Raw genomic sequence first — 129,899 nt, forward strand, 5'->3', positions numbered from 1 at the left:
CCTTTAACTGGAGATGCTGGGGATTGAACCTGCCAATCAGATGCTCTACAACTGAGCCACAACCCCTCCCCAACTTTTATGGGGGGGTTGCTACTCTTTTTTTTCTCCTTTCACATTAATGAAACTTTGTTTGCCCTCATCCCAGCGAAAATAGTATGCCGTGGGGAGAGATATTCTAAATATTAAACTTTGTATTGTGGGGGGGAGTGTTGGCTTGCACAAAGGGCAATGGAGACACGTAAGTGGGAAGATGGATTCTGAATGGCTAAAAAAGGGGAATGGGACTGCAGCTACAAAGCCAGCGTAGTGGTAAAAAACTATGAAGAGAGCCCAAAAGGTGGTTTTTGAGGCACTCGCGGCACGATAAACGTATATGGCAGTGGGAGGGGCTGGCACACCCAGGTCTGGCCACAAGCAAGATCTGTAAGGGAAGAGGAGGAGGAGGAAGAGAAGAGGAAGAGGAGGAGGAGGAGGAAGAAGGGTTGGTTTTTATATGCCGACTTTCTCAACCACTTAAGGGAGACTCAAACTGACTTACAATTTCCTTCCCTGCCCCTCCCCACAACAGACACCCTGTGAGGCAGGTGGGGCTGAGAGAGTGTGACTAGCCCAAGGTCACCCAGCTGGCTTCATGTGGAGGAGTGGGGAATCAAACCCGGTTCTCCAGATCAGAGCCCACCGCTCCAAACCACCGCTCTTAGCAGCGAAGGTTCAGAGAACAGGAATTATTTGAGTGGGTGTCAAAGGCTGGATCCGATCCATGAAGTTGGGGGCCCCAAGGTGGATCAGGTACACATGAGATAAAAAGCAAAGATGTGGTCAGAGCATCTTGGGTGTAAAACAGAGGCAGATGTCCATTGCATGAAGTCAGTTCTGACAGCACAGATGTTTGGGAAGGGAAACCAGCAAAGGGGGACTCGGTGCAGAGACAAGGAGCCAGTATAGGAAGCAGAGGAGCTGATTTACAGAATACGGCAACGTCAGAAGTTTCTGTGAAAGAGGACGCAGGGTGTGAAGATGAACTATATTTGGAATGCAAGAGCAGAGCAGTGTCGAGGAGAAGAGGGGGCCGGGTCAGAGAGGCTCAGTGGATTCAGGGATGGAAAGCAGAGTTCAAAAGCAGAGCAGAGAGGAGGGGCTCTGGCTCAGTGGTAGAGGATTTGCTTAGCATGCAGAAGGTCCCAGGTTCAATCCCGGCATCTCCAGTTAAAGGGACCAGGCAGGTAGGTGATGGGAAAGACCTCTGCCTGAGAACCATGGAGAGGGGCTGGGGCTCAGTGGAAGAGCATTTGCTTGGCAAACCCTGGAGAGCCGCTGCTGGCCTGAGTAGACAATATTGACTTTGATGGATCAAGGGTCTGATTCAGTATAAGACAGCTTCATCTGATGGGGGGGTATGTGAGGGGGAGCTGGAGATCTGAGTCAGGGGAGAAGAAGGATTTGATGTACAAAAGGCTGGCAGAAGCAGAAAAGGCTGAAGTTCAGGAAGGCTCAGATGGCAAAGGCAGGATGAGTTAGGGGGCTAACCGAAGCAAAAATATGTGTCTGCGAAATGGGGGTCCTAAAGGGTCCGAGTGGGAGGCTGGGTGCGGGACACAAAGAGATCCAGAATCAGAAGGTTACACGGAAACAAGGGGTGACCCCACTAGCAGGAGGTGGCAACAAGGCAAGTGGGGGGCTGGGTGACAACAATGACAGAGATATCACAGCTGAGTCAGACTGACAACAAAGACCATGTGACAGAATCGGGCGTTGGTAAAAGGGGGAGAGGAAGAAGGATCCGATGCCTGTGCGTGGGAGAAAGGCACAGCAACCTAGCCAGTGCGAGGTGCAGAGCTGGAGAAGGGTTGCAGAAGGCAGACTGAGTAGTGCGAAGCGGGAGTCGGCAGCGAGCATCTGAAAAGGGAATGGGAGTAGGTGGACTGTAGGATGATCACACTGTTGGCCCCCGGACAAAACCCTGCCCCCCCCCCCCCAGTGAAGCCATCTGCCCTCTTCAGCTGCCAGCCTGGCAGGGAGGAGGAGGAGGAGGGTTGGTTTTTATATGTCGACTTTCTCTACCACTTACGGTAGGATCAAACCGACTACCAATCACCTTCCCTTCCCCTGCACACAACAGACACCCTGTGAGGTAGGTGAGGCTGAGAGAGCTGTGACTAGCCCAAGGTCACCCAGTGTGTAGGAGTGGGGAAACAAATCCAGTTCACCAGATTAGCCTCCGCCGCTCACGTGGAGGAGTGGGGAATCAAACCCGGTTCTCCAGATAAGACTCCACTGCTCCAAACCACCACCTTTAACCACTACACCACGCTGGCTCTCGAGAGAGTCTGAGAGGATGCTGGAGAGATTAAAGGACGGGGTGGAAAGGCTTGGGGAGGGAAGAGCAAATGCAACAAGCAAATGCAAAATGCAAGTCTGGCTCAGAGAGCCAAGGTGGTGTCGGGGTTATGAGTGCCAGACCTGGAGAGAAACAGGTTCGAATCCTCCGCCCCTCCCATGGGTGACCACAGGCCAGTCAGTGTGACCTACCTCACAGGGCTGTTGTGAGGATAAAATGTAGAAAGTGGGAGAACCATGCATTCCACCCTAGAGTTTTCCCTGCAGGGAAAACTCCAGGTTAGAAATGAGAGAGAATGCAAACAGGTAAAGAGGAGCTGTGGCTCAGTGGAAGAGCATCTGCTTGGCGTGTAGGAGGTCTCAGGTTCAATCCCTGGCATCTCCAGTTAAAGGGACTAGGCGAGTAGGTGATGTGAAAGGCCTCCGCCTGAGACCCTGGAGAGCCGCTGCAGGTCTGAGTAGACAAGACTGACTTCGATGGACCAAGGGTCTGATTCAGCATAAGGCAGCTTCATGTGTTCAAAGATCGGCTAGGCAAGACAAGCAAATTCAAACAGGTAAAAGCCACACAGGATATAGCTAGATAGAGGAGACGCGATACAGAGTCAGACTTTGCAAATAATTAGACAGGCAGATATAATACATAGGCCGTTTACGCATGGGAGGTCTTACCTTTGATCTGCCGCTCTGTAGATGCATTTTGCACATCCAAATTCTCTGCATGGGGGAAGAGTCCAGTAGCACCTTAAAGACTAACAAAAATATTTTCTGGTAGGGTATGAGCTTTCGTGGCTCATACCCTACCAGAAAATATTTTTGTTAGTCTTTAAGGTGCTCCTGGACTCTTGCCCTTTTCTACTACTGCAGACAGACTAACACGGCTACCCACTGTGAATTATACATATGTGTGTGTATGTATATATGTGTGTGTGTGTGTGTGTGTGTGTATATATAAGCTCATACCCTACCAGAAATTTTTTTTGTTAGTCTTGAAGGTGCTACTGGACTCTTGCCCTTTTCTACTACTGCAGACAGACTAACACGGCTACCCACTGTGAATTATACATATGTGTGTGTATGTATATGTGTGTGTGTGTATATATATATAAAAGCTCATACCCTACCAGAAAATATGTTTGTTAGTCTTTAAGGTGCTCCTGGACTCTTGCCCTTTTCTACTACTGCAGACAGACTAACACGGCTACCCACTGTGAATTATACACATGTGTGTGAATGTATATATATATATGTGTGTGTGTGTATATATATATATATATATAAGCTCATACCCTACCAGAAAATATTCTTGTTAGTCTTTAAGGTGCTACTGGACTCTTGCCCTTTTCTACTACTGCAGACAGACTAACACGGCTACCCACTGTGAATTATACATGTGTGTGTGAATGTATATATATGTGTGTGTGTGTGTGTATATACCCTACCAGAAAATATTCTTGTTAGTCTTAAGGTGCTACTGGACTCTTGCCCTTTTCTACTACTGCAGACAGACTAACACGGCTACCCACTGTGAATTAGCTGCATGGGAGCTTATTGTTGAGTTTTGAGCATCTGGATGGGGAAAACGTGCAACCAGAGAGCGGCAAATCCCAGGCAAAACCTCCCAGGCATAAACGCCCTCGGAAAAAGAAAAAGAAAAAAACAAAGCATGCAGAGTTGTGAGGATCCAGATGGGGGAAAGGCGCATCTGGAAAGCAGGGCATCCAAGGCAAAACCTCCCGGGCACAAAGGGCCAAAGAAGAGCCACTGCAGGCCGGGCCAGAGAGGACGCCAACCATCAGCCGGGCCTGCTGAGGGAAGAAGGGCCGGGGCCCAGACGGAGCAGGGACGACTGGGGCGCTCCCCGCTTCGGCCCCAGGCGGCCCCAAGGCAAGGGGCGCCAGGCGCGCAAGGAAAACGCGGAGGCTGCACGTGTGAACGGGCGTGTTGGCGTGCACGAGGGACGGGGGGGGGCGAGGCCAGGCTCCGCGGCGCGCCCACCCTCCTCTCTCCCCGCCCTCCCGCGCTCACCTCGCGGGCTGCTGCGCCCCCATCGACCGCTCCGCCGAGGGGGCTCCGGCCGTCACCCGGCCGCGGCCTGCGGGCTCCTCGGGGCGGTCGCCATGGAAGGGCCGTCGACGCCTCCCTTAGCAACGCCGCCCGGCCCGGCCCCGGAGTGATGGACGGACGGAAGGTCGCCCGCCCCGCGCGCTCCTCGGCCAATCGGAAGCCGGCGTGCTCAGGCGGCGGAGCGGACGGCCAATCCGAGCCGGCGTTGGGGGGGGGGGAGAGCGGCGCGAGCGTCACGTGACGGGCCAAGATGGCGGCCCCCGTGGGAAGGGCGTGCGCGGCGCTCCGCGGGGCCGCGCGGTGAAACGGATGCTTCGCTGTGAGGATCGTCTGCTCGGTGGCGATTTTAAGGATTAATTTTTGGGATCGCTTTTCAGGGAGGAGGAAGCAAGCGCTGGGTGAGTAGGAGGACGACGGCTTGGTTGGGTGAAGTCAAGGTCATATCTGTCTGCCAGTTGGGGTATGTGTAGGGCTGCCTACCTCCAGGTGGTGTTGAATATATGAGTTGTCAAAAATAGTGCTGTTTATTTTTGACAACCTCCAGGTGGTGGCAGCTGGAGATCTCCTGCAGTTACGACTGATCTCCAGCTGATAGAAATCAGTTCCCCTGGAGAAAATGGCCGCTTTGGCAATTGGACTCTATGGCGCTGAAGTCCCTCCTCTCCCCAAACCCTGCCCTCCTCAGGTTCCCCCCTCCAAAAAAAATTATCCTGGTATTTCCCAGCCCAGAGCTGGCAATCCTAGGGATATACAGCCTGAGAGGCTTTGTGGTTGGAGAGGGGAGGGTGGCAAACAACTTGGCATGGCCGGTTTCAGTGTAAGCAGAACTGGTGGTGTAATGTATCACTACCAAACCAGGATCTGGTGCATTCTTATTTAGAAACATAACCCGTTTGTTTCAGTCGGACTGGCTCCCAGGTAAGTATGTGCATGACTGAAGACTTATCATCCAACCACACACACACCCCCCCGCACCGGCCCTGGTGATATAGTAATACGTGTCTGATCAAGTAAGGTAAACTGCAAAACTGAAAATATGCATGGGATAAATAGGAACAGGTCAAACAAAGCAGGGTTTAGAAAACTGACTCCCTCTCTGCGGTTGCCTGCCACTGTAGAGGAGGGATCAAATGAAGTTGAAATTTAGTGTCAACAAAATGATTCAGACTGTTCTCGAATATTAACAGATGCAACATATGCCTTGCGGCCCTGTTTGTCACAGAGGCAGTCTCCTGTTCTTTAATCAACAGTGATGCATAAGCTGACCCTTAAATCAGAATGAAAAGCTGTAACTGTTAAGAGACAGGCTGAGCACCATAGTATGGCAGAGGCATTCTATAATTAGAGTTGACAAGTGACCTGTCCAAAGAACTACTGTGGTTCCCCCCCCCTTTCACAGTAGTTTGTGCAAAGTAAGGTAATAGCTACCTGTACAGCTGCTTTCCCCATTGTGGCCTCCCCATCTTATGGAATGGCCTGCCTAAGGTCAGAAAGGCTCTCACTCTCCTGGCTTTCTGCAAACCATGCAAAACTTATTTATTCAAGAGGGCTTTTTTGCACAGGTAATAGGATTGTACTGTACAAAATGGTTCACAGACTTGGATAAATTGTTAGGGACTGTGGTCTATACTGCTGTAAGTAAAATCCTATTATATAATTTTTGCACTGCTTTATGTGTCGTGTTAATTCTTTAGCTGTGTTTCATTTCTTTCCGGTTGGTTCCAGACTTCTACAATCCTAATGCATTTATTGAACGTCCCATTTTGTTGGCTGTATTGATGCACTCTGTGTAATCCGCCTTGAGTCCTTATGAGAACGGTAGACTATAAATAATGTAAATAAATAAATGATTGAAGTTCTTGCATAGAACAAATCTTTTTTTACTTGGTAGTACCAAACTGCTCTTAAAAGTGTAACCATAGTGCCCAGTTGATGGCTTGACAGTACTTTGAAATGCATCGACCCATTCCCTTCTCTAGGTTGCATCTTGATCTGCTACTGTGAAGTGTAGCTTTTAAGATGCAGCTTTGCATTTTGCCTGCTTCTTTCCGGCCCTTAAAGAGAGCTGAATGCAGAACCCATAAAAGGGAGAGCAGGTGTGGTGTAGCGGTTAGAGTGTTGAATTAGGATCTGAGACACCCTGGTTTGAATCCCCAACCTGTCATGAAAACTTGCTGGGTGGCCAGTGACACACAGCCTAACCTACAGTATTGTGTTGTTGTGAAGATCAAATGGAAAAGCGAAGACTATTGTAGGCCACTCTGAGTCCCCATAGGGGAGAAAAGTGGACAAAGCTCAATATATATTAAAACCGTCCCACATATTGGCATTGTGCTTATGGTTCTTGATGGCTGGAGCCCATAACGGTTGCACTGCATTGGGTGTTTTTTTTTTTTAAGTGACCCCCCCCCTCATGTTGAACTGGTAATGTGTATTCTTTATATATGTATTTGTTTTGTTTCCTATTCGCAAAGAACTTCTAAACAATTGTACAGGTTGGGCTCCATTTCAGAAAAATGGAAAAGTTTGGTCTTACGTTTTCAATTCAGGCTAGGTTTGACATTCTGAAAACAGGAGACACTGTAAACCATTAGTGTTTGGTCCAATCGGCTACATTTCGTAGTTTTGATCTTGTGGGATGGCAGGGGTGGGTCAGTCCCTTTGCAGAAAATGGTATTTAATATATAAACCGCCTGACCGTTCGAAACATCAGCGACCAGTCATGACTGCTATTAAAGGAACTAGGGATCTTTTGTGATGGAACAGCCATCAGTCATGCTGAATCTGATTTTCTTCTCATCTCTAACAACATGCCAATTATTATAAGCAGCAAGATGTCTGTGGGAAGCCTGGAGTACAGTAGAGGCACTGACTCAGTCCTCAGTTGCTCCCATTAAGTTCTGTGGGATGAAGTAAATGAGTTACAATTTGCTACATGCTAGGAGAACAGAGACCCAGCATGGTGTAGCGGTTAAGTATTGGAATAGAAGCTGGGAAATCCAGGTTCAAACCTTCACTCAAGGAAGCTTGCTCGGTGACCTTGGGCCAGTCACACACTCTGACCTAATCCTGGCTAGTATTTGGAAGGAAGACCTCCAAGGAATACCAGGGGCATGACACGGAGACAGGCAGTGGTAAACCACCTCCCAACATCTCTTCCCTTGAAAACCGTACGGGGTCACCATAAGTTGGCTGTGATTTGATGGCCAAAAGAAAAGAAAAAAACTGGCCCCAGGCATTGGTCTCTAATGCATCAGGTTTAGTGTCATGTTAGCCCTAATTGGGGATGCTCAAAGACCTGCTGCTTCAACTCGTATCCTGTTCACCTGTTGTGAACAGAAATCTAATTTTTCATCAGTGGAGTTGTCAGTTTGTCAGTCTATTCATGGGAGTTCGGTGGGCTGATTTCACTGTATTCCTTACCAATCATGCAGTACAATGTAGTTGGCTTTTCTCACATGAACATTCCCCAGTGTGGTGTAGTGGTTAAGAGTGGTGGTTTGGAGCGGTGGACTCTAAACTGGAGAACCGAGTTTGATTCCCCACTCCTCCTCATGAGCGCAGATGCTGATCTGGTGAACCGGGTTGGTTTCCCCACTCCTACACACGAAGCCAGCTGGGTGACCTTGGGCTAGTCATAGCTCTCTTAGAGCTCTCTTAGCTCCACCTACCTCACAAGGTGTCTGTTGTGGGGAGGGGAAGGCGGTTGTAAGCTGGTTTGATTCTCCCTTATGTGGTAGAGAAATTCGGCATATAATAACCAACTCTTCTTCTCACACAGCCCGATTGAGTTTTGCTACCCCCCCCCCCCCGGTCTCTGCTGTAATGGGTTAAGTGTAGCATTTCCTGGTACCCCCAAGTTTACATATTGGCTTCTGTTTACCCCTTGAGAAAAATGTATCCCTAGGGAGAAACATTACAGTGGTGGGCAAAACCTGCTCATACAGCTCAGTCGAAACAAGTGAGAACTTGGCCTTAGATATTTTCTTCATTCAAATAAATCAGAGTCACTGAAATGGGTTTTCACTGTGAGGTAGGGTTGCTGTGACTTGCATGTGTGTGACTGGCCCCAGGTCCCCTCTATGGCATCATAAAGCAAGACCTCTACAACTTAAGCGGTAAAATTGAACCTTATGCCTTCCGGCCATTCTTTGGGTGATATACACAGGCGTGCTTGGAGTTCTGTTTCTTGACCACAATGCAGTAAAACATCATTCAGTAGTTAACTGTACATGGCGGCCAGCTGATCTGGGAGGCAATTTTTGGCTGAAAAGCTGGGTGAAAATATAATCCGTTGCAGCCGGCTTTTGATAGCAGCTTCATACAACATGGTTGGAGATGTTGAGCATGTTCCCATTTCCTTTGCCAGTTCTCTTCTCAAGGATGAGTTGTGATGTGTGTTGAATTTGTTTTTATCAGCCCCGCCTGCTTGCTGAACGGAAATGGCAGGAGAAATGCTCGATCCTCCCTTGAATGGGAGACGCATGGCAAGAGATCGGTCTGAAATTCTGAGAGAAAGGTTTGAGCGGCTTGAAGCATCGGACCAGTGAGTGACAGTTTTTTGGCTTTTGAGGTTGTTCCTGTTTGCCCACCATTGATGGGTACACTAACCCCAGATATATGGTGCAAGAAGTGGTTTGATCGGCAGAATATACAACACCATGGTGGTTCACTGGAAAGTATCATACTTGGTCCCGTGTCACAAACCACTACTCCATGCTGGCTCATCTCCCCCCAATCCATCTTAAATCCTTTTAACTAGGTCATGCATCTTTGCATGTTTACAAGTCGAGGGAGAAATGAAAGGTGATAAGCTCTCCTTCTCTGGAGGTTTTCAAACACAGGCTAGATGGCCAACTGTCAGCAATGTTGATTCTATGACCATAGGCAGATGAGAGGGAGGGCATCTTGGCCATCATCTGGACATGGAGTGGGGGTCACTGGGGGTGTGTGGGGGAGGTAGTTGCGAATTTCCTGCATTGTGCAGGGGGTTGGACTAGATGAGCCTGGTGGTCCCTTCCAACTCTATGATCCTGGACTACCCGTATGCGTGTTTCTCCATTGTGGCCCCCACCTTGTGGAATGGTCTACCTGAGGAGGTCAGGAAGGCTCTCGTTCTCCTGACTTTCCGCAAACTATGCAAAACTGAATTATTCAAGAGGGCTTTTTCTATGTAAATAGGGTAGCACTGTACAAAATTACTTGGATGAAGTATTCGGGACCACTTTTTTCTGGTTACTGATCACTCTCTTTAAGTATTTGAAGGGCTGTCACTTAGAAGGGGCAGGGAGCTGTTCTTGCTGGCAGCAGAGGATAGGATTCAAAATGTGTATAGTTTGCTGTAAGTTCTGTGTAATTCTGCTTCATTTAACGTGTCATGCTAACAATGTGCTCTGCTTCAGTTCTGTTTTTATATTTCTGGTTGGTTCTACAACCCAAATATTATTTCATGTTTTATTGAATTTCCTCTCCTGTTGATTGCACTGTCTCACTCTGCGTGTAAATCTGACTTGAGTCCCACTGAGAAAGGGGGACTGTAAATAAACAAGTGACTAAATTGTATGGACATAAGAACATGAGAAAGGCCCTGCTGGATCAGACTGAGGCCCATCAAGTCCAGCAGTCTGTTCACACAGTGGCCAACCAGGTGCCTCTCGGAAGCTCACAAACAAGACCAGGTCATGTGGCTCAGTGGTAGAGCATCTGCTTGCCATGCAGAAGGTCCCAGGTTCAATCCCTGGCCTCTCCAGTTAAAGGGACTAGGCAAGTAGGTCATGTAGACCTCTGCCTGAGACCCTGGAGAGCCGCTCCTGGTCTGAGTAAACAATACTGACTTTGATGGACCAAGGTCTGATTCAGTACAAGGCAGCTTGATGTATTTGATGTCTTCAACTGTACTAATCTGCTTCACAAGGAGTATTTTGGCACCTGACTTAACAAATTTTTGGAGGTGCCTAGGCTTTCATGAGCTGGAGCCCACACTGTTGTTAGCCAAATTGATTGAAGAAGGTATCTTCTTCTTGTGTGGCCTATGCATTTATAAGGATGTATATCAGTTAAGTCACCAGAATTTTCTCCAGGGACTAGCAGTTTTCCACACAATTTTCTAGGCTTGTCAGATATCCAGAGACTATTCCTGTCCCTTTTCAGGAGACATCAAGCTACGGTTTTTGCACTCTCCCACTTGCTCTCCTTCCCTGCCCGAAGCATTGCTTGTGTTCTTTCCTAAGGCTATGAGTTATCATAGAGTCGGAAGGGGCCATCTAGTCCAACCCCCTGCTCAATACAGGATCAGCCTAGAGCATCCCTGACAAGCGTTTGTCCAGCTGCTGCTTGAAGACTGCCAGAGGGGGGAGCTCTTCACCTCCCCAGGTAGCTGATTCCACTGAACAACTCTCACTGTAAAAAAAATAAAAAATCATGATATCCAGCTGGTACCTTTCCACCCATAATTTAAACCCATTATTTCGAATCTTATCCTCTGTTGCCAACAGCTCCCTGCCCTCTCTAAGTGACAGCCCTTCAAATAGTGAAGAGAGTGATCGGGAACAGGAAAAAACCCACTGTCATAAAAGCCCACATGGAAAAAAGACCACTTTGTGTGGGCATTTTTTGTGTGCGCATTTATGACACTGGGTTTTTTCTGTGGTTTTCATGTGGGCTTTTTCATGTGCACTTTTTCATAGAACCAGAGGGATCATGTCCCCCCCCCTCAACCTCCTCTTCTCCAGACTAAACATTCCCAACTCCCTCAGCCTTTCCTCGTAGGGCTTGGTCTCCAGGCCCCTGATCTTCCTCGGCGCTCTCCTCTGCACATGCTCCATTCTGTCCACATTCTTTTTGAAGTGAGGCCTCCAGAACTGCACACAGTATACCAAATGCGGCCTGACCAATGTAATGTATAGCATTCTATGACATCTTGTGATTTGGATGTTATGCCTCTGATGATACACCCCAAGATCACATTAGCCATTTTTGCCACTGCATCACACTGACTGCTCATATTCAGCTTACAGTTCACACACACTGCTACTCAGAAGTGAATCTCCCAACCAGTATGGGTGTTCTTCATTTTTGTTACCCAGATGTAGAACTCAGCACTTATCCTTGCTGAATTGCATCTAGTTCACATGCGCCCACCTTTCCAGTGTGTTCAGATTTCATTGAATTCAATATCTCCTGGCGTGTTCGCTGCTCCTCCCAATTTGGTGTCATCTGCAAATTTAATCAGTAGTCCCTCCACCCCCTCATCCAGATCATTTATAAAAATGTTGAAAAGTACCAAGCCATGTGGCACCCCACTGGATGCCCCCTTCCATTCAGATGAAATGCCACTGACAACTACATTTTGAGCGTGGTTCTTCGACCAGTTTCCTATCCATCTAACTATCCGAGTGTCCAGTCCACAGCCCTCCAGTTTACCCATCAGCTCTTTCAAAAGAAAAGATACCACCTGTAGGAACTGATCAGGCTACCTTAGGCTTCTTTGGGAGCATGCTTCAGAATTATACACTTTACAGAGTTTTTTGTTTGTTGGCCCTCCAGGGCAACTGGCTGGCCACTGTGTGAGACAGGATGAACTAGATGTACCACTGGTCTGATCAAGCAGGGCCCCTCTTATGCGTCTAGTTATTCTGCTTTAATACTATAAGAATCAGATAGTCCTGATAATGTTTCAGTTCTCAAGCACATATCATACTCTGGTGGTTCCAGAAATAGGCCTGTTTGTATTATAAATGAAAGGGGCAGAGCTCTAAACAATATACTATATTCGTAGGTCACTAAAGCTTAATATCTTTGGGTAGCAATTCTAAGATCCCTTTTCCCCTTCCTGGCTCTTCCAACAGGAATTTGTTTCGAACTGGATCCTTTGTCCTTGCGATAAATTCAAGCCTGTGCGGCTTAACAGCAAACAACTACCTGAGGAGAGCCCTGAATATAACCCAAGCTCGGTTTACGTCCGCTCTGCCAATGGCTATCTTGCCGTTCATCTCTACTTTGGTGGTTTACGAAGCTTCTGTTTGCATGCCTTTAATGGAAGGTATGTCTCTCTAAGCTCAGATGAAAATGTTAGCCTTTGAAATGTCTCTGTGGTAACTATCTCACATTGTACAAACATTGGGGAACTTGCAAGAGGCCGTTTGGTGGCTTTGCTAGCGAGGGGGAAGTTGCACCGACATTTGTTGGGTTTTTCTTCGACTTTTGTGCTGCCTGTTCCTTTTATGCATTTGAACCTACCTTCAATTTTCCTACTGGCACGGGACCAGTAGGAAAAAGACAGGCCAAAGTCACCATAGAGTTGGAAGGGACCACCAGGGTCATCTAGTCCAGCCCCCTGCATAATGCAGGAAATTCACAACTACCTCCCCCACCACCCCCAGTGACCCCTACTCCATACCCTGAAGATGGCCTCTCATGAACTGCCTAAGGTCATACTCAGCATTGCTGACAGATGGCCATCTAGCCTCTGCTTAAAAACCTCCAGGGAAGGAGAGCTTATCACCCCCCCGAGGAAGCCTGTTCCACTGAATTACCACTCTTAACTGTTAGAAAATTCTTCTTAATGTCTAGACGGAAACTCTTTTGATTTAATTTCAACCAGTTGGTTCCGGTCCAACCTTCTGGGACAACAGAAAACAACTCGGCACCCTCCTCTATATGGTTATCATATCACCTCTCAGTCTTCTCCTTTTCAAGCTAAACATACCCAGCTCCTTCAACCTTTCCTCATAGACTTTATTCTAACTACTGTATTTTTTTAAATTAGCACTCTAAATTAATATTTAAGCACATATAAACTCAGGTCTGTGTCTGCTAAACTAGAGAGGCGCAGGGTCCCCACCCCAGGCATTTGAAATTGGAAACCTGCTCTCCTGTTTCATTTAGAGTTGGATTTTCAGTTCAGGCAAGAATCATAGAGTTGGAAGGGACCACCAGGGTCTAGTCCAACCCCCTGCACAATGCAGGAAATTCACAACTACCTCCCCCCCACACACACCTCTAGTGACCAGAAGATGGCCAAGATGCCCTTCCTCTCATCATCTGCCTAAGGTCACAGAATCAGCATTGCTGACAGATGGCCATCTAACCTCTTAAAAACCTCCATGGAAGGAGAGCTTACCATCTCCTGAGGAAGCCTGTTCCACTGAGGAACCGCTCTATTAGAAAATTCTTCCTAATGTCTAGATGGAAACTTTTGATTTAATTTCAACCCGTTGGTTCTGGTCTGACCTTCTTGGGCAACAGAAAACAACTCAGCACTATCCTCTATATGACAGCCCCTCAAATACTTGAACATGGTTATCATATCCCCTCTCAGTCTTCTCCTCTTCAGGATAAACATACCCAGCTCCTTCAACCTTTCCTCATAGGACTTGGTCTCCAGACCCTTCACCATCTTTGTTGCCCTCCTCTGGACACGTTCCATCTTGTCTACATCTTTCTTAAATTGTGGTGCCCAAAACTGAACACAGTACAAGAAAGAATGATGGTCTCACCTGATCTCCCTCCTCACTGTTGTTCCATCCTTTTGTCTACACTGGTCCCATGATCCCTGATACAAGTTGGGGGGGGGGGCAAAAGGGGTGTCTCTTCTCTGTTGGCCATTGATAAAGCTGACAAGATCCATCCCATATTCTGCCAGTTACCATACAGAACAAAAGGGTATACATGGTCCTTTCAATTTCAGGTATTATTTCACCAGCTTGGTATATTGGTTAAGAGCGGTGGTTTGGAGCGGTAGGCTCTGATCTGGAGAACCGGGTTTGATTCCCCACTCCCCCACATGAGTGGCAGGTACTAATCTGGTGAACCAGGTTGTTTCCCTACTCCTACAAATGAAGCCAGCTGGGTGACCTTGGACTAGTCACAGCTCTCTCAGCCTACCTCACAGGGTGGCTGTTGTGGGGAAGGCAAAGTGATGGTAAGTCGGTTTGATTCTTCCTTAAGTGGTAGAGAAAGTCAGCATATAAAAACCAACTCTTCTGCCACACATTTTCTTTGCCCAATCAGGGCTCAGGGCTATACTGGTGCTTTCTAGACATTGGCGATGCGCACACACTAGAGCAGGGGTGTCGAACTCATTTGTTACAAGGGTCGGATATGACATAAATGTCACTTGGCCGGGCCATGCCTCACCAGCCCAGATCAGGAGTGGGGGGTGGCTGGCTGGCAGGCCGGATTAAAGCTCTCAAAAGGCCAGACCCGGACCCCGGGCTGTATGTTTGACACCCCTGTCCTAGAGGCAATGTGATCGCTCTGCCATCTTATTCCCTATCTTGGTGACGACACTGCAGTATACTAGTACTCCCTCGCTCCAAGGGCATCGCATGATATATGCATCCAACGCTGTAGTTTTAATTTTCAAGATGGACATTTGCAGCACAAGCTGCAAATGAAGAAAGCGGGGAGAGATGGGGGGTGGTAATGCATTTCTGACATCATAAATTTTGAGCTGCTTCCCGCTATCTTGGCAGCATCTCGCTCTTAATTAGGAAATAGGAGAGGTGTCTGTGTACATCAAGAAGCCATAGACCTATTTAAATACGCTACAACGGCACCCAGAATAGTTTCAGCGAGGAAATGGAAACAAGCACTTCTTCCGGAAATAGAAGAATGGAAAGAAAAATTAATGGAATATGCCACTATGGCTAAAACAGTAAATAGTGACACAAATTATGAGCAGTTTCATAAAAAATGGAAACCAATGTTGAGATTTAATCCTAACCAAAATAAAATAAGAAAGTAGATGCTAATTAACCATAGTGAAACCCAACTTAATTTTATACTTGGACAACCATTATGATTGAAGAACTAAGTATGCTTGATTTGCTTGATAAGGCGATTGCCTGTTGGTTATATGACTAGAAATGTTAGAATCATTTTCTATAATTTTGGTAACTATTTTGATTGCACAATTGTGTTGAATAGCATGGCAATGTAATCTGTTTGATTTGTTTTTGTATGCTTGTCTTTTTAATTGCACTGCTGATATTCCTATTTCACCTTTTTTCCCCTTTGTACCTTTTCCCTTTTAATTTCCCTCTCATCCAATTTCCCTCTCCAGGTGATCTGAATTGTGCAACTTGTACCTTCGTCAGAGGAGGATTAATCGGAGCCGTGCTAGGTTGTTTGTATCCTGCATTTTTAGCCATTCCACTCAATGCAGGACTTGCAGCAAGGTAGATTCTTTTTAAATTTGTGTTTAAGCCAGCCTTGTGAACATATATATCACCCACCATCTAAAAAGCATTGTTGTAGGTGGAAGAGGCACTGCCATCCTAGACCAAAGCTTCTTAAACTGTGGGTCGTGAAAAATTCGATTTATTATCAGTAAATGTTTGATTTATATACCTGGGGTTGCGTAAAAATTTATCCGGAGAAAAGGGATTGTGAGTGGAAAAAGTTTAAGAAGCCCTGTCCTAGACCACCAAGCAAACAGTTAAAAGTTGCAGAGAAACATCTAGTGTTAGGGTAATTTCAAGAACTATCCCCCGTCAGCTTTCTAGAATAATCTCTCTAGTATTTACTGTTGATCTTCAATAGTCGGATGATAGTGTTAAGAGGGAATGATACTTGAATGAAGGTATAAATAAACGGATCCTGCTGTAAGTGGCGTTTATCCAAAATTCACGTGAGAGAAATTGATTATGCAGCACCTTAGAGAAACACGATTTCCAGGGTATCAGCTTTTGAGAGTCAAAGCTCCTTCTGTCGCATTCTCGAAAGCTTATACCCTGGAAATCTTGTTGGTCTCTGAGGTGCTGCTGGACTCAAATATTGCTCTTCTACTGTAGACCAATACTGCTACCTACCCAAGTATGCAATGTTGGCCTGCAACTGCAATGGTTGTATGAGGTTTTACAAATAAACCTGAATGGTCTGGGACTATCGTATCTGCAGGACAGCCTCGCCTGGGGGGTACACCCCCCCCCCAAAGAGTATTACACTCTTCTGGGAACAACAACTTGGTGGTCCCTGGCCCCAGCCTCGTGGAAGTCTGTCTAGGGAGACTCGTGCCCTGTGGGACTTAGTTCAGTTCCGCAGGGCCTGTAAAACGGAGACGCTGCCCTCAGTCATGTCTGGGAGAACAATGGCTGAATAGATCAGCTGGCCTCCCTTAATTTTTTCCTTTCCCCCCTCCTTGTTCTCTCTTCATGTCCCTAATCCCTGGAGGAGCTGGGATTTTCTGGGTCGATGGTGGTCTCCTAGCACCTTAAACCATCCTTACCATCAAGGATATTCTTTTCATTTCTGTGAAGCGGTTATGGAGTTAGGATGCCCTCTTGTTAATCTAAACTGGACAATAAATTGTATGTTTTAATCTTATATTTATATTGTAGCATGTAGTGATTTGTTATTGTTGGAAGCTGCCCTGAGCCCGATCTTGCTGGGAAAGGGCGGTGTATTAATAAAATAAAATTTTAAAAATAGTGTAAATTTCTGTCCTTGGCTGTGCCTATTTAGTATAGTCACTAGTCTTTGGAGCATCTGTCTGCTGTCGAATTCCTCTACTGCAGTGTTTCTGTTTAAGAGTATATTATTTTGACCCTTGCTCCTCTGCAAGTGTTCTCTGTCCAAATTATTCCCTTCGTTCTTCATACAGTATATTTGCATCCCCCACTGCATTGTCCCTTGCAACTTCTTGCGTGCTTCCTCTGATTGCTAGTTAGGTTTAATAGTATCCCATTTGGGATAGAAGAACCTTCATAATGTGTCTTCATGTAATGGTAAACTCCCTCTTAAGGAGGTATTTTGTATCCTGAAAACTGTAGTAAGGATTGGTGTCTTTTTTTTTTTTTAAGTAGAAGCTGCTTTTTAGGCAACACATTTACTATGCTTGCCATTTTTTTGACACCAAAATATTTGGTTGGGTCCTCAATTAAGCAAAATGTTCTGTTTTTCTAGGTATGCCACGGCTCCTCTGCCAAGTAAGGAGAACATGTTCCGGTACTGGATGGCAGTTTGTAAACCAGTTTATAAAAAACTGAGATTTGCTGCAATCCTGCAAGTTGCACTGGGAACATTCTTGGCCTCAAAGCATCATGGAATATATATCAAAATGCTCCAGTTGCCTGAACCTGGAAAGGATCCTGAAGAACTCAACGAATAAAATAAGAATTTTTGCAGCTACTACGTGCTTGATTGTTCCTCCTCTGTGAATATAAAACCTGCAGAAAGAGTCGGTCTAAAAATGTAGCTCTCTTGGCAGTGCTGACCTGGCAATATCAGCCCTCCTGTAAACAGCACAGCTCACCATTTCTCACACTGGGATCCAAAAGGGTATTTGAGGAATTCTGCAACAGACAGCAGGGCCCCACAGCGTTTCCTCCTAAAAGAGAATCACTCGATACTCAAGTCCTGTTTTGGAATCCAGGCCTGCCCCTGCGCCGTACTCAGCACAAGGGGATGCAAAACAGAGCTGTTGTCCAGACAAGAGATGCTGTTCTAATACAGGATTCATTCAGATTCCTATCAGGCAGGGTTGTTCACACTGTTGCAGGGATTTGCTGGGATCAGTGGGAGGGGCATTATTAAATAGAACAGTTGATTTTTATACCCCGATTTTCTCTGCGAGGAGTCTCAAAGCAGCTTACAATCACCTTCCCCTTCTCTCCCCACAACAGACACCTTGTGAGGTAGGTGGGGCTGAGAGGTCAGAACTGTGACTAGCCCAAGGTCACCCAGCAGGTTTCATGCAGAGGAGCGGGGAAACCAACCTGGTTCATCAGATTAGAGTCCACTGCTCTTAACCACCACACCATGTTGGCTTTCGATCCCAGGAGAGCAAAGTTAAAACAGTAATCGACATAGGGACTGGCAGGATACCCTATAAGGGTAAACTGACCTGGTTCTAGAGAATGAGGAAGAAGTTTCTCGTCTCAGAAATGCCTCTTCAAGGAAATATTGTAATGATCAGATGCTGATTTCCCACCCCCCAATTCCTTTCGAGTCAGGCTGTGCAGACTGTTCCTACTGACTTTTGCCTATGTAAATAGTGATCCACTTCACCCATCAAAAAGTTAAAACTGAATACACTTGGCTTTAGAGGGCGGGGTGTATAAAGAAACAGTTGAGAAATAACATATGAACTTCAGCCACTTAAGACTCCGCTCCCTCTAGACTGACAAAGTGGCATGTCACACAAACACAATGTTTTAAACTGTAAATAAACACCCATAAGCTTGGGATTTTGAAATATTTTAGGATAAAAAATTGGAACCATGAGTTGCTGAGAGCTTGAGAACAAGAAGAAGAGTTGGTTTTTATACCACACATGTCTCTACTTTTAAGGAGTCTCAAAGCAGCTTACAATTCACCTTCCCCTCCCCACAACAGACATCTTGTCAAGTTGGTGGGGCTGAGCTCGGAGAGAACTGTGACTAGCCCAAAGTCACCCAGCAGGCTTCATGTGGAGGAGTGGGGAAACCAACTCGGTTCTCCAAATTAGAGTCTGCCACTCATGTGGAGGAGTGGGAAAACCAACCCAGTTCTCCAGATTAGAGCCCACCACTCTTCACCACCACAGTTGGCTGAAAGGGTTGCACGCATTAAGTGGAAGGCTGGATTTCAAATCCCAAGTAAGCTCCATTTTATTGTTTATCTTACTCTTCAACTGAGTCTTAATATGCATGTAAGCAGGAACCAGCAAATACAATTTTTCAGGGAGTTCTCCACTGCTCTTTATTCAGCTTGTATGGGGGATTACCTCACAGGTCAGGACATGGAATTGGGGGGGGGGAGACATGGGGAAGAAATTGCCCCCTCCCTCAGCACAGCTGTGCTTGCTGAATAAGGAGCAGGAAGACTTTCACACCCTTGTATCTCTTCCCTCCAGCATGTCCGCCCAATACACAGAGTACTCCACAGGAGTCCTGTGTTAGTTATCTTTATGGCAGGTGGAATGACTCTGGGTAAGGAGAAAAAGTGAGAAAACTCAGCGTTCTAGGCATAGATCAGTGGATATATGAAACTACATTTTCCTGAACAATTTAAGAACGTAATGCAAACAGGTAAACAGCCACTATGGTTTAACTAGTCGGTTAGTGTTTAAAGTCCTAGTTTTGCAAACGCACAACCCTTACAACTGATTGTTTCACCACCAACGCCTGTCAAGTATTACTGGTCTTCTAATTAAAGTTTCCAAGAGATTTGGAAACAGAGTGAAAACAGCTATGTTCTAACCAGTGTGCAAATCTCACACATTGATGGGCCAGCAAGAACAGAATATGCTCATGACTAATGTTGAAGCTGCTTACAACTGCCCAGGTATTCACACACATGAAGCTGCCTTATACTGAATCAGATCACTGGTCCATCAAGGTCAGTGCTGACTACTCAGACCAGCAGCAGCTCTCCAGAGTTTCAGGTGGAGGTCTTTCGCATCACCTCCGGCCTGGCCCTTAACGGGAGATGCCAGGGACTGAACCTGGGACTTTCTGCATGAAAAGCACATCCTCTACCACTAAGACTCAGCCCCTCTCTAACAAGAGGGTCGGACAAATGCTTATTGGAAAAGTCCTAAGTGCCTGTTTCAACCAGTTCATGGGTGAATGGATGCTTGAATTGTACCTTCATGATGTGGAATGAGACTGTAGACCATAAACCAGTGGATTTATGTCTCAACGTAGCAAGGAAGTAACCCTTAGACTCATTATAAAATGGAAACCTTATCACACATGCACCACCTTACTTTTAAGGGTAGAAACGGCAATAACAAGACACTACTTTTCAAATTAGCTTGCTATATTATCTGTAAGTACATATAAACTCAGTCCTGTTAATAATGCTTCAAACCCACATCTTCACAGATTAGGCTCAGCATGTTCCCGCTTGGGCTGTCAGAGGTATTTCACTTTTACAATAAAAAGCTTACGGCCCTGTTTAAGCCTCCTCAGATCAAAGGGGATACACCTGAAGATTCCCATCTCATCTTACTGCCTACTAAGGTTCCTCCCCCCTAATGAAGTTGTCAGTTTCCAGTCTCTTTTCATTAAGTTAAGGCATGTTTCTGAACAAAAAGTATTTAGGAAAGGAGCCCTTTTAGGAATTTTGGAACTCCCTGCCCCAGGATGTGGTCATGGCTGCCAACCTGGAAGGCTTTAAGAGGGGAGTGGACATGTTCATGAAGGAGAGGGCTATCCATGGCTACTCGTCAAAATGAATACTAGTCACGATGCATACCCATTCTCTCCAGGATCAGAGGAGCATGCCTATTATATTAGGTGCTATGGAACACAGGCAGGATAATGCTGCTGAAGTCTTGTTTGTGGGCTTCCCAGAGGCACCTGGTTGGCCACTGTGTGAACAGACTGCTGGACTTGATGGGCCTTGGTCTGATCCAGGAGGGCTTTTCTTATGTTCTTATGAATGCAGGAAAACAAAAGTAGCAGAGCTTCAGTAATACCATGCCATGTTTTCCAGCCAAATTCTGAAAACCAGTCATGTTTTACCTAAAGTAAGCCTGCAACTTGGGGTTCAGTACAGAACCAAATATAAGAAAATATTTTTAAGAATATACTAGAAAGACAAGCAGGATGCTATAATAACCAGTATAAAAAAGTAATGTCAGGAAAAGATTTTTATGAGGCTAAAGAGATGCTTTACAGGAGGGGAAATGATAGAAGTGACCAGCACCCAGTTATCCAAGTGCAAACCATGTAGAGATTTATTCCAGGGCACTAGTACAATCATGCCTTTGTATATTTACTACTTTTCTGTGAGACCCTCTGTGTGTCACTTCCTAACAAAGGACTCACAACTAGTGTTTGTGCTGCGGAAACTTTACAGATTATTAAGCAACATGACAATTGTGTGTGAAGTTTTACATTTAGAGTTATGCAAAGAGGCTTACTTATACTGGCTCTCTGTTGCTCTCCTGTTCTGAGTTTTCATGTAGCTCGGCTCTTTAATTAGCAAAATATGCCTCAACCTTTTTAATACTGTATTTTAAAACCAGCCCAAAAAGGGTCAACAGAAAGATTTCTAATGCTGGCTAAATGGTAGCAGATCAATTGTAGCTCAGAACAAAATCAATTTTGTTGAGTGCCAGTTTGAGACACGGCTGGCCACAACTACTTTGATCCCACCTCTCCAGGTAGTTACAGGGCACAGAAAAAGCGATCCCCCCACCTCGATACTACTAAGCTGTTTAAAAAGAAAAAAAAGGTAAGTTAATTTACAATATAACATGAAGATACACATACATTTACGCCACATTTTTGAAGTGAGATAATGGCGGTTACCGCACTTGTATTCCCAGCGATGTATTAAGAGTTTGAAAATGTTATAAAAAACATCGCTTTAAAAGGGTTTTTGGATACCACGGCTTATAAATAGTTGGAAGACATCTTCACAGCTAAAGGGGCCAAACAAAGTGCAGTATTTTTTATAATGTTTTCAAACTCTTAATACATCGCTGAGAATACATTAAAAAAAATACTGTTTGCACTTTGTTTGGCCCCTTTAGCTGTGAAGACGTCTTCCAACTATTTATAAGCCGTGGTATCCAAAAACCCTTTTAAAGCGATGTTTTTTATAACATTTTCACTCTTAATACATCGCTGGGAATACAAAGTGCGGTAAACCCCCATGAGTTAAGTCCTCTCTTAACTTGATACCATAATGAAGGCTTAGAAAATCAGGTGAGAAAAACACCAGACAAGAAGTTTATATATCTGAAGTGTTAGCAATATTACAGTGCACTGGCTCCCAGCACCAGATGCATGTTTTCTGCTACTTATTACTAGCCAAAACAATCCATTTCCATATTAAGAAACAGGTGTCTGAATGAAGCATGTACTGCTACAAATATACAACAGCATTAATTTTTCAGCAAAAAGTAAACCTTCCCGTTACGCTTGGCAAAGATTTTTGTTGTTGGTTACTCCTCTTAGGAGACAGGGTATTTATTCTTGCGCCTGCAAGAATTATAACTGTATCACCACTTAAGCGACCATGAATTGTAAAAACGCTCCTGCCAAGATTACTTACAGTGCCACTATATGCAGGTTTATTCCAGTGATAAGAGGATGTCTTACTCAAGTATTAAGAAATCCGGGGGCTGGAGTAACTCTGCACAGGATTGCACTGTTGGAAATGTTCTGACCACGTCACGTGTCAGCAATGTAAAGCATACTAAGCGACTCCATAAGGCACTTGAAATGCCACATTCTGAAAGGTGCTGCAGCTGGAACAACTGCATGTTTATTGGTTCTTGTAGGTTATCCGGGCTGTGTAACCGTGGTCTTGGAATTTTCTTTCCTGACGTTTCGCCAGCAACTGTGGCAGGCATCTTCAGAGTAGTAACACTGAAGGACAGTGTCAGTGTTACTACTCTGAAGATGCCTGCCACAGTTGCTGGCGAAACGTCAGGAAAGAAAATTCCAAGACCACGGTTACACAGCCCGGATAACCTACAAGAACCAATGAACTCTGACCGTGAAAGCCTTCGACAATATTTTTAACTGCATGTTTCTTCCCCAAGCACAGCAATGGCATAAGATTAGTTTTCCCAAGGACAATTGTTCTCATTGTGAAGACTGTAACAGTATCAAACACCAGGACAGTAACTATTTGAAGAGAATAGCAGTCAGTGATCTGTGGCTATTTTGTTAATTCATTTACTAAGAGATTTCTATTGCTGCCTCTCCAGAGGCCTACTCGAGGCAACATACAGTTAAAAATGTTAACTCTTTCCTATGCTGCTGCTGCTTATAATTTACCTTTGTAATTTGTGTACGCATTTAAGACTGAAGTGAGTTGAACAATAAAGCCTTGTAATTAAAGCTGAACAATAAAGCCTGTAAAACAACTTTGTGACTAAAGTACTAGGATTGAATCGAATAGGCAGAATATTCAAGATTGAGGGGGGAGATTTAGAGAGAATATTCTTTTGTGGAATATTAGCCACGATAGCCGAGTGGCATCTCCAAGATCAGAGGCCGAATCACTTTTGATTGTCAGATGCCGGGGAGCATTCAGCACCCAAGGGATGATGTCCGTGGGCCCTAACTGTGCTTTCCTATGGCATATAAATGTCCACTGTTGGAATCAGGATGCTGGACTAGATGGACCATTCATCTAAAAAGGAACGGTTGCTCTTAAGCTGTCGTATCACTATATTACGGTCATTATCTCACCTAGGAAGTGCTAAATGCTAGTAATCTCTCAATATTCTGAGCAAGAGGATGTGACTAGAATTCATGGCGAGTCATCACTTAAACTGATGCCACTTATAAATTCTGGATTACGACCCTAGATCAATAACCCCCTGCACAACTTCAATATCTTTAACTGCACAAAAAATCCTTTAAAGCATGGCATCAATCCATCCCTGACCTTTGAGAGAGATGAGATTTTTATGACGCAAGTCAAACCACAGCATTTGATGCAGTTTTCCAAATAACTCACACAGCCAATAGCGTTTTAAAAAAAATCCAGTCATATCAAATTTAGTTACCATTAAGATAGAAAGAAAATATTTTGAGCCTGTAACCAGAAGATAAACACGTCTTGTTTTATTAGGACATTGTGTTCTCATTAGTGTGACAGAACTATTTACAAAGAAACACACATTTTCCAAGTATGGTTAAATTGTTGAACAGATATTTAACAATATTTCACCAACCAATGAGCAAGGGCAAAAAAAAAACTTTTGCAATTTCTGGTTCAAACATGCTTCAAGAGGCACTAAAATCCCTGCAGTCATAGTTCTGGGTTTTTTCCTCTTAAGTAAATGTGTCATTTGCCTTGCTGCAGAAGCAGGAAGTATTTGGATGCAAACATTTATTTTTCAAGAGGCAATGACACACATGCTAAGTGGAGGACAGTATTAAGTCCCAGAGTATTTTTGCCCAGCAACACACTTTTATTCATACAAAAGAGAAGGGGAAATGGATTTCCATTTTTACAGTTATATTACACTAGGCAAACATACTGTGAAAAGCGATTGTAAAAAAAAGCATCAACCTCTTTCAGTGGAGTGTGTGGAGTAAATAACGGAAAGCAACTGAAGAGCCAGAGCTTATGGCCCCCAGCTAAGGAATAAAATTCTGGGAAGACACAGGAAAATTGCCAAGAGGAACTGCATATTGTCCACTGCATTTTATTGCAGTATAGTTAAATTGCAACCACACAGAATAGAATACCAAGTAAAGTAAGAATTAAAGATTATTTGGTATTCATTTTAATTCAGAGTCTGCAAAGCATGAGTATGGATATCTACAGGACTTTCAAGAAGACTGCGGACAGCAAACAGAGTTTGCACTAGACAAATATGAACGGGCAAACTCCTGTGTATAGGGTTGCAAGCTCTTCAACCAGAATAAGAATACAAGTTGCCCTTTACAAAGGACAGCCAGTCCTGAGATGGGAAATGGGCACAATTCTGCAACAGACAAGAATGTCAAGGAATAGCCATGTCACTGAGGAGAGCAAGATTCCTTCTGGCTGTAGTTCTAAACATATACTTGGAGGTAAGCCACACTGAAGTCAGTGTAACTGCCCTCAAGGGCAGATATGGTCAGTATCACGCTTTCGGGTCTTTATCGATTGGCTGTTGATTTAGCCAATCAAATGAGATTATTGAATGCTCCATGCTTTTTTACACTACCACTTTTCACATGAGTACTGCATCAACTTTTTGGACAAGTGTGATTTAAGTTACTCAAAACATTCACATTATTCTTTTTTTTAAGTGAAAGATAGGAAATGCCCTGTTACCTTTCCCTTTTTCTCTCTCTCATACTACCTTTTAAAATAAAGCAGGAAGTGTGGCCAGCAGCTGGTCCCGTTTCTTCTGCCCCCAAGACAGCTGTATCCACTTCAGCATAAAGAAAAACAAGGATGCTAAATACACATATACTTTATTAAACAGCGAGGTTTCACAAGGACTGTTTGTTGCAAGTGAACGTCAAACGGTTTTGAGAGTTGATTATCATCAGAGGAGGAAGACTCCTTATTTGCATTTAATTCAACACAAAGAGTGAACAAAGGCGGTTCCTTTAGGGAGACAAACACTTTTCCAGACCATTCCTTGTGAAACCTCACTTTACATTTATTTTCACAACCCTTATTTCCCCAATTTACAGACATTAAAATAGAAAACATTATAATACAACAGAAAATGCTAATGGGGGGCAGTGCTGGTCAAAAACCCAAGAATTTTAACAGAACCTTTTTCTCAACACCAGTCATAAAGGTTGCGTGAGCGCTACTATGATGAACACCGGTTCACCTGCAATTATTTTCAATTCAGTAGAAAACAAGGAGATTCTGATTTTCTCTTACTAGTTTACTGAAGCAGATGCCTGTACTTAAGAGATATCTAACATGAGAAATCTGTGAAGACAGATTTCGCTAAGTTATAGCAGATTTAATTTTTTTTAAAGCAAGGAATGGAGGTTTAATCATTTGCATACACTACTACACAGCTTAAGTGAGTGTTGCTTCATTCCAGAACTGCTCTATCGATGTAGATGGAGACTTAACACCACACTAGCAAAACAGGAAGAACCTTTAAGTCAAGAACTTGGCATGCTTCTCTGGACATGTTTATTTCCCTCTCAAATGCTAACATGGGGGTGGGGTAGTTAACAATCCAAATTTTAAAATAAAGGGCGTGGCTTCATAATACATTCTCATTATCTTACTAAAATTTCTTTTGATCCTTTCCTTCATATTTATCAACTGCCAACATGTACATTGAGCAGCAAATGTTTTGAAACGGCTCCCATCAGGTGGAAGCAATGCCTCCAATATAAATTTCAAACACTTACTGCTAAATACATGCCAGGAATTAAAAAAAACTGACAGGGAAAGGCGGTGCTAGACTAACCATTACTTGCAACTTTCCCAGTCAGTCTGAACTGACACACAGATGCTACAAACGTGTCCGTGAGCTTCTGAAAACCTCTGAGGGGCTTGTCCAGGCTAACTGACAAGAAACCCATCAACGCAAAGCTGTCTGACACCACATTACGGGAATATATGGATCCTTACCAGGTTGCGAGGTGGAAAACGACTGTTCTTTTAACCCCTACACAACGGGGCCTGGCAGGGCAAGCACCTAAAAAAGAAACTGTCAGAGAAGTTTAATAGTAATGTATAACAGATGCGTTACGATTTTCACATGCACTTTTTTTCTTTAAACTGTCTTCTGAGCCGTATATTAACGTCTGTTCAGTGAAGATGTCTCGGCGATTATACATTCTCGACTTCTCACGAAAACAGCCTAGGATATTATCTGTGATACAGGATTTTTTTTTTTTAAACTAGCAACCAACGCTATAAGCCCCATTCAGGCCACCTGTGCATATTAAAGAAACCCCGGCAGTCTCCATATATGTCATCTGCACATCAGGCTGGGAGATGTTTTGCCGCCTGCCTGAAAACCAGGTCCTCATTTGACACCCCCCATGCCGAAGAGGCACCCCCACACCCACTGCACCCAGAGGACGCCCGTCTGTTCGCATGCACACACGAAGAGCTTTTGTAGGTGTACGATTTCTATTTTTCCTTTAGATCTCTTGCTACGGGGCCAGGCCAGCTTTCTCCGCTCTTCCCTCCCCCCGCCGACCCTGCATCCCCCTTTCTGCATTTCTTTTTCTCACTCTCTTCATTCCTCTGACTGCCTCCTCCACTAGGCAACCCCCCCGGGGGGAGGCCGCTTCTCTGGCAAGGCACCCCACACCGAATCCGTGGGCTAGGAAGGAAATCGGAATACTTGACCCTACATTTTGGCGGCGAAGGGAGGAGGAGGAGGAGAAGAAGGGTCCCGGGCGGCCTGCCCCCGGGCCGCCCGCCGGGAGCACACGGAGCAGAACTCCACCGACACCTGGTCCCGGTCCACGTGGAGGCAGAGGCCGGCGGGGCCGCGGCAAGGCCGGACATCCTCTTCGCCGTCTTCCCTGGGCCCCGGGAGGGCGTAGTCGTGGTCGCCGCCGGTCCCCCCGCAGGGCAGCCGCCGCCGCCTCCTCTCCCAGCCGCCGTCCTCGTCCTCTCCGCCGCCGCCGTCCTCCTCCTCCTCGTCGTGCCAGAGGCTGCTGCCCACCCGCAGGCCGGCCGCGGCCCCCCCGCGCCCGGCCAGGCGTCCCAGGAGGCGCCCCAGGGCGCTCTGGTTGGCCAGCACGGCGCGCAGGTAGCCGGCCTCCCGCTCCAGGCCGCGCAGGCGGCGGCACAGGCCCCGGTTGCGGTCGCGCAGCTGGCGGTTCTCGGCGGCCAGGCCTTGCAGGCGGCGCTCCAGGCCCTGCACGTACTGCTTCTTCCGCTGGCGGTTCAGGCGCGCCGCCTCCGCCGCCTTCCGCCGCGGCCCGCCGCCGCCCGTCCCCCCGGCTCGGCGCGGCCCGGCGTCGTCGCAGGCCCAGCCCGGCCGGCCCGCCGCCGCCGCCGCCTCCTCCTCCTGGGCCGCCACCGCCGCCTCCAGCCACGCGTCCAGCTCGAGGCCCGGGAAAAGCAGCGCCGCGGCCTCCCCCGCGCCGTCGTCGTGCGCCGCCGGCTCGGCCTCGTCGCCCGTCTCCGCCGCGCTGCCGCCGCCGCCGCCCTCGCGGGGCAGGGAGGAGAAGGCCGCGGCGGGCTCCCGGGGGCTGCCCGGCGCCGCCCGCAGCTGGGCGAGCCTGTGGCGCATGGCGGCCGGGGGGAGGCTAGGCCGCGCCCGAGCCAGCGCCCTCAGGGGACGGCGGGCGAAGCCGTCGCCGCCGCCCGGTGACCGGCAGGCCCGTCCCCTCAGCCGGAGCGACGGAGGAGGCTCCCCGGAAAGGCCCGCGCGCTTAACGGCCGACGGGCCTAGCCGGGCCTACTGCGCCTGCGCGCCCCGCCCTGGCGGAAATGACGTAAGAGAGGCGGCGAGGGAGTGTGTCTCGCCTCGGAGGAGGCGGCGCCGAACAGTGGCGGGCTGGGTTGTCAAGGCGTCCGTTGCTAAGAGACGAAGCCCCGCCCCCCTCAACGATAAGGCTGTCGGTTAGTTTTCGTAAGGAGCAAATAAGATTTTCAAAAAATACCTAAGAGGGGGGGGTAATCGCCGCGAATTGGAAAACGGCAGAAAATATGACGTTGGACAGATGGCGACAGAAAATAACAATAATTCTCAGTGGGTAGCCGTGTTAGTCTGCCTGCAGCAGTAGAAAAGGGCAAGAGTCCAGTAGCACTTTAAAGACTAACAAAAATATTGTCTGGCAGGGTATGAGCTTATATATATACATACACACACATATGTATAATTCACAGTGGGTAGCCATGTTAGTCTGCCTGCAGTAGTAGAAAAGGGCAAGAGTCCAGGAGCACCTTAAAGACTAACAAGAATATTTTCTGGCCGGGTATGAGCTTTCGTGAGCCACAGCTCACTTCTTCAGATACAGCTAGAATGTGAATCCATCGGTCTTTAAGTAGAGGAGAGTTAATTCAGACAAGCATTAGTATGCAAATGTTAGCAGTATGTCAATGTGAATAGCTGGCGTGATGGGATGAGGTGTGGTATGCAGAAGAGTCTGTGATGTCCAGGGGAGAGATGGGTGTGGAGAAATCAGCATTGGTAATGGGCCATGAATGCAAGGTCTTTATTCAGCCCAGGTAAATGCATTGACTTTAGTTTGAATATCAACTGTAATTCAGCAGTTTCTCTTTCCAATCTCCCTTTGAAATTCCTTTGTAAGAGAACTGCTTGCAAAGGAATTTCAAAGGGAGATTGTTCACAGCGGGTAGCCGTGTGAGTCTGTCTGCAGTAGTAGAAAAGGGCCAGAGTCCAGTAGCACCTTCAAGACTAACAAGAATATTTTCTGGTAGGGTATGAGCTTTCGTGAGCCACAGCTCCTACCCTACCAGAAATTTTTTTTGTTAGTCTTTAAGTTGCTACTGGACTCTTGCTCTTTTCTACTAAAGGGAGATTGGAAAGAGAAACTGCTGAATTACAGTTGATATTCAAACTAAAGTCAATGCATTTACCTGCTGGCATTTACCTGCCGGCCACAGCTGCTGGCAAAACGTCAGGAAAGAAAATACCAAGACCACAGTCACACAGCCCGGATAACCTACAAGAACCGATGAACTCTGACCGTGAAAGCCTTAGACAATATATTTTAATAATTGAACCATCAGAATGCAAAGCTGTAACTTGTTTGTTCTGAATCTACCGTCCATCTACTGGATGCCCTCGAGTTCTAGCATTTTGGAAGAGAGAAAGTTCTTTGTCAACTCTCTCCACCCCATGCATAATTTTATATATCTCTATCATGCCTAGGGTTGCCAGCTCCAGGTTGGGAAATACCTGGAGATTTTTGGGGTGGAGCCTGAGGAGGGCAGGGTTTGGGGAGGGACTTCAGTGCCATGGAGTCCAATTGCCAAAGTGGCCATTTTCTCCAGGGGAAATGATCCCTAGTGGCTGGAGATCAGTGGTAATAGCAGAAGATCTCCAGCTAGTACCTGGAGGTTGGCAACCCTAATAATGTCCCTTTTTAGTCATCTCTTTTCTCATAGGGAAGGTGCTGCCCCTAATCATCTTGGTTGCCCTCTTCAGTACTTTTTCCAGCTCTGCGATGTCCATTACACCTAGTAATGCAAGAGGAAGACAAAGATGCAAAAACTGTACTCTTTTTGTACCCTTGTCTTCCCAGTACATGATCCTTGTTAGTGAGTGGCGCTATAAGCAATCTGATGTAAACTTCCCACCGACCTCTGGAGCTTGCAGTTCATAATACCTTTATAGCATCTGGAGTTGGTAACAGCCTACCCTTTAAATAAAGACAAAATAAGTCTAAAAGGTTCAACAGGATTTTCTTAACGGTATTTTCTGTGAAGATTAACACATCCATACGTGAATAATTTCTTTTTTAAAGAGAGGTGCATATAACTCTTGCTGACTGAGAATTCCACATCCTATATCACTCCACATCCTAGATAGACAGATGGAGAGATTTTCAAACTTAATAGATATTAGAAGTGGTGAAGACCAGGAAACAAGAAGTGTATTCCACACACAAGATTTCAAAATTTTATTTTAACTTGTTTTACCCAGTACAAAGAGGTCTATGAGATCTTGACAATATCTGCGCGCCCCCCACCAGCACTGTACAAAAGGCATTAAAACAGGAAAATAATCTTGCAAAATATTATTTTAAGAATGCCTTGGTGGCTGGCAAAGACATGCCTGTTTTATGCCATGAAATGGCGGAGTTTCGTGTTTAACTCTTTCTCTTTAGTGAGCAAATCCATGCTGTGCTTCTTGTAAGCCTCAAACTGCATCCGAAGCCCGACATACGCTCGCTCGGCCCCATCCAGCCTAAACTGCAGGTCTCGAACCCGGAGCACGCTGTCCACCATGGCGGCCTCTGTCTCGAAGCGCTGCTCTGCGGCCAGCTTGGCTTTCTCCATCTCCTCCACCTTTTTCTCCAGTTGCGAGATCTCCCGTTGCTTTTCCTGCAGCACCTTACCTCTTTCCATCGACAGGTTCAGCAGCTCCTCTTTCTCCTGCCTCAGCTGCTCCACTGTGGCTTTCAGGTCTCCATCTCGGAGTTCCTTTTCCGCTTCCTCCAGTTGCTCCATGGCATGGCTGAGTTTTTCCTCGAGGACTTCCAGTTGCCTTCTCAGTGAGCGAACCTCCTCTGCGTGAGAGCTGGCTCGCAGGCTCTGGGCCTCCAGAAGCTCTTTCTCTCGCTGCTGGGCATGCTGGCTTTCTTGTCTGTGGCTTTCGTTCAAGGCCTCCATGTCTTTGGAGAGCTTTTTGTACTGCGAGACGAGGTGGTTCAGCTCCGCCTCTTTCTCCTTCAAAGGCTGGCTGAAGAGGCTGAGGTTCTCTTGGCGCAAGCGCTTGTTTTCTTCCCTCAGCTGCATGTTCTGGCGCTTGTGCTCGTCTTTGAAGTGGATCATGTCCTCGTGGTTGGCGGCCAGGTCCATGAAACGCTCCTCCAGCTGCTGGACCCGCCGGGTCTGGTTCTCCAGTCTCAAAGAGTCCGCCATCCTGAGCTCTTCCAGCTCTGCGTTGAGCTGCTCCAGGGACCTGCAGCGCACCAGGTTGTCGTCTGCTCGCTTCTTCAAGATACAAATGAGCTGGGATTGCTCGTGGATCCGCGAGCGCAGCATAGCCTTCTCCCCCTTTTCCCCGTCAGACAGACCCTGGAGCTTCTCCAGGGACTCAAAGGGTTCTCCCATGTTCCAATCCACATCTGCTCCCATCTCCTTTGGTATTGTCAGAGGAGAGGTCGTCCCTGGATTCTCCTCGTCCTGCGGCATGTTGAGGTCCTGCGGCTTTCTCTTGATGCTTTGGACTCACTTTCTTGTGACACCTGCACTTTCGGTCAGGGGTTTAAGAGTTCTGGACGCCCAGATGACCGTTGGTGAAAATGTTCCAAGAATTCTGTGACGTCACAAGCCAGGAAAGGCGGGCCTTTCTAGAACTTTCTGGAACCGGCACACTTTGGACCACTTGACATCCCATTAGAGTGGCAATGGCACGATGCAGATTTTCGGTGCGAGGCAAGGTTGGCTAGGAACAGAGGCCCCAAAACAAGAGAGCGTGCTTCGGGTTGCTTCTTTCTTGGTAGTGCTTCATTCTTGATAAACTGCTGTATTTTACCAGGGTAAGCGAATCCTGATCAATTAACTTGTGTTCTTTGAAGGAAAACAATAACAGCATTTCATTCCAGTTCTTATTTACTTACTGACCAATAGATTTACATCCCCTCTCCCAGATGGGTGTGTGTGTGTAATGTGCCTTCAAGTCGCAGCCCACTTATGGCGACCCCTTTTGGGGTTTTCATGGCAAGAGACTAACAGAGGTGGTTTGCCAGCGCCTTCCTCTGCACAGCAACCCTGGTATTCCTTGGTGGTCTCCCATCCAAATACTAACAAGGGCTGACCCTGCTTAGCTTCTTAGATCTGACGAGATCAGGCTAGCCTGGGCCATGTTTGTTAGTCTTTAAGGTATATAAAAACACACAGACTGTGCCTTTTGCATTTTATTGCTTTTGGGGGCCCACTGTTTACCTTCCCCCCATAGCCAGATCTATGAGGATACATTGTCCATCTGATGAAAGGGGATTGAAATCCATGAAAACTTATGCCATAATAATTGTGCTTGTCTTTAAAGTATCCCTTTTTTATTTCTGCATAATGGGGTTTTTTTTAATAAATATTTTTATTGGTTTGTAATATTAAATAGGGATACAGGAAAAAAGAAAAGGGGAGGGGGAAACTATCGGTTAAACAACATGTAATATTAACAAGAAGATACATAGTTCTACCCCCTTATAAAACTCAAATTACCATCATTTGTTGACATAATATATTTGATCGTCAACTTAACTTTCATAACATTTATAAGATTTTATTATTTGTTGTTTTTAATATATTCATAGAAGGCGTGCCATTTGTCTTTATTTGATCTTTGAGTATCTGTTTGTAATATTTCTGCTAGGTGTGCCATTGTTATGAATTCATACGCTTTGTTCTGCATAATGGTTAATATTACAGAGCCAAACTATAACAGTTACAAGGTAAAGCCTGATGAAAGCCTACTAGTCATTCGCTACAATTCATAAAGGGGATTTGACATTTCCTCCTACCAAAGAGGTACTAGATCCGGCCTTGATGTTACTTCTGGGGTTCTTAACTGAATAGAAAGGCAGGGTCGTGTTGGAGGAGGAGAAGGGAGGTAAAAATTTAACCAGAGCGAGGTAAAATAACGCCGAGAGTCTCAGAATGATTCCTTACCAGCCTTATTCTTTGACCGTCTTGGTTTGACACTCCTGCCGAGTCCGTAATTTCCATGGCAATGAGGATCGAAACACACTTCAGCCGTTCATTCCAGGGCTCAGTTTGTCTACTTGGAAAGACTCCCACATGGAGGAGAGCCAAGCGGGAAATAATCCAGGGAGCAAGAAAACCTTTGGAGTGGCTATTCGATAGCTAAGAAAGCCGAGTCTTTGCTGCTCATGCCTGCACTGGCTTTCCCTTCCCTTCCCGTCCCCCTGGAAGCCTGAAAACTATTGGTTGGTTGCTCTGCAGCGTGTGTTGGCAGTTATGTGAAGGGCCTTAAGTAAGGTAAGAAAGATAAGTACTTAAATACACATACTAAAACAATTAATCTGGTAACAAAACCAGCTTCCCCTAACCTGGATGGCCTAGTCTGGGCAGATCTCGCCAGGTTTCAGAAGCTAAGCAGGGTCGGCCCTGGTTAGTACTTGGATGAAATATGGGGAGGGGCTGTGGCTCAGTGGTAGAGCATCTGCTTGGCATGCAGAAGGTCCCAGGTTGAATCCCTGGCATCTCCAGTTAAAGGGACCAGGCAAGTAGGTGATGTGAAAGACCACTACCTGAGACCCTGGAGAGCCGCCACCGGTCTGAGCAGACAATACTGGCTTTGATGGACCAAGGGTCTGAGTCAGTAGAAGGCAGCTTCATGTGTTCATGTGTCCATCTAGTCCAGTAGTCTGTCTCACACACTGGCCAACCAATTGCTCTGGAGGGCCAACAACAGGGAATAGAGGCCTTCATAAGAACATCAGAAGAGCCCTGCTGGATTAGACCACTGGTCTATCTAGTCCAGCATCCTGCTCACACAGGGGCCAACTAATTACTCTGGAGGGCCAACAACAGGGCATATAGGCCAAAGCCTTTATGAGAACATCAGAAGAGCCCTGCTGGATCATATCAGTGGTCCAGGGGAGGGGCTGTGGCTCAGTGGTAGAGCATCTGCTTGGCCTGCAGAAGGTCCCAGGTTCAATCCCCAGCATCTCCAGTTAAAGGGACTAGGCAGGCAGGTGATTTGAAAGACCCTGGAGAGCCGCTGCTGGTCTGAGTAGACAATACTGACTTTGATGGACCCAGGGTCTGATTCAGTGTAAGGCAGCTTCATGTGTTCGAAAGACCTCCAAGGAAGTCCTGGGTTGCTACACAGAGGTAGGCAATGGCAAACCACCCCCGTTCGTCTCTTGCCTTGAAAACCCTACGGATAGCCCTTTACACCTCCAAAAAAAAACCAGTTTCTACCTGAAAGAAATCAAGCAGGGGAGGCCGGTTCGAATCTCACAATCATGGACTTTCTGATTGGCTTCTGGTAAGCCAGTCCCATCTCTCTCCACCCCACCCTTGCCCTTGCAATATGAGGATGACGGCACTGGCCAACCTCACAGGGCTGTTGAAAGGATTGTGACATTTGATGGGGTCGTTCAGACACAACGACTAATCCTGGTTAACTTCAAGATTAAATCTAGTTTGTAGGGAGGGCCACAACCTGTAGTTAGTGATGATGATGCAATAACAAAACTGTCATGAATCTGACGGGCTTTCATTAGATTGCTGCATGCAATTGTGAGGATTCCCCAGGCTCCCTTATGTAAATATCCAAAATAAGATTTGGCTGTTGCATCTGAATTGTACCTGTATAGGCTGAAGATATGCCATGTAACTGCTAAGAATTATTTTGGTACCAGCAATAATGCAAGTAAATCTCATGAGGGGGTTATCGACATATTTGAAGTTTCCCTTCCTTAACCTGCAAAATTATCCACATGCAAAAATACAGAAGAAACCCCAGATTAAAAAGATAATTTAACAGTGCTTAATACAATGCTAGGATTTAGACTTTCCCCCTCCCTTTGGGATAAATGTGGGGGGGGGGGGGAAATCCCTGCCTCGCTAGGACTCTTTCAGAATAAAGTGTTTAAAGTATATTATTTATCTTTTGGGGGGGGGGGGTTCCAGATCATGTAAATATGATTATTCCCATGAAATTATTCCTGCTTCAGTAGCTTGAGAACAATATACTTCTGAGGAGACAGCTTATGTTCTTAGGGTTGCCAACTCCAGGTTGAGAGATTCCTGGAGATTTGGGGGTGGAGCCTTGGGGGGGCAGGGTTTGGGGAGGGACCTCAGCTGGGTATAGTGCCACAGATGTCACCCACCAAAGCTGCCATTTTCCTCCAGGGGAACTGATCTCTGCATCAGGGAATCAGTTGCAAGTCTGGAAAATCTCCAGGCCACACCTGGAAGTTGGCAACCCTAGTTCTTGCAGTGGCAGGACACTGCTGTAGTAGAAGACAGAGCTTTGTTGTTTCTTCCTCCCCCTGTGAAGGATTATCTGATAGATCTAATGCAGGGGTGGGGAACCTTTTTTCTGCCAAGGGCCATTTGGATATTTATAACATCATTCAAGGGCCACACAAAATTATCAACGTAGAACTCACCCCCATGCATTCTGCCCCTGCCCCCTTTAACCCCTCCATTATCGCCACTTCCACCCCCAGCCAGAGTGGGAAAGGAATACGTTTCTCCACGGCCAGAGTGGGAAAGGGTTAACACAGTTTCTTGGGCAGTCCTAGCAGCTCCATAACTAAGGACTCTTCTGCAAGGGGGAAAGAAGGTTCCTTTTCTTGGCAAAACAAAATCACATCCACCTTGAATAGAGGCTATTCCTGTCTGTGGGAGGGGGCAGACCGCCAGTCTTAGATCCTTCTGAGCTTGAGATCTGCCACAAAGGGCCAGATCAAATGATTTCGTGGGCCTTATACGGCCCCCGGGCCTGACGTTCCCCACCCCTGATCTAATGGAGAAGCACCTCTCCTTTCACCTGATTAAGAAAAGATGTTTTTTTCCCAAACGGTTCCAGAGAGGAAGAAGGCCAGCTTTGCTCACTTCTTCTACAACAGCTGTCTGCAACAGACACATTTAAACTGCTTACATGATTCTGATAGCCGCACCGATTGTATGTCCAGGGACTAGTTTTCAGCTCTTCCAGGGTACGGTTTAAACAGACACAACCCTGCAAAATCAGCTTTCAGAGAATGCAAGTGGGGGCTCGCGATACTCACCGGGGGAGATTCCTCTCCCCATCACTAATTCCCCACACCCTATCCCCTCCTCTCTGTTTAGTGGGGGGGGACTCATGGGAATCTCATACCCCTTCCCTATTGCCATGCCTGGCACAGCTCCAGGCCCCTTCGCCGCTACTGGCATCTGTGTTCATGTGAGTTCATGTGAGTTTAATGTTGTATGTTATGAAGCAAAATAAAAGTCTCCAGAAGTTTAAGAACAAGATGGTTTCTGGAATTCAGCATGAAATTGTTCAAGCACACGTGTAGTTTTAATAAGCATTTGAGTTTAATAATGGTATAACAAATAAGTTTTGTATCTTCAGTTACACACAGTTCAGTATAATACATTTTCACTCCTGTTTCAGACAGTTTCCCACTTCATTCAGTTGGTGGCAGCAGAGTACGAAGAACAAACCTCCCATACCCAAACAGAAGCATAAATGGTAAATAATGTGCAAGGGTTTTTTTTTTAATCTTATCTTTTCACTTCACCAATAATTTAAACAAGAAATGTAGTTAATGGAAAGATTAGAGAATAACGTCTGGACCAAGCGTGTCGGGCTTGTCATTTTGTGTGTGTATACGGGGGGGAGGGGAGTCTAATTTCGAAGCTGTTAGTGAGCGATCTCTACTATATACAAGCATCTACAATGTAAACAGTGACCAATCTTTATTTCTCAAGATAGGTCTTTAAAAAAAAAGAATTCTCCATTCTATATGAATCGTCCAAGGTGAAAGTACCCACGGCAGAAACTATACTGAACAGCAGAAAGCAGGGTTGCCATTGAAAATGGCAGCCCTGTGTCTCAGTCTCTTCTCTAGGGGTGCTCCATGCAAGACTCGGTGTCATCATACTTTTGAGTTTCCATATCTCCAGAAGCAGCAGCCACTGAAACAGAGCAGCAGAAGGGAAACTCACCGGGCCAACAGCGGCATCACATCAAGCCTTTGAGCATCCCGTGATATTCAGATGAAAAGAACAAGACACAGGGTGGTTGTTTGGTAGCTTTCCATCTACTGTTCTCCTGTAACATCCAATTCCAGCCTGACCCCTGCCCCCCCCCCCCCAATCTCATTCCCATATCACCACTTGCCTTTCTGCCCACTAACTACAACACTACCATACTGCAGGGTGTATTTACACATTGATTTCAGGAACAAAAGGGCAACAGAAGCAGAGATAAGAGTCAGCAAATGTAGCTGATTTAATGAAATCACCAACATTTTTTTCCTTTCCCTATTCAATGCGGCCACACAAGAAAACTGTACATAATATTTTAAATACGTCTTATATTTTATTATTTAATCTTTATTAAAGATTAAACATTTAAAAGGTTTACCTGCAAGTAGGCAGAGGTTAATGTGTATTTTTTAAAAAGGATATAGAAGTTAAAAAAATAGTTTGCAAACACAGGTGCCCTCTTTTCGATTTATGCCAGGAAGAAATGTGTGCCTGTATCTTTGCCCAGCTCTTCCACCCCAGCAAGGCACGCAAACTGGATGCGAATAATCAGAGCAGCGCGCTATTTGGTCAGTTTTGCTACTGTTAGCATCCTGAGCGGCAGAGTGTCTTCAATCCACTGGTCCGGTGATTTCATCATCCTCTCCCATAAACTGGTTTCCTCTAACGTAGAGTCCATCCAGTCTACTGCAGTGCCGTAGCTTTTACCTAAGGAAGCGTTTTTTAAGAGAAAGAGAAATTACATTAGCAGCAATAATGGAAGACTACTGTGTAATCTCCCCTGTTGTGTGTGTGTGCCGTCAAGTCGCAGCTGATTTATGGTGACCCTGTGAGACGTTCGGAGGTGGTTTGACATTGCCTGGCTCTGCATGGGCTGAGAGTTCTGAGAGAACTGTGACTGGCCCAAGGTCACCCAGCAGGCTTCACATGGCACAGGGTCACGCCGGCTCCTATGCGGCTTCAGCTCCCCCATTCAGGATTGCACTCTTAGGCATGCAGAAAAATACGACTTTGTAAATTAAACAAAAGGAACAAGGTTTTAAAACATGGCTGGGAACACTGAGCATGCTCCAAGAAGCACGGGATGTTGAGACTCACTTAAAGGGAAAGAGGGGAAAGAGTCTGCTCAAGCATCTTAGGGCTAGAGAATTCTTGCTTGGGAGATTTTAGGGAGGGGGAGTATCCCAATTGTTCCCCCATGAATTGCTAAGCTGGTTGTAGAAAATCTCACTTGCAGGGATATGCAGCATGCATACAATCTCCTTTTATTGATCTCATTTTGTCCCTTAGTACACAATGCTTTTCCTGCCTAAACAAAAGCATGTCAGGTTTTCCTGACTCTTCTTGAAGGAGATATCCATGTACATAGTCCTGGGGGACTTTTACTCAGCTGACAGTACCTGTTCCAAGTCCTATCCGGAGGCCTCCCAGGAAGTGATTCACTAGCTTGTTGTGGTCCCAGACAGTAAGTTCTACACAAGCTTCTTTCAAATCTTCCGGCTTAAAGCCATCGTAGACCATTGTGTGGTTGAACACCGGATTGGTTTCCTTGGTCACAGCTCGCGTTTTCTGGCGGCTTTTCCTACTCGTGTCCGGGAGAATGGTACTTCGGACAAAAAGGGGAAAAACAGTCACTGTAAGATTCTGTAGGGACAGGGGCTTCCATAACTAAAAATATGCCAGTTACACAGCGGTTTCAACAAGCAGATTCCACGTGGAAATCCATTTGTATGAAGTGACTTTCTACACCATCACACTGGTTTCCCAATTGCCTTGCTCCAACTTCTCAAAAGAGGGATTGGGTTTACAGTTGCCACACATGTTTTGTGAACTATTGTCGAAGGCTTTCACGGTCAGAGTTCATTGGTTCTTGTAGGTTATCCGGGCTGTGTGACTGTGGTCTTGGTATTTTCTTTCCTGATGTTTCGCCAGCAGCTGTGGCAGGCATCTTCAGAGGAGTAACACTGAAGGACAGTGTCCTTCAGTGCTACTCCTCTGAAGATGCCTGCCACAGCTGCTGGTGAAACGTCAGGAAAGAAAATACCTAGACCACGGGTATCTGGTGTGAGTACTCACCATGAGCATTGGTCATGCAAATTTTTTAAATTATCTAAACACAATTTTATTTTAACAAACACAAGCTAACAACCATTAAAACATTTAAACATACTCAATGTAACGATATATATGAAGGTTGCAATTCAGGACTACAATTCTGGTGTCAACCTCATTGAATTACATTGCTCTTTGTTTATCACATATTCTTCCATATCTGTCAGTACATTTATTACTTACTTAGAAATCTCCACCCTTTTATCTAAGCTTGATTCAGTTCTGTTCCAAATTTCTAGCTACATGATTGAAAAAAACATTCAGTTTTTCCCAATATTCTGAGATTGGCCTATGTATAAAAGAAGTCAGTTTTGTCATAGTTGTGTATTCTATTAATTTATTAATCCATCTATTAATCTATTAATTGTGCAAATGTTAATCTGTACTGTGTGATGTAAAGGGTTAAATAAATGCTTTCTGATAACCATGGTCCCTCTTCCCTTCCTGTCTCTCAAAGCTCCACGAATTTCTGATCCCATAAGTCATTCCTAGCTTTCCAAAGGAAGTTGTAGAAGTCAGTACTTTTAAGGAAAGACACACACACACACATGGATAGCTAGATTTCAATTTTCTCAATTTCTTCCAGATGGTCTGAAATCAGAACTCAGCAACTGGAAGATACCAAAAGCCTCATTTTCTTGACTATAATACAAACAGTCATCATGACACAGGCAAATCATTGTGAAATTCTTGGGTGGACTTCTGAGGTGGCAAGCTAGCAGCTCCGTACATCCAATGCACACAGTATTATAAATGAACAAATATGTCATGTAAAAACAGGAATCTCCTCATGAGTTTAAACATAACTAATTATAGTTTGTCACGAAGTGCACAACCCTCATGCTCATGTGCCTCCTTTACCCATGCCTCAATAACTGAATACTTCCACTGAATACTTCCATAGCTTGTTCCCTCCAAACTAGGATTTAACCAGAGTCCCACCTGGAGCAAAAAGAACAACCCATAATTTTTAGTGTGAATGCAATAACAATCTATGACTAACCATAGAAGTGTTTCATGCATTTGGGGGAGGGGGTATAAACCCAAGGACCCCCCCAGACTCTCTGATGTCACAATAAACCATGACTTGTCATTTTCATCTGAAGCAAGCATGTGCTGCAAGAGGAAGCCACACTACTATTTTAACATATCAATTAGACCTCAGTCCCATCAAATCAGTTGTTCTCACCATTTAACGAAGGAGTTGAGCTTATTGCCCCTGAGAATTGGGAGGTCACTGCACTCCTTCACCCAAATGTGGACTTCTCCAGTGGCTGAAGTTTTCTTACCTGTGAAACAGATAGAATAGATAAATAACATAATCTTTCCTCAGAGGATTCACATCTTGCTTCCTGGTTTGTTTTGAACAGCAAAGATAATTGAAATCTTTGAAGACTTCAGCCTCTATTCTTTAGGAAGGAAACAATTTTTGCCTTCTGGGTGCAGTGTGTGTGTGAGAGAGGCAGGCAGACATTATCTGCCTTATCGCCCATCTGAGCAGGGTCAAAGTTTAGGGCACACAATAAGAAGTGGAGCTAGATTCAAGTCCAGCAGCACCTTAAAGAATAATAAGAGTTCCGAGGTATAAGCTTTTGAGGGCCAAAGCCCCCTTTTGTCAGATACAAGTCAGAATGGAAGTCCCTATCTGACAAAGGGAGCTTGGACTCTCGAAAGCTTATACCCCGGAAAACTTGTTGGTCTTTCAGGTGCTACTGGACCAAAATCTACCTCTTGTACTGCAGACCAACACGGCTACCCACGTGGCACTAAGAAGTGATGACGTCACATCCCAGGACTGGCATCAGGTGGGAGGTCAGCATGGCTGGGTACCTACCAAAGCTCATGGGCCGGCAGAGGGCTCAACTGGAGACATTGGGTCAATCTCTCGTATGCCAGCTGGGGGAAGCCCAGAGGCAGTGAAGGAGGAGAGGCCAAGAAAATCAGCTATCCACTCTGGGCATCCCTGTAAATTTCACTCCTGCCGGTGTAACTGCAATTGGGGGAGAAGAAGGGTGCTGGGGAGGGGGGATCCTGGACCCCCTTGCAGCCAGACTCATTGCTTCCCTTGAGGAATAATGGGTTTCTTTCTTTCTTTCTCTCTCTCTTTCTCTCTTTTTCTTTCTCTCTCTTTCTTTCTCTTTCTTTTCTTCTTTCTCTCTCTCTCTCTTCCTTTCATTCTCTTTTTCTTTCTCTCTTTTTCTTTCTTTCTCTCTTTCTCATGGCAACAACACACCTTCCTGCAGCTGAGCTCCACCAGCCATAGACTGCCAAGGATTCTTTGCACCTGCCTGCCATGCCTAAAGGCCAGAATGGTCCATGCCATCCTCAACATTAATTTTCACATCTCACACTTTGGCCTAAGGTGCTGATGTCACTGCTTACGTCAGCCGGGATTGTTCAATTATAACTTGTGAAGTAAACAGTGGAAGTGGAGGGGGGGCAGAAATCAGTCACAGCAGTTGAACAGGCAGAAGCTCTTTGCATGCAAACAAGTAGTTTTTCAATAAGTTGATTCCTCGGAATACCTGCAGCTTCCGGGAGTCTCTTGTTAATAATTAAACAGCCTCTGTCCAACTCACTGTCCCACGCAAGGCTTTAAGAGGGGAGTGGCATGTTCATGGAGGAGAGGGCTATCCATGGATACTAGTCATGATGCATGCCTATTCTCTCCAGGATCAGAGGAGCAGGCCTATTATATGAGGTGCAGTGGAACACAGGCAGGATGGTGCTGCTGCAGTGGTCTTGTTTGTGGGCATCCTAGAGGCACCTGGTTGGCCCCTGTGTGAACAGGCTGCTGGACTTGATGAGCCTTGGTCTGATCCAGCAGGGCTTTTCTTAAGTTCACAGCAAGTTAGCAAGTTTTCCCCACCTTCTAACAAACATTTCTAGGCTTCTTACTGAAGAGATTGTCGTATGTAAGGCCCAAGAGGGAAAATGAAGAGAGTGTATAACTGAGGACTACTTACTTCCAGCAGGTTGTGGGACATACTGGAGAGCGAGCTTCATCTCCCCTCTGTTCTCCAGCTCCAGAGCAGCCAACGGAGCCTGACAGAGACAAAACATACATCAAAACTGCTGAGTACGGAGAGTCTCCTGTGCTATAATCTCCTTCTCTAATGCTGAAGAAACAGTGTGGTGTTCCGTGTTCCTTCTCAACCTAACCTACCTCACAAAGGTCTCTTGGAGGATAAAATGTGCTTTTCAGAAGGAAGGGAGATGTGAAAAAACGTAATAGATGTTTTGTTGTATCATGTGTGTAAATTCCACATGCCAAATTAGAAATCCTTAGCACTGTACAAAGTTAATTACAGTTTGCATAGCACAGTATATCCCCTTCTCCTGGACAAGAATTGTTTAGTTAGCCATAAGATTCAGAGTTAGAGATTCCTCTATATTCCTTCGTGAAGGGTCAAAATTCCACTGTGGTGGGGAGGAAAGCAAGATAAAGAAATAATTCTGACCCAAAGGCTCCCCAAATGAATCGAGCACCATTCACTCACTCTAGGCTTAAGCGGGTACCAGATCATCTGCTTGTTCTGCCGGTCATTCCAGTCCCACATGCCCAAGTCAAGGTCCACTTCGCCTAAGAAGCTGTTGCGTCCAAAAGTGTCATTGTGCCACACTGAGATATTCAGCCTCTGGGAGGTCAAGAGGGTCTTGTCGACTTTGTACTGCAAGGACAACAAAGCATAAAGTCAGTACAGTGCAATGTCCACTTGAACTCACATTTGAAAACACTGCTTTCTCACACAGAACCTCAAACACTGGGGCCTCTTTAGCAGAGGAGATTAGTGGGTACGTCATTTAATTTACGGATCTCGCCATTTAATGTTTAGCCATCTGCCAGATTCTCAAAGTACAAGACCAAGAAGTGATCTAATTTGCTTTCTCCTAGCAGACCAGGACAGGAATCTCACTGCTTCAGTAGCCTCCTTTTTGGCTACAGCCCTCACTGAGAGAATCTCCAAAGATCATTCGACTCAAGAGAGCTCAAACACACCACAAACTTTTAACTCCAATTGATAAACTATCTTTTTAAATGAATAATAATGATGATTTTATTTTATTCTTTTATGCTGGCTGTACGGAGTGTTTTACTATTTCAAGATGCCAATAAAGGTATTGTATTTTATTGTATTGGGTACGAGGCTCAGGGTTTGGGTGTGGGGACATGGGGGGGTGACATCACATAGGCTGTTACATCACTTCTATAGAAAAGCCAGAAGTGACAGAGTAGCTCTAGGAATCACCAGAAACTCTAAGGTAAAACCACATGCAATGCCGCTGGTTCTTTTAAATTATTCTCCCACCATGGCTTGGAACACTGGCGGGCCAGAGGACCAGGGGGTGGGGCTCAACTAGGATTGCCAGGTCCCTCTTCATAACTGGCGGGAGGTTTTGGGGGAGGAGCCTGAGGAGGGCGGGGTTTGGGGAGGGACTTCAGTGCCATGGAGTCCAATTGCCAAAGCGGCCATTTTCTCCAGGTGAACCGGTCTCTATCAGCTGGAGATCAGTTGTAACAGCAGGGGATCTCCAGCTATTACATGGTGGTTGGCAACCCTAGGCTCAACTCAAAATTCCAGACAGCAAATCCGGATTGGCTCATTTTGCAAGATGGGTTGGATACGTTACCCGCAGAATTTCATTGTAGACAGGATTCAACGTTTTCTTTTTCACCGAAGTCTTCCTTTTGCCCAGTTTGTGTTTTGCTGGCAGCAGGTAACTCTTCACATACCTGAAGGAAGTTTTGCAACTTGTCTAAGTACGACTAGGATAATGTAAAGGCCTATGTAATGTCTTGGACACATGACAACACTCATAGAATCATAGAGTTGGAAGAGACCAGCAGGGTCATCTAGTCCAACCCACAGCACAATGCAGGAAATTCACAACTATTTCGCCCTCACACCCCCAGTGACCCCTACTCCTTGCCCAGAAGATGACCTTGCCCAGAAGATGGCCCTCTCATCATCTGCCTAAAGTCACAGAATTGGCCTTGCTGTAAGGTGGCCATCTAGCCTGGGCTTAAAAACCTCCAGGGAAGGAGAGCTTACCACCTCCCAAGGAAGCCTGTTCCACTGAGGAACCGCTCCAACTGTTAGAAAGTTCTTTCTAATGTCTAGACGGAAACTCTTTTGATATAATTTCAACCCGTTGGTTCTGGTTCGAACTTTCGGGGCAACAGAAAACAACTCGGCACCATCCTCTATATGACAGCCCTTTAAGTACTTGAAGATGGTTATCATGTCACCTTTCAAGTCTTCTCCTCAGGCTAAACACACCCAGCTCCTTCGACCTTTCCTCATAGGACTTGGTCTCCAGACCCCTCACCCAGACTCCCAGGCAGTGATGGTCTAGATTGCCCAAAGGTCCCCACAAAAGCTGGAACCAGCCCTCCCGAGACAGGCATGAGCAAGTTGTTACTTTGGCTTCCTTAAGCAGGAGGGCTCTCCCATGGTGGGCCTGAATAGCTCCAGCCGTACCAACTGTATGTAGGAACACACGGAACTCGTGGTGCTGCTATTGATTATGAATTAAATGATTTCTTGGAAGATGCTGTTGCACAACAGACTACCAAAGCCAAGTGTATGATAGGTGAATGCATGTCTATGGCATGGATATAGAAATGCCAAAGGATGTCTATGATGACCGCAAATAACCTTTTTTTTTAAGGCAGTGCATAAGAATGTCAATAAAACTCAAAGCTCCAGAATGCTTCTAAACCAGCCTCCAGCAGAAAACACACTAGGTGATGGAGAGATGAACCACAGACCATCACATGTTGCAAGTAGTAAGCTTTATGGAGGATAGGTCTATCATGTGCTACTAGCCATGGTGACTAAAGGAAATCTCCATATTAGGAGGCAGTAAACTTCTGGATACCAATTCCAGGAGGTAACATCAGGGGAAGGCCTCAGCCTCTATGCTCTGATGTTGGCCCTGCAGGGGGACTGGATGTCCACTGTGCAAAACAGGATAATGTACTAGATGGACCACTTATCTGATCCAATAGGGCTTTTCTTATGTTCTTATGTTGAAAACAAGGGCTGCAAACATGAGCTCAAGCTTAACACATAGGCTGTTTCATTCATATCAGTAACACCTTGGAGTCTGCGCCTTCCTGCTGGCAGTCACCAACCAGGGTGCTATGAAACCATTGCAGTAGTAGGTCTCCTGCTTAAAAGAGACTGAACTATCACAAGCACTAGATGTACTAGATGGACTACTGGTCTGATCCAGCAGGGCTCTTCTTATGTTCATAAGTACACTGAAAACAAGGGCTGCAAACATGAGCTCAAGCATACACTGTTTCATATCACTAACACCATGGAGTCTGCATCTTTCTTCAGGCAGTCTTAAAACCACCAGGGTAAGATGGAACCACAGCAGTAGTAGGTCTCCTGCTCAAAAGAGACCTATCTATCTCAGGTCCCTTATCTTTTGAACGATTGGTATTCAAGGGTGTTGACTATTTTCTTAATAGTAGTAGATGTGCCAACAGTCCTTTGATTGGAATATTTGGGCAAATCCTAGCCCCACCTCAGCACAATGAGAAGCCTTTTCTCAATTGTCTACTTGTAGCCTAAGGCTGTCTCCATACATTCTCATTTCTGTTGCAAATGCAAAGGCATTTGCAGTGGCAACGAAGCATCCACGCAACAGCCTTCCTTGGATTTTCCTTGTCCCAGGCCCTATAGCCACAACTGCCTAAGGCCTTTTTTTTGCTCTTTATTTTTTTAAATTGTGAATTGCTAGATCACTGTAGTGTTATAGCGCTATAACAATCTACAATGTTATAGCACTATAATGATCTGCTTCCATGTCCTACTAGTTCCCATGACATTCAAATCAAGAATGTCACTGAATTCATCACCTCCATACCAGTCTCTACAATTTGCTATGAGAAAATAAAGGGAATCCAGGTTGCAAAAAACATTTATTGTTTAACAATACAGGCTTTCTTTAAAAAAGAATGTCTTGGGTACCCTTAGATTCACTTACGGATCTGAACGGTTCTTCTTAATATCTGCCACTGCCAAGTCCTTGCACTGGGCAATAAAAACATGGAGCTCCTTCAGCTGCTCCACGTAATCGATGGCAAACTGGATATTGCCTGTCACGTCCACGTTGCCAAAGTCTCCACTGTAGACACTCATCACGCTGGTGCTCACCTGGAGAGGTCATGAATGAGGAAACACGCACTGAAAATTCTCATATTGCTTCTGGAGGCTAAAAAAAAGGGTGAACAGAGCTGGAAGCAGAGAAAAATCGATAAAGAGTCCCTCTAAAGATTTCATCCAGTGCCAAGATATATTTTTTTTCTTAAATTAAACAAGCATGCAGTTGAGGAAGTCATTAACAGTATACATGCAAGAAACTGATTTTCTTTCCAGGCTGGATTTCTTAGAAATATGGATCGGCTAAGAAATTTCTTAGATCGGCTAAGAAATTTCCCCATCTATTTTCCTACATGCATTTAAAAACAAAATCAACTACTCAGGAATTTGTGTCCAGATTTGAAATTACTGATAACATCATAATCATCCAACAGGTATTTTGTACCTCTTTACATATACCAATTATGTCACAGCGAATGTTATGAAAGAGGGTTCTTATTTCCATTTTAGAGAAGAATTCCTTAATGCCTCATCCTAGTAAAATGTGATGCTGATAGGATCTGTTTTCCTAAACCCAAACCCCAAACTTAAATCCCTAGATTATGCTGCCTCTGTGTCAATGGACTCCGTAAAGCCTGGCAAGGAAGAGTTACATGCCAGGGTATAAGCATTTAGGACCTTAAAATTCCACCTCCAACGGCTGTGGTTTCTTATATGCCCCTACCCCCAGCGGAATGGCAACCTGCTTCCAAGCAGAAGGATGCACACTGCAGCAGAGCACATTCTGCAAAATAATCCCCGACCCAAGCCTTCCGCAGAGGGGGGTCAGTTGCCACAAGGAGCTTGTAGGTCTTCCTCCAGCACGGAAGCATCAGAAGGCCTTAAAACAGGGGTGTTGAGCGCAATTGTTACGAGGGCCGGATATGACATAAATGTCACTTGATCAGGCCAGGCCATGCCTTGCTGGCCCAGATTGACCGGGGGTGGTGGTGACTTCATCGGCTGGCTCGCGGACCGGATAAGAGTTCTCAAAGGGCAGTAAAGGGCCCTCGGGCCTTATATTTGACACCCTGCCTTAAAAAGTCTAGTCTGAAAATGCACTGGGTGGTTACATGTGCAGCATTTTCTGTAAATCATTTCTTAGTTACAAGTGCAAAATTAAAGCTGGTTCACGTGATCAAAGTGGCATGTAGAAGGTGGAACGTAAGGGGCCCCTCTCAGAGCTCAGGACAGAATGAAACTGACATGCGGGACAAGGGTATTTTGATTACTGGCAAATTTGAGAATGCCAGTAATGCCTGAAAGGACCCTCAGATTCTCACTGCGAAAAATGCTAAGGAACAACACAGATTCACATGAACACATGAAGCTGCCTTATACTGAATCAGACCTTTGGTCCATCAAAGTCAGTATTGTCTACTCAGACCGGCAGCGGCTCTCCAGGGTCTCAGGCAGAGAGGTCTTTCACATCACCTACTTGCCTAGTCCTTTTAACTGGAGATGCCGGGGATTGAACCTGGGGCCTTCTGCTTGCCAAGCAGATGCTCTACCAACTGAGCCACAGCCCCTAGATGACCCCCGCATGCTAGATGACCCCCAGACGTTAGGTGGAATGGGAATGTGGGAGATGAGAGGCTGAGTTGATCAAGCAGTGGTTTTGAAAGCACACACACTTATAAACTTGGTCTTCTTCTGGTTAAAAGGCATTTGTAAGAGCACCATGCATTACATCATCCCACAAAGGCTATGCTCCCAGAGTGTAAGAGGTTACAAGCATCAGAGCCAGCATTATTAAAAACGAAACAAAAAAAAAGGGGGGGGGGAAGAAGCTTTTATTTACATACAGAAGACAAGGATGCCAAGCCAGAAGAGCCGCTAAGATTGGTTAGGGAACTGGGGCTCTTCTTGATCCTGCCAAGCGAGTAACTGCTCTCTGACGCTGTGTCTGTCTCTCTGTCATCACTCTACAAGATATCACACAAGGAGAAAAAGAAAGGGTCTGTGCAGGCCTTTGGAACGACAGCCATGCGGCGCAAATTTCAAACGAGCGTGCGGCACGGGGGCTGCAGCGTCGCAGGGCAAACCGTTAAGGGAAGGCCTTAAAAACCGCAGGCATGCGTCGCATGCGAGGATTCAGCTGTGCAACAAACAAACCAAAAAAAGGGGGGGGAGGTTAAGCACGAAAAGCAACCCTGTGGTTTAACCCTGGTGAAAATTCTCCACGCAAATTTGATCCATTTTAATTCTGTCTTGGGAAACTGGAACTCCCTTGTTCGTTGAACCGAGCCCTTTCATCAGGGGCAGCCGCCGCACGGAATCCAACACAGGTTTATGGGTCGGATCCCATGGGTCCATTCCACCAACCCTGATGCCATCTTCTGGCGCAATGTGGTGTACCTTTCCCCTGATGCCAGTTTCTTTTATCAGGGAAGGGTCCCTTTCATCATAGGACGGTGTCTCTGTTCGAGGAACAGATCCGTGAGATCTGGACCAATTACTCATATTCTTTAGAGTTTCCATTCTGGACCTGCAGAAACAAGCAAGCTGCCTAGAAGACAGAAGGCACCTGAAGCGGCCTTATGCTGAATCAGACCAAAAACGTCACAATTGTCTACTCAGACTGGCAGCGGCTCTCCAGGGTCTCAAGTGGAGGTCTTTTGCATCAGCTACTGCCTGGTCCTTTTTAACTGGAGATGCCAGCGATTAAACCAGGGGACCTTCTGCATGCAGGGAACCAACTGATCCCCCCTCCAAACACACGCAGGCCTTGTCCTTTAAATGGCAATCAGGCGCTCTCAACACCCCATTCCTTCAGGAAGACATTCAGTCAGGCTGATGGTGTTTCAAACAAATGGGGAGAAAGCCCTCCACATCTGCAAGCCTCATTTTTCTGGGGAGTCTCTCAAGCATGTGCATGCTCTGAGTGGGTGTACGTCAGGGCGCCGCCCACCAAGCTCTTTCCCTCTTCCTCCATCCTACCAACAATGCACTCCCCTACCAGAGCCAGCCTCAGAAAGGGCAGAGACCCTGGAGACACCTTTCTACGGTCTCAGGCTGCCCAGGGCATCTGCTTACTGGTCTCTCTCTAGGCCAGGCTTCAATCCACTCCCTCCCCAGCCTGGCTCATTCTGCTACCTTTCATCCCTATCTCCCCCTTCAATCCCAGCCCCCGCCCCTTTCACCCAGGTGCTTTCCTTTCCCCCTGTGCCTCTGTTAACCCATGGTTGTCTGAGCCAGGGTCTGGCTCTCCCTGTCCTCCCAGGGCTCTTCGTGAGCCGTCTTCCCCAGATCTACCGGGCCTTCCCTTGCTCCCTCCACCTGGGACCTTGCCTCCCAGGTGTAGGAGGTTGGCAGCTTCTCCTCCTTGCTTGGCAACCAGTGCTTCTGAAGGGCTGCTGGCCTTGGGGAGGACGGTTCTGCCCCTGCACCTTCCACTGAGAGCCAGCATGGTGCAGTGGTTAAGAGCGGTGGTTTGGAGTGGTGGGCTCCGATCTGGAGAAACAAGTCTGATTCCCCACTCCTCCACATGAGCGGCGGAGGCTAATCTGGTGAACTGGGTTATTTTCCCCACTCCTACACATGAAGCCAGCTGGGTGACCTTGAGCTAATCACACTGTCTCAGCCCCACCTACCTCACAGGGGGAAGGAAGGTGATTGTAAGCCGGTTTGATTCTCCCTTAAGTGGTAGAGAAAGTCGGCATATAAAAACCAACTCTTCTTCCTCCTCCCCACTCTGCCGTTGACCCACCAGCTGATCGACAGGCCTGCAGAGTTGGGGGGCACATGGGCCTCCCTGGGGGTCTTGCCTGCTGCCCTGCCTGGATGCCAGGTGAGGGACAGGGGGCCAGGGGCCGACGCCAACACAGCAGCCACCAGCTGGGCCGGGTCCTGACACATCGGCATCTCCCTCTGCGACTGGGCCGTCAGCACCGGCTTTGAAGGCCGGGATGGACTCTGCCACTGCGGCAGAGACCGCGGCATCTGAGTCCGTTCCCAGACACTGGGTCTGTCAGTGGCTCAGCTGGGCATTTTTCACCATCCACATAGAGGTCAGATTATTATTAAATACCGTGATTATAGTTTGGCTGTTTCCTAGGGTTACCAACAGCCAGGAGAAAAGCTGTCCTGCCCTTTAGACAGAAGCTTAATTAGACGTTATTTAATAAGTGATATCATTTACCTCCATGTCCATGTATTACCAGGAGTTTGCCTACCATTCGCAGGCACCTAACCACCGGTCTGATCCAGCAGGGCTATTCTTGTGTTGTTATGTAAAACTCTGTGATCCGTGGTAGGATACCCAACACTTTCATTTTATTTGCACAGAACAACTCTGAAGGAACTTCCTGGAAGGGTAGCTGGTATTTTTATGATCAGTAGGGCTCCCACTACGAGCCCCGTGGTGCAGAGTGGTAAGCTGCAGTACTGCAGTCCAAGCTCTGCTCATAACCTGAGTTCGACCCCAATGGAAGTTGGTTGCAGGTAGCCGACTCAAGGTTGACTCAGCCTTCCATCCTTCCGAGGTCGGTCAAATGAGTACCCAGCTTGCTGGGGGTTAGGGAAGACGACTGGGGAAGGCACTGGCAAACCACCCCGTAAACAAAGTCTGCCTAGTATACGTCGGGATGTGACGTCACCCCATGGGTCAGGAACGACCCGGTGCTTGCATAGGGGACCTTTACCTTTAGGGCTTCCACTAAGCCACACATTTATAGAGCTGTTGTGCAGATTGCCCAATCCCCCCAACTCCTGCCCCAAGCCAAGATTACCATCCTCTACACCCTTGTTACTCTCCCAATTTAGACCGCACAATTCAAACCATAGTGTGCTACCAAGGGAAATTTCCTCCCAAATCAACTTCTGGAACCAGTTAATTAAAATACTTTGGGAAACGAAAAGTCCTCATAATCTCAGATTTATCCTGAGCACGCCAGAAACCAAAACTTAAAAAAAAAAAAATTCAAAAGAACTTGCCTCCTCCTGTAGAAACGTCGGGACCGATTTACTCATCCTTTTGACTTTTTCTGGATTGGAGAACTGGTTAACGGGGAAAGAAGGCGCTGCGGAAACTGAAGAGTAGGTCACGTTTAGTGAGAGTGAAATTAGCTTCTAGTACAGGAAGACTAATCGGCATAACTGCTTTAAAAAGCACACACTTTAAAACTGCTTTTAGAAGCAGACACACACACACAGTTATATGCATATGCAACAGCAACATGCAAAACACACCAGCCAGGAGCTGAAATGCATGCTACAGAGAGGCTTCAAGCAGAGGATCGAGGAACGGTCTGGCCATCCTCTTTCCAGGTGGCCTACCAAGGAACAAAACTCTCATCTGTCATCCAAGGGGGCATGTGCATACACACCACTGTTACTGATATGAGTACAGGTCAAACATTCCCAAAACGTGAGTGTTTATCCATCACAAGACATCTGCGAGCGCAGAAAGAGGATGCAAAAAAGTATAAAACGCTCCCTCGTTGTGTGAGTAAGGACTCTATCGAGCAGGGAACTGACTCGGGGCCAAGAACTACAAGATGGTGGAAGTTTCATAATTTGGACTCTGTATATGTTACCGGGGGGGCTGTGGGTAGCAGCCATGACCCCCACAATACGGATTGGGCCCATAGTTCTGGAGAGGGTGGTTACTTCATCTGTGATGTCTTCCCCTTACACCAGGGATCCACACAGCAGTCCCTGGGGCATCATATTTTGCTTCCTAGTTTTGCCATATGGCGGTTGCACCAGAATCCTCCTACCCCCTTTCCCCCTGCCCTGGTTTCCCAGTTATATTTGTATGAATTGATATTACAGGAACCACAAGTGGAGGTTGCCTTCTAAAAACAATCTACATGCTTGGCTTGATGAGTTCCACAGTAGATCGGTGAACTTGATTAGACGTTATTTAATAAGTGATATCATTTACCTCCATGTCCATGTATTACCGGCAGTTTGCCTACCATTAGCAGGTACCTGGTCACCTAACCACCGGTCTGATCCAGCAGGGCTATTCTTGTGTTGTTATGTAAAACTCTGTGATCTGTGGTAGGATACCCAGCACTTTCGCTTTATTTGCACAGAACAACTCTGAAGGAACTTCCTGGAAGGGTAGCTGGTATTTTTATGATCAGTAGGGCTCCCACTACAAGCCCCGTGGCGCAGAGTGGTAAGCTGCAGTACTGCAGTCAAAAGCTCTGCTCATGACCTGAGTTCGATCCCAACGGAAGTCGGTTTCAGGTAGCCGGCTCAAGGTCGACTCAGCCTTCCATCCTTCCGAGGTCAGTCAAATCAGTACCCAGCTTGCTGGGGGTAAAGGGAAGACGACTGGGGAAAGCACTGGCAAACCACCCCGTAAACAAAGTCTGCCTAGTATACGTCGGGATGTGACGTCACCCCATGGGTCAGGAACAACCCATGATCGGTGAACTTGAACTTGAATTGTACCTTGTAGAATAGAGGTATGAGTTGCTGCCAATACATAGTTAGAAGCCATCTTAGGAGATGCAAGCTGTTAATAACAACTAGGGTTGCCCAAGTTCAGGTGGGCGGCTGGAGATCTCCTGGGATTACAACTGATTTCCAGGCAACGGAGATCACCTGGAGAAAATGGCCACTTTGGAAGGTAGCCTCTACGGCATTATACCCCGTTGAAGTCCCTCCCCTCCCCAAGCCCTGCCCTCTCCAGGCTCCACCTCCCCATATCTCCAGGTATTTCCCAACTTACAGCTGGCAACCCTAGCAGCAACAAACCAAACCAGACAAGCTCCAAAATATTACAGGTCGAGAGACCACAGAAAGCAGTAGCCAGCGGTGGCAGGAAGGACCTCGTTACTACTCACTTCCTGGTGTGGTTGTATGCGGCTCGTGTGGCTGAACGGCTTTCTGATCTGGCCAAACGTGCAACAATAAGGAATGCTGTCATATTCAACAGATTATAGGGGTAATATAATCACAGCTGTAAGCAAACACGGGGTTACGCTCCATTCCATTAATAATGTAGCTTCCCTGCAAAGTGAGATACACAGGAAGAGGAGTGGCAGGGTTTTTGCTCGATCAACAGGGTTTTTGCTCCAAATCAGAAGGCGTTATACCACCACTCAGTTAAAAGAACATCCAAGTGCCACCATCCAACAGCAACATTTCAGTGGCGCCTGCGACTCAATGGAGCATGTTTCAAGCTTTCGATCCAGGGTTCAAATGCACTCATCTGCCAAGGATTCCCCGTACATTGCAGAGGATTCTTTGGAGTGTTCCCGGAGGCACAGGGTGCTTGCCTGGGCCACGCCAGGTGACCAACAATGCTAATTCCCAAGCACAGCTGCTGGCTTCTAAGCAACCTGACTTCAAGCATAGCAGGACACTGTTTAGGATTGCATTGCTAGAGCATTCCCCAGTTACTGTGGGTTGCAGGGGGAAATCAGCAGTAGAATAGTAGTTGGTTGTGGACGGAACGTATACCCAAATCTTGTCGGAAGCAAAGCAGGGAGCCCACCAAGGAAGGCTCTCCAGAGGAAGGCAATGGCAAACCATCTCTGCTTCTCGCTTGCCTTGATAGCCCTTTGTTGGGGTCGCCGTACGTTGGTTGCGAATTGATGGCACATACATATGTACGTAGTAGTAGTTGTGCTTCCAGGGCAGGTCACTGGTGATTTATTATCCTCACTGAGAAAACCCAAGGTTCCCCAGAATACAACTCAAAAGCCACTAACTTGACACCTTCACTTGCTTCAGAAAAGCTACTTTGAAACCAGATTTAGGTAAAGAGGTTAAAATTCAGTATTTGTTGCACGTGCATTATGGCCTACTGAGATCAGCCTGGCTCGAGCTGGATTAGGACCAATACTGTTAAGTGGCAGTCTTGCAGTGATTGTACATAGTAATGCTATAGCCCTCTACACACAACCCCTCCATGCACTGACTGAATGCATTGAAAAGGAGAGAAGGGATGAGTATGCTGGCCCTTTCCTTAAAGCAAGCTGGGTTATGACCAATAATGTTAATTGGCAGTCTTACAGTGGTTGTACATAGTAACGCTATAGCCCTCTACACACAACCCCTCCATGCATTGACTGAATGCATGGAGAGGGACAGCAGGCATGAGTGTGCTGGCCCCTTCCTTAAAGCAAGCTGGGTTATGACCAATAATGTTAAGGAGCAGTCATGCAGTGGTTGTACATAGTAATGCTATAGCTCTCTACATAAACCCATTCATGTATTGACTAAATGTATTGAGAGGGAGAGCAGAATATGTTGGCCCCACTCCCACTGCATGATTGGTGGTTGGCGAGCATAACTCCTATGTTTAAAGGCATTGTCGATGCCTATTATCCCTCCTCCTCTGTGACCAAATGTTGTCAATCACCGGGGGGGCATATATGTGTGGACACTGCCTCTAAGGGTAGGTGCTGTGTTCATGAGCTGGCAATCATGCAGGGGGCGGAGCCAGCAGACTTGTGCCCACGTGATGTGTAGAGGACTACAGCATTACTATGTACAAACACTGCAAGACTGCTACGTAACATTATTGGTCATATCCCAGCTTGCTATAAGGAAGGGGCCAGCACACTCATGCTTGCTGTCCCTCTCCATGCATTCAGTCAATCAGTGTCGAGGGACTAGTAAGACCATTTACCCCAAAATACAGCTGAACATTTGTAAATATTTAAAGCCATCCAACGTCCAACTATCTAAAAACCTGGCAACCAGTGACTACAAGAAGGATATAAAAGATGTCTGCCTACTGAGAACTAACAAGCAAAAAGCTACATTCATGCAGGCACAAAATAAAATAGTTACCATCTTCGGCACTAAGCATTAAGTCTTCCTTTCGAGTATTTACTTTTCCTTCATCTGCGCAAGAGGGAAAAATGGTGACATGGTTAGACGTTCTGCCGTTTAGGAAGTCATTACGGACCACACCACCGTTTCACTTAACCAACGATAGGAGAAGGAAAAGTGGGTAATAACAATATTGAGACGCCAGGCGTGCTCTGTGCTTGGAAAAAGCTATGGTATTGCGAAACGCAGCATGTGAACAAAGATTGCATCCCAGAACCTCTTTGCGACATCAGTACCTAGAACAGGCCAAGAGCCCACGACCAACTTCATATGGTTTCATCAAAGCCCGAAATGTGCCAACACTGACTTAATATATTTTTACTAAATAGATACAGGCACACAGTCCTTCCAAAGACCACTTAAAAGAGCTATTTAACAGTGATAGGTGGATTGGAGGGGGGAGCATTTTAAGGAGGGGACACAGAAGACAAACTTTTTGCTCACTTGATGTGGCTGATGGTATGTCCTCTAGACTTTTGGAAGGAATTTGCCTATTTGAACTCCTTTTCAAAGCCTCCAGAACAGGGTTTGGGTCTTCTGCCGAACCTGTTTTAAAACAAAATACATGAACACTGCACAAAGCACAGGATTTGTGTCTCAAGCAAGCAAAGCTCAAAAAGTATATATATGTTTTTAAAGGGCATGCTCCTCTCACCAAGCCCTTGCTATTCTAGCAGCAAATGATGAAGAAGAACAGATCTTGAATGCTACCATATTTGGAGTACGGACAATGCCACACAAGGCAATACCATTTCCTGTACCAACTTGGACAACCAAGAGGTTACATTCTGATCAAGAGAGCCCTTCTGGATCTTCTGTCACATCTATGTTAGCCTGTAGAAAAACTCTTGATGCTCAATCACGAGGACTCTTTCAGCCAATAGCAGATTGGACAGAACTTATTGCTAGTTATGATTGTGCAAAAGTTATTTATCTCTTTTCTTTAAAAAACCTAGCTGACAATCCTGCAGATCCGTCCCACTAACAGTGGTGTTTTACTTCAGTGCAAGGGGCCTTCCACCAACACAACAGCCCAACAGCTCCATGTATTGAGCAAAAGCGCCAAAGTTAGTGGAACGGATCCAATTCTTCCTCCAATCAGTGTACAGTTTTAAAACCCATGCATTCCCTTTTATTGTTACTTCCATTTTTAAAAATATAACATGCATACAGGAGCCCTGAGGCGCAGAGTGGTAAGCTGCAGTACTGCAGTCAAAAGCTCTGCTCACAACCTGAGTTCGATCCCAACAGAAGTCGGTTTCAGGTAGCCGGCTCAAGGTTGACTCAGCCTTCCATCCTTCCAAGGTCGGTAAAAGGAGTACCCAGCTTCCTGGGGGTAAAGCGTAGACGACTGGGGAAGGCAATGGCAAACCACCCCATAAACAGTCTGTCTAGTAAACGTCATGATGTGACATCATCCTACAGGTCAGTAATGACCCGTTTCTTGCACAGGGGACTACCTTTATTTTTTACACAGGATTGTAGGATAGATGCGAGTCACAGAGACACTTAACAGGGTGTGGGGAGTCAATCAACAGTTTTTATGGCCTAGCGAATTAGAGGGTTTTGAGATACCTGGTGCACACTTTTACTAAGAACCATATGTGCATACGACATCGCCTTATACTGACCTTTGGTCCATCAAGGTTAGTACTGTCTACTCTGGCAGCAGCTCTCTAGGTTCTCAGACAGAGGTATTTCACATCACCTTATACCTGATCCTTTAACTGCAGATGCCGGGGATAGAACTTAGGACCTCCTGAATGCCAAACGGATGTTTTACCTCTGAGCCATAGCCCCCTCCCCAATGGCTACTTTAATTTTTTGAAGGCCACGTTGGTGTTAATTCTAGTTTTTATGGACAAATTGCCTTCGCCCTCCTTGCTCTGTTAAAGACAAGGAAGAGCTATTGCATTCATGCGCTGCTTGCATATTTCCAAAAGCATCAGGATGACAATGGCTGAAGAAGAAGAACTGTTGGTTTGTTACATGCAGATTTCCTCTACCTTTTGAAGGAGAGCCAGACCAGCTTACAATCTCCTTCCCTTCCCCTCCCCACAACAGACACCTTGTGACGTAGGTGAGGCTGAGAGTGTTCAGACAGAACTGCGACTAGCCCAAGGTCACCCAGCTGGCTTCAGGTGGAGGAGTGGGGGAACTGAACCCGATTCACTAGATTAGAGTCCACTGCTCATATGGAGGAGTGGGGAATCAAGACCGGCTCTCCAGATTAGAGTCCACCGCTCTTAACCACTGGCTGGCTCTCATGGACGTGGAGCATTGCCTGAGCATTGCCTGTGACGGGCCTTTAGTCCTATACTGCTTGGCTGTTGTGTTCCGACATCACAGAAGGGGATGCAGAAGGAAGTCTCTAGCAGACATCAATGGATAGCACCCAGTACGGCAGCTCTTCCCTGCCTCAAAACTATCACCAATGATAACAGGTTCAATTAAGAGAGTTTCAGCTGGTACCCATGTGGGTCTGCAGTAGAACAGCTAGCTTCGAGTCCAGTAGCACCTTAAAGACTCAAGCAAGATGGTAAGACTGCCTCAGAATGCTTCGGATGTTCCTTTGAAACAGCAGTGTCCAAACTCATGTGCCCCTGGCCACCTTGTGTACCACAAAATGGGCCAAAATAGGCCTGGGGGGGGGGAGCGTCAATCCCCATGTTAGAGGCATCTACCACACTATTCTTTCAAGCACAAGGAAACCTTGTGCAGCAGTGACCCCATCTTTATGCCAATATATGGGGAGTGACATCTGTAAGGAAAGGATACCCCAAGATTTCTTGGGGCACAACATGAAGCAATTCCTGATGTGTCACTTTTACCCGGAAAGCACAGTCCGGTTCCCAAGCTTTGACTGACTGGGCAATTTGGAGAACGGGTCACTGGGGGCAACATTAATTGTGCTTCCCGAACACTGCAAAGGAAGTTGCCTTCCATTGTTTTAGGGGCTCTGAGGAAATGCATGTCTGTCTTTGCTAGATTTGAGTTCAGCAGCACCTTAGAGACCAACAAGATTTTAGAGGTAGAAACTTTCGAGAGTCAAAACTCCCTCGATCAGTATCAGAAGCTCATATCCGTATCTGACGAAGGAAGCTTCGATTTTCGATAGCTCGTACCCCCAAAATCTTGTCAGTCTCTAAGATTCTACTGTAGATCAGCTAACCTCTGAAAACGTCTGTCTTTGTGTGTGGAGACTGACGTGTGCTTCCTGTCGTAATGATAAAAAAGCCCTGATGCCTCATATTGCAAACATTTGGAAAAACACCTTTGAGAAGTGATAGCCAAACCTTTTCAAAATTAAGGAGACTAATTACTACTGTTCAGAATTTTTTTCTAACATTAAAAAAAATCCACAGTAATGAAGGTAGGAACTCAAAAACTGCTCACGCGTTGAATTTCTTTTGATCTCGGCAAGGGAATTGATGCTTTCATCGGAAAGATCTGATCCAAAACTCCTGGCATCTTCATCGTCCTCATCCTCACCATGAGAAGCGGCAAGTACCAGCTCGACTTGGCTTCCTCGAGGAGGGGTTTCCTGTTTCACAAGCGGGGTGCTTGTTCGTTGGGGTCCGAGCGGTACCTCCATTTCTTCCCTTCCGCCATCAAGGGTTACACTTGCTCTGGAAACTTCTCCTGCGTCTCTCGCTCTTTCATATCCAGTCCCTCTCTCATCTGTCTTGGCAAGTGTTGGAGAACCCTCCTCTTTGCCTGGAAGTGGGGCTTCAGTCGACAGCAGGTTAACCTGCACCGTTTTCTGGAAAAACAAATTTTCCCCAGGGACAACAGAAATCTTTCCGTCTGCTAGAACTTGGCTGTCTGGATTGGAAGTCTTCCCCTTAAGTGGTATTTTCAGCTCAGTACGATAGTCATTAGATGACTTCCGAAGCAATCCTGGCATGGGTACCAATAAGCTTCCATTTTCTGATTGCGACATTGAGTCGTCAGACGCTTCCTGGTTTCGGTCTTTGGACAGCTGTGAAGAAGCATCCGAGTTTTCTTTCGTTAACTTTCCTGAGTAAGAATCAAATGCAGCCTCATCTGCTGGGGCAACAGATTTCACTACAGTGCCTTGGGAAAGGTTCACTGCTTCCTCCACGCCCAGGCCAGCCTGCATTTTCCCCTTCAGTTTTCCACCTAACTCTTGTAGTTGGGCAGGAGACATGTGGGAAACTTCCGCAAGCAACTTTTGGAAACCAGAATTAAATTCGTTTTGCCGCAGCTTGGACGGGACAACTGTCCTGTCTACGGTTTCCTTAATTTCTTGACGCCCCGCCTCTTGTTGGCCAACTAAACCTACAACCTGGTTTGGCTCACTTTCGTCATTGGTAATTCTTTCCACCTTGTTCTCGATTGTGCTATCCTGGTTGGAGGGCCGGAATTCAGTGTCTTCCATGAGAAGTTTCTGGAAGTTAACTTGGAGTTCGCCATACATGGAATTGGAAGGAGCAGTCGCTTTTTCTACACATTCGTGTATTTCTTGAGAAGGTGGCATGCCTTTATCATCAACTGAACTTTGGTGGGAGCGCAGTGATGCATGGACAGGCTTAGGAAACTCAATGTCTTTGAGAAGAACCTGAGAATCCTCCTTTAGCAATTTATTTAATCGGTCCTTAAATCTTGTTGGTTCTAATGCATTTGGTTTAAGTGTCTCAGCCACTTCCTTGGGTTGTGGCTCCACAGGCTTGCCAACAGAAGTCGCATCTCCACTACCCTGATCATATGACTGACCTATGACATTTTTCTGGTTTACAAATGGCAGCACCGTGGCTGCCTCTCCAGTTGGCTCCCTTCGCATTCTACCGAATGTGTCCTTTCTTTTCTCTGTTGTTTCACTGGTGGTCTGTCTAGAAGTACTGGCCATTGGGGGGGAAGGAAGAGCTGACGTTTCCATCGCTTGCTTAGAAGACGTCTTCTGATCCTCTCCAGGAAGACCCCCAATGGCTGTTTTTGAAAAGCTCTCTGTAGTGCATGAAACGGAAGGAAGTTCTGAAGATTCTTTCAGAAGAACCAGTAGCCTAGAATTCAAATCGTGGCTTTCCCTCTTCAATGGGACCCTGGATTCTGCGACCGTGTCTGAAACTTCTTTTCCAGGAGATTTTGCTCTATGCAGAACAGCAAGACGAGCATCAGGCAGTATCTGTGTTGGTGATGGAATTTGGAGGACTTCTTTCCGAGAAGAAATATCATCTCGATACGTTTGGTCCTCCTCCTGGTTAAGAGCTCTCTGGGGCACTGAATTTAAATGTTTTGTTGCCTTAGGCACATCCCCCTCAGTTGTTTTAAATTTGACATTTTGATCTGAGGTGGAGACGCGTTCTCCTAAACGTTGAGGGACCGCATCCCTCTTGGTTTGATCAGTGGGATAAGTCTCACGGCTCAGTTGCAGCACCTTATTATAAAAACCTCTCTCCTCCGACGGAGGAGCAAATTGCTTGGAAGTACTCACTGCTTCACTACCATCAGAAGAGGGCGCTGATTCCAAAGCTTCCTTTAGCAGTCTTTCTATGCCAGCATTAAAAGTATAGGCGTCAACCTTTGGTGGAATCAGAGTTCTGTGTACAGTCTCTAAGATCTCACTTGTTGAAAGTCCAACATTGCTGCCGACGTCTGCAGAAACAGCCCTGTGTTGGACGGTGTGGTCGGCACGATACATTTGTCCCTCTATTTCTTTGGGAGTGCCTGTTTCGTCAGACAGCAGGTCAACCAGTGAGGAATCCCGAGATGTTTCTGTCAATAATTTCTGCAAGCCACTGTTAAACAAGACGGGTTGCATTTTTGATGGGACCACTGTTCTCTCTATACATTCCTTCACTTCTGTTGCTGTATCCATGCTCTTTTCTGTGGGTTTTGAAACAGTCGACTCTACCGAGTATCTGTTCTCTCTGGGAACAAATTGTAAACTTTTCCTTGCTAACAAGGGTTGGTTTGGAGTTGCTTTTAAAAAACCTTGGGTGGCCTGAATTTTCTGTTCTTCTTCTTCCAAAGAGGTCTGACCCGTTCCTACTCTGACCCCTTTTATTTCCGTTGATTGTCGCTGATATGTTCCCACAGAATTGCTATGTGGGGTTTTCTTTTCTTTGGCTTCATCAGGCCTATCCTGTGGCTTAACTCCAACATCCCAAAAACTTCTCAGACTTCGGAACTGTGAAGGGTTGAGCTTTTCAGACTGGGATTCTTCATTCGCTTTCTCCTTTAATGAATGAATCGTAAAGTTGGGCTTCTGTTGCAGAGTAGAGGAAGTCTTGTCTCTGTCCAAAGCACCCGCCTGTACACCTCCACCTTTCTTAGAAGAAAATGTTGCATCATGTCTGGGTTGCAAGTTATCTGCCTCCAGCGATTCTGTAAACCCAATACTTTTCCGGTCGCTTGGAAGTGTTTTGCTTGATCCGGTAACAGCATATTCCCCTTGTGATTTATCAATTGGCTTAATTCTTCCCGAAGACAAATTAGCGCCATTATCATTAGGTTCAGAATCATCACTCAGTTCGACTCTTCTGAAGGTAACCAAATTATATTTGCCTTGCTCGTTGTCAGATTCTCCCGTGACATATCCCGAAGACCCACCAGCTGGCTTGACTTTTCCACTTTCGCTCTTATAGCCGTGAGTCACTTTATTAACGGATGCATTTTTACTTAATAGATCTTCCTTATTTCCAAACCTTGCGCTCGTCTGCTCTCTTTCCCAGAAAGCCCTAATGTCCTTTATCCTTTTTTTATCCCCTGTTGGAGACGATTGTTTAATTTCTTGTTGCTGCATGCCAAACAAATTCTCTTTGTCAGTCTTTGTATCACTTTGCACAATGCCCTTCTCTAGAAAGCCGGACTCTCGTCCTTCAGGTCCTTTAAGAAGCACTCCAGCTTCATGCTCAACATTTCCTTCTTTCATGTAAGACTTAATGTTTCTCTCCCCATCACCCTGAGTACTATTTTCCACTTCCCTTTCTTTTCCAGAAGAGTCAACACTCAAATCGAGCTTTACACCTTCAATAGCCTGTGGTTCTCCACAGGCAGCGGTTTCTCCTTCCGTTTTGCTTTCTCCATCAGCGTCCTCCAAAAAGTGTGTTTGGTCTGCATTGTTCGTTCCCTGGCTAGTAATCTGAAAACGTGTGCTCCTCTGGTCTCTCAACTCTGCAACGTCTCTTTCTTTGCCTTCACTGCCAAATCTTTGTTCTTCCAGCAGCCGGCAGGTTGGATATCTAATGTTTGCAAGGGACAGCAACTCTGGCTGGCTGCCTCCATCATGGAAACAAAGGTCCTTTCCGGTCAGTGCTTTTCTGTCACATAAAGAAGTATCCAGGTTTACTACCTCTCTACTCGAACCGTTCTCTTCTCTAGGCAAGGCCAGCTTTCTCATCTTGGTCACACTCGTCTCGCCCAAGGGTTCCCTCCCTTGGGAGGCCGACGACATGGTCTCTTCACTGTCTGTACTGGAACTCCTTTTAAACCAGTCGAGTACTTTTGATATGGACTCGTCAGCTGCCTTTGAGGCTTCAGCAGCATGTTTATTGGAAGGAGTTTTAGCACCCGGATCGTCAACAAGAACAGGCTTACCTTGTTCAAGGTCTGTGGAGACGATGCTCGGGGCCCGAGGGTCTTCTGTATTAGCCAAGGGTGACTGCTGGCCTGAAATGAGACATGGAACCAAGAAGCACATTTTGTTGAAGAAGATGAAGAGTTGGTTTTTATAAGCTGACTTTCTCTACCACTTAAGGGAGAATCAAACCGGTTTATAATCGCCTTCCCCTCCCCACAACAGACTCCCTGTGAGATAGGTGAGGTTGAGAGAGTGTGACTAGCCCAAGGTCACCCAGCTGGCTTCACGTGTAGGAGTGGGGATACCAACCCGTTTCACCAGATTAGCCGCCGCTCATGTGGAGGAGCGGGGAATCAAACCCAGGTCTCCAGATCAGAGTCCACCACTCCAAACCACCGCTCTTAACCACCTCACCACGCTGGCTCCTTGAAAGACAAGCTTCCCAATTATCTTGATCAGAGGAGCAGTAATAATAGCAATATTACTAGTAACAGTATTAACAGTAGTTCTTAGCAGTGCCAAACAAAAGAAATTGTAAAAGAAGACCGTAAAACAAGCAACAGAAGTTTCAGTCCAGAATCTCAACACCAGCCCGTCAAGAGGAAGGAATCATTCCCATCACTTAACTATCCAGTACATTTTAATCCCACCCTTCCCTACTGTATCCTCACAACAACCCTGCAAAGTCGGTTAGGCTTAGAAAGAGTGACTGGCCCAAGGAGACCCACAGAGCTACAGTTGTTAGAACCCTCACATTTTGCTCATGTCAAGATTTCCCAACCTGGATGGCCCAGGTCAGCCTGATCTCATCATATCTCGGAAGCTAAGCAGGGTCGAACCTGGTTGGTACTTGGATGAGAGAACGTCTCTTGCCTTGAAAACCCTGCAGAGTCACCATAAGTCAACTGCGACTTGAAGGCACTTTCCACCACAAAGATTTACAGTGCAGTTTTCCCCCAGGGTTATGCCCGGCATGGGCCTACTGAAATAAATGGGGCTTAGACTGTAGTAACTGCGCGGGACTGCATTGTTAGTAACCTGCTTGTTGAAAGCGTTATCTGACGTGATCGTCTGCAGCATTAAGAACCTAATGTGCGACGTCCTGAATCCCAAAATCCTCAACGTATGTGCAAAGAGGAAGAAAGGAAGAGTCAGAAAAATAAGCAGAGAGCATTTGCAATAACAAGGGTAAGATGCTTGCAAACGTAGCAGAAGCAGTCTTCTAAATGGAAGGTTAGTAGAGAATGGACTTTCAGTCCTCGTACGACTCCAATCATTACAGTACTTGATAGCTTACCAGCGGAGATTTGTTTAGCATCTGGCCCAGGGCTCCGCTGTCCAGTTTTGATTTCAAGCTTTGCTTCATCAACGCTTGGGTCTTTCGTGACCTTTGGAAAGGTCTCACTGGAAGAGTCACTGGGAGTTGTACATTCCGCAGGAGAGCTTTTCTGGGATTGCAAATATGGTTGATCAGACCCGTTAGCGTTGTAAGAACTCGGATCCGCTTTTCTTTCTTTTGACGTAGCTTGCTCCTCAGCATGGCCGTTTAAATCTGTCGAACGGAAGGCCAACGGCTTTATCAGAGGAGTCTGCTCGTTCTGGCCTGCGTCTAACCCAAACGCTTGGTTGTCGCTGGTCTTCCCGCAGTCCGAGTCTAACAAGCTGAACTCCCCCGATTCCTTCCCCTCGCGCAACTCGAGGCTAGGCGGACGCTCTTTCCTGCTTACGCTGGAAGAAAATCTAACTTGCTTTAATCGTTCCAAGGAGTTTTGAGAAAATCCTTCCGGGTCCCTCCTGGGAGAGCTGTTCTTGTCCATCATGCCTTCGCGGATCGTCAAAGCAGGTAGTCCATTTTTATACGGGGAGTCCGCGGTTTGGTTAAGGCGCAGCACTTCAGAATCTGTAGAACTGGAACTTGAGTTACGTTTCAAGATACCCCTGGGTGGCGTTCCTTGGCCGTTACCGGGCTTGATCCTTCTATGCACTTTGGGGAAAGAATCTTCACTCGTCACGCTGACGTCGGACGTCTTGTGAATGTTTCTTCTGGCTTTCGGTATAGGAGGTTTCCCTGCCTGACCCCTTGGCTCATTTGGCTCTACAGAAGCATCCTCCGGCTTTTCTACCCTGCTGTTTGTTACGTTTACTTCGGGTTGGTTTTCTACTGAAGGTGAAAGGGAATCTGCAAGACAACACACACACCCACACACAAAGGAAAGGGTAAAAACAGGCCACAGATAGCGGTTCTTTAGTTGCAAAAAAAAAAAAAAAGACACCTAAGAAAGAGCATTATGGTATGCCTTGGAGATGGAATGACTGCAGCATGCTTGTTAAGGTAAAGGCTTAAAATAATAAGACAGGACTGCTCTCAAGGCTTCTGCTTAAGCCTGGCCACACGTGCAGCAGAATAATCCAACTTCGGACTGCAAGAGGGGGAAAGCGATTTTTAAAAAATAATATCCCTGTAAATTTTTTAAAAAAAACTGCAAGTAAAAAAAACCTAACGTATTAGGTAGCTTGTTGGTCTAGGGGTTTGATTCTCGATTTGGGTCCGAGAGGTCTTGAGTTCAAATCCCGTATGAGCCCTTTCGTTGGGGAGGGGCTGTGGCTCAGTGGAAGAGCATCTGCTTGGCATGCAGAAGGTCCAAGACTCAATCCCCGGCATCTCCAGTTAAAGGGACCAGGCAAGTGGAAGACATCTGCCTGAGACCCTGGAGAGCTGCTGCTGGTCTGAGTAGACAATACTGACTTTGATGGGCCAAGGGTCTGATTCAGTATAAGGCAGCTTCATGCATGTGTTCAGGAAGAACCCAACCCACTCCTTGAATGCTATTTACTACTTGCAGGGAGATTTCCCCTTCCTCTGCAAGGAAGCATTTTTTTCATGTGATACCCACAGTCTACAGTGCCGTGGACTATTCTGTCCCCTGGCCATCCCATTCATTCTGCTGCCAGCATAGACCAAGTCTCAGGTCGAGAGAGGGAGCAAATTAAAGTAAGGTATGTGATGGAAAAGCAGGTTTTAATGCTGTAAGCGACAGCCAGGCATGCTTCGGTTAGGACCAAACCAGACGATGGTTTTGGCGAACTGCGTCTGGGTTCCCCCCAGCCTACTTGTGTTCCCTGATGAAGAAGAAGAGTTGGTTTTTATGTGCCGACTTTCTCTACCACTTAAGGAAGAATCAAACTGGCTTACCATCACCTTCCCTTCCCCTCCCCACAACAGACACCCTGTGAGGTATCTGGACCTGAGAGAGTTGTGAATAGCCCAAGGTCACCCAGCTGGCTTCATGTGTAGGAGTGGGGAAACCAACCCGGTTCTCTAAATTAGAGTCCACCACTCATGTAGAGTGGGGAATCGAACCTGGTTCTCCAGAGCAGAGTCTCTGCAGTCACACAGCAGCTGCAGGTAGGGTTGCCAGCTCTGGGCTGGGAAATAGCTGGAGATGTTGGGGAATGGAGCCTGAGAAGGGCAGGATTTGGAGAGGGGAGTGGTTTAATGGGGCATAATGCCATAGAGTCTGACTTCCAAAGAAGCCATTTTCTGCAAGGGAATTGATCTCTGTCGCCCAGAGATCAGTTGTAACAGTGGGAGATCTCTAGCCACCACCTGGAGGTGGTTTAGAATTAATCACCCTTGCAGTTCTTTTCATACATATATCCCAATTTGGGTTTACTTTAGTTTTACTATTGAGCCACGTGCTGCCTTCTCCAACAGTCTCCACTAGTTCCAGCACAGGTTATCCTCTTTGTTTCTAACCACCTGGAGGAAGGCAACCTTAGCTGCAGAGAACATCATTTTGAAGATCAGAGGGAGCCCTTTCTGGCTTTGAACCATTGCATGGGGAGAAGGAAGCACCCACCCACCCCAATGTTTTCAGAAGCTGAACTCCACCCCTCGGCAAGGAATTATTTACATAACTTTGAAGTAGCTGGGAATACTCCACATGCGGCTCCAAAGGGATGTAAATAAACTCCCTGCCAGGGGCTATTTCGGCTTCTCAAAATGGCATGAGGGAAGGCAGAGCCCCTTTCTCCCCCCACCCCCCTATTCCAAGCCCTCTAATTTAAAAAACAATATTCTACAACTGAGCCACAGCCCACCCACCCCTGGCAACGGTACATCACATAAACGGAAGCCGAAACCATCTATCAGTTCTTATACTGAATTATTATAACTTGGCGCTACAAGATAGCTTTGCATAACAAATATGTTAAATACATTTTTCTGGCTTTCCTGTAATTTGTTCTGTATGATGTTGATTTATTTCCACTGGCATGCTCAACAGAAAGGCAAAGATGCTATATAGTGTCCCTGGGAAACTTCTTGGGGACAAGGAGTCCTTAACACAAACAAACAAAATGCAAAATATTGTCGAAGGCTTTCACGGTCAGAGTTCATTGGTTCTTGTAGGTTATCCGGGTTGTGTAACCGTGGTCTTGGAATTTTCTTTCCTGACGTTTCGCCAGCAACTGTGGCAGGCATCTTCAGAGTAGTAACACTGAAGGACAGTGTCTCTCAGTGTCAAGGGTGTAGGAAGAGTAATATATATAATATATATTACTCTTCCTACACCCTTGACACTGAGAGACACTGTCCTTCAGTGTTACTACTCTGAAGATGCCTGCCACAGTTGCTGGCGAAACGTCAGGAAAGAAAATTCCAAGACCACGGTTACACAACCCGGATAACCTACAAGAACCAAACAAAATGCAATTTATGACTTGGCCTTCTTGCTCAGATTTTCAGTAACTCCATGCAAGCAAAATGGATTCAAAAAAAGTATTCACCCTTCTTTGATTCCTCTGATGAACTTGAAATTCCATATTCAGAGTGTTTACTTTTTGCACGGTCTTCGGACAGATTTGAGTCATTAAACGGATTTTTCCTTTCCTGGAACACAGTGAAGTATTTGCATTAGTCTCTAATTGACCATTACAAAGTTAAGAAAGAGCACAGAAAGGAAGAAAAGCAGCATGGCTAGGAAAGGGTCTTATACAGAGTTTTAAAACTAAATAAAATAAAATAAATGGGCAGTTAGAGTGATGGGCACTAGACAAATGGATAAGCTGACCTGAACACAAAAAGCAAAGCTGAATTGAATGAAAAATGGCGTCTACACACTTCTGATGACATCATCCCCATCCGTCCCCTCTCCCTCCGTCCCATTGGTACAGAAGCCCCAGTGTGACACCATTCATATCACCCTGCCTGTGGCCTGGCAACCGTCCTTTCCTCCTTCCCACAAGTGCCATGCTGCAAAGCTGGACAGTGGCTCAGCTGCAAAAGAATCATAGAATCACAAGGTTGGAGGGGACAACCAGGGTCATCTAGTCCAACCCCCTGTACAAAGCAGGAAATTCACACCTCCCCCCCACCCCCCAGTGACCCCCTACTCCATGCCCAGAAGATGGTCAAGATGCCCTCCCTCTCATGATCTGCCTAAGGTCATAGAATCAGCATTGCTCCACCCCCAAAATCTCCAGATATTTCCCCACCCAGAGCTGGCAACCCCACCTAAAGCACTTTCTCTGCTTAAAAACCTCTGCTTAAAAACCTCCAGGGAAGGAGAGCTCACCACCTTCTGAGGAAGCCTGCTCCACTGAGAAACCACTCTGTTAAGGAGCTACAGTGGAGTCTGATCATTGTTCCATTAAGCTCAGCATTGTCTACAGTGGGTAGCCGTGTTAGTCTGTCTGCAGTAGTAGAAAAGAGCAGGAGTCCAGTAGCATAAGAAAGCTCATACCCTGCCAGAAAATATTTTTGTTAGCCTTTAAGGTGCTACTGGACTCTTGCTCTTTTCTACTACTCAGTATTGTCTGTTACTCTAACTGGCACTGGCTCTCCCAGGTCACAGGCAAAGAAAAGTCCTTCCCAGAGCCTGCTTCCTGAGCCTTTAACTGTAGGACGCCAAGGACCGAACCCAGTCTCTCCCAGAAGATTCAAGGTCTTGAGTCATCTTTATTGTGGCAATAAAAAGGTACAGCTGTAAGTATTTGACTAAGTTAACACATGAGCACAACTTCCAGAGAAAGTCTAAGATTGTTCGGAAAAGTAGGGTGGGGATTTGGACTAACCTCCTCCCTAGTATCCTCAGTCCTGGGAAATACCTTTATTGCTTATAAACAAGGCAAAACGACAGTGGTCAAAGCAACCAGTCCTGAAGCTAGGGCTGCCAACCTCCAGGTGGGACCCAGAGATCTCCCACTAGGTTTGCCAGCTCTGGGTTGGGAAATACATGGAGATTTTGGGGGTGGAGCCTAAGGAAGGCTGGGTTTGGAGAGGGGAGGGTCTTCAATGCCACAGAGTCCAATTGCCAAAGCGGCCATTTTCTCCAAGGGAACTTATCTCTGTCAAAATAACACTGAACTGACTGCACATCAGTGAGGCAATAACGACACAACACCAGGCTATGAAAACTTAACAAACTATATTGACTAAGATGCTCACAGTAACAGTCTAAAAACCAAACGTACCAGTACAAATACACAGAATAAACGCAAATGCGCCAACCCAACCCCACTTAGGAGGTAAAGCTATGAGAGCGATGTGATAGAAGTCGACTCAATGGGAGTTCAAAAGAAGCTTAAAAGAAGAGACTAAGACACAAGATGGCTTTATGGGGATCAAGCGACTGATGAAGCCATTGGCGGAAACGGAGCTCAATCTTTATATCCGGAAAGTCCGTCTCCCTTGATCTGCCTTATCTGTTGCCAAAAGTGTTTGCTGAAAGAAAACACTTACCTGACCAATTTGGCGATTACTTTTTGCAGAAGACACTTTACCACGAACTTTATTAAGTACCTGGTGGGCTTATGATTTAGCTTTACCTCTGAAGTTGGGTTGGGTTGGCGCATTTGCAGTTATTCTGTGTATTTGTATTTGTATTGGTTTGACCTTTAGACGGTTACTGTGAGCATCTTTGTCAATATAGTTTGTTAAGTTTTCATAGCCTGGTGTTGCTTTGTTTTGTTATTGCACACCAGTGAGGCCTCTCTTTGTAATTAATACTGGTATGGGAGTGGGAGACAGGCCCAAACCCTCCTGTCTAACCAGAACTTCCAGCCTACCCACCAGGACCGTCATTCAGGTGTGACCATGGCCAAACCTGTTTGCGTCCGATCCTTCTGTCCTGCCAAGGCAGCTTTCAGAAAGGCATTTGCGAGATCACCCCTTATCTGATCAAACAAAAGCCCCCTGTTTTGCCCAATAGCTATAACTCACGAGGGTGGAAAAACCGAAAATATAATGTTACTAGAGATCTCTATCATGTTACGCCTTCCGCATTTTACCTTTTTGCCCTTTTCACCATTCTGCCTCTCTATATCTACATTCTGATTTAACTGCAGAGTTAGAACATAAGAACATAAGAAAGGCCCTGCTGGATCAGACCAAGGTCCATCAAGTCCAGCAGTCGGTTCACACAGAGGCCAACCAGGTGCCTCTAGGAAGCCCACAAACAAAATGACTGCAGCAGCACCATCCTGCCTGTGTTTCACAGCACCAAAACTGAAAAACAGAGGGCATTTAGGATTTTAAACAGCCCCCAGTGACCCCCTACTCCATGCCCAGAAGATGGCCAAGATGCCCTCCCTCTCATGGTCTGCCTAAGGTCATAGAATCAGCACTGCTGACAGATGGCCATCTAGCCTGTGGTTAAAAACCTCCATGGAAGGAGAGCTTACCACCTCCCGAGGAAGCCTGTTCCACTGAGGAACTGCTCTAACTATTAGAAAATTCTTCCTACTGCCTAGACAGAAACTCTTGTTGATTTAATTTCAACCCGTTGGTTCTGGTCCGACCTTCTGGGGCAACAGAAAACAACTTGGCACCCTCCTCTACATGATAGTGTTTTTCTTTTTACTTACTAAATTGATAACAGGGATCCCCAACATGGTACCTGTGGTTTTACCATAGAGTTTCTGGCGATTTCCTAGAGCCGTGTTGGCGAACCTATGGCACGCGTGCCGGACTTGGCACGCCGAGCCCTCTCTGTGGGCACGCGCGGGTAAGTTGAGCAGCCGTCGCATCTGCCTTCCCTGGACTCCCTGCTGCCCAGCTTAGGGGCTTTGAACAAACATTAATTGTTCAAAAGCATGCCAAATGCAAACTTTTACCTTTCAATAAAAAGTTGTTTGTATCATTGAAAGCTCTGTTATTGTGTTTTTCTTTTAAGGCAAAAGATGTTAATAATGTATGTGTTGTTTTTTCTAAACTAAAACCTCAGTATTCAGGTTAAATTGCCGTGTTGGCACTTTGCGATAAATAAGTGGGTTTTGGGTTGCAGTTTGGGCACTCAGTCTCTAAAAGGTTCGCCATCACTGTCCTAGAGCTACCCATTGCCACTTCCAGTTTTTACTCAGAATTGGCGTGGCAAGATTGGCAATGTCACACACATGCATACACCATTCCCCCATCCCCAGCCCTCCCGCCAGTTGCTAGGCTCGGCCAGAGGGAGATGTTTTATGTATCCTTCTCACGATAATTCTCCTCTGAAAATGTACGTCAAGGCCTTTCCTGCCCCTCCCTTAGCCAGACTCATTTCAAGCTTTGTAAGGCATTTGATTTGCCTTGTGAGAAATACACAGGATTATCAGCTCCTTGTTTTCCTTACGACATACTCTCTGATGAACCCATTGATCCTGGCCACACAGGGCTGTGCTGATAAAAACGCAGTCTTTTCTTCCATTCAGTGTTAAAATAAGGCCTTGACTTTGCTAGGACAACAGACCCACCTTTGATGGTGATACAGCTGCCTTCTTTGTGTCTTCCTGGGGCTTTGCTAATGCACTAGCATCTGCGCTGAACACCGTAGGGCTGTACAAAACACAACAAAATACCCCAGCAAGTTACTTCAGGCATGTTAAACCACCAAACTGGGTTCACAATGAGAACCTCCCTGCAAGCAACTCCAGACACCTGTATTTTTTTGTGAGAGGTGTCCCTCTTACCCTACAAAAAGGGACTATTGCTTTATTGTCCCACCTTTGCTTCAAGGAGCTCAAGGGCATGGCACATGGGACTTTCCCTGCTCCCAGGCCATTCTCAACAACCTCCCTGCAAAGTCGGCTAGACCAAAGGAGATTAACTGGCCCAAGGTCTCCCAGGGAGCATCCTGACTGAACAGGGATTTGAACCGGGGCCTCCCTTGACCTAACAGTAGAAGAAGAGTAGGTTTTTAAGTAAGCTAGACCAAAAGAGAGTAACTAGCCCAAGGTCTCCCAGGGAGCATCCTGACTGAACAGGGATTTGAATCGGGGCCTCCCTTGACCTAACAGTAGAAGAAGAAGAGTAGGTTTTTATACCCCGCTGTTCTCTACTGAAAGGAGTCTCAAAGTGGCTTACAATCGCCTTCCCCTCCCCACAAGAGACACCTTGTGAGGTAGGTGGAGCTGAGAGAGCTCTAAGAGAGCTGTGACTAGCCCAAGGTCACCCAGCTGGCTTCATGTGGAGGAGCGGGGAATATTTTTGGTGGTGGTGAACAGAGTATACTAGAGCCCCAACAGACTGGAGGCAGACACAGTTACAATTGGAAGTGTACCTATGTGGAAAGCAGCTGTACCAACAGAAACTCTAGCTGGAAAAAGGGACTTACAGAGGCCTGAAGGAGTTTAGAATAAATATGAACAACAAACCCAACAAAAATCTTTTGTTTCTAAATGTGGCTTTCCATGCTTAACTTGTTTGTTTGGCGCACCTAAGCAGTTCTCTGATTTAATACGCTTCATCTCCTCCCACACGGCAAGACAAATACTCTTTTAAAAGAAATCTATAGTTCCTGAAAAAGACAACCCTTCCCTGACATTAAACAAGGGCGATTCTCACTTTGGCACACTGGATTACAATGCAGATAATAAGGTACATTCATTTCCAGATGGTAATATCTGTGGATGGGGGAGAGGGGAGGGGAATATCCTAGAGCTGGCTCATTAAGAAAAAACTTGTTCAGGTGTGATATGAAAACCTTCATTCATCTGGATACTCATATCCAAACAAGAATGTTGCTATGACACTGGTAAGTGCTGGAATAATCTTAAGAGATAAGAGTTTAAAAATCCGCATGGAAGAGATAATTTTTTAAAAATTATATATAGCACGATAGATAAATATGCATATATAGGTATATATGTGTGTGTATGCATCTATCTATATATGCATATCTATCTATCTATCAATACACTACATGCTCCTTTTTTAGCCGCATGATGATGATCATTAGGTAAAATGCAACTTCTATACAACACTTTTTTCCAGCCCATTCAGACTGTTAATACTCCCATGCCCAAATGTCTTCAGTGATGTTCTGGAAGCTAGCCAATAGGCACCTGCATACAGGCTTTTGTTTTCCTTGTTGTGAACAGGAACCAGATTTCCCCCAGTTTAAATGAGTTTTCAGGGCATTCCAGGCTGAATATAGACCACGGCAGGACCAAAAAAAGGACATGTTTGTACTGTGAGCGGCGACGGCACCAACAAAATCAGCTTCACAAACCTTACTATTGCACATCTACTTCCAGCCTCAGCCTCTCTTGGAAATGCAAGATATTTGTTTGAAAAGTTTGCATTTGATCTTTTGAGGTTAGCGCTAGCTAGAGAATATTTTTTTAAAAAACAGGTTAAAATGTATTCATCGCAATGCTTAAATTTATGGCAGGCAGAATTGATTTGCTGGACCGGCTGATGCACAAATAACCAAGAACAAGTTGGAGTGTCTAACCTCGGACTAGATTTCGATTCCCCTTCTGTCTCTTCTATGGCACCAAACAGCTCCGGAGGCATGGAGGCCTCTTTATTGACATTGTTCACCCAGCTGTTCTTTTTTTTGCCAGACTTATTCTGACTCAGCTCCGCTAAAATACCAGGACAAAAAAATAGAGAAGAAGAACAAAAAGACGGTTATCTTGTATTTTCTCCAAGCATGCTTAAAGCTACATATTAGTGAGTCACCAACAATAAAAGCAACCATAAACTTCAATTTGAAGATGTCCAATCCAATGTCTAGGCAACTGACTTAAAACAGTATACAATTAAATCACAAACTCACAGTACTATTCTCTGCATACAGCTGGAAGGAGCCATACAGGTTATCCAGCCCAACCCCCTCAATGCAGGATCAACCTAGCATCCCGGACAAGTGTTCATCCAGCCGCCGCTTGAAATCTTCCAGTGAGGGGGAGCTCACTACCTTTCTAGGCAGCCAATTTCATTCCTATATATTTTTCAATAAATGCACTATTTTTAAACCTGTTTAATGCTTAGCAGCCTTTGGGGAACAATATACTGGCAACTACCGTATTTTGGCCCACGCCCTATTTGGATGAACGGGACTCTCACAAGACAGTAAATTAACACCCCGGTCCATTTTCCTGAGCTGAGCTCTGGGCATAGAGCAGGACAAGGTAGTTGTGAATGTCCTGTGTTGTGCAGGGTGTTGGACTAGATAACCCTTGAGGATCCTTCCAGCTCTACGTTTCTAAGTGCATTTAATAGATTTTTATTGTTCTCTAAATATTGCGTCTTCTTGATTGTGCAGAGTTCCACTGAACGAAACACCTATCCTTTGAGTCAAAACACACAAAGGCGCCTACCGCCAGAAATGTTTCACCACACATACCTCCCGTCAAGGGCTTCCTCCTCATTGATGCGCGAATGATGTCCGCGCCGTGTATCTTGTCTCTGTGCCTCTTGGACTTGGCTTCATAAAACCATTGGCCGCTCATGTTCTTGACCTGGTTGTCATCTTTGACTTTTTCAGGTAAATGCCTGGGGGGAGAAAAGAGGCAAAGGAGATTATGTTTTCTTGCAGACGAGAAAAGAACAAATTGCTACCCTGCAACAGACAGTATCAGAGACAGTATCAAGGGCCACCGAGGTTGTAGTCCAAAGGAGCACACGGAGTGTCCTTATTTACTTATTTAAAATATTTATATGCTGTCTTTCTGCTCAATGAAGGACCTTAAGGAGGGGAACAATTAGACAATCCTGATCTTAGCTGGAATGATGGTCTGACTCAGTATAAGGAAGTTTCATGTGAAGGAAGGGGAAAGCAGACAGGTACCAATGGCAGAAGAAAATGTTGGATGCAAGCACAAGTTTCCAGATCACGGTCCAAACTAGAGACCAGCATGCCTTTGCTGCCTAGGGTTGCCAGAACCCCATGGCAACAAGTGGGGGACTTACCAACAGTGTGTAGGGGGGAGGCCTAGGCTCTGGTATTTGGGCAAACTACAGCCCGTTGTAACGGCAACCGGGGCATGCATTTGGTCTTAGGCCTCAAAGAGGCAGCGCACAGAGACCGGTGTGCGTGCCAAGAACAGCCAAGCTGGCCGAGGCCCAAGTACACAACCCCGATATTCCCCCACAAATAGTCTCTTGACCCTTTAAGGGCCTCTTCACCTGAACTCGAGCAATACCACTTGAACAAATGTGACTAGTCACAAGGGAACTAGAGTGCCAGCATCTAGAGAACGCACCACCAGACCGTATTATTTTATTTCAGAGCATCGCAGGAACTCAAGGGATTTTAAAACATTACGAAGCACCATCTGAGACATACACGCATGCCACATTCTTAATGCTTTAATTTTCCCTCCAGGGGCACATCCTGTTTTTAAAAAATCAATAGCTGCTTCATAGAGCATGAGGACATGACACCACCACAATCGCACTGGGTTATTATTCTTTAACAAAGCAGCACGGAGCACACAAAAACTTTTTTGCGTAACGTAAAACTTGGGGACTTCTGAGGATATATGGTGAACTGGGGAGGGAGTGGGAGATGAAGAATGCAGCCCACCGATTGAGAATCTCGACGTGAAGCATGCAACGTCTGCATTTTTTAATTTGGGTAAAGCTAAAGGTAGTCCCCTGTGCAAGCACCGGGTCATTACTGACCCATGGGGGTGATGTCACATCACAACGTTTACTAGGTAGACCAGTGATTCCCACTGACCCCTTGGTTCAACAAACTCAACTCAAGTGCCCCCTACCCTATCCAACAACACAGTTGAAGGGGCCCACCTCTAGCACCACCTTGCTGCCCCCTTGCCTCTTAGTGCCCCCCCAGGTAATCCCCAAGGGGTGGTACTGCCCACTTTGGGAACCACTGAGGTAGACTATGTTTACAGGGTGGTTTGACAGAGCCTTCCCCAGTCATCTACACTTTACCACCAGCAAGCTGGGTATTCATCTGACCGACCTCGGAAGGATGGAAGGCTGAGTCGACCTTGAGCCGGCTACCTGAAACCGACTTCCGTCGGGATCGAACTCAGGTCATGAGCAGAGCTTTTGACTGCAGTATTGCAGCTTACCACTCTGCGCCACAGGGCTCCTGTTTATTTAACTTATACCCCATTTTTCTCCCCATTTTTACTGAAAGTTCTCCCCTCTCCCCCTTATCCTCACTACACCCCTGGGAAGTAATTAGGCTAAGAGACAGATGGGCCCAAGTGAGGTTGCCAACCTCCAGGGGACACCTGGAGATTTCCCACTATTATAATTCATCTCCAGACAACCAACATCAGTTCCCCTGGAGAAAACGGCTGCTTTGGAGGGTGGGCTCTATGGCATTATACCCTGCTGAAGTCCCTCCCTTCCCCAAACACCATCCTCCCCAGGCTCCGCTCCCAAAATCTCCAGGTATTTCCCAACCCAGAACTGGCAACCCTAGCCCAAAGATCACCCAGTGAGTGTCCATGACAGCCTGGAGAGCTGAACCCTATTTTTCCAGTAGGCCAAATTCTCCACTATGTCAGAAACACCAACCACATTATTTCTGAAATGGTCTATTATTATAAATCAGATGTATCTTCATCCACAGAATGTGCTCAAGTGGTCCATTCGGCAGCAAATAATTCATATTCAGTGGAAAAATTTTCCCTAGCCAAAGACCACTTGAGCACATTCTGTGGATGAAGATACATCTGATTTATAATGACAAATCTTTGACAAATCAAAGGCTCATTTTATATGAATCAAGAAGATAAGGCTGTTATCCTGAGATAAAAGACACATGTACAGAGACCTCATCCAACATCTTCAGTCTCTATACAGTCACTCTAGTCTAAATCCATTGAAACCAATGGGACTAATTCAACATAGGATTGCACTGTAGATCTTACACTGGAATCCAGTCCAGATGCACCAAGAAACTGCCAGGCTCCTCCACAGCTAGCATCTCCACCACCTCCCACCTTGGAACTAGGGTTGCCAGCTCTGGGTTAGGACATTCTTGGAGATATAGGGGTGGAGCCTGTGGAGGGCATGGTTTTGGGAAGTAAGGGACCTCACCAGGGATGTGTTACTATAGGGTTCGCCCTCCCAAGCTGCCATTTTCTCCATGGAAACTGATCTCTGTTATCAGGAGATCAACTGTTATCCAGGGGATGTCCACACCCCACCTGGAGGCTGGCAAACCTACTTGGGACCCATGCTAAGCTCCACTCCACGTCCTGCCTGGATACCAGAATTTACTCTTTAAATAATTAGCAAGCTTAGGCCCTGGGGAGACTCTGAAGCCATGCTTTATTCCACCTTGAACTGAGATATCTTCTTATGGTGTCCTTTAAGCATTTTGTAATCTAACTATCCCGTCTAGCGATGATGAAATGGGTATGTCTGATTCACTTCCTTTAGCCCCAGGTCCTTCTTGCTGACTGATAAAGGGTGTGGCTCAGGTACTCAAAGACTGCCTCCAAGGCTGAGTCAATGAGTATTCTCAGAAAACCTTCCCAGAAAATTCTGGTTCTCTGAACTAGGTTAGGATGAGTAAAGGCTCCAAGATGCAGCCCGAACAACAAACACTTTGAGACATCCATCGGAATCACTACATTTGGCCAATTTCTTATTCCAACGTCATCTATCGGCATAGTACCAATACCTAAACAGGAGATCAGCATTTATTTGGCATTTTTAAAAGGTAAAGGTAAAGGTCCCCTGTGCAAGCACCAGGTCATTCCTGACCCATGGGGTGACGTCACATCCCGACGTTTACTAGGCAGACTTTGTTTATGGGGTGGTTTGCCAGTGCCTTCCCCAGTCATCTTCCCTTTACCCCCAGCAAGCTGGGTACTCATTTGACCAACCTCGGAAGGCTGGAAGGCTGAGTCAACCTTGAGCCGGCTACCAGAAACCAACTTCCGTTGGGATCGAAATCAGGTCGTGAGCAGAGCTTGGACTGCAGTACTGCAGCTTACCACTCTGCTCCACGGGGCTCTTTTGCATTTTAGAGCACTAAAAATGCTTCACATTCATCAGCTTGCTGCAACCCTTGCAACGGTCCTCTAAAAGGTAGGGCACTATTATAATCCCCGTTTTGCAGGTAAGGGGGCCAAGGCTGAAAGAAAAGCATCAACTCTAATATCCCCATCTCCCACCCCTCCCCTCTCTTCCCTTTTCCTTCTCCCCCACTGTTTTTTAGTTACGTTATCAATCATGTTTACCCTAGCCTTGACCCCTCTCCACTGGGATTATTTCTATTCTTATGTGGCTGGCACCCGCTACTGAAATGATTCAGGGCGCCATTAGAAGTGTTTAAGACAGGGGTGTCAAACATACGGCCCAGGGGCCAGATCTGGCCCCTTGAGAGCTCTTGTCCGGCCTGCAGGCAACCACCCCCTCCATTCCTGATCTGGGCCGGCGAGCATCAACCCCCACAGTGACCTTTCTGGCCCCCGCTGCTCACTTCCTTTCATTGCAAGAACTGTCCTTTATTACCACTCTCGGATAAAATGACCTGTCCTCTTCTCCCCTGATTGCTAAGCTTACTCAGGAATCTTTTGGTGAAATAAAAAGGTAAAGGTGTGCAAGTACCGGGTCATTCCTGACCCATGGGGTGACGTCACATCCTGACGTTTACTAGGCAGACGATGTTTATGGGGTGGTTTGCCAGTGCACTCCCCATTCATAAGAAAAGCCATGCTGGATCAGACCAAGGCCCATCAAATCCAGCAGTCTGTTTACACAGTGGCCAACCAGGTACCTCCAGGAAGCCCCCAAACAAGACGACTCCAACAGCATTAACCTGTCTGTGTTCCCCAGCATCTCATACAATAGGCATAAGAACATAAGAAAGGCCTTGCTGGATCAGACCAAAGCCCATCAAGTCCAGCAGTCTGTTCACACAGTGGCCAACAAGGTGCTTCCAGGAAGCCCACAAAGAAGACGACTGCAGCAGCACCATCCTGCCTGTGTTCCCCAGCACCTAATATAATAGGCATGCTCCTCTGATACTAGAGAGAATATGTATGCATCATGACTGATAGCCACGGATAGCCCTCTCCTCCATGAACATGTCCACTCCCCTCTGAAAGCCTTCCAAGTTGGCAGACATCACCACATCCTGGGGCAGGGAGTTCCACAATTTAACTGCATGTTGTGTGAAGAAGTACTTCCTTTTCTATCCTAACTTTCCCCCTGAAATGTTGACTTTGCATTTGCAGGGAGTTTCTGTGCAAACCTCGCATACCACGCACCCCTCCCTTGCTGGCATGCAGGAAGAGTTGTTATCGACTCATTTGAGATCTGTGTGAACAAGGCCGAAAAATCATTATCCCTGGGAGGCGCAGATCCTATGAATATCAGGGCTTGTTTACTCAATCGGTTCCACCACAGATAAGAGCCCCTTAGACAAATCCACGGCTAAAGTAAATATTTGTTTAAACATTATAACACACCCCTCCGTGGAGGCTCAAAGCAGATGACATCACTTGAGAAGTACTTCCCCCAAGGATGCAGCTAAAAAGGCAGAAATCCTAGCAGTGCAGATTTCAGGAAAACCACATTTAAAAAAAAAGTTTTATGTTTTCAGGTTTAATGGGAACAAGGCGAGAAAATAACAAAGACAAATTCAAAAAATGTTCAATGCCAGGGCTTTAGCATTACCAGAAACACATCTGTGTAGGGTTGCCAACCTCCAGGTACTGAAATCTACAATCAGAATGGGGCTCATCAAATTCTAATACATATGCAACTATATCTAACTATTTACATGCTTTTATTATAACTTTCTTTAAACCTCCAGGTATTAGCTAGAGATCTCCTGCTATTACAACTGATCTCAAGCCGATATAGGCTTCCCAGGCCCCTTAGCTCCACCGGAGGGAGCTTTGCGGGGCTGCAGCCGCGGTGCGCGATGCACACGCACGCCTGGCATGGCATGTGCATGCACCCCCGTCACTAGTGATCTCGGCCAAGACTCAAACTGGCTTATAATCACCTTCCCTTCCCCTCCCAACAACAGAGACCCTGGGAGGTAGGCGAGGCTGAGAGAGCTCTAACAGAGCTGTAACTTGCCCAAGGTCACCCAGCTGGCTTCGTGTGTAGGAGCGGAGAAACAAATCCGGTTCACCAGATCAGCCTCTGCCGCTCATGTGGAGGAGTGTGGAATCGAACCCGGTTCTCCAGATCAGAGTCCACCGCTCCAAACCACCGCTCTTAAACCACTACACCACGCTGGCTCTCAGTTCCCCTGAACAGGAACAAAATTAAAGCCTCTTGACTCACATGTTCCAGCACAGCCGGGAATCCTCTGTTACTAACTCACGTGCCTGGGAAAAACAACCTCCCAGCTCTTCTCTTGCAAAGCACCTGACCCATCCGTCGATACCGGAGCCAGAGCTTACGTGCAAGCCTTGCTCTCAGACAAATTGACGTTCCCTGTCCAGTTAAGCAGTTCAAAACCAAAACCAAGCACGGCGTCAGAGGCAGTACACAGGGTATCCAAAGTACATGCCATCGGTTAGGACAAAGAACATCTATATACCTCCTCGGCCATCTTTTTGGCCCCAGGAGAACATCCCGGTTGCTTTCATCCTTTTCCACCCTTTGCTAGAAAGGTTTCGTCGAGCAGCCTGGTCTAGATTGTCAGGGGAAGCAAAGAATCAGAATCCCAGGAGAACCAAATTTTACAAGTATAGTTAATGAATTATAGATTAATGTTTTTTTTTAATACATGGAAATAATAGTAGTAATTTTAAACATTGTCAAAGCACTTCTTTGGAAGTCCAGAGGTGGTGGGAACACTGTTTTTTTTGTGGGGGGGATAAGGGAGCACTGCATTTTGCAAATTTATATTATATAATTGTAATTATGACGGTTTTATAAGTGCTCTTTTTTGTATTTTTATATTTTGTGTTTTTTATGTTTTGATTTAAGCATGTTATAATTTTTTTCTTTTTTTTAATTATTATAAAAAAATAATAAAATTTTATTTTAAAAAAAGAATCCCAGGAGAACCAAAAGCAGGGTGGGTGAGTATATTGGGAGAGTGCAATCAGATTTTTAAAAATAAAAACAAAAAAACAGGATTTGTATTTTTATATTTTGTATGTTTTCTTTTTTTTATGTTTTGATTTAAGTATGTTATAATTTTTTTCCTTTTTTTAATTATTATAAAAAAAAATTATTAAAAAAAAAAGAATCCCAGGAGAACCAAAAGCAGGGTGGGTGAGTATATTGGGAGAGTTCAATCAGATTTTAAAAAATAGAAACAAAAAACAGGATTTGTATTTTTATATTTTGTATGTTTTCTTTTTTTATGTTTTGATTTAAGTACGTTACATTTTTTTCTTTTTTTAATTATTATAAAAAAATTAAAAAAGATATTTTTAAAAAAAGAATCCTAGGAGAACCAAAAGCAGGGTGGGTGAGTATATTGGGAGAGTTCAATCAGATTTTTAAAAATAGAAACAAAAAACAGGATTTGTATTTTTATATTGTATGTTTTCTTTTTTTAATGTTTTGATTTAAATATGTTACATTTTTTTTCTTTTTTTTAATGATTATAAAAAAAAATTTAAAAATATTTTTTTAAAAAAAGAATCCCAGGAGAACCAAAAGCAGGGTGGGTGAGTATATTGGGAGAGTTCAATCAGATTTTTAAAAATAGAAACAAAAAACAGGATTTGTATTTTTATATTTTGTATGTTTTCTTTTTTTTATGTTTTGATTTAAGTATGTTACATTTTTTTCTTTTTTTCAATTATTATAAAAAAATTAAAAAAAGATATTTAAAAAAAAAAAAGAATCCCAGGAGAACCAAAAGCAGGGTGGGTGAGTATATTGGGAGAGTTCAATCAGATTTTTAAAAATAGAAACAAAAAACAGGATTTCCAATATACTGAATACGGCTTTTAAAAAAACAACCTGCTTTATAAACAAAAAGGTAAACACAGAACAACTCCATGCTTCTGATTCCTTAAGCCAGATCTGCAACCCTCTAACCAAAGCCACTACATTAAAAGACTGCTTTTGTGTGTGTAGAAGAAAGAACAGTGGCCAGAGAAGGGAGAGAAATATCCTATTTCAAGGTCAGGGGAACCAAAAAGATCAGACATTCCCTTGAATGGAGAAATGCTCTTTGGCTGTACAGGTACAGTAATAACCAAACATCCTTACTTCCAGGCAAGGTCTGGATGCTTCGCTTTCAAATAAATGGCCTCGCTTAGCCTTAGGTGGCCTAGCACCATCCTCATCATGAAGCAAAACCCATCCTACAATCATGTCATCTCAAAACATTTTTCTTAGCTCGGTAAGCATGGAAAGCCCTCACCCTGCAAAGCAGCTAGTGAGAAGGTTGCTGATTTAGTTGCTGCTTCAGTATTACTGTGATTTTAAATTCATAATATTTTTCCAGATATTCTTAAACATCTGGTGGGTGTCTCACAGATATGGCTGCCAACTCTGGCTTGGGAAATTCCTGGAGATTCAGGGAAGGACTTCAGTTTCTCCTAGACTCTATGGTAATATCATAGTGTCCCCCTTCCATGGGTGCCATTTTCTCCAGGGGAACTGATCTCTGAACTATAATTTATCTCCAGCGTGGTGTAGTGGTTAAGCGTGGTGGACTCTAATCTGGAGAAACGGGTTCGATTCCCCACTCCTCCACATGACCAACAGACTCTAATCTGATGAACCGGGTTGGTTTCCCCACTCCTTTTTTTTAATAAACTTTTATAACAAAACATAAAAAACAAACAAATACAATGAAATTAACATTAAAAATACAAAAAGAAAAAGCAAAATACAGAAGGGTATCTATATACCTTAATTATTACATTCATTATTACTTAATTATAAAATTCAAAAAGATACCCCTTCCCCCTCCACCCACCTAAAAAAGTGACCCTTCCCCCGACTTCCGAAGAAGTGTCTAAACAGTATTTATTATATATTGTCGAAGGCTTTCACGGTCAGAGTTCATTGGTTCTTGTGGGTTATCCGGGCTGTGTAACCGTGGTCTTGGTATTTATTATACTTAATAACACAAAAATATTAAATTATTAAAACTAGTTTCTATAACTCATTAATTAATACTGTAAAATCCATTTTTGCCAAATTATCCCAATATGAGGCGCCTTAGACCGGTTTCCCCACTCCTAAATAAGAAGCAAAGCTGGGTGACCTTGGGCTAGTCACAATTCTCTCAGAACTCTCTCAGCCCCAACTACCTCACAAGATGACTGTTTTGGGGAGAGGAAGGGAAAGAGATTGTAAGCCGGTTTGATTCTCCTTAAAAAGGTAGAAAAAGTCAACATATAAAAACCAACTCTTCTTCTTCTAATTCCAGGAGATCTCCAGGCCCCACCTGGAGGTTGGCAACCCTACCCACTGATGTGAGCAGTTTCAAGTGCAAGGAAAGGTAGAATAGAAATCCTTAAAAAGTAATGACTCAGCCAGAATTGCACTGCCCTAGAGAAAAGGGATTGAGTGAGCGACTGAAAAGCCAAATGTTGGAAGAGAAAGAAAGAAAGAAAGAAAGAAAGAAAGAAAGAAAGAAAGAAAGAAAGAAAGAAAGAAAGAAAGAAAGAAAGAAAGAAAGAAAGAAAGAAAGAAAGAAAGAAAGAAAGAAAGAAAGAAAGAAAGGAAGGAAGGAAGGAAGGAAGGAAGGAAGGAAGGAAGGAAGGAAGGAAGGGAGGGAGGGAGGGAGGGAGGGAGGGAGGGAGGGAGGGAGGGAGGGAGGGAGGGAGGGAGGGAGGAGAGAGAGAGAGAGAAAGAAAGAAAGAAAGAAAGAAAGAAAGAAAGAAAGAAAGAAAGAAAGAAAGAAAGAAAGAAAGAAAGAAAGAAAGAAAGAAAGAAAGAAAGAAAGAAAGAAAGAAAGAAAGAAAGAAAGAAAGAAAGAAAGAGCTATTCTAAGGGCTTCTGCCAGAGAAGAACGGAAGATCACAGGAAGGGATTTGTTCCCCTAACACAGACACAACCACAACATCTTGTTCTTATAGACTCCACGGTGCCAGTGGCCACGGTGGTCAAAGGCTACGAGGCGCCAGAATATTTTTATCATGTGTTTCTATCTCTCAGGGATCCCTATGCTGTAATTATGCAGAGCCGCAGAACACTGAGTGCTCAAGGCCTGCAGGCTGCACCCACACATCCGCCGTGTTTCAGCATCCCAAACCAAAGCACGGTTGGGACAATCCTGCCATAGCCACGCTAAAAGGGCCTGTGGGAATATTTTGAAAAAAGCTGAAATGCGGCTAGGGCACTATGCCACTGATTGTCCACGAAAGGTCCAAAAACAGACTTGTAGGCATTTGCCGTGTAGACATAATCCCTAGGGCTACCAACCTCCAGGTGGGGCCTGGAGATCTCCTGGAATTGCAACTGATCTCCAGATGACAGAGATCAGTTCCCTGGGAGAAAATGGCTGTTTTGGAAGGTGGGTTCTATGGTGTGATACCCCATAGAAGCCGTCAATCCACTAACCCTTCCCTTCCCCAAACCCCTCCCTTTCCCAGGCTTCACCCCGCACATCTCCAGGAATTTCCCAATCTGGGGCTGGCAACCCTAGCCTAGGATTGCCAGCCTCCAGGTGCAACTGGAATTATAACTGAGATCTCCTGGAATTATAACTGATCTCCAGGTGACAGACATCAGGTCCCCTGGGGGAAAAAGGATGCTTTAGAGGGTGGATTCTATAGGATTATACCCCATTGAAGTCCCTTTCCCCCTCAACCTCCCCTTCCCCAGGCTCCATCCCCAAATATCCAGGAATTTCCCAAGCTTGAGTTGGCAACCCAAACTTCAACACACTGGTTGCCCCTGTTCTTACCTGGGAACCAAAGCCACCATGTTTCCTTAGCCCCCAAGCCTCTTTTAAACGCGATGGGGCAAGCTGAGTGTGCCTTCTAGGGTTTCCAGAACCCTTCCAGAGGTTTCAAACGCTTGAAAGAGGAAGGGAGCCTCGCGTGTCCTACAGATTTTCTAGAACTCTCACAAGTTTCCTGCCTCTTCCAAGAGTTTGGGACTTTATGGGACACTTTAGGAAGCCCAATAGTGTGTGTGTGCCCTGACCTGAGTGGCCCAGGCTAGCCTGATCTTCTCGGATCTCTGAAGCTAAGGGTCAGCCCTGGCTAGTACTTGGATGGGAGGCGACCAAGGAATATAGAGGTTGCAGTGCAGAGGCAGGCGATGGCAAACCACCTCTGAATGTCTCTTGACAATGGGGAAGAACAGAAGATCACAGGACCCTATGGCTCTATAGAGAGCCAGCGTGGTGTAGTGGTTAAGAGCAGTGGTTTGGAGCTGTGGACTCTGATCTGGAGAATCGGGTTTGATTCCCCACTCCTCCACACGAGTGGCGGACACTAATCTGGTGAACTGGATTTGTTTTCCCACTCCTACACATGAGGCCTGCTGGGTGACCTTGAGTCACAACTCTTAGAGCTCTCTCAGCCCCACCTACCTCAAAGGTTGTCTGTTGCAGGGAAGGGAAGGGAAGGTGATTGTAAGCCGGTTTGATTCTTCCTTAAGTGGTAGAGAAAGTTGGCAAATAAAAACCAACTCTTCTTTTTCTTCTTCTTCATAAGTCGGCTCCACTTCCCGCCACCAATGTGCTTGAATGGAGGGGTGATTATGGGGGTTCATGCTGCTGTGGTAAGTCAATAACCAATACGCATCTGAACTGCAATGATCGCCGTCTGTTGGTCTGGGAACCTACCAGGGTCAAATAGGTCCCATGACATCCCCTTCTAGAGCTAGAATTGTCCCTACATGCACATCTGTTAAATATAACTAGGATGTCTGCCCCATGGACAGTGTAGGTTGATCTGTCTATGCAGGTAGCTCATCCCTCAGCATAGAATCATAGAGTTGGAAGGGACCACCAGGGTCATCTAGTCCAACCCCCTGCACAATGAAGGAAATCCACAACTACCTCCCCCCACACCCCCAGTGACCATGCCCAGAAGAGGGCCAAGATGCCCTCCCTCTCATCATCTGCCTAAGGTCATAGAATCAGCACTGCTACCAGATGGCCATCTAGCCTCTGCTTAAAAACCTCCAGGAATGGAGAGGCCACCACCTCCCAAGGAAGCCTGTTCCACTGGGGAACCGCTCTAACTGTTGGAAAATTCTTCCTAAGGTCTAGACGGAAACTCTTTTGATCTAATTTCAACCCATTGGTTCTGGTCCAACCTTCTGGGGCAACAGAAAACAACTCGGCACCCTCCTTATATGACAGCCCTTCAAGTACTTGAAGATGGTTATCATATCACCTCTCAGTCTTCTCCTCTTCAGGCTAAACATACCCAGTTCCTTCAACCTTTCCTCATAGGACCTGATCTCCAGACCCCTCACCATCTTTGTTGCCCCCCTCTGGACACGTTCCAGCTTGTCTGTGTGTGTGTTAAGTGCCGTCAAGTTGCTTCTGACTCATGGCGACCCTATGAATGAAAGTCCTCCAAAATGTCCTGTCTTTGACAGCCTTGCTCAGATCTTGCAAATTGAAGGCTGTGGCTTCCTTTATTGAGTCAATCCATCTCTTGTTGGGTCTTCCTCTTTTCCTGCTGCCCTCAACTTTTCCTAGCATGATTGTTTTTTCCAATGTTGTTGTCTCATAACGTGACTAAAGTACGATAGCCTCAGTTTAGTCATTTTAGCTTCTAGGGTCAGTTCAGGCTTGATTTGATCTAGAACCCACTGATTTGTTTTTTTGGCAGTCCACGGAATCCGTAACCGTCTCCTCCAACACCACATTTCAAAGGAATCTATATTCTTCCTATCAGCTTTCTTCCAGCTTGTCTACATCCTTCTTAAATTGCGGTGCCCAAAACTGAACACAGTACTCTAGGTGAGGTCTAACCAGAGCAAAGTAAAGCAATACCATCACTTCGCGTGATCTGGACACTATACTTCTGTTGATACAGCCCAAGAAGTACAGTGTCCCAATCTGTATAGTGTCCAGAACTTGTTTGAGATGACCTGTGTGCTAGGCTAGCCAACGTCCCAGTGACACGGAATAATTTCATGACTCTTACCTGACTCTCTCCTCTTCGGCTCTCTTCAGATTCGCATCCCGCTGCAGCACTTTCAGAATTGCCTCCTGCTCCTCGTCCGTAAGGAAGCTGAGGTCGATCATCTTGCGGGTCTCGTGTTAAGAGGCAAAAGAGCCTTCCTCCACTTCTTCACGGAGTGAGCGCAGTTCTAGTAAGCACCACCAAAGTGAACCGGAGCAAACACTCGGTCAAGAAGCCCCTGAATTCAGTTGTTTTCTTGTTTGAACAACGAGGTACCCTTTTCCAGCCAAGAGTTTCTTGATAGGATGCCACATTCCTAGATCTTTCGCATCACATGCATGTGGCGGGCGGGTTTCTCTTCATGCTCCGACGGTTCATTGGATTAACCTCGTGCTCCTGCTCAATGTGAGCATCACCTACAAAGGGCAGAAGAGAGAAACATTGAAGCTGCAGCATTCTCAAGAGAGCCTGGACTGTAAGGGTGTGCATGTGGAAGAAGGAAGACCCCAAATAAATCACAAGGTATCAGTCATGCTGCAAAGCCAATCAAGCCGACAGGGTGGGGTATTCCAACCTAAGAGAGTCAGTGTGGTGTAGTGGTTAAGAGCGGCAGACTCTAATCTGAAGAAGCGGGTTTAATTCCCTGCTCTTCCACATGAGTGGTAGACTCTAATCTGGAGAACCGGGTTCGATTCCCCACTCCTCCACATGAAGCCTGCTGGGTGACCTTGGGCTAGTCACAGCTCTCTCCGACGTTTTGGAGGACATTGATTCACAGGGTCGCCATGAGTCAGAAGCAACTTGACGGCACTTAACACACACACATCCATCCCCAAGATATCTCATGTATATGGAAAAATTCCAAAATACGGAAAGATCCGAAATACGAACCACTTCTGGTCCCAAGCAGTCCGGATAAAGGATACTCAAACTGCACTTCAAAAAAATCATGTTTCAAAAAGTAAGGAAACCAGAGGTCTCACCTCATGTATAAAAAAAAATTCATACACAATTTAACCCACAGCCGCAAGAGATTTGCTGGGCTTCCCTCAATAGTACACCACACCCTTTCTGGCTTTTGCAATGCTAACCTCTGGGTGTATCTATTGATTTAGGGGTTGCCGTGCCCACTTGTTAATCCAGTGGACTAGGCATATCCGCATCAGAAATCTGCACAGCTCTGAGCTGGAAGCCTCGGGCAACTTCTTCGCCAAGGGGCAAAGCTCTGTGCAAAATCGGACAGTGGAAATAGATTTCTGCTGGTGTCAGCAACTGTCTGAAAATTTGTAAGAAAATAACATACTCCACTAAATTTCACTGCTTTCAATCATCTAAGCCTGGTTATTTAGAGCTGTTTAACATTCAGATCAGGGGGTCCCCAATGTGGTGTCTGTAGACACCTTTCCTGGTGCCCGCCAAGTGTTTTTAGAAAGTGGGTGGGACCAGGTGGGGCTTTGGCCCAGCAGGACTTCTGACTGGCCACTGGAGATCTCTATTGTTAAGCAGATTAAAAAAAATACATTCCTATTGGTAGCAGCTGCAACAACTCAATGATCTCCACTGCGTGGCATCCTATTTACATTTATGTTCATTTTACATGGCATCCTATTTACATTTTATGTTCATTTTACATGGCATCCTATTTACATGGCATCCCATTTACATTTTATTTTACATGGCATCCTATTTACATTTTATGTTCATTTTACATGGCATCCTATTAAGCAAAGCTTCTGTCTGAAATCTTGCAGCATTACTATTAAGAGTTATATATAACCTCATTTACTGACATTTAGAGGTTGGCTCCACCTCCTGTGGCAGCTATTTTGTGGTTGCGCCCACCACCCTGTGTCAGAATTCCAAAGAAATAAGAATTATTTTTGTCTATGCCGACTTCCTCTACCTTTTTTTTAAAAAGGGAGAATCAAACCGCCTTACAACCTCCTTCCCTTCCTCTCCCCACAATGGACAGCTTGTGAGGTAGGTGGGGCTGGGAGAGTTCAGAGAGAACTGTGACTAGCCCAAGGTCATCCAGCATGCTTCATGTGGAGGAGAGGGGAAACCAACCCGGTTCACCACAATCCACCGCTCATGTGGAGGAGTGGGGGATCAAACTTGGTTCTCCAGGTTAGAGTCCACCGCTCTTAACCCCTATACCACGCTGGCTCTCCATCACACTGGTCAGGGACCCCTGGTCTAAACTGAACAATTCAGTTCCAACACAACTTCTAACAAACTCCTGCATGCAGCAAACAATAGTTTGCCTGGTCACCTATGGTGAGTGGACCATTGCCTCCATGGGACCACACCGAGCAGAGAGACAATCACCCCACAGCACCCATATCTTCTCCCAAAACTCACCAGCTCAGGAAGGTTGGGACCCCTGCATTAAGCTATTGATGCCAATAGCTGATGGCAGCAGCCCTGTCCTCCAAAAGTCAATCTAGTCCCCTTTTTAAAGCTAACGGCTGCCACATCTTCTTGAGGCAGTGAGTTCCATAAGGAAAAATACATGTCATGTGAGGAAATTCTATTCCCCCCCCCCACTTTGTCTCAAATCTACTGCTCATATGAACACATGAAGCTGCCTTATACTAAATCAGACCCTGGGTCCATCAAAGTCAGTATTGTCTACTCAGACCGGCAGCGGCTCTCCAGGGTCTCAGGCAGGGGTCTTTCACATCACCTGCCTGCCTAACCCTTTTAACTGGAGATGCCAGGGTTTGAACCTGGGACCTTCTGCATGCCAAGCAGAGGCTCTACCACTGAGCCACAGCCCCTCCTCAGAACATGAGTAAAGCAATGGACACATGAAGCTGCCTTCTACTGAATAAGACCCTTGGTCCATCAAAGTCAATATTGTCTATTCAGACCGGCAGCGGCTCTCCAGGGTCTCAGGTGGAGGTCTTTCACATCACCTGCTTGCCTAGTCCCTTTAACTGGAGATGCCGGGGATTGAACCTGGGACCTTCTGCATGCCGAGCAGGTGCTCTACCGCTGAGCTACGGCCCTCCCCCAAAAGCGGAACTCATGAAGCTGCCTTCTACTGAATCAGACCACTGATCCATCAAGGTCAGAGCTGTCTGCTCAGACTGGCAGCGGTTTTCCAAGGACTCAAGGGAAGGTGTTTCACATCACCTACTGCCTGGTCCTTTATCAACCTGGTCTTAAAAAGCTGAACTACTACAGGACAGGGAGACTCCCTCTTTCTCCACAACCATGCATAACTTTTTTATAACCATAGCTTGCGCAGAGTCTCAGGCGAATCGGCAGCAGATATGAGATTTGAACCACAAACCTCCCAAGAAACAAGGCTAAAGAGATGAGGAGAAACTGTGAAGGGAAAGTACTCAACAAGGTTATCTCTGCAATCCAGTGACACTTTTTCTAAAAAAAGGGATCAGCAAAGTATAATGCGTACCACCAAGCGGATCTCCTGTACTGCAGCCAATTTTATTTTCAACCCCTTGTGTGCTCAGTTGGCTTCAAACGGCCTCACTCTGCCATGGAAACCCAGCAGGGTCAACTAGGGCGGGCCACACTCAGCCAAGCCTCCCTCACAGGGTTGTTGTGAGGATAAAACAGAAGAAGGGGGAACGACGTAAGCTGCTTTGGGTGTCCACTGGGAAGAAAGAGGGAGTAACGAAGTAAAATAAAATAAAGAGTTAAGTACACTTTGCAGGATCTGCGCTGAGACCAGAAGTTTCCTATATCTGGCATACGTATCAGAGTCTGAGATAGGATCCTACCCAAAGGCAAGGCTAATGGAGGAGGAGGAGGAGGAGGAAAAGGAGGAAGAAGAAGAAGAGTTGGTTTTTATATGCCGACTTTCTCTACCACTTAAGGGAGACTCAAACAGCCTTACAATCCCCTTCCCTTCCCCACAACAGACACCCTGTGAGGTAGGTGGGGCTGAAAGAGCTCTAAGAGAACTGTGACTTAGAGAGAGCTCAAAGAGTTGTAACTTGCCCAAGGTCACCCAGCTGGCTTCATGTGTAGGAGTGAGGAAACCAACCCGGTTCACCAGATTAGCCTCCGCCGCTCATGTGGAGGAGTGGGGAATCAAACCCGGTTCTCCAGATTCAGAGTCCACCACTCCAAACCACCTCTCTTAACCACTGCACCACGTGTATCGCTGAACTAACAGGGCCTAAGGTTATCCCACAAACTGCTGTTCGACACATTTATGCTGGTTAGCCCAAGAGCTTCCTACATGGACCGCATTATTTCTTTTGCCCCGTTCCTTCCAACAAATCATTTCGCATGCATGACTTAACAACTGAAACGGTAAGCCAGGCTGGAAAAAGACCAACCACCGCAGTTCACTAAAAATAATTCATTTCGATTACACAGTTTTCTACACATAAAAAAGAAACATGCAAGGGGGGGGGAAGAGTCGAACTATTCAACCATCTCTGTGGACACGTTTAGAAAGAAAAATGTGCTTGCACCACACAGCGACACACCCATGTTGCTGTTATGCGTAGGCTTGCCTTTGCCAGCTGGAACCTGAAAGGCTTGTGGGAGGAAAGTGGACCAGGGCGGGGAATTGGGGCACACTGATCTCACTTCCAGCAAAATCTGTGAGATCACAGACACTCTCGGATTTGCAAATCCTACCACAGAACTTTTGTAAATCCCATAGTGTTCTGTGACATCACTCGTGAGTTGTTTTTTTTTAACCATGGTGTAGTGGTTAAGAGCGGTGGTTTGGCGCGGTGGACTCCGATCTGGAGAACCGGGTTTGATTCCCCGCTGCTCCACATGAGCGGCGGAGGCTGATCGGGTGAACCACTTGGTATCCCCACTCCTACACATGAAGCCAGCTGGGTGATCTTGGCTAGTCACAGTTCTCATAGGAGCTCTCTCAACCCCACCTACCTCACAAGGTGTCTGTTGTGGGGAGGGGAGGGGAAGGTAATTGCAAGCTGGTTGGTTCTTCCTTAAGTAGTAGAAAAACCAATATAAAAAACCAATTCTTCTTCTTCCTCCTCTTCCTCTTATCATTATTACTCCCATGGGTTGCTAGCTTGGGTTTTAGGGTTACAGGCCAAGACATGGCAGCCACCGGAGGGGCTTCTTGCAGGGGGGGGGGGCTTGCTGGCAACATAATGATGTGTTCTAGCCTGACACTAACAACTATACCACACTGTCTCTTTTTTTTTAGTGTAAGTTTTTATTATTTTTATAATATAAAACAAAACAAATACAATAATAACAAAAAACATAAAAAGAAAATACAAAAGAGTATCAATTATAGTTGTACATAGTTATAAAGTTCAACAAAGCAAAAATACCCTTTTGACCCTCCACCCACCTTAAAAGTGACCCGTCACCTGACTTCCGCAGAAGTGTCTAAACAGTTTTGAAAGTTATTAATAGTAATAATAGAAAAGTAAATAAACTTGTTTCTATAACTCACTAACTAAAATAGTAAAATCCATTTTTGCCAGTTTATCCCAATATGTGATGGCCTTTGCCCAAGTTTTTTTTAAATTCTTCCATATCATTTCCATGTAGGAATTCAGTTAATTTGGCCATCTTCATATACATCCATAATTTCCCTCCCCAGTCACGAATTGAAGGTTTATTCACTTGCTTCCAAACTTTAGCTATTGCAATTCTCGTGAAAGGGCTCTTGTATTATACCCTTTCCTGTTAACACTGTTTTCTGTACGTCTGGAAGTAACCCCCCTCAAGTGATCTAACTATAAGATCTGGGAGCCAGCAAGAAAGCCAAAGCCATGACTTAAGCATTTCGCATCTAACTGCAGTGGTAGCAGAATTTGACACCAGCATTCCAGGGCAACCCGAAATAATCCACACTAACAGCCTCCCTAGAAATCCACATAGCAAAGGGGGTTTAAATCAGCTTGCTGGGTTTGTGAATTATGGGCGGTTGAGCTAGCGAGAAGGAATGACTGGGACTTTGTCGAGTGTGCCAGAAACTGCTCTCCCATAAAACGATTATGGGAATTTAAGTCCCAGTTGACAACATCTGCCTCCGTTCACGTAGCATTTTCTCTTAAACTCACATAACCGTTAGCTGTCAGTTCCTCATATATCTGTGGGCCCACCTCATCTTTCTGTTTTGCTGAGGGGGGGCATAACAGCTATCCATCAAACCTGCCACACACACCTTTTCTGCTGTCAAGTCACAGCTGACTCATGGTGACCCCATAGGGTTTTCAAGGCAAGAGATGTTCAGAGGTGAATCATAGAATCATAGAGCTGGAGGGGACCACCAGGATCATCTAGTCCAACCCCCAGCACAATGCAGGAAATTCACAACTACCTCCCCCCACACACACCCAGTGACCCCCCACTCCATGCTCAGGAGGTGGCCAAGATGCCCTCCCTCTCATCATCTGCTTAAGGTCACGGAATCAGCATTGCTGATAGATGGCCATCTAGCCTCTGCTTAAAAGCCTCCAGAGAAGGAGCACTTACCACCTCCCGAGGAAGCCTGTTCCACTGAGGAACCGCTCTCGCTGTTAGAAAGTTCTTCCTAATGTCTAGACGTAAACTCTTCTGATCTAATTTCAACCCGCTGGTTCTTATCCGACCTTGTGGAGCAGCAGAAAACAACTCGGCACCCTCCTCTGTATGACAGCCCTTCAAGTACTTGAAGATGGTTATCATATCACCTCTCAGTCTTCTTCTCTTCAGGCTAAACATACCCAGCTCCTTCTTTCCTCATAGGACCTCATAGGTGGTTTGCCACTGCCTGCCTCCGTGTCACGCCCTTGGTATTCCTTGGAGGTCTCCCACCAAATACTAGCCAGAGTTGAGGCCGAGAGTGTGTGACTGGCCCAAGGTCATCCAACGAGCTTCCATGGCGCGAGTGGGGATTCGAACCTGGGTTTCCCAGGTCCTAGTCCGACACCTTAACCACTACACCATGGTGGCTCTCACACTACCACCCCTACATCTCTCTCAAGAGCCATCTCCAGCTGTTCCACCCAACTGTCAAGCCATTTGGGCAGCTGACCTTTGCTGGTGGTGGGGGAAAGTGCCCTCAAGTCGCAGCCGACTTATGGCGACCTTCCGTTGTAGGGAGGACTTTGAATAAAAGTTGTGTGCCGCATGCAAGAAGAACACTAGTTCAAGCCAGATTTTCAACCGCACCTCATGTTAAAGAACTTTGGACATAACCTTTTTAAGAGCTCCTGACTTCAGCAAAAGTTCTTTGTGCCTTGTGATTTTAGAAAAAGATACTAGATATTCCAATATTAGTTCATCTATAGGTCTGCTTATTTTTTGCAGGGTGAGAGTGTGTATAAATGCTTTCCAATGTGCAATTAAAAAAACTGATTCTCTGCTTCTCCTTCAGGGTAACTTCTGTGGAATGGGACAGAAGGGGAGGGGGACAGGATTCCCATTTTTTATTCTTACAGTTGTTGAAGTATGGGAATGATACTTAGGTCTGACAAACCCAGGCCCTAAATACAGATCCAAACCCTCGTACCGGATTAAGGTTTCATTAGGCTCAAAAATGCACAGCTAAAAGGTCTGGCTGAAATCAGATGTAGATGTGAACCTGGGAGGGGCTGTGGCTCAGTGGTAGAGCACCTGCTTGGCATGCAGAAGGTCCCAGGTTCAATCCCCGGCATCTCCAGTTAAAGGGACTAGGCAAGTAGGTGATGTGAAAGACCTTTGCCTGAGACCCTGGAGAGCCGCTGCCGGTCTGAGTAGACAATACTGACTTTGATGGACCAAGGGTCTGATTCAGTATAAGGCAGCTTCATGTGTTAATGTATCTAGCATTCACAGCTTTGGTGGGAAATAGTATATAAAGAGGCGCGAGAGGAACATCTGGAGTTTCATAAACACCAATGAAAATCACAAGCTCAGGTCAACCTTGCAGAGAATGACCTGGAGTTACAGTACTTAGTGACACAGACTGTGCCAAGACACACTTCTGGGTAGCAAGTGGTCTGCCTCTAAGGATGGACATGCAATCACAGTAGAAGTTTAATTATATAACAAATTATGCTGTATGCATGCTTAAATAATAATGAGATGTGCCAATTAGTAACTTAATTTCCAAATATGTATACCAGGAGGAGGAGGGGAGATGCTTTATGTTGTATGTGATTGTGAGTGATAGTGTGCTTCTCTCTTTTACAGCTCCTGGAGCTGGGGAGGGCACTTTATTTGTGAGATCAGAGAAATAAACTTTTTTCCCTTTCATCCCCTTGGTGTGGTTTATTGGCTCAATAGTACCAGGGCTCAGACCTGTTTATGGTAACGGATTGTTTCTCTGTTATCTATATGGTAAGACAGACTTCTGAAGAGAAGGAAGGAGGGCATACAAGCTCAGCGTGGTGTACTGGTTAAGAGCGGTGGTTTGGAGCAGTGGACTCTGATCTGGGTTTGATTCCCCACTCCTCCACAGAAGCGGCGGAGGCTAATCTGGTGAACTGAGTTGGTTTCCCCGCTCCTACACATGCAGCCAGCTGGGTGACCTTGGGCTAGTCACAGCTCTCTTAGAGCTCTCTCAGCCCCACCTACCTCACTCACAGGGTGTCTGTTGTGGGGAGGGGGAGAGGAGGTGATTGTAAGCCAGTTTGATTCTTCCTTAAGTGGTAGAGCAAGTTGGCATATAAAAACCAACTCCTCTTCTTCTCAGGAAAAAGTTAACGATGTGCCCAACTATCATCTACCAGAGAGGGACCATGTGTGGAAAATCCCAGGTACAACCTCAATGTCAATCCCTGGCATTGTCTGTTCAAAAAACAGGTCTTGGCAGCAAGTCAGGAGAAGACCTCAGAGTCCTTGGACAGCTAATGTCTGCAAGACGAGGCTAGATAAAGCACTGGTGAGATTTCACATAAACACAGCTTCAGACGGTCAAGTTAAATCCTCCTCAAGAGCCTTTTGATCAACAGACCTGCTTAGAAGTCAAATGTCTGGACTCCATCCAGTTCACAAGCTTCCAAATTCAAAACAAACTTCTTTACTGCCATCCCAGTACACAGAGGATAGCTTATTTAAGTTTAAAAGCCAGCGTATCTGATCCAAAGGCAGGCAACGAATACTGGAGAATATGTCTGGGGCTGGAATTAACTGACATGCTCAAGTTACACATAATTAACACTCTGAACCTCGGTTTCCTGAACAGAGAATACCAAATTACAGGCAACCAAGGTGTTCAGCTTGCTCTACAGTCCCCCACCCCACCCCTTTTAGAAACTCTTACGCTCAGACTTTAAGAATTTGAGCCCAGCCCTTGAAAAAACCCTGACAGTCTAAATTATGAGGCGGAAGAAACCTTTCATATTTTACCACCACCACACCACCACCCCGTTTTCTTATTTGCAGTTGTTTGGCGCGTCTTGTCATCTCATTGCTTAAGATGTTGTTCTTTTTAGAAATAGAAGCCTAGGACCTGGTTCTGTTAAATAAATTAGGGAGATACACCAACCTGGCATGGGCACCAAGGCGCCCGCCGACATCTTTTCTGGTGCCCGCCAAGCGTTTTTAGGAAGTGGCTGGAGCCAGGTAGGGCTTTTGCCCAGCAAAGGCTTTTGATTGACTATTGGAGATTTGAATGGCTGCCCAGTTTTTAAAATGTTGGTTTGGCAGCAGTTGCTACCACAGCACAAGGATCTGCACCGTGTAACTGAAGTTAAGTGGAGGCAATCATTTTGTGGCTGGCTCCGTCTCCTGTGGCAGCTATTTTGTTGCTGAGCCCAACATTTTATGTCAGAATTCCCAATGAGCCCACAGGCTCCAAAAGGTTGGGGACCCCCGGTCCACACCAATGTCCTTTGGAGGCTGTCTTTAAAGTATGGGGTAGGGTAACCAATTGCCTGCTACCACACTCATGCCCCACCGATCAAACGATTCAACAGTGGGAGGAACAAGTGGGGGGCGGGATGGTGTCACCAATACTGTTACATCATTTCTGGGAGAAACCCAGACGTGACATTCCAGCCTACTGCAACACTCCAGAAATTCCACAAATGTCTATGGTTTTTACTAAAGAGATTTGTGGGATTCCTAGAGCATTGCGGTAGGCATCACGGTAGGGCAACCCTAGAATGAGGGGGAGGGGGAGGAGGAGAGTTGGTTTTTATATGCCAAATTTCTCTACCACTGAAGGAAGAATCAAACCAGCTTACAATCACCTTCCCTTCCCGCAACAGACACCTTGTGAGGTAGGTGGGGCTGAGAGTGTGTGACTAACTCAAGGTCACCCAGCTGGCTTCATGTGTAGGAGTGGGGAAACCAACCCAGTTCACCAGATTAGCCTCCGCCGCTCACGTGGAGGAGTGGGGAATCAAACCCGGTTCTCCAGATTGGAGTCCACCGCTCCAAACCACCGCTCTTAACCACTACACCATGCTGACTCTCTACCATTCTAAGGGCTAGCCTAACCACTTCCGCAGGAACATCGCCACCACTACCAGGCGTTCCCAAAAAGCATCGCAACACTGGAACGTTCCTTTATGCCAGCTCAGGCCACGGATCCCTCTAGCCCAGTGGTTACCCGCTGTGGCTCCCAAGGGCGCTATGATTCACACCATTGTGCTTCCTGGGGTCCCCCTGTTTTCCCCCCCCCCCCAAAGCAAAGAGCCAATCCTGGCTTTCTTCCGCTTCACCGGAGGTGCTTCAGAGGACTTTGCCCAGTTGGAAAGGGCTGCTGCCGTCATTACAGAACAACGCGTTTGGGACCTCCCAATCTTCTGCACCTCGTCCCGCCATGACGGCCGCTGCACGGTTGCCCCCGCTCCCATTTCTGAAAATCCCAAGTGGCCAAACTGCACTTTTTGGTTAGCGATCTAGCTGATAATGCCCCACCAGTTCCTTTTAACGCCACCCTCCTTATGGTCAAACAGCTGCCGCAGAAATGAGGTCAGGAAACATATAATTAAAAGCTGGTTACAGTGGCGAGGACGAGAACCCGATCTAGTAAAACGCTTTGTTTCATTTTCTTGCAAGTGCGATTTGTTAGTTTTCTGGGGGGGGGGGAAATATATTTGCAGTTTCACGGGTGAGCCACAAGGAAACAGAGGGACCGAAAAACAACAACGCCTTGTCTTGTTTTTAAGAGGAGCAATCAAGATCAGGAAATGATAAATCAAAAGGCTTATCATATTTTCGGAGGGACGTTTCAGTTCTCAGGCTTCCCTGGGAGAGGAAATTATGATTAAAACGGTTTCAAGTTTGCAGTGTAGATATAGCCTTAAAGTAAAACTGCTCTATTTCTGCTCATGCAGGGAGGGGGGTTTAGGACAAGCCACAACGAAGACACTATTCTGGAAATTGTACACAGTCCTTGTCATAAGAGAGGGCTTTCCCCCAACACAACGTAACAGCACCTAACATAGTTCCCACTGACTTTTTTTGGCTAGCATTTGGATGGGAGACCTCCGAGGAATACCAGGGTCGTGACATGGAGGCAGGCAATGGCAAACCACCTCCAGAAGCCTCTTGCCATGAAAACCCTACTAAGGCTACTAAGTTTTTCCTCTGCTCTCAGCCTTCTAAAGGCTTTGTGTGTCCCATTTAGCGTTTCCACCTCCAGGAGAGGCCTGGAGATCTCCTAGGCTTAGAACAAGGTACCCAAAAGGTAAGGAGTCAACATGAAACCATGGGCTAATATTGATACAAGTGATTTTGTGAATAATATATAATAAATTTAATACAAACACAAAATTAATGTAAATATAAATGGCCTGGATGTAGCCCTGTTCTGGCCTCTATGTATCTGTGCTGAACATGCCAAATAAACATAAAAACACAAAATTGCAACAGTGTGACAATATCACAGCTCAGACCATACGCATTTTGGCTGTGAAGCCTTCTTCGGTGGTCCGAATAATAAAATTCTATGCCATTTTGAAAGTGCACAAATGTATAAGAAAATCTGCAATCCTTAGACTGAGTAAGCGGACATTCTGAAATATAAATGAAAATTTATTATATATTATTCACAAAATCACTTGTATTATTAGCCCATGATTTCTTGTTGATTCCTTACCTTTTGGGTACCTTATTCTAGTTCTATAGGGTTAGGTTTTGTTTTTTTCTTTCTCCTTTTTGTTGTTGCTAGATCTCCTAGGCTTACCAGACTACAGAGATCAGTTTCCCTGGAGAAAACGGCTGCTTTGGAAGGTGGACTCTGTGGCATTATACTCTGTTCAGGTCCCTCCCCTGCCCAAACTCTGCCCTCCCCAGTCCCCCCAAAAAAATCTCCAGGAATTTTCCAATCTGAAATTGGCAACTCTAGTCCAGTCTGGTGGTCAAGTCATATTTGATCAATTGCTGGTCTTAGTATTTTCAGTGGGATGCTTCACAGACAATACTGCCAAGACAAGATCTTAAGATCATGGCCTGACTTATCCCGCCCTCCTTCTTTTAAAAACATGTAGCCTGATGAAAGGTTCTGCAGAACTCAAAAGCTTACACCCTGTTTTGCTTCATGTTAGCCAGGCCCAATATTACTCTGTGTTATTATGAGGCTTTTGTTTCAGGATTCTGTTTGGGGCCAACATGGTTACCTGCATCCTTTTTCTACTTCATCTTCTTGTTTCTACATTTTGTTTCCTGAGACTAACAATTTTTGGAAAGGTCAATTTTATATTAACAGTAGCATTAGAAGAGCGGAACTGTCCCGAGGAAACCTCTCTACACCGACATACTAATTCAATCTTGGCAAGCGAACAGCTAATAAGGGAGGGGTTTTTTTTAAGGATGAAGGGTTTTTTGGCAGAAAATCAGAGGGCTTCAGTTCTGTGTTGCTACAGTGGCTGTTTCCTTGCGTGCTGAACACCCAAGCCTTGGAGTTTTAATAAACTGTATACAGTACGAAAGGAGAGGTGCCCATCCGTTGAAAAACAGGAAAATAGACCACGTCCTCTTTTAACAGTGAAAGGATAAACAGATATAAACAGAGATCAATTTTCTTCCACTCACACACATACACACCCTTTGTTAAACATGCTACGCATCTTTGACCGTTAATTCCTGTTCATGCTCGGTGCAGAGCATCTGACAAAGATAAAGAAGCAGGAAATTAAGAGTGGTGATGATAGGTCTATCTTGGCTGCAACTGCTTCTCTTCGCAGGGCAATAGAAACATGAGCATTGAAGAGAACCACAAGTTGTTTTACCGTCGCTGCCCGCCCCCGAAATCTTTTTACCTACAAGACATCTGAACTAGGGCTGTCAACACTAGCTTGAGAAATTCCTGGAGATTTTGGGGTGGAGCCTGGGAAGGGTAGGGTTTGAGAAAGGGGATGAGTCCATCTTTTGAAACTTCAAGAGAACCAATCTCTGTACTTTGGAGGTTAGATATAATTCCAGGGGAACTCCAGACCTCATCTGAAGGTTGGCAACCCTAAATTCTGAACTCAGATATGTTTAGGGCTCTTAAAAAGTCACTGGACTGGCCACGGACTTCCCAATTGTTTCCTTCAGAAAATATGCAGCTAGCATGGTGTGGTGGTTAGGTGCAGCGGGCTCTAATCTGGAGAACCAGGTTGCTTTCCCCACTCCTACACATGAAGCCAGCTGGGGGACCTTGGGCTGGTCACAGTTCTCTTTGAGCTCTCTCAGCCGCACCTACCTCACAAGGTTTCTGTTGCGGGGAGAGGAAGAGGAGGAGATTGTAAAACGGCTTGATAGGGTAGAGAAAATCGGCATATAAAAACCAACTCTTCTTCTTCTTTGGGGCACATTAAATAACTAACGTTTTTATTCTAGCATAAGGTATTGGGAATGCTTGGGCTGTAGCACAGGAGAGGATGTACAGGAATAAAAACTTACTCATCTTTAAGGAGCCTGTTTATTTCTGGAGCTACGAACCAAATAGCACTGCTATGTAAAATATAACACAACAAATGAAATCAACATAGACGGCCAACTTTAAATAACCAGCTGTTATATGTTAACATGCAAGCATCTAATAGCCTGAAATGGACAAATCTACAAGACAATCAATACCAGGTAAGTGTCCAGGGTAATAACCCACAAGATTATATACAGAAGTTAAGTGTGATGTCAAGTTCATTAAATTCCAAAGCTACTATGAAGTTCCAAAGTGATATCCTCAAAACTATATTAGGAAGAAAGTAGATTCCTTTGAAATGTGGTGTTGGTGGAGAGAGTTATGGATACTGTGGACTGCCAAAAAATATATATCAGTGGGCTATAGATCCCAGAAGCTAAAACTGATCCTAGAAGCTTAAATGACTCAACTGAAGCTATCGTAGTTTGGTCACATTATGTGAAGACAAGAGTCACTGGAAAAGACAATCACACTAGGAAAAGTGGAGGGCTGCAGGAAAAGAGGAAGCCCCAACAAGAGATGGATTGAGGCCACAGCCCTCAATTTGCAAGATCTGAGCAAGGCTGTCAAAGCTAGGACATTTTTGGAGAACATTGGGGGTTACCGCACTTGTATTCCCAGCGATGTATTAAGAGTTTGAAAACGTTATAAAAAATACTGTTCGCACTTTGTTTGACCCCTTTAGCTGTGAAGACGTCTTCCAACCATTTATAAGCCGTGGTATCCAAAAACCCTTTTAAACGATGTTTTTTATAACATTTTCAAACTCTTAATACATCGCTGGGAATTCAAGTGCGGTAACAGCCATTGATTCATAGGGTCGGAAGCGGCTTGATGGCAGTTAACACACACATTAGAAAAGCCCTCCAAACTGGACTGCAGAGGCGAAGACGGTCCTCTAGATTAGCTCCGTTTTGTCTGGTGACTTCTTCCATTCTTTAAATTTCTTCCTATATATGTGCCTCCTTGTCTCAAAACAGTGCACAATAATGATGCAACATCCTGCTACAACTATACATTTTCAAAAGTTCCAATCCGGATACTCGCTTGCTGTGAAGGCTTGAAGTTGGCTGTCCATGTTGATTTCATTTGTTGTGTTGTATTTCTGGAGCTAAGCACAACCCTGTGCTAAGAGCCCCGTGGCGCAGAGCGGTAAGCTGCAGCAATGCAGTCCAAGCTCTGCTCACGACCTGAGTTCGAGCCCAATGGAAGTCGGTTTCAGGTAGCCGGCTCAAGGTCGACTCAGCCTTCCATCCTACCGAGGTCGGTAAAATGAGTACCCAGCTTGCTGGGGGTCAAGGGAAGATGACTGGGGAAGGCACTGGCAAACCACCCCGTAAACAGTCTGCCTAGGAAACGTCGGGATGTGACGTCACCCCATGGGTCAGGAATGACCCGGTGCTTCTCTGGAACCAGATTCTCTTCACTCAATTCAGGTCATCATAACATCATCACAGAACTCAGGCAGCAGACAATGGACCGCTAGGGGGAAATGGGTTTCATTTGATAGAGAGCCCTCCCACACAATGTTTCATGAATGCTACCGCTCGATCGGATTTTAAAAGAGAGGCTAAGGCTAACCACTTCACTGCATCAGCTCTTGCCCACCCAACAAGGTTGAAAAGAAATTGTTCCGGGCGAGCACGCTTACTCACTTCTTGACCTTTATAACCTAAGCAGCAACAATAGCTGCCAAGCTTCAAGCATTAGCTCACAAAGGATTTGCTGAGAAAAAGCTTAATAAGGCATTCAAGAGGTAGAGCTCTTTGGGAATCAGCTATGGTGTTACCAGGTAACTGACTTTCAGGTGGGTAGCTATGTTGGTCTGCAGTAGAAGAGCTAGATTCGAGTCCGGTAGCTCCTTAGAGACTAACAAAACTTCCAGGGTGGAAGTTTTCGAGAGTCAAAGCTCCCTTCATCAGATAGAAGTGACACATTATATCTGATGAAGGGAGCTTTGACTCTCGAAAACTTCCACCCTGGAAATCTCATTGGTCTCTAAGGAGCTACTGGGCTCGAGTCTAGTTCAGGTAACCAAGATAAACTCTGCTCAAATCAAATCATCTTTATTTCGATACAAGATAAGCCCTGAATAAAGATTAAAAGGTTACGTTAAAATAATAAAATATGTTCATGATTCTGGGCGAGACGGTTTGTAGAGGGGGAGGAAAAATCATCTATGGGGCAAGGTTTTCAGTCAGTTGTTTACGAATCCCACGAGACCGAAGACAAAATTTGGCTACTTGGGTAGTTATCTCCCGAGAAGAGTCTGCTAAGAGAAGGGAAACTTGAGATTCTTCAGATCTCCTAGGAAAGGTTGACAATACAGGGAGAATATACTGCGATCTTATATCGTTGTAGAAAGGGCATTGCAGCAGGACATGTTCTATGGTTTCCACTTTCTCTGTTTTGCATGAACATAATTGTTGGTAAAAAGGAGTACACTGATACCTGCCTTCCAGGAAGGCTGAAAGTAGAAAACTGAAACGTGCAAAAGTAAAGGCCCTTCGGTATTTACGGTACATACTTCCAGGGATCCAAGATAGTCTGCAGAATGAAAAGGTTTAATGTACTGCAGGATGGGTGAGTGTTTATGACTCTGAGCCCTATCTGATTGAAGGGCGTGATCCCAGTCTTTATTTGATAATTTCCTTTGCTTTATGGTATCCCAGGGGCAATATGGCTTGTGGGGAAAGGCCGTGTTTCTGAAGCATCTTCTCTATTGCAGTTTGCCAACTCTGCTAAACCTGACCAGCTAGATATTTCACATCTAAGGTATTGCAAACAGACCTTGCAAAAAAACAAAACAAAATACCAGAACCCTAGACTGGGATCGAGGAACGGCCAAATATTCTTAAAAAGCAGCATCTTAGTGGAGTACACAGAGGTGTAGTATTGGACTAGGTCCAGGGAGACTCATGTTTAAATCCCCATTTGCTACAATACTTGTGACCCTGGGGCAGGAATCAGCCTTGCCTCCCAGGGCTGCTCTAAAATAAAATGGAGGCAGTGCAAACAATATGGCCTGCCCCAAGATGTTTGAAGGAAAAGAAGAATAAAATGCACTAAAGAAGCTTAGCTTTTTGCAAACACTCAGGGATATGAACAAGAACCCAGTTTGAATCCCCATTCTGCCATGGAAACTCACTTAGTTGACTTACGCCCTGACCTACCGTGCAAGGTTGTTGTGGTGACAAAATGGAACAGGAGGGAGAATGATGCTGTATGCGACTTCGGGTCCCAGTGGGCAGAAATGTGTACAAGTATCTAATAAATAAATATTCTACAGGCATACTTCAGAGGTATTGCAGGTTCCATTCCAGACCACCGCAATAAAGCTAATATCGCAATAAAGCGAGTCACACAAATTTTGGGGTTTCCCAGTGCATATAAAAGTTATGTTGACACTATACCGTAGTCTATTAAGTGTGAAACAGCATTATGTCTAAAAAATTTACTGAAATAATACTGGAAAAGTGTGAAATAGCACGAGAATTACCAAAATTTGACACAGAGACACGAAGTGAATACATGCTGTTAGAAAAATGGCACCGATAGACTTGCTAAAAAAGCACACCATATCGGCAATATGCAATAAAATGAGGTATGTCTGTATTTCCTTCTCCTGTTGATTGGGGGCAGGACAGAGACAGTGTAGCTGATGGTATATTAATCTCCTCCTGGGTTTTCAGGAATAAGCAATGGCAGGCAGGACTGCCAGTAACTTCAGAGGCAGCACCTGGGCCAAATTCTGGAAACTCTGCAAGTAGGAACTGGGGGGTAAAAGCGGACTGCACTCTCCCTTTCTTCTCAACCGGAGTGGTGTAGTGGTTAAAAGCGGTGGTTTGGAGCAGTGGACTCTGATCTGGAGAACCGGGTTTGATTCCCCACTCCTCCACATGAAGCCAGCTGGGTGACCTTGGGCTATTCACACTCTCTCAGCCCCACCTACCTCACAGGGTGTCTGTTGTGGGGAGGAGAAGGGAAGGTGATTGTAAGCCAGTTTGATTCTTCCTTAAGTGGGAGAGAAAGTTGGCATATAAAAAACAACTCTTCTTCTTCAACCCCATTCTTGAGTTTTCATGTCACAACAAGGACTCTCCCCTAGGACCAAGATAAACCTCAAGAAGAAATTGTTTCCCATTCAAAGAAATGCTAAATATGCACCCCAGACTAGGCACTAGCAGGCTGACAGCAAAGGCCAGCCAACAGAAGTGTTGTCCCTCCCGGGTCTAATAGCGACTGCCAAGTTTCAGGCCTGGAACAAATTACTATCACATTGCAAATGCTCGGAATATAATTGCATAGCCCTGAAACACTTCCCTGCAGCTCAACCGCCTTTAATATCAAAGGGTTGCAGCGGTTACTGTGGTCACCCCAAGATGGAAATTAGTTCGACACACCCCAGGCTCTCAATTCACCTCTTTTTATTATTCTCCCCAGGAAGATATTGGCAACGTGCCTTGGGGTTATCTGCTTTGGTGCTTCACCCACCCTCTTCACAATGGGGAATGGGGAACAACTAGACCAAGAAGCCCCCCCATGGTAGGGAGGTAAAGGAAAATCCTACATTCTGGAGAGGGAACATGCAAGCCCTATCAGGGGTGGGGGGGAAAGAAGAGTCATGTATAAATAGACCTCTGATGGGTTTTCATGCTTGCAACGATGAAGACGTTGGATCTTGGGTTGCCGATCTCCAGGAGGGCAAACTGGAATTACAACTGATTTCCAGACTACAGAGAGAAGAGTTTCCCCCAGAGGACACTGGTAGGGTTGCCAAATCCAGGTTGGGAAATACCTGGAGATTTTGGGGGTGGAGTCTGAAGAAGGCGGGGTTTGGAGAGGGGAGGACACTAATGAAATTATTGGAGCAAGGCATCTTTCCAAATGAATTCTGGGCTCTACAAATGTCTATGTTGCACAGGGTTGCCATCCCCCAGGAGGGGGGTGGGTGCAGATCTCCCAGAATTACAACTGATCTCCAGACTTCGTAGATCATTTATTTGTTTATTTAAACATTTATTCTGCTTCTCCTGGAGAAAATGGCTGCTTTGGAAGGTGGGCTGTATGGTATTGTACCCCTACTGAGGTCCCGTCCCTCCCTAAACCCCACCTTTCCAGGCTCCAAGCTCAAATCTCCAGGTGTTTCCAAACCAAAAGCCCTCTGGCCCCACCCACTTTTTAAAAACATGTGGCGAGCACCAGGAAAGGTATTTGTGGACAACACACCGGAGCCCCCTAAGATTATCTCAATCGATTGAATGGTAGGTTTTTATTTTAAATGCAAAACTCATAGATTTCAAGTGCCAGTTGAATCCCTCCTCCTCCTCTTCCAGATGAGGAACATCTCCGCATCCTCTCCCAAGTGAGAAAGAATGAGGCTGTGGCTCAGTGGTAGAGCACCTGCTTGGCATGCAGAAGGTTCCAGGTTCAATCCCGGGCATCTCCAGTTAAAGGGACTAGGCAAGTAGGTGATGTGAAAGACCTCTGCCTGAGACCCCGGAGAGCCACTGCTGGTCTGAGTAGACAATACTGACTTTGATGGACCATGAGTCTGATTCAGCATAAGGCAGCTTCATGAGTTTCATTTGTTCAAGGAATGCCTCTTCTAAAATGGGGAGTGCAGTAATACATGAAGGCATCCTCTGAAAATGAGAGAAGCCTTTTTATCCTTTCAGAACTTTATCTATATGTAAATGCATGCAGATTTAACAGCAAAGTTTACCGTCACGCAAACAAATCGATTAAAACTTCTTTAATCAAGCCAACAGCTTGAGGGTTTCTACCCTCTTACCTCGCTAACCCTGAGAAGTCAGTTCTAACATTAAGCAAATGGGGTGGGAGATCTTTCATCGAAAGATTTAAACAGGAAATGTGGGTTTCCTTTTCTCTTTGTTGTACGGTTTGCGGGTTTTTTACACAGTGGGAGCTTAACAACCAAACTTTAAGCCAGAGAGAAGCAACATACAGACTTCAAATACTTGGCCCATGGTCTCAAAAGAAAAAGGAGGAGGAAATTATCTTTTTTTAAAAAAGAAGTTGCTTATGGAAAACTGAAGGAGAGAACCAGGAGAGAGGTCCAATATAAGTGCCGAATTAGGATCTCAAAGACCAGAGTTCAAATCGGTCTATGACTGCAATAAATTAATTAATATTATTATCACTCATCCTTCACACAGTGATAACAACCTGGCAACACCAATTAACAGGCAGGCTCCAACCATGACAGAGAAGCAAATACTTTAATGCCCTGGGACTAAATTTTGTATTTTCCCCCCTGAAGAGCTTCCTTTCCTGATCCAAACCGCAAACCAGGGGCCATACTTAAAACAGAGCGTATTTACTTGCAACTAGAAAGTGGTTTTTTAGGTACTCCAAACTAATCTCTACCCAGAGGACCTATTTGCGGGGGGGGGGGGTAGTAGAGGAAAAAGATTTTTTTTCCCCTGGAAACTGCAAAGCTAGGTAAGCGAGTGCATTATGTTGATATCTTTTTAAACAACATGGGCAAGTTTTTTTGGCATGAGTTTCTCTTTGGCACTGGCTGATAGAAGACAGTCACTTTTCTGTAAGCAAGGAAGTCGAAACCTGTGGCTGACCACATATATTTTTATATTGCCTCCAAATGTTATCCGGTTAGTCCTTCATCCACTTAGAACAGAATAAAAAAAGCTGAATTAAGCATTAAACTCTTTGGAGGACTCAGCCAAGGCCATTTATAGAGAACATTTTAAACTATAAATATAAAAAGTCATTAAAAAGCTCACGGTTAATACATTTAAGCACTTTCTAAAATAAGAAGTCATATTTCAGGTCCTACAAAAATTAACAGCCAACGCCACTCACTGGAGCCTTAGATCTGTATTTAAACACGAATAAATAATTGCACCAACCTTTTGCCAGTTGGAACAATTCACTGTTCGTTAGATTTTTTAATGTATTTGTGCAATGGGAAACTTTTACAGGGGAAAAAGGCTTGAATAGCCCTGAGAACACCAACCAGAAAGAATTCTTCAGAAAATTGATTGTTGGAGACTAACTACGCATTGTGCATACCAAGGACCCAAATTTGTTCATCGGGTTTGTACAAAACTTTCAAGTAGCTCTTGACCCCTGAAACCAGAATTTTTCACAAAAAGTCATCTCAAAAAGTATACAAACTATTCACATTAATGAGAGGTTGGGGAATGCTGAAATATTGTGAAAGATGTTCAGGTACTTTAAGGACTTCCTTTCACTAGGGAAATATATATGAGAGTCATTGTGGTGTAGTGATTAAGAGAGTTGGACTAGTAACTGGAAGACCCAGGTTCGAATCCCCACTCGTGCATTTAAACTGCCTTTTTTAATCTTGCTTGTTCCGCGGTGATTTCAAAGTGCTATGTTCACTTTTTATTTCTTAAGAAAACTTCTTAACATTTTGAATACTGGCAGACTGATCTCCATACCCATATCAACCCCCAATCAGTCATGCTTTTCAAGGAGAAATAAGTGGAGGGGGCTGTGGTCGATCCCTTCATCTCCAGAGTATGCTAGTCTCTGCAGGAGCTAATGAGAACAAAACAGGAGATATAGTAATGGAGAATAATATTTAAATGGTAATGCAACAAAGAACACTAGCCCTTTAGCTCACAGAACTTGGTATCTAACCCAAAGGTACTTGCAAGCTCAAAGCACCCATCCACAGAGAAGGCTGCACAATACGTCTCTGTGTGAGTCTATGAGCTTACCTTAGTTAGGGATTAATGCCATTCAATCAGTTTTTGCAGAGTACTAGGTAACCATCTGAGTTTTTACATTGGATCCCACTTAGCGAATCAATCGTTCCTGGTGCACGTAAGAACCCATCCTCGGTGGAGGGTACCCACTGCATCTCTGAATAAGTTACTGTTCTGAGATTTTCTTCTTCCATACAGGAGGAACATTCAGAAGAATCAGTAGTGCATGGGGTGGGGGAGTTGAGGCAGGTCATTCTTGGTGGTGGTGTCAAGCCGCAGCCGACTTATGGCTGCGACTTGACTGTGTAGGGTTTTCAAGGCAAGAGATGTTCAGAGGTGGTTTGCTATTGTCAGCCTCTGCATCATGACCGAAGTATTCCCTGGTGGTCTCCCATCCAAGGACTAACCAGGGCCAGCCCTGCTTAGCTTCCAAGATCTGACAAGATCGGGATTAGCCTGGGTCAAGGTAGAATCATAGAAACATAAGGGTTGCAAGGGACCACCAGGGTCATCCAGTCCAACGCCCTGCACAGTGCAGGAAATTCACAACTCACTCCCTCCCCTCACATCCCCAGTGACTCCTACTCCATGCCCAGAAGATGGCCAAGATGCCCTCCCTATCATCATCTGCCTAAGGTCATAGAATCAGCATTGCTGACAGATGGCCATCTAGCCTCTGCTTACAAACCTCCAGGGAAGGAGAGCTTACCACCTCCTGAGGAAGCCTGTTCCACTGAGGAACCACTCTAACTGTTAGAAAGCTCTTCCTAATGTTTAGATTTAATTTCAACCAGATGGTTCTAGTCCGACCTTCTGGGGCAATAAAGGTAATTCTTAACTATCTCACACAAATAACCTCTTTGAGGAGCGACCATCTATTCTACCTCCAGTTTTAATTCAGGGGTGTGTGTGTGTGTTAAATGAGGATAACGGTTCTCTTTAAAAACATCACTTGGTACATTTTTTCAGTAAGATTGTAAGAACCCACAGCAGAACAACCCTTGATTTTTTTTTCAGCCCACCCTTTTGCCAACCTTAGTGTAACTGAGACATCAAATTACATCACCTTTTTTTCTTTGGAAAAAAAAAAGTACCCAAAAATGAAAGAGAGAATTCAGTACAGCACGCTATCATGCCTGGGCAAAGTTGGATGACTCCCTACTGCAGGAATGAAGAACGAACGGAATTAGCCAGCTAAAAACCAGTACTGGCAACCAACCCTCCAATGCACTTTTTAAAAAAATAATTAAAAAAAAAAAACTAGAAACAAGCAATATCAACCCATGAGTGAAAAGAAAATCACACAAAAAGCATATAATTTAAAAGGGGCGGAACAGCTCAGACACCTGATTTATTGCTTTGGTGCTAACAAGCAAACCTTCTCAACCCTGAGACTAATAGATTAAACTCCATTCACGCAAAAAGTGACGTTCTGGCCTTGTGCTTGCTAGTTAACTAGTGCAGGGGTTTTAGTGATTTGTTTACTTCATTTATACCCTGCCTTTTGCCCAAATTTTTTTTTGGGGGGAGGAGGAGAAGAGTTGGTTTTTATATGCCGACTATCTCTACCTTTTAAGGAGAATCAAACCGGCTTACAGTCTCCATCTCTTCCTCTCCCCACCACAGACACCTTGTGAAGTGGGTGGGGCTGAGAGAGCTCTAAGAGAGCTGTGACTAGCCCAAGGTCACCCAGCTGGCTTCATGTGTAGGAGTGGGGAAACCAACCCAGTTCTCCAGAATAGTCTGCCACTCATGTGGAGGAGCGGGGAATCGAACCCGGTTCTCCAGATTAGAGCCGCTCTTAACCACCACACCAGGCTGCCTTGCCCAAAGAGGCCGTCATCATTCCCAATCCTCCATTTTATCCTCACAACAACCCTGTGAGGTAGGCTAGGCTGTGAGTGTGTGACTACCTGAAGTAGTGAGCCGTGACTCACGAAAGTTGATAAAGAAATAAACGTTAGTCTTTAAGGTGCTGCTGGGCTTTTGTTTTATCTTGCTATAATGCAGCTATGCCCTTTGCAACCAAGTGAGCTTCCATGGCAGAGTGGAAACCTGTCTCCTCTAAATCTCTCTAGAGCTGTCTGGATCCCACATTCATGATCACGGGATCAGGTAATACGTTCTTCCTGAAGTGAAGACAGCAGTCCGATGTGCCCATTTACTTATTGATTGATTCATTTTCTATCCTGCCCTTTCCCAACAGAAGTCAGGCTCAGGGCAGCAAACGATCCTAAAGGTTATACAATCATTTCCTTTAAATAAATATTACAAAACATACTTAAAAACACAACAACAGTTTAAAACCTAAGTTAGCCAAAGACTTATCTAAGTTTTTAACAGACGGGGTCCAAGTAATAAATCCATCTTATCATATGGGTGGGCAACGGGGGACACAGCAAAACAACCAGGGGCTTAAACCCTAGAGAGGCTGAGGAGGGGCTGTGGCTCAGTGGTAGCGCATCTGCTTGGCATGCAGAAGGTCTCCGGTTCAATCCCCGGCATCTCCAGTTAAAGGAGCAAGTAGGTGATGTGAAAGACCTCAGCCTGAGACCCTGGAGAGTCATGGAGAGAGGTTGTGGCTCAGTGGTAGAGCATCTGCTTGGCATGCAGGGTGTGTGCAGGTTGTGTGCAGGTCCCAGGTTCAATCCACAGCATCTCCAGTTAAAGGGACAAGGCAAGTAGGTGATGTGAAAGACCTCTGCCTGAGACCCAGGAGAGCCGCAGCCGGTCTGAGTAGACAATACTGACTTTGATGGACCAAGGGTCTGATTCAGTAGAAGGCAGCTTCATGTGTTCATGTGACCAAACGAGCACTGATTCCTGTCCTATCAGCTACACGGAAAGACCTGTACAGGTACACGTCATAGACCCGTAAAATTGAAAGGGATCTTATGGGAAATCAAACAGATTGGGTGTAACACAAAGCTGTCGTGCCAGATGCCAGATTGTACCATTCTTCAACTCTTCCCCAGAATGTCAAACGGCATTCTCACACATGACTTCCCAGTAAAAAAAAAAAAAAGAAACAGGTGAGCAAATGTCTTGGACATAGCAAGGCAAGGCATAGTTAAATTGTGGAACTCCCTGCCCCAGGATGTGGTGATGGCTGCCAGCTTGGAAGGCTTTAAGAGGGGAATAGACATGTTCATGGAAGAGAGGGCTATCCATGGCTACTAGTCAAAATGGATACTAGTCTTGATGCATACCTATTCTCTCCAGGATCAGAGGAGCTTGCCCATTAAATTAGGTGCTGTGGAACACAGGCAGGATAATGCTGCTGCAGTCGTCTTGTTTGTGGGCTTCCTAGAGGCACCAGGTGGCCCCTGTGTGAACAGACTGCTGGACTTGATGGGCCTGGGTCTGAAACATAGAGTGACAACTCTAATTCTCTGTATTAGAAGAAGAAGAGTTGGTTTTTATATGCCGACTTTCTCTACCACTTAAGGAAGAATCAAACCAGCTTATAAGCACACATGAAGCTGCTTTATACTGAACCGGACCCTTGGTCCATCAGTATTGTCTACTCTGACTGGCTGAGGTCTCCCACATCACTTACTACCTCATCCTTTCAACTGGAGATGTCGGGGACTGAACCAGGGACCTTCTGCATGCCAAGCAGATGCTTTACCACTGGGCCACAGCCCCTCCCTCCCTTCCCTTCCCCACAACAGACACCCTGTGAGGTAGGTGGAGCTGAGAGAATGTGACTAGCCCAAGGTCACCCAGTTGGCTTTTATGTGGAGGAGTGGGGAAACCAACCCGGTTCACCAGATTAGAGTCCACCACTCATGTGGCGGAGTAAGGAATCAAACCCGGTTCTCCAGATCAGAGTCCACCGCTCCAAACCACCAGTCTTAACCACTACACCACGCTGGCTCTCATGAAGTTTAATCACGAGGTTATTCCGTGTTTTGAGAATATTTTGTAATATCATTCCAGAATTAAAGGGACAAAGCAACAGAATTTGTTTATAGCAGAAGAACATGGCTATAATTTTTCTTGTGTGTGTGTGTGTGTTGGGGGGGTTGTGCCCACGATCTCATCTTCTCTCAGTTATCAGCAACCAAGAATATAGAGCTTGAAGGGCAATATTACAATAAAGCCTTGCCAATACATTTTGAAAGTGCTAGTGCTGAATCATACTGAGGATTACCTATTGTACCTTAAATAGGAGGCACTCAGAGTCACTTTCCCCCTTCTGGGTGCACACCTTGACGTGGTGAGGGGGTTTGTGTGTGTCAGGGAAGATGAGAGCAATACCGTACGGTGTCTAGATTCTATCAAGAGACTAAACTCCTAGCAAAGTCACTCAAGACGTAATGGTCACAGCTGAGACACCAGACGAAGATGCATCCACCCCCTTAAGGGATCAATGGCCACATCCGCAGAAGAGAACAGGCATTTCCAATGGGGATGGGGGCAGAGGAATCCCTGAAGGTTAGCTACTGGGCAGCAGCAGTAGAGGAAGATGACACTGGCGGAGGATCTTTCGTAGACAATGGCAGTGCCACTATGGCTAACCCTGGTTAGTACTGCGCAGAAGAAGGCACTGGTAAACCACTTCTGACCAACCTTTTCCTTGAAAACCCTATGATGAGACAATCCAAAATGAAGCCACAGCCTTCAGTTTGCATGATCTGAGCAAGGCTGTCAAAGATAGGACATTTTGGAGGACTTTCATTCATAGGGTCGCCATGAGTCGGAAGCGACTTGACGGCACTTAACACACACACACAGAGAGTCACTTCCGCTGGCACAGTAACTACCAACTTACTTTAATATCATCGCTGCTAGCATGACAACGTTTCACTCAAATGTCTGGGAGAGGGGAGGAAGAGAAAGGACCATGCACATAACTATAAACAACCCAGATGCCCACATGTGGATGGGAGACACCTCTGCCATAAGTCCATTAACCAGGGTTTCTTCCCCTCCCCCTCAAAAAAAATGTATCACAGAAGATTGTACTTTAAGAATAGGAATCAGGAAGACACATGCTTCAAACACTTTAAAAAATTGAATTCATAATACGGCAAGGCATTCCTAGGATAGAAGGAGAAACGGCCTTACCAAGCATCAAATCACTCCCCCACCCACCTTGTTTTCAAACCACTGCAAGAGAGATCTCCTATTTCAAAACCCTGACTGCAGGAGGGGGGGAAATCCAGATCCCAGGAGGGGGGAGGAGGAGAAGGAGAAGGTTTTTATATGCTGACTTTCTTTACCACAAGGGAGAATCAAACTGGCTTACAATCACCTTCCTTTCCCCTCCCCACAATAGACACCCTTGTGAGGTAGGTGGGACTGAGAGGGCTCTAAAAGAGCTGTGACTAGCCCAAGGTCACCCAGTTAGTTTCATGTGCACAAGTGGTGAAACCAACCCGGTTCACCAGATTAGCCTCCGCTGCTCACAGGGAGGAGTGGGGAATCAAGCCCGGTTTCCCAGATCACAGTCCACTGCTCCAAACCACCGCTCTTAACCACTACACCACGCTGGAGGAAGATGCTAGGCTGCCCCACAACAAACCAGTGACAAGTGCACATGTTTAAGTGCTAAAATCATGGTAACATTTTAGTTTGAGACCCTGACAATCCAATGCTAATATGAACATTTTAACCATATACCAAGTCACAGCCTTCATCCATCCGCACCAAGAAGAGGATTTGGTTAAATGACCTTCCAATTGTTACAGCTCAGTACACCATTCATCTACTCCGCTGGCAGCAATCCTCTAAGATCTTAGGCAGATTCATTATGTGGAAATGCTGGGGATTAATCCTGGAACCTTCTGCATGGAACACAAAGCTCTATCCCTGACTATGGTAATCATCATCATCCGCCATCGATTCGCAACCAACTCATCGCAACCCCAGGATCATGGAGTTTTCAAGGCAAGATAAAAGCAAAGGTGGTTTTTGCCACAGCCTTCTTCTGCATAGCAACCCCGGCCTTCCAGCGAGGTGCAGTGGTTAAGAACGGTGGCTTGGAGCGGTGGACTCTAATCTGGAGAACCGGGTTTGATTCCCCACTCCTCCACCCGAGCGGCAGACGCTAATCTGGTGAACTGGGTTGGTTTCCCCACTCCTACACATGAAGCCAGCTGGGTGACCTTGGGCTAGTCACAGCTCTCTCAGCCCTACCTACCTCACAGGGTGTCTGTTGTGGGGAGGGGAAGATGATTATAAGCCGGTTTGATTCTTCCTTAAGTGGTAGAAAAAGTCGGCATACAAAAACTAACTCTTCTTCTTCTTCAGTGGTCTCCCATCCAAGTATTAACCCATGACTTATCCTGCTTAGTGTCTAAGCTCTGACCGAGATGAGGCTAGTCAGGACTATTGAATTATGATCCCTCCAAATAAAAATGCAGTCAGTGTGGAATAAATCCAACAGTAGCAAGTATTTCAAGAATCCTTGTGTGTGCTGTCAAGCTGCAGCCAACTTATGGCGACCCGGTGGAGTTATGGCAACCCTGTAGGGTTTTCAAGGCAAGTGACGCTGGGAGGTGGTTTGCCATTGCCTGTCTCCGCGTGGGCTAAGAGAGTTCAGAGAGAACTGTGACTGGCCCAAGGTCACCCAAGCAGGCTTCATTTGGAGGAGTGGGGAATCGAACCCGGTTCTTCAGATGCGCTGTTCTTATCCATTACACAACGCTGGCTCCTTAATCTACACTAATCGGCTGGAAGCAAATAATCTTGGAAGCGCCTTCCCTTAAAAAAAAAACCACCCCAACTGAAAGCGATATCGATTGCTTGCAAAGATCCCCTTTCTATCTTCCGCTGGAGATCTCACTCCAGGACCAAGCCCGCTTAGCAGGAAGTCAGCGTCACTGAGATCAAGAGATGGATTTACTAAGTGACTGGCTGCCAAATATTTTAAAGGTTAGAGGAAGAGGGAGGGGAAAAACTGTACCCATCTTTTCATTGCTCAGTTCAAACATTCTTCCATGCCTTGGAGTTCTCACTTGAGGGACGAAAACACTGAAAGTCGTATCAGGAAGGGAGCACCTTATTTCAGGGCTGATTTTAATGTTTTGCTTGCTGTATTTTTAAAAGATTTTTTGCACGTACATGCACACACTTGTGGAAGAGTAACCACCCTTAAAAATATATGACGCTCATAACTACTACCTTCCTCAAACCTGTCCACCCCAGCGCAGACTAACAGCCATGTTGAAACCACAAAGCATTTCATGGGAGCGCATTTCTACATCTTTACAAGGAATCTCTTTGCTCATGGCCTTTAAAGGACAGCACAGAAGCAATCTGCCATCCTAATGAACCCCTGTGGCCATCAGAAAAACACCTGACGAAATCAATGCATCCAAAATAGCATTAGTTGTTCTTTTCAGCACACCCCATAATCTGTTCTAAGGCACAATTAACTTGCAGAACTCACTGCCAAAGGATGTAACATCAGCCCTTCCCTTAGATGGCTTTATAAAGGAGATTAGCCGGCTTTGTGATCGGTTGTTCCATCCACAGCTACTCACTACAAAAACGAATATATTTATATGCTTAGGGTTGTCAACAGTAGCTTGGAAAACTCCTGGAGAGCTCAGCAGGGGTGATGCTATAGTGTCCACCCTCAAAAGCTGTCTGTTTCTCCAGGAGAACTTACCTCTGTAGCCGTCCACAGGTCAGTTGTAATTCCAGGAGAATTCAAGGCCCCACCTGGAGGTTGGCAACCCTACAATATGCACACCTGAATGCCATTTTCTGGGAAGTAATGCACGTGGGGAGGTGTCTTTTGGGTTCATCATGCTGGAGAGCCAGCATGGTGTAGTAATTAAGAGTGGTGGTTTGGAGCGGTGGACCGGGTTCGATTCCCCACTCCTCCACATAAGCGGCGGAGGCTAATCTGGTGAACTGGATTTGTTTCCCCACCTCTACACTTGAAGCCAGCTGGGGGACCTTGGGCTAGTCACAGTTCTCTCTGAACTCTCTCAGCCCCACCTACCTCACAGGGTGTCTGTTATGGGGAGGGGAAGGTGATTGTAAGCCGATTTGATTCTTCCTTAAGCGGTAGAGAAAGTTGGCATATAAAAACCAACTCTTTTTGTTCTAGCTGGGCCAATAGTCAGGTCAAGCAGGGCAGGATTAATTGTTGCAGGGGGGGGGCATGAAGAAATGCCTGCACGTGCACCAGCGCACGCACTTTTTAAACAACAAAAAATGCAACAGGTGCACTCAAAACACTCACAAAAGAATGGAGGAGACTCTACCCTGCATGCAGCCCCCTGAGGGATGGAACTTGGGTTGACAGGTGTGTCCCCCCCCCGCCCAGCCACCAGAGGGGAATGAGGGGGTTGGGTTGCCAGCTGCAGACTGGGAAACTCCTGGAGATTTGAACATAAGAAAGGCCCTGCTGGATCAGACCAAGGTCCATCAAGTCCAGCAGTCTGTTCACACAGTGGCCAACCAGGTGCCTCTAGGAAGCATTTGGGGAGGGAGCCCCGGGAAGGCAGGGGCCTCAGTGGGGCAGAATGCCATAGAGTCCGTCTACCAATGCATTCACTTTCTCCAGGGGACCTCATAGAATCACAGAATCATAGAGTTGGAAGGGACCACCAGGGTCATCTAGTCCAACCCCCTGCACAATGCAGGAAATTCACAACTACCTCCCCCCTCCACACCCCAAGTGACTCCTACTCCACGCCCAGAAGAGGCCCAAATGCCCTCCCTCGCATGATCTGCCTCGTCTCATGATGAGAGGGAGAACTTCTTGGCCATCTTCTGGGCACGGAGTAGGGGTGTATGGGGGAGAGGTAGTTGTGAATGTCCTGCCTTGTGCAGGGGGTTGGACTAGATGACCCTGGTGACCCTTCCAACCCAATTATTCTATGGAATATAAGTCATAACAAAATAAGTGTGTGTAGGAGTACAGCCTTGACTGATACTTGCAATGCTTGCCACATTCATTTTACAGTAATCATATATAGTGGGCCATGTCCCTATAACCACTTTTTTTTTTAACCGAACACATGAAGCTGCCTTATACGGAATCAGACCCTGGGTCCATCAAAGTCAGTATTGTCTACTCAGACCGGCAGCGGCTCTCCAGGGTCTCAGGCGGAGGTCTTTCACATCACCTACCTGCCTAGTCCCTTGAACTGGAGATGCCCGGGATTGAACCTGGGACCTTCTGCATGCCAAACAGATGTTCTACCACTGAGCCACAGCCTCTCCTGCCTTTGTCCCTCTGCCCAGAAGAAACCATGTGCTGATGGAGACAGCTTCCGGGTACGGAATCAGACCCTTGGTCCATCAAAGTCAGTATCGTCTACTCAGACCAGCAGCAGCTCTCCATGGTCTCAGGCAGGGGTCTTTCCCATCACCTACTAGCCTAGCCCCTTTAACTGGAGATGCCGGGGATTGAACCTGGGACCTTCTGCATGCCCAGCAGATGCTCAACCTCTGAGCCACGGCCCCTCCTCTCTAGTCTGCAGATGAGCAACCATTGGGGGGGGGGATCCCCAGGTCCCACCTGGAGGCCGGCATCCCTGGGGGAGAGAGGAAAGGAGCGCCAACCCAACCCAACCCAACCCAACCCAACCCTACCCTACCCTACCCAACCCTTTCCCCATTACCTCCTAGACCAGGTAGGTCCTTTGGAGACACACCTGCGCCTCCTCCTCGCGCCCAGGCGCTGGCCCGAGACGTCTCTTCCTGCTGGGCGGGCAGCCCCCCGCTTCCCCCGCTCCGGTTCGGCTCCGGTTCGAGGCCAGCCCGTCTTTTCGGGTTTCCCAGCGCCGCTTCCCCCAGCAGCCGCCCGCCTCCCTCCCTCCCTCCGGCGCCGCTTCTGAGCCCGGCTGCAAAGGCGCCGCGCGGCCGGCTCGCGCCCCGCCCCCGCCGCGGCCTCTGCGCCAATGGGCGAGCGGCGCGGCTGGGAGGTTCCCCCGCTGGGTGCCGCCCTGGGCTGCGGCCGGGGAATCCCGCGGGGCTCCCGCTGCGCCGCGGGTTCGAGACTCGCCCTCGCCCTCCTCGGTGCCAGGCGCCTTTCGCGGGCTCTTTCGCATCCCGGCTGGTCCTGCTCCCGCCAGAAGTTTGGATTTTGTTTTCGCGTTCAGCATTTTTTATGGATATTTGGCGGTATAATAATCGTGATTGATGCAAAAACAAAATGCAGGTTTCCATTAAGCGTTTAATCGCTGTCTGTAGTGCGTCCTTAGTGTCCGCTAAGGCTGGGGCGGGGAACCTTTATTCCGCCAAGGGCCATTGGGATATTTTTGAGATGCCTGTATTATTGTATCAATTCCCAATGGCAATAACACAGTAGGAGGTTGATAGTTCAAAGCAGTTTGTTTATTGGGCCCAATATACACACCGGGTGAAATTCACACACACATCAAAGGAGTGCAAGCACGGATATAATCTTTGGTAATGGGAGGTACAACAGATGAAATACATGGCATCAATACATAGAGCCAATAATAGATATTTAAGGATTTGAATACCCTATTAGAGATTCGGAGGCGTTACGTAGAAATGGGGATCTCCTTCTCACTAACGAGCAGCGAAGACCCTCATGGTCAGGTGCTTTTCTATTTGATCCTAAATTACTGCAGTTCTTATCTTGGACCCTGGTTGCTGCCAAGGCCAACCAAGAGGGCTCCTAGCTGGTTCTTATCTCTGGAAAACCAGCTTATGCAAGCATACTAAGGCCATCTATGGATTCTTTAATTAGCTTCTAACTAAGGCGCAACAGTGGGCCTCTTATACTTGAGGCCTGTGACATCTGCAAGCGCTTGGTGCAACTCTACAAGCCACCTCTAATATGCTGAGTGTGGCATGTCCATGAGTGCCGATATACTTTACTGAGTACAAAGAATATATTTCAAATCAAAGAATACATTTCCAATAGCATATAATGATTTCAGGCATTCATTTTTAACATCATTCGCGGGCCATACAAAATCATCAGCTTAAAAATTAGCCGACCAAGCCCCAAGCAGGCAGCTGCCCCAGATGATCCCCCCCCCCCCGCTCGGGCATGGGCAAGCAGGCAGGCATCGAACTAGTGGCGCACTCGCCCACCTGGTGGCACAGGATGGTCTGTTGCACCAGCCAGGCGAAGCTGTCCAGCCACACGCCGGAGTTGCTCCTGCTCCGCATGGTCAGGGACGGATTCTACAGACGGCTCCTGCTACCTCCGCCTGCAGGGATGAAATGAGGACACACTGGCTAAGAACTCCCCCCCCATACCCCACCCCCCGTGCATTCTGGCCCTGCCCCCTTTAACCCCTCCGTTGTCGCCACTTCCTCCCCCAGCCCTCTTGTAGTACAGAGGGAATACGTTTCTCCACAGCCCAGGTGGGAAAGGGTTAACACAGTTTCTTGGGCGGTCCTAGCAGCTCCATAGCTAACAACTCTTCTGCAAGGGGGAAAAAGGTTCCTTTTCTCGGCAAAACAAACTCACATCTGCCTTGAATAGAGGCTATTCCTGTCCGCGGGAGGGGGCGGATTGCCAGTCTTAGATCCTCCTGTGCTAGAGATCTGCCAGGCCCCCCGAAGGGCCAGACCAAATGATTTTGCGGCCCTTAAGCAGCCCCCAAGCCTGACGTTCCCCACCCCTGCGCTAAGGTATCATACTGCTGATATCAGACTGCCTGTGTACAAATCTATGGTGAGACTACACTGGGAGGAGTACTGTGTACAGTTCTGGTCGCCACACCTAAAGAAAGGATATTGCAGAGCTTGAGAAGGTGCAGAAAAGAGCAACCAAAATGATCAGGGGACTACAGCAACTGCCCTATGAGGAGCGATTAAAATGCTTAGGGCTGTTTAGCTTGGAAAGAAGGTGGTTAAATGGAGACAGGATAGAGATCTATAAAATTATGCATGATATGGAGAGAGTGGACAGGGAGAAGCTTTTCTCCCTCATAATACAAGAAACACGGGGTCATCTGCTGAAGCTGGAGGGTGAGAGATTCAAAACTGATAAAAGGAAGTATTTCTTCACACGACGCATAGTTAAATAGTGGAACTCCCTGCCCCAGGATGTGGTGATGGCTGCCAACTTGGAAGGCTTGAAGAGGGGAGTGGACATGTTCATGGAGGAGAGGGGTATTCATGGCTACTAGTAAAAATGAATACTAGTCATGAGGCATACCTGTTCTCTCCAGGATCAGAGGAGTATGCCTATTATTTTGGGTGCGGTGGAACACAGGCAGGATGGTGCTGCTGCAGTCATCTTGTTTGTGGGCTTCCTAGAGACCACTGGTTGGCTACTGTGTGAACAGACTGCTGGACTTGATGGGCCTTGGTCTGATCCAGCATGGCCTTTCTTATGTTCTTAAGGATTATTAATAATCAGGGATGGGAATTCACTCTTAGGGCATTAATATAGAGTACCAGCATGGACTTTGTTATTATTGTAATTATTAATAATATTTTATTTATTTAGAAAAAAAATATGGTTTTTATATGCTGACTTTCTCTACCACTTAAGGCAGAATCAAACTGGCTTACAGTCACTTCCCCTTCTCCTCCCCACAACAGACACCTTCTGAGGTAGGTGGGGTTGAGAGAGCTGTGACTAGCCCAAGGTCACCCAGCAGGATTCATGTGGAGGAGTGGGGAAACCAACCCGGTTCACCGGATTAGAGTCTGCCACTCATGTGGAGGAGTGGGGAATCAAACCCAGTTCTCCAGATTAGAGTCCACCGCTCTTACACCATGCTAGCTAGTAGCAAAGTTATTGGCTGATACTGATCCAAATGTAACCCTCGCAGTGGCAAATTTTTTATCTATGGCTTTTAACGATACATCCTTCTAACTGTATATTCTGGATTTTGTATTTCTGTATCTCTGTATTACCAAGCTTATTGAATTTGTTTTGCTCATGACTTGTTGATCCGCAAGCATAAAGGACAAAAATAAAGGAAATAACATTACATTGCCCTGACCCAGCAAGGTTCTTCTTGTGTTTTTAATTTGTAGGGACATGTATTGTTTGTTCAACAGCTTGAGCACTGGCCACTCCTACAAGGTAAAGTTCCTGCCCTGAGGATCCTGAATATAACGACACCGTCTTCTTTCATTAAAGGGGAAGAAATCGATCATGGGGCCACGCAGAGCTCTGGAACCACCTTTCCCCATTCAAACGTGCAGAAACGTCGACAAATTCCAGAGCCGACAGCAGTGTCATGCCTTTGTATCTGAACCAGTCAAAAAATCATAAAGTAATGAGCAAGCTTTTGAATGACTGAGAACTGTCCCTCAGGGTAGATGGTCAGTGGTGGTGGCGGTAGTAAGTGCCGTCAGCTGTTGACCCCGCATAGGGTTTTCAAGGCAAGGGACATTCAGAGGTGGTTTTGCCATTGCCTGCCTCCAAATCATACCCCTGGTATTCGTTGGAGGTCTCCCATCCGAGTACTAACCAGGGCCGACCCTGCTTAGCAGCCAAGATCTAATGACATTGGGCTAGGATGGGGCTATCTAGGTCAGGACAGACTGTCCGTAGGGGGAGATGTTTCAAGGCTGGATGGAGAAGCCCCCTCAGCAGTGTCTGTCCCAGACTTTAGTCAATTGGGTGATGCTGGTTGTAAAGCAAGTTTTAAGACATTCAAGGGCTACTGTGATAGAAAACCTCCACATCCAGAAACTGTATACCTCTGACTATCAGATGATAGTGGGGAACAAACAATGCAGAAGACCAATCTCTCCATACGCTGTTTGGGGCCTCAAGGAAGCATCTACCTCTCCCTTGGAGAATATAAAGGCAGTTAATCAGCCGTCTCCTCAGCACGAACCATAGGGTTGCCGACCTCCCGGCACTGGCTGGAGATCTCCCGCTATTACAACAGATCTCCAGCCGATAGAGATCAGTTTGCCTGGAGAAAATGGCTGCTTTGGCCATTGGACTCTATGGCATTGAAGTCCCTCCCCTCCCCAAACCCTGCCCTGCTCAGGCTCTGCCCCAAAGATCTCCCGCTGGTGGCGAAGAGGGACCTGGCAACCCTAACGAACCAGCACACACAGGGCTTAAGGCAATATCCATTAACGGCCAATTTCTATATTTTCCAAGGGAAAGTGCTTATACTTTAAAAAATTGTATATCCCACTTTTCCCCTGATTGGGGACCCAAAGCAGCTTTTCCCATCTTTCCCCTGTCCTCCACTGAATCCTCACAACAACCACCTTGTGATGGTAGGTTAGGCTGAGAGATTGTGACAGACCCAAGGTATCTTGTCAGGGCCAATATTTATATTCTTATTGTTAGATCCCCAAAATAGGTGTAAATCTGCATTACTTTGCCCAGCTAGTGTATTCTGATCTACAAATCACTTACCAAACCATACTGCTGAACACTTATTAGCTGCTAAGCTTTGGTAAATCATACACGAATCCATTTATATTGCTAGGAAGGGTGTACAAGATGGCAACTCCTTTGCAGCTCAGAGAAAGCACAGATGATCCTAATCAATGAGAGACGAGGCCTTGAATATAGTTCTTAAAATTTGATCTGTTCAGGGTTCTGCAGGTCCTCACAAAAACTAGCAGCATTAGATGTTGGCATAGGGTTAGGGTTGCCAGCTCTGGGTTGGGAAATACCTGGAGACTTTGGGGATGGACCCTGAGGAGGGCGGAGTTTCAGGAGGGGAAGGACTTCAATGGGTTATAACACCATAGAGTCCACCTTCCCAAGCAGCCACTTTCTCCAGGTGAACTGATCTCTCTCACCTGGAGATCAGTTGTAATAGTGGGAAATCTCCAGGTGGGGCCTGAAGGTCTTGAATTACAACTCATCTCTGGACTACAGAGATCAGTTTCCCCGGAGGAAATAGCAGCTTCGGAAGGCAAACTGTATGGCATCTAGGGTTGCCAACCTCCAGGTAGGGTCTGAAGTTCCCCCAGAATTACAACTGATCTCCAGACTCCATAGATCAGTTTCCCTAGAGGAAATGGCTACTTTGGAGGGTGGACTCTATGGCCTGCTAAGGTCCCTCCCCTCGCCAAACCCTGCCTTCCCTAGGCTCCACCCCCAAATCTCCAGGAATTTTGCAGCCCGGATTTGGCAACCCTAATGGCATCACATCCCCAGCAACCTACCTGAGCTCCATAAACTCAACACTCCCTAAACACCACTAACTGCTAAATAGGGTTGCCAGCCTCCAGGCGCTAGCTGGAGATCTCCTGCTATCACAACTGATCTCCAGCTGATAGAGATCAGTTCACCTGGAGAAAATGGCCACTCTGGCAATTGGACTCTATGGCATTGAAGTCCCTTCCCTCCCCAAATCCTGCTTTCCTCAGGCTCCGCCCTAAAAACCTCCCACCGGTAGCGAAGAGGGACCTGGCAACCCTACTGCTAAATGTCCAGGAATTTCCCAAGCTGGAGTTAACAACCCTGTGCTGAAAAGTTGCCTTATCTGTTAGCAATATCGTTTGGAACTAGGGTTGCCAACCTCCAGGTACTAGCTGGAGATCTCTTGCTATTGCAACTGATCTCCAGCAGATAGAGATCAGTTCCCCTGGATAAAATGGCTGCTTTGGCAACTGGACTCTATGGCATTGAAGTCCCTCCCGTTGGTGGTGAAGAGGGACCTGGCGACCCTATTTGGAACACCACCTTCAGTTACGGTGAAATGCAGCACAACAAAGGCAAAGCTGGGGTCTCAACTTTCGCAGCAGGAGAGAGGAAGATCAGCACTGGAATGAGTTACTTCATCTTTCTCAGTGAGAAAGCTGGCAGTGGGCATCGGTGCATATCCCAGAAGCTGGTTATCTCTAGACTGTAGCTGTTCTCATGACTCTTAATGGCCTGCATGTTATATTTGATTTATCATTCTTTTGTCAATAAATGTTTTAATCTAGCACCTGAGCTACTTTGGTCTGAGTCATCTGTTTGCAGGCCTAGCACAGTATATGCCACCTGGTTAATGGATGACATACCAGCCATTGGCTTGTTTCTGCATTTATTTATTTTTGACAGCTCCATTTGGGAGCCACTGACACCAGTTTTCCATAGTGATCTGCTGAGGGACTCTTATTGGTTGCAGAGGATACTGGGAAACATTCTAAGGTGTATTTTCTCTCTCTCCAGGTAGTTGGCAACCTTAGTTCAAGATGGTGTACATTGTTCTCTGCCCCTCCATTTTATCCTCACAACAATCCAGTGAGGTAGGCTATTTTGAGAGAGAGCGACCAGGTTTACCTACCTCCAGATGGGGCCTGGAGATTTCCTGGAATTACAACTTATTCTGTATAGCAGACTTCTTAATGCATTGAATCTGCAGCCTAGACTAAGCAACATTGTCCAAACATGTCAGCTTTCTCACTATGGAACTAAATCCTTGAGTAAGACCTAATTTGTGAACTTCTGAATAATTATAGCAGTTGAGTAACTGGACTGGTATGCAGGAACGGAAAATATAGAGTTGTCTGGTATCAAAATGCACTCATTTTCAAAGGCACCCTGTTAAGCAGACCTTCTTCTTGAAATGTTGAAGAGTTACTATTAACGTTATGCATAAATAACGTACATAAATACAATCAAGTCACAACCGACTTATGAAAACTTCCAGCAAGGGGTTTTTGAAACAAGTGAGAAGCAGAGGTGGTTTGCCATTGCCTTCTTCTGCAGAGCCTTCCTTGCTGGTCTCCCATCCAAGAACCGACCCTGCGTACCTTCCAAGATCAGATGAGACCAGGCTATACCATACCACCTTCCCTCCACAACTTTACTCCCCAACATTTTGTGGTTGGGTATGGCTCTTTTAGCAGTAGGGTTGCCTACCTCCAGGTACTAGCTGGAGATCTCCTGCTATTACAACTGATCTCCAGCCAATACAGATCAGTCCCCCTGGAGAAAACGGCCGCTTTGGCAACTGGACTCTATGGCATTGAAGTTCCTCCCTCCTCAAACCTCTCCCTCCTCAGGCTCTGCCCCAAAAACCTCCCGCCGGTTGAGAAGAGGGACCTGGCAACCCTTTTTAGCAGCCACTGTCTGGTTGGCTCCATCTCTCTTGGCAGGGGTGAATCAGGACATAGACACCACACAGAAAGGTTGTTTTTTTTAATCCTTCCCCCTGCTTAATTTCCTGATCCAAATCAACCCCTCTTGTAGCAGTTATTCTCCAGATTTTTCCTACCAAGTGGCTTTATAATGGATTGGACGATTGGTGCATGAAGACTGCTATTTCCTATTCTGGCCAGTAGCTGTTCTCAAAGGACTAGGCTGATGATCCAGGGTCCAGAGAACCTGGGACTCTGCATGCAAAGCAGGTGCTTTACTAAGCTAACAGCCCAACCTGAATGTAGCCCAGCTGATTACCTCTATTTACCAGTACTGACTCATGTGGGAGAAGGTAGCTAAGGGCTGGGTTTCTTAGGAGTGAAAGCCAGATCATGGAAAACTCATGGTGGTTGAGCTGAGTCCCATGTCAGCAGCCTACCAGCCATCTGTTCCTACCATAGAATACCTTAGCCAAACTAACAATAACCTGAAGAACTGAGCTGTGGCTCACGAAAGCTCATACCCAGCCAGAAATGTTGTTCGTCTTTAAGGTGCTACTGGGCTCTTTTCTACGGCTAGTGACAGACTAACGCGGCTACCCATCGTGACAATAATCCTGCCCTCTGTTAGAAAGTTAACAATCCTTACTTCAGAATACCAGTGTAAACAGAAGGCCTCCTCCTCTCACAAAGTGAATGTAACCTTCGGCAAATATTGATGTTGTAGGAGGAGATCCTTGCAGAGAATGCAGTAGCACCAGTCAAGCTGCAAAGCAGATTTTGAACAGGACAGCTTAATAAATTACTTAAGACATTGTGTGTGTGTGTGTTAAGTGCCGTCAAGTCACTTCTGACTCATGCCGACCCTATGAATGAAAGTCCTCCAAAATGTCCTATCTTTGACAGCCTTGCTCAGATCTTGCAAATTGAGGGCTGTGGCTTCCTTTATTGAGTCAGTCCATCTCTTGTTGGGTCTTCCTCTTTTCCTGCTGCCCTCCACTTTTCCTAGCATGACTATCTTTTCCAGTGACTCTTGTCTTCTCATAATGTGGCCAAAATACAACAGCCTCAGTTTAGTCATTTAGACATTACCGCTTGGAAAACAGCATCTCTGGTCCTTTTTATTATGGCAGTGTTTTTGTGTTTAGTTAAAGCATTTCCTTTGAAACTTGTCCCTTGGAGTTTATAACCGTGTGGCCTTCAGTGCAATGCAAGCTCATACAACAGTTCTTCCTAGACCTTTTAGGGCCTAGTTCCCACTAAGCATATTAAACTGTGTCTGGACCGAATAGGGTTGCCAGGTCCCTCTTCCCCACCTGCAGGAGGTTTTTGGGGCGGAGCCTGAGGAGGCGGGGTTTGGGGAGGGGAGGGACTTCAATGCCATAGAGTCCAGTTGCCAAAGCGGCCATTTTCTCCAGGGGAACTGATCTCTATCGGCTGGAGATCAGTTGTCATAGCAGAAGATCTCCAGCTACCACCTGGAGGTTGGCAACCCTAGGACCGAACCATTTCAGACTGCAAATGCTACCCACACATAAAACATCACTGCATGTAGAATGCAGAAGAAGTCCAAGGAGCAGCTAGAGCTTGTGATTTCTCTGTCAGGGCCCTAAACCAACGTCAGGGCATAAAACTCTGGAGGATGGGGCCACAGTCAACCTCTGGGGATTAACTGGCAATGTAAAAAAGCCAGTGTGGAAAGATGATTACAGCAACAACTGCCAATTTCCACTGATGGGTTAGATATGGGATCAGCCCCACCCTTTAAATGCATAGTTTGCAAAGTCAGTGACCTGGGGGAAATGTCTAAAGGCGTTCCTCTGTCTCTGAGCAGCTGTGGCTATAACATCATCCATCTATGAAGCTGCAGGGCCAGGAGCTAAAAGCCACTGAGAACAGGACTTGAGTCAGAAGATTGTCTGGATCAGGCTTAGGGTTGCCAGGTCCCTCTTTGCCAACGGTGGGAGATTTTGGGGGTGGAGCCTGAGGAGGGCGGGATTTGGAGAGGGGAGGGAATTCAGTGTCATAGAGTCCAATTGCCAAAGCGTCCATTTTCTCCAAGTAGGGTTGCCAGGTCCCTCTTCATCACAGGCAGGAGGTTTTTGGGGCGGAGCCTGAACAGGGTGGGGTTGGGGGAGGGGAGGGACTTCAATTCCATAGAGTCCAATGGCCAAAGCGGCCAGCTTATCTGTGTCAGCTGGAGATCAGTTGTAATAGCAAGAGATCTCCTGCCACCACCTCGAGGTTGGCAGCCCTAGTTTCAAGTGCCACAAGACTCTTATTTATTTTTTCAGCAATAAACTAACACAGCTACCCCTCGGGAATTATTTTCTCCTATCAAGGAATGGTAGTTTTCAAATTATTAAATTGTAAGTTATTTCACAAAAGGGTATATAGCCCCTCTTTTTAATAACAGGAAGGGGCTGTGGCTCAGTGCAAGAGCCTCTGCTTTGCATGCAGAGGGTCCCAAGTTCAATTCCCAGCATCTCCAGTTAAAAGGGCTAGGCAGTAGGTGATGTGAAAGACCTCTGCCTGAGACTCTAGAGAGCCACCGCCATAGGGTAGCCAGATCCAGGTTGGGAAACTCTTAGAGATTTGAGGGTGGAACCTGGGGAGGAAAAGGACCTCAGTGGGGTACAATACCAAAGAATCCACCCTCTAAAGCATCCATTTTCTCCAGGGGAACTGATCTCTATCGGCTGGAGATCAGTTGTAATAGTAGGAGATCTCCAGCTAGTACCTGGTGGTTGGCAACCCTACTTGGCATCCTTACTCTGCCAGTCTGAGTAGACAAAACTGTCCTTGATGGACCAAAGGCCTGATTCAGTAAAGGCAGCTTCTTGTGCGTGTTCATTGCCTTGAGGCTATTTATTATTAACTACAACAGGACACAAACTGCTGAAGCCTTCTCCTAATTCATCCCGATGCCGTATGATTTCCCTTCGTATTTCTGCGTGCCCAGCCGTGGTCAAAGGCACAGGAGTGAGAAAACCTAGCAACCTTTCTATATTCCACTAGACAAATGTGTTCAGTTGAAAGGCAGGTGATTAAGGACAGATGGCCCTAAAATGTGGTGGATTAAAACACACACACACACACACACACAAAGGTGATCTGAGTCGATGGTGGCTTTTCAACATGCCTACGCCGTTTCCCATCTTTCCGTTTTCCAAAGCTGCAGCCGCTCCCAAATTGAGGCACAAGAGGGAGATGTCGGCCCACAAGAGCTCAACCGAGAGCGCAGATCTGTAGCTCTGCAGGGGAAAAGTGCAAAGCCAAAAGTTATGGAAATGCTTTTTAAATGAAGGCCAACCGAGAAATTAGCTACCAGACCATTCCTCATCAAAGGTATGACACGGCTTCTGTTGTGGGTGGGAGGCTGACAGTGCCCCGAGGAGGAGGAGGAGGATGCTGCAACTGCCCATTGGCCTGTCGGTGGCCAGATTGTTAGTGTTACCAGGGCAACTGAGAGTGTTTGTAGCCGGAAGGCACCTGGCGGCAAGTGCAGGTAGGAAGGCAGCAGGCCTTGGAGGAGAGGGAGAGCGGTTGTGAGCAAGAGCCTTTGGTTGTGCTGTTGGGTCCCCAGAGGGAAGCCCTGGGGGGGGGGGAGAGGCTTTTGTGCACGAGGAACCGACAGTGGGCAGGGATGCCAACTTACAGTTGGGACAAAGGATCCCTCGGGATTACAGCTCATCCCCAGACTACAGAGATCCCCTGGAGAAAAGGGATGCTTTGGAGGGTGGACTTTATGTAGGGTTGCCAGCTCCGGGTTGGCAAATACCTGGAGATTTTGAGGAGGGCGCCAGAGGAGGGCGGGGTTTGAAGAGGGGAGGGACTTCAGTGCCATAGAGTCCAATTGCCAAAGCGGCCATTTGCTCCAGGGCAACTGATTCCTATCGCCTGGCGATCAGTTGTAATAGCGGGAGATCTCCAGCCACCACCTGGAGGTTGGCAACCCTAACTCTGTGGCATTGTTCCCTACTGAGGTCCCTGTCACTCTCACGCTCATTCCCCAAATCTCCAGGAGTTTCTCAACCTGGATCTGGTCACCCTACTTCCCCCATCCCACAATGGTGGCCAGGGTGGGACCTGGCAGTCCTAGTGGGTTAAAGGTATAGGGAAGGATGTCAAACCATTCAGGAGACTTGTGGTGGGGGGAGTCATTCAGTCTGGCTGCAAATGTGAACTCCAAATATTAGCCTTCTCCCCCTCTCGTTTTTACCTCTAAAAGTAAGATGAGCAGTGCAAACCCTATGCAGAGTTGCTCCTAGGGTTGCCAACTCTGGGTTGGGAAATTCTTGGAGATTTGAGGATGGAGCCTGGGGAAGAAGAAGAGTTGGTTTTTACACGCCGACTTTCTCTACCACTTAAGAATCAAACCGGCTTACAATCCCTTCCCTTCCCCTCCCCACAACAGA

At 46.1% G+C, this 129,899-nt stretch overlaps 4 protein-coding genes and 1 non-coding gene across 5 annotated transcripts; 2 read left to right on the forward strand and 3 right to left on the reverse strand.

The window, feature by feature from the left end:
- Positions 1-8,846: 8,846 nt before the first annotated feature.
- Positions 8,847-17,515, forward strand: LOC130485533 (transmembrane protein 126A-like). The gene is made up of 4 exons (XM_056858749.1): positions 8,847-8,950; positions 12,252-12,445; positions 15,470-15,584; positions 17,311-17,515. The coding sequence occupies exons 1-4, from the start codon at positions 8,847-8,849 to the stop codon at positions 17,513-17,515; spliced, it is 618 nt and encodes a 205-aa protein (XP_056714727.1).
- On the forward strand, positions 10,082-10,153 carry TRNAG-GCC (transfer RNA glycine (anticodon GCC)). The gene has a single exon. It is a non-coding gene; the product is annotated as a tRNA-Gly (tRNA).
- Positions 17,516-26,433: 8,918 nt separating the features above from the next.
- CREBZF (CREB/ATF bZIP transcription factor) lies at positions 26,434-28,027 on the reverse strand. Its single transcript, XM_056858844.1, has 4 exons — positions 27,833-28,027; positions 27,431-27,796; positions 27,138-27,352; positions 26,434-26,482 (listed from the first exon to the last, which is right to left on the reverse strand). The coding sequence occupies exons 1-4, from the start codon at positions 28,025-28,027 to the stop codon at positions 26,434-26,436; spliced, it is 825 nt and encodes a 274-aa protein (XP_056714822.1).
- A 2,519-nt stretch (positions 28,028-30,546) lies between these two features.
- On the reverse strand, positions 30,547-31,626 carry CCDC89 (coiled-coil domain containing 89). The gene has a single exon (XM_056858683.1). The coding sequence runs from the start codon at positions 31,621-31,623 to the stop codon at positions 30,547-30,549; it is 1,077 nt and encodes a 358-aa protein (XP_056714661.1). The 5' UTR covers positions 31,624-31,626.
- Positions 31,627-37,726: 6,100 nt separating this feature from the next.
- Positions 37,727-87,128, reverse strand: SYTL2 (synaptotagmin like 2). The gene is made up of 19 exons (XM_056858845.1): positions 87,028-87,128; positions 74,400-74,536; positions 73,491-73,638; positions 71,509-71,590; positions 67,615-67,666; positions 64,073-64,954; positions 62,793-62,864; positions 55,677-55,778; positions 55,191-55,244; positions 53,234-53,281; positions 51,369-51,463; positions 48,239-48,358; positions 46,279-46,448; positions 43,909-44,011; positions 42,777-42,947; positions 42,243-42,321; positions 40,466-40,565; positions 38,565-38,770; positions 37,727-37,872 (listed from the first exon to the last, which is right to left on the reverse strand). Exons 1-19 carry the CDS (start codon positions 87,126-87,128, stop codon positions 37,727-37,729), a joined length of 2,868 nt encoding a protein of 955 aa, XP_056714823.1.
- Between the last annotated feature and the right edge of the window lie 42,771 nt (positions 87,129-129,899).

The sequence above is a fragment of the Euleptes europaea genome, chromosome 12, assembly GCF_029931775.1.
Source record: "Euleptes europaea isolate rEulEur1 chromosome 12, rEulEur1.hap1, whole genome shotgun sequence".
NCBI classification, from domain to species: domain Eukaryota; kingdom Metazoa; phylum Chordata; class Lepidosauria; order Squamata; family Sphaerodactylidae; genus Euleptes; species Euleptes europaea.

Bases quoted from the DNA above. Each gene is read 5' to 3' on its own strand.
- LOC130485533 (XM_056858749.1), top strand. From the start codon at position 8,847: ATGGCAGGAGAAATGCTCGATCCTCCCTTGAATGGGAGACGCATGGCA. The intron at 8,951-12,251 runs GTGAGTGACAGT...CTCTTCCAACAG, and splicing joins CGGCTTGAAGCATCGGACCA to GAATTTGTTTCGAACTGGAT. The intron at 12,446-15,469 runs GTATGTCTCTCT...TTCCCTCTCCAG, and splicing joins TTGCATGCCTTTAATGGAAG to GTGATCTGAATTGTGCAACT.
- CREBZF (XM_056858844.1), bottom strand. From the start codon at position 28,027: ATGCGCCACAGGCTCGCCCAGCTGCGGGCGGCGCCGGGCAGCCCCCGG. The intron at 27,353-27,430 runs GAGGAGGAGGAG...CTGCCCTGCGGG, and splicing joins GCAGCAGCCTCTGGCACGAC to GGGACCGGCGGCGACCACGA. The intron at 26,483-27,137 runs GTAGGGTCAAGT...CTTCTCTGACAG, and splicing joins CCTCCCTTCGCCGCCAAAAT to TTTCTTTTTTAGGTGCTTGC.
- CCDC89 (XM_056858683.1), bottom strand. From the start codon at position 31,623: ATGCCGCAGGACGAGGAGAATCCAGGGACGACCTCTCCTCTGACAATA.
- SYTL2 (XM_056858845.1), bottom strand. From the start codon at position 87,128: ATGATCGACCTCAGCTTCCTTACGGACGAGGAGCAGGAGGCAATTCTG. The intron at 73,639-74,399 runs CCTTGACGGGAG...CTCTATTTTTTT, and splicing joins CGCATCAATGAGGAGGAAGC to GTCCTGGTATTTTAGCGGAG. The intron at 51,464-53,233 runs GTGAGTAGTAAC...CCTACTCTTCAG, and splicing joins GCATACAACCACACCAGGAA to TTTCCGCAGCGCCTTCTTTC.